General features: G+C 46.2%; 2 protein-coding genes across 2 annotated transcripts in view; both read left to right on the top strand.

Moving 5' to 3' along the window:
* EPHX3 (epoxide hydrolase 3) overlaps positions 1 to 1,735 on the top strand; it is an 11,638-nt gene extending 9,903 nt beyond the window's left edge. Inside the window, exons 6-7 of the mRNA XM_056857767.1 lie at positions 857 to 1,005; positions 1,516 to 1,735. Coding sequence (XP_056713745.1) covers positions 857 to 1,005; positions 1,516 to 1,735 — 369 coding nt within the window. The remainder of the gene's footprint in view (positions 1 to 856; positions 1,006 to 1,515) is intronic.
* Positions 1,736 to 57,353: 55,618 nt separating this feature from the next.
* NOTCH3 (notch receptor 3) lies at positions 57,354 to 135,779 on the top strand. Its single transcript, XM_056857778.1, has 34 exons — positions 57,354 to 57,450; positions 72,740 to 72,821; positions 89,493 to 89,635; positions 90,675 to 91,010; positions 91,587 to 91,709; positions 92,942 to 93,175; positions 93,711 to 93,866; positions 95,212 to 95,397; positions 99,588 to 99,701; positions 101,399 to 101,512; positions 103,691 to 103,924; positions 104,857 to 104,967; positions 105,862 to 106,054; positions 106,767 to 106,912; positions 108,506 to 108,619; positions 109,912 to 110,031; positions 110,588 to 110,740; positions 111,682 to 111,910; positions 113,803 to 114,004; positions 114,487 to 114,640; positions 116,435 to 116,619; positions 118,252 to 118,384; positions 120,385 to 120,636; positions 122,435 to 122,547; positions 123,315 to 123,841; positions 125,005 to 125,325; positions 126,538 to 126,686; positions 129,019 to 129,235; positions 129,680 to 129,764; positions 130,012 to 130,174; positions 130,415 to 130,719; positions 131,027 to 131,174; positions 132,456 to 132,553; positions 134,254 to 135,779. Exons 1-34 carry the CDS (start codon positions 57,354 to 57,356, stop codon positions 135,490 to 135,492), a joined length of 7,176 nt encoding a protein of 2,391 aa, XP_056713756.1. The 3' UTR covers positions 135,493 to 135,779.
* The last annotated feature ends 508 nt before the right edge of the window (positions 135,780 to 136,287 follow it).

The raw sequence follows: 136,287 nt of genomic DNA, 5'->3' as shown, positions 1-136,287 counted from the left end.
CAGTTAAAGGTTTCAAAGTCCATTGCTGCTAGTTTTGAATAAGAAGTCCTATGCATTATTTGAGCAGCTTGTCACTTTTTTTTTTAGAAAGAGTGTTCTTATTAATGCATTGCAAGCTGCGGAGGGGTGGTGGTGCCCCACCCCGTCTGTTGTTAAGACCATCTGCCGGTAGCCCTAGAGACTCATCTACAATGCTGTTGTAATCTGTGGTTTGTTGATTTCTGGCCCGATTTTCAAGAATGTACTGTTTTTCACTTCTGCCAAATCAGCTTCAGTTTTTAGAAATCTGTTATGATCCCATCCTCATCTTTTTAAGGGTTGCCTGTAAAGACTGGCAAAGATGGGAGTGTTATACAGAACAAGGGAAGACCATGGGTCACTGGCAATGAATCTTAGTGGGTAGCAGAAGTGAGAAATACAAGTGTCCTGTCAAGGGACTTCAGGGTGAGAAAGAATGGCCATGATAAGATGAGGCATAGTCTGGTGTGTAAAAGCCTGCTTGTAGGCAGTAGGGGCTCTGCTCTGCATTTCCCCTAGGGGTTATGTTCCCCTGATTATGTGAGTCCAGCTGCATTCTGGCATCCTGAAGTGTAGTAAGCAAATCTTTTCCCTTCGTAAAGATAAATGCTGGGGAATGCTTGACTTGCGAAATGTCAATATTACTTTCCCATGTGCCCAAACAGGTACTTTGTGGCATATGCACAGTAAATGTGAAAAAGACTTGTTCTAGAAGCATGTGCACATGGGAGAGCATATATTAGCATACTTTGAAGCTTGGAGTACTCATGAATATAAGTGGGTGGTGAGGAGGTGTATCCAGTCACCCCTCCCAACGTGGCATTGTATGTCTCCTCAGATTCTAAAAAATACGATGATTGACAAGAGGGCAGGACTGCAGAATCCAGCACGCAAGCTGACAGAGGAGGAGTTGGAAGCATTTATCTATGGAGTCTCAGAGCTTGGAGATATATCTCCACCCATTGCTTACTACAGGAACATGCTCAGGTAAGAGAGCCCAGTCCTCCTCAGCTCCGTTCATATGTGAAAGAAACACTTCTGGTGCTTGCTGGCTATCTCTGTGGGGCTGTGGCTGCAGTGCATTTAAGTTTTTTTCCTTGGGGGAGAAAAGTAGTTGGTTGCAGTCATGTTGTGATTTTTAGGGAGGGCACAAAACCCCACTATCCTAATAATCCAAGAGTGAAACACCTTTCTTCCTCTTTCTCATTTTCTAAACATGTATCTTTGCATGAAAGGGATGGAGAAATCTTGTGATTTTTCCCAAAAGGACTCTTCAGAAACTGCATTTTCTATTATGATGGGGCATGGTAGATTCCAAGATTTGATGTGAGGTTGGGAGAAAAATGCTGTCTTGCTGTCAGATTTCTTCAGGCTCTTCCTGTGTCTCCACAGGGAAGTGATGGGGTTAATCCTGGCTTGTGTAAGTTAAGAAAGTGGTGAACTGGTGACCGTTCAGTCCCTATATAAACATTTATATGTGTTCCTCTGTCCATGTAGCTGGCTTCCTGCAAAGTGCAAGGATATACTGGTGCCCACCCTACTGATTTGGGGAGAGAAAGATGTATACTTGGAAACAGGAATTATCCCAGGTGTACGGCAGCAGGTACGGAGTAGCTTCCAGGTGCATTACGTCCCTGAAGCTAGCCACTGGGTTAATGAGGATCAACCTGAAAAAGTCAACCAGCTGATGTGGGATTTCCTCCGCAAGAGCGAGTGAGCATAAGGATGAATTAACTGCTCTGTACACGGAAGGACACCTGCTTCTCCGCTCATGTTCTTTGAAATGCGTCCGCACTGTATTGGAGGCTGAATCGCATGGAACTAACTGATTTTGCCACTGGACACTTGTTGCCTAAGGATTGCTTCAGGGTTTCTGGTATGGGACTTTCTGATGACAGAACCACAAGGATGCTGTGCTCCACGACAGGTGGCCTAGTTCTGTGGTGTGAGGCGGTAATACCTGTGGAAGAGTCAGACTTTCATGTTTCTCTTATTCTGTGTGCCTTGACACAGCTGAGTCTTCAGCTAAGCTCTGTGTTCACTGTTCCAGCCTTGTGTTTCTTTTCACTGGCACAGAACTGCCTGGGCTGTAAGGGGGAGAGGCCCTTGGTGTGTGTGAAAATCAGTGATTTTTCAGTGTGAATTCAAACTTTGCACTACCATTGTATATCTCATACTAACCATGGCAGGTGGAGCTATTAACACATCAAGAGGAAGCTGCCTGTTAGCATGCAAAATTGTCTAGAGGCGTCACTGTACCTGTGAACATCCTGGTAAGACCCAGCAGCACTGGGAAATAATTGGTTGTGATGAGGAGATTAAAAATAATTCTTTCCTATAATGAATGTTTTACGGGGAATTATCCGGCTTCGAAATAAATTATGCCAAATTAGAATTAGCAGCACTGAAGGTAGCACAGAAAACAGAAGATTATATTAAAGCAAAATACTGATTTAAATGGAATCTCATCAGGCGGAAATATCTAGGGGTTAATATTTCTCCAAACTTATAACATCTCAATCAGATAAACTATGATACTCTCATTAAAAAAACTTAAACAAACAATAACTGAATGGACACAACTTAATCTAATGTGGATGGTGTGAATTCCTCTAATTAAAATGATAATATTTCCTAAACTCTTATTTTTATTTGAAACACTCCCTATGTTTATTTCTAGAAAACAGTTGAATATATGGCAACAGTTATTATATAGATTTTTGTTGGAATAATAAGAAAGCTAGAATCCCTTCTCATACTCTCCTGCTGCCAGCAAACAAAGGAGAACTAAATGTACCTGATCTTACAGCCCAGTCCTGAAGGGGGGGGCAGATCCGCGGTGGCTGGGAGCAGCACAGGCATGCCTCCTCCTCCGAGGCCTCCCAGCTGCCGTGGAGGTGAAAAAAGCCTTTTAGAAATGTTTAAAATTTAAAAAGGAAAATGCCTCATAGTGAACAGCGAGACTGTGCCACCGAAAAAGGTGGCGCAGCCCTGCTGCCGCTCAAGGGGGTATTCCCAGTACGAAAGGGCTGTAGAAGCTGCCTAAAGGCAGCTCCACTCCTGAGAATGGCCCCCCACACGGGTGCGGGCTTTCCTTTCCAGGAAAGCTCTGCCGGCATGGCTGCACTGGCAATGAGGGCCAGCGGTTTGCCCCCACGCTGGCATAGGTGCTAACGTGGCACCTATGCCAGCGCGGGGTCATGCTGGCTGCTAAGGAGCTTCACCCCCCTCTTCAGGAACGGGCTCTCAATTAGGTTTGCCATGTGCCCAGTGGTGGCAGGTAAAATCCCACCAATCCACTGGGCTGCCCACCGACCACCTGAGCGACAACGGGCAACGTGTACATGTGTGCATGCGCAACGCGTCCACGTCCCTTTCGGTTTTACCCGGAAGCGACGCGGATGCTCTAGCACCATCACCCGAAACTCTATGGAAACCATAGAGTTTCGGACGAGAATGATAGAGCATCCACATCGCTTCCAAGTAAAACCGGAAGTGACATGGATGTATTGTGCCACACCCACGCGTTGTGCCAGGTGCGTGGGTGCATCACGCGCCAAAGACAAGCTCCTGTTGGTGGATGTGCGAGACCTGGTAAGCCTACTCTCAATCTTTATTATGCGGTAGCTCAAATATGTAACATACTACACTATTTAAGACCTAGTGATAGTTCACCATGGCTTCAGATAGAACAGAGCTATAGCCATGAATTCCCCCTAGAAGACTTGGTGTGGCAAACAGACTCAGCAAGACCAAAAGGAATTAAGCAGAACCTGTTTATTATAACTACATTGCAAATTTGGGATAACAGAAGGTAAGTCTTGGCTCCAGAAATTTCACCAGCTTCTACAATAGCTGGCCAAGCTTTCTTTCCACCTGGGCAAAACATATGCCTCTATAATACTTTGGCGGGATTTGGGGGGGTGGGGAGAAACATCTATAGATTAAAAGACTTGTCCGAAAAAGGTACATTAAAAAGTAGGTCATCACTACAAAACATCATGGGCGAAAGTAAAATATATTGGTTTTAGTATCTGCATTTATTGCATTTGTTCCAGACATCAGCTATCCGACAAAGTATTGCTAGACCGCTGATAAAATTTGAGACGCTGATATTGAATAGACAAACTTATTTTAAAGATATTTTTTTCAACTTTCTACAAAACTTTTAAAGATAACTTTCCTTTGACTCCTTCATATACTAAGAAGTGGCAGAGAGAAATCAAATCTAATATCTCAGAGGACAACTGGACATCTATTTGGAAGATGTACTCTTTTACATCAGCTTCTACCAACATTAAAGAACTAGCTTATAAAATCATGAGCCAGTGGTATCTCACACCCTCTTGCCTTCATCATATCATACCAGGGCACTCAGGTCTATGCTGGAAAGGCTGTGGCCACCCAGATAATTTTCTGCGCTGCTGATGAACATGCCCAAGAGTTAGTTTATTTTAGGACAAGATCTTGTGAGAGATAGAATTTATCATGCAATACAAAGTCCCTCATGATGCCATAATTGTCTTACTAGAAAAATTTGATATACAACAACTCTCTACCCCAAAAAGGGAACTGATTTCAATACTGCTACTGGCAGCAAAATTTCTGATTGCCTCATACTGGAAAAAGCTAAGATGCCTTCAGATGGGCAGTGGTATGCGAAGGTGTGGAATCGTTTTAGATATCTTCAAAACTCCCAGTAGCAAATATCTTACTCTATGAACTTTTTAAATGGGTGGCTGCCTTTTCTAGAATATTTGGATACAACAAATGGTATGATTTGTGTAAAGAGCACTAATGTATAATAGACCAAGTACTGGAACATATCTCTACTGTACTAGTATGTTTAACCTACTGCTGTTGTATCTTTATCCTTTTGCTGTCGTTATAAACTAAGCTTAAAATAAATAATTAAAAAACACAATTATTTCCTATGATTAAATTGGGTAACTGTTAAGAGAGAATAGCGTGTATATGGTAGAATGAAGAAACAAAGGGACTGCTCCGTGTAAAGGAGGGTATATGTACCATTTACAAGAAAAACCTGTCAGTGGCCATTTAGGCATGGCTGTTTCCTTGCAGTCACCCCATCTTCTACTTTGGGGCTTTGCTTTAATTATGCTTGCATTTTCCGACCATCAGAGGTCACCTCGCTCTCCCCGCACGATTCCTCCACGCTTTCTGGATGCTGGCTAAACACAAATCCAGAAAATGTGGCCAAAATGCACAGAAACGTATGGGGAGATCGAGGCGACCTCTGACGGTCAGAAAATGCAAGCATAATCAAGGCACAGCCCCAAAGAAGTCAGCAGGGTGACCGTGAAAAAACAGCCATGCATAAATGGCCAATGCTGTCTATTAAATGTTGTCTCCGTGACAAAAAGGATTTTCAGTACTGGCCTCATTCATCCCATTTTTATGACTACGGCAAATGCCATTAAAATTCATATCAGTTACAGAATTAAAACGAGAATATACAGTAGCTAAAACTATAGGGTATAGTTTTCTAATTGTATAAACTGTCTAATTCATAGACAGTTTATATAATTTAAACAAACCTCGAAGTAATAAAACGTTCTCCATTTCAAGTTAAATTACCAAGCCCCAGCTTTGTCTGGCGGATATTATATATTGCGGCACAGAATTTCACTACTTGCTTCACCCTCTGGTTTGACCCATCTCATAGGAGACTCCTCAGCCTCCCTTCCTCGGAGCTATCCTTTTATTAGATCAAGGAGAGGGGGAATTAGCCTGCATCGCACTTCCTGGTAGAAAGAGCACCTGAAAGAGACATGCGCAGTAGATTCAACTTCACCTGACTTCCCAAAATGTGTGTTCAGTTAAAGTTGGTGGGATGTAACGTGGCCTGTTTTGATGATGATCTCCACAATTACAGCATGAAGTAAAACAAGAAGCAGTATAATGCAGGCTTAGGGGATGGACACCAGCAGGTCCCTAAAACCTCAGGAGAACAAACAACAAACCATTCTGCGCTTCCATTAAGACAGTGATTTTGCCAGGAAGGAATGGAACCACTATACCATCTAGATCACTTGACTGGTCTAGCCTTCAATGTGATCTTTTCAACAGGGAATGGGGTGAGGACTGCCATAATTGCTTTGGGCTACAAGGACCCACAAGGAACTGACTTGCACATGGTCTTCTATCCCACCCCACCGCATTTCTTGTTAAGTTCATTGATCTTTTGTTGTGCTGCAATAAGCAACTGTTCCCAAAATGCATTTATTAATATTTCGACTGTCAAAGTATCAACAGAGTGATTTTTACCATCTCTGTGTTGCCATCAAAAAGGCTCATATCCAGTAGTCTTACGACACACTTTATTAATATATAGCATTTTAAGCAATAGGCTGCATTTTTGGTCACATCATACAATATGCAGGGATAAAACCAAATTTGCCTTCAAACATCACAGACCCCCTTCTCCCAGCTCACCTTTTCTGACCTCACAACTCACCTGCAAAAGAGTAACTGTTCATGTCAAGGTCCTGACCCACAGTTTGAGGACCACTGGTCTAGCTAGTATGGGGGAAGATTCCATTGCAAGGTCATGGGAAGTAATTAAATTTGTGCGATTGTAATAATTTAAAGAAGTACCTTGCTTGCACTTCCTTATACTAAAGGAGTTGGAACAGACTAATTTTCAGACTCTGTCTCCACAGTGTCATGTTTCCTGCTCACACTCCTTAAAAATTAAGTACATTTTCTGCTTTCTGGTCCTCATTTTGTTCAGATTCCTGGCTTTGACTTATCATAGTTTGAAACACTGGCAGGGGGAGGTATTGGCTGCAGGTTTCCTTGTCATGGTCAGCCTCTGTATATTAAGAAATATTTAGGGCTATATTCAGCCTAGAAAATTCAACCACGCTTCCTCCTTGTAGAACTTTTAAACTAGTTTGATAAAGGGGTCTGGACAGTTGATAAACAACAGATTGCTAGTATTACTCAGTGCAAGGTAATCTGTATATGTGAATGGAGAACAAAATTGCTGGAATTCTGCATTCCTCCAGGAATGTCTGTCTGTCTTGTGCTTCTGCATTTATTGTGTTTTCTCTTGCAGGGCACTCCCTCCATCATGAATGTCCAACGTAGGCAGTGGTGCACCTCAATTTTCCTTGTGCTCCCTTGTTTGTGCTATGACCTCCGATTATAGGAGCCAAGGAGGAGGCTGAAGTTGGTTCCCAGGCACAGAAAACTGGACTTCTAGGAATTACTGTGGCAGACCTTCATACAGAAGCTGGGGCAAGGTATGAAACAGTTTCCCTTGGTGATTATATCCTTTTGAAGAATCTGTGACATCCAGCTTGCTTGTGACTTATCCACCAACCACCTTCAAATAGGGACTGCCTGCAAGACTAATCCCAGTGTGCTTCAGTGTTTCCAGCATCACTAATGTGTCTGAATGACATAGATAGGATTGGCTCTCCCCCCTTTTTAGGTGCAGGTTTTTAATTTATTCTCTCTGCCACTCCAAAGCTACCACTGTCAAAATGTTTACACCACAGCTACAAACACACACATCGCATTTGCCTTTCCCCTTCTGAGTCTGGAATTGCCTTGATTTTGTAGTCTTGACTGATGAGTTATCCATGGAGACTGCAGAAACCATTACTTCCTGACATTTTAATTCATCATGCCATACTGCTCTGGGGTCACTTTGGTAGCCTTGCTCATTTCTGGCAGAGATAAGGGAGGCTTCATTATGGAGGCTGAAAGCTAGACTGGGTGAAGAGGGCCTGGACTCCATCTTTGCCTTGCCTCACTTTAAGTAGTTAGCACTGTCAAAGCTCACTATGTTGGCCATGTATTTGGCACTTCCTATGGTCAGTACTGGATTGCTATCCATACATGCATCGTTTTACTGCACATGATTCTGAATTGGAGGGTTTCCTCTTTGTCCTGTCTGCATGACTACTCTTCCTGGGTCTATCGGTCACCCAGCTTTCACGTTCTTCTGAAATCTTCTGTGCCATCCAGCCTTGCCACAGCAATAAAATTCCTTTGTAAATCAGCATCTTGGGATCAGCATCAATTATAAAAAGACAGGTACACACTAGTCTAATCTAAACGGTTTGACTGCTGAAATGTTCAGAGAGGATTGGGAAGATCTTAGAGAAGCGTCTAATTATGCCTGCAGACATGGAATCTCGCCTTTTCAGGTTCGTCCTTATGTCATCTTCAGGAAGCCTTCTATACTTCTTGGAATTAGCACATATTTCATAAGGTTGCTGTGCAGATGGGGTGGGGGAGAACAATGTGATAAATGGCTTTGGGTTCTTGGTGGGAGAAAAGCAATATATAAATAAATATAAGGGAACAGGGCAGTTTGTATTGGGGAGAATTATAATCCAACTGTGAGGTTTGGGTAGGGACTGCTGTACACCACCACCGTTTGCAACTCTGGACCACTTTCCCCCTTAATTTCCCTGCACATCTGGTTTAGAGCCAACTTGTACAGCCTGTGTTATGAGAAGATACCGTGTAGGAAAGACACAGTCTTAACAGGCTTGCATATGAGGCCAATATACTTTCTACAGTAATAGGAACTTCATCTCTTCCTTCACTTGGGGTAGGATAGGGTTGCCAGGTCCCTCTTTGCCATGGGCGGGAGGTTTTTTGGGGGCAGAGCCTGAGGAGGGTGGGGTTTGGGGAGGGCAGGGACTTCAATGCCATACAATGCAATGGCCACAGCGGCCATTTTCTCCAGGAGAACTGATCTCTATCGGCTAAGTACTTACACAAAAACTCCAACCACCACCCCCGACAGAAAAGAGGAATAATCAAAACATTAATGGACCGTGCAAGACGGATCTGTGAACCACAGTTTCTCAAGGAAGAAACTAACCATCTAAATCACGCACTGCTAGCAAACGGCTACTCCAAGAATGAAATCAGAAGGGCCATTGAACCAAACAAAAATCAGAAAACTCAAGAAAAACAGTCTCCCATAGGAAAGGTATTCTTGCCATTTATTAAAGGAGTCACTGATAGGATGGAGAAACTTTTGAAAATACATAACCTACAAACAGTGTTTAAACCCACCAAGAAAATACAACAAATGCTACGATCAGCAAAAGACAAAAGAGACCCCCTTACCTCTGCAGGAGTATATCGTATACCTTGCAGCTGTGGAGAAGTTTACATCGGGACCACAAAACGCAGCATACAAACAAGGATAAAAGAACATGAAAGATACTGCAGACTTGGCCAACCTGAGAAATCAGCAGTGGCTGAACATGGACTGACACAAACAGGACACAGGGTCTTATTCCAAGACACTGAAAGACTGGACAATTCTACCAACTATTTTGTCAGATTGCACAGAGAAGCCATTGAAATTCATAAACATCAGCACAACTTTAACAGAAAAGAGGAGAGTTTAAGAATGAATAAGGCTTGGCTTCCTGCCCTGAAAAACCTCCAGACAAAGACAACATTCAACAATAGCCATACAGATTAGTTTTGGATTACCCACATTAACAGATCACTTCAGGATACAATGGTTCCATATTAACATACCATACCCTCATTAGCACATTATCTTGATACTTACAGGACAATACTTTTGCAGGACAATACTCAGCTCAAACCCAACCCCTTTCTGACTATATATTACTCTTCCTACACCCTTGACACTGAGAGACACTGTCCTTCAGTGTTACTATTCTGAAGATGCCTGCCACAGTTGCTGGCGAAACGTCAGGAAAGAAAATTCCAAGACCACGGTTACACAGCCCGGATAACCTACAAGAACCAATGAACTCTGACCGTGAAAGCCTTCGACAATAACCTGATATTTGCTTGTGCCAATTATTTCTTATTCATCATTCCTATAAAGTTCCTACAACATTCCTACAAGGTAACACACTCTACAATATCTAAATATACATACAAACTAATCTAAACAACCAAATATGAATTATACATTATACATATGCCACATACAAACTTTGCCATTCCCCACGCATCTCCCAGTGGAGGAAGTGCCCCTGTATATTGTAGGTAATGTCCGTGGCAGGTTGTCTTGTCTTTTCTCAAGGTAAGTGTCCCAAGTCAACATGTATTATTGGCTGGATTCCATGTGTAGTATTTAACGTTTCTTATCTTGTTCTTGTTTCTTTACAGGCTGCCGGTTTGTTGTTCCTGTTTCGAAGAAATTCTTCCTCAGAAGATAAACATGGATCTCTTTATCTTGAAGCTGGAGTTCTACTCCTATTTTCCCAAAGCTTCTTTCAATCTTACTGGTGGAGCGTGTGTGTGCTCTCGAGATCTCCAGCTAGTACCTGGAAGTTGGCAACCCTAGGGTAGGAGCTGGCTGTAGCCAGTATGCCTGGTAAACTGCAGAGAACCACAAACTGAATTGGCACAGATACAGAACTTCAATACTTTGAAGTGTAAGTATTTCCTACGCTTGCTGAAGCGGTTACAGTGCAGGGAGAAATGGGTGCCCTTGCAGCAGTAAGGTTGCCAGCTCCGGACTGGGAAATACCTGGAGATTTTTGGGGCGGAGCCCGAGGAGGGCTGGATTTGGCGAGGGCAGGGACTTCAATGCCATAGAGTCCAATTGCCAAAGCGGCCATTTTCTCCAGGTGAACCATCTCCATCGGCTGGAGATCAGGTGTAATAGCGGGAGATCTCCAGCTAGTACCTGGAGGTTGGCAACCCTAGTGGCAGCCCCATTAGCCAACGGCTACTTGCTGCCAGTACGAACCCTATTAGGCAGTTGCAGATCTGTTTTGTACCCATCTACTGGTAAGCACAGCTGCCTGGATCAGTCCCTGTGGTGTCCTGCCAAAGAGCCATGGGGCAGCTGTGACCTTGTGAGTAAATAAAATGTCTGTCTCTGAAGGAAGTGGAGACCTCTGGCCAGAGAGGGTAGGGAGCTAGGCCAGAGGTTGCTGTGAATGAGGTTCTGCAAAGCCTGGACGCAAGCCAGCCTGCGACTTATCTCCACACATCTGGCTCTCAGCCAATGCTCTGTGTGTCTCTCTCCCCCCTCCTGCCCTGTATTGCTGTGGGAACATTCTTACTCAAGCACAAGAAATGCTTTGCTCGGCCTAATAGCTAGCACATGGCGGGCAGGCCAGGCCCTGGGAATGTGCAGCTTAGGCCCTGTGTGCCGCTCACGTCACATTTCTCCCTCACAGTATGGGAACGCTGCCTCTTTTGCTGCAAATCAAGGCCCACTGCGTCACTGAGGGCTGGACACGTTCCCCTGTCATCTTAAAGGGGCAAAGGTAAGTTAGGGTGGAGATTAATAAAGCCCCTTAATCCGTGGCTTGTTTGCGGGAAACAAATGTGTCATTGTTTCCGCCCCGACTCAAAAAACACCCCCTGGTCTTGCCTTCAGTTGTCAATGAAACGGGTATGTCAAACAGTGTGTTTTGTTATGGTGGCTACACAAAGAGACTGACTGCACTGAGATGTGGTCCGCTTCAGTGTTGGAGCAGCTCTTGATATCATAAAGCCCTTTCTGCAACATTCAGATGCAACTGCTTCTGGGGCAATTGTTAGGGTTGCCAACCTCCAGCTAATAGCTGGAGATCTCCTGCTATTGCAACTGAACTCCAGCTGATAGAGATCAGTTCCCCTGGAGAAAATGCCCACGTTGGCAATTGGACTCGATGGCATTGAAGTCCCTCCCCTCCCCAAACCCTGCCTTCCTCAGGCTCCGCCCCAGAAACCTCCCACTGGATAGATACTTTTATTTACAGCCTTTGGCCAGCATACAAAATTCAATACATCCATAATTAAAATAAAAGCAGGAAAAGGGGACTGAGGCATTATTACATTATTTCAATAACATTTGCAGAGTACATAATTGTGTGGCTCACGAAAGCTCACACCCTACCAGAAAATATTTTTGTTAGTCTTTAAGGTGCTACTGGACTCTGGCCCTTTTCTACTGCATAATCTAGACATTCTAATATTTGTTACAAGATCGACACCCTACAATTGAGGTTCAGTCATAAATAATATGCAATTTATTTGATTTCTCATAAAGTGATTAAACTCCCTTCTTCCTGAGTATGGCGTGGCAGAACTTTGCTACCCTAAGGGAAACAGCAGAATTCCTATCCTCCAACAGAAATTTTACCAGTGAATCATTAGCATGGTTAGAACTACAATCATACCCAGAGCTTCCAGTGGTGCGCTGGGACGAGTAAGACGTTCCCTCAGGCTGTCCTGAGGGAAATCCAAGTTTGCGCTAATTTAGGGGTGATATATGCACCCCAATCCGACCCTTGCAAGTGGGTCGGACAGCAGGAACTCCCTGCAGCCCATAAATGCAGTGTGACCTCCCAAAGACTCTGAGGGAGCTTTATAAGCCCCCCAGAGCTCTGGACGCCGGTCCTGCGTCATAAAGCACATAGGGAAAGGAATCGCCAAAACGCAACTTTGGCATAAGGCTCTACCCTCCACCACCTTAATACCAACATAAAGGACTATTTTAAGAGAAGAACCTCACCTCTCGATGCCTAAGTGAGTACAAAGAACCCTTCGTCTTTTACTGGCATTTTCGAATAACCGGGGGGTAGATGAAGATATTCCCAGTACCTCTGCTCCTCCCTTATTTTAATCGGGAAAGTTTGATTTGTAAATTCCATCAGGATTAGCGGCAGGAGCCTTATCAAATAGATCAGCTTAAATCAAAACAAAGAGTTGGAAGGACGCTTAGATGACGGACTAAAATTTCTACCAATGAGAAGCAACTCTGAGGGAAGGGGAGGGCGAATTTCTTCCTGATTCTCTGGTGAAAAAGAATTTCCTGCTACGTTAGCAGCAAGGGATTCATCAGACCGGAAGCCCCTCTATACCACCCTCTCTATCATCTGAGTCACAACAATAGGAAGCAAGCTGGAGGACCGAATACGTGTCGCACTTGAGTAACACAGAAATAATTCCTGAAGGAAATAACCATCGAGATGAGGCGGTAGAAGGTCCACGGCAAATACAACTTCCGGAATACTTCCTGGTAGATCCGACCTAGAACGTCCAGTAAAACTCGTTGGTATTTCAAAACTTTATTAAGCTGTTTTAAAGCCAAATTCAGCTCTTTTCAACCCGAAAAAATTATTAAGCTGATCATTGAATTACCCTCTATTAACCACCATCTGGAGGGACCTGTCTGAGGACATGACTTTTACCAGCCTTATTCCAATGTAAATGTCTGGAACCCGACCCCGTTCTGGCTCACTGCATAGCCCTGCCTATACTAAACTGAAGGACTCAGCACAAGTTTTAGCTATGGATAAGAAATTTCAGGATATGTTAGCCAAACAAACAGAGGCAACAAATAAGCAGCTTGAACAGATGTCTACACAGATGTCTACACAGATGGCACAGTTAACTTCTATGATGACAAATCTAGGCCAAGCATCTCAAGCTATTGACCATAAATTGGATGCGGTAACAGGAGATCTTAAAGAAGTAAAAACTCAAATGAGTATTATGCAGTCAGATATGCAAGCAATGGATTCATCAATAAAGAAAGTGATGGAAGAGCATAAGGATACAAAGAAAAAATTAGCAAGCCAAGAAAAACAGATTGAAACAATACAATTAAATCAGACAACAGTAAAAGATCAAATAGCCATGATGGAGATGAGAGTGAGAGAGGCCAACCTTCGTCTGCGCAACCTTCCAGATATGATGGGAGATAACAAAGAAACTGTAGTCCCAAATCTGGCTTACCTGTTTCAGATGGACGAACAAGAATTGAACCAATCTATTAACAGAGTATACAGAATACCATTACCTGCTAGAATGAAAAGATCTAAGCCAAGAGACCTGATGATAGTGTTCTATGACACTAGGATTAAGGATAAGATCATGAAGATGCATTATGACAACCCGGTGTCAGCAGGAGACATTCCTCTAATTTTATTAAAGGACATATCAAGACATTTACTCTCACAGAGGAATAATTACAAAGAATTTGTGTCTGTTCTGAAAGCTAATGGTATCAAATATCGCTGGATTATGCCACAAGGCTTGGCTTTTACCTACAAAGAAATGAAAATGACAATTACATCTACAGCAGATGTGGAAAAATTTCTGAGAAAATATAAATCAGATCTTAAAGGATTAACTGGGGATCAAAAGGAAAAGGAAGAAGAACAACAACAAGAAGAAGAACCACAGGGAGCAGCAGGAGGAACTAAATTATAGACTGCATATTTTGCTTCAATAATCATTGTACCATGGCAAAAGTAATTTCTTGGAATGTGAATGGTTTGAATGAAAAAACTAAAAGGGCTAGAATTTTTAAATATCTACAGAAGTATAAATACTCCCTAATTTGTTTACAAGAGACTCATATAGCAAAAAAACACAAAAAATATTTGGATAGACAAATGCTTGGACAAGCATTTGTGGCATCGGCCGAAACAAAAACTAAGGGAGTAGTAATATATGCTCATTCTAGCCTTAGTCCTGAACTACTATATAAAGACAATGAAGGGAGAATTGTAATTATAAAAACCAAAATATTGGGGCAAAAGACGATTGTGGTAGGAATATATGCTCCCAATGAAGGAAAAACAAAATTTTATGGACAATTGCATGAACTGATCTCTCAGTATGCCAATGACCAGATTTTATTGATGGGTGACTTAAATGGCGTTATTCTCCCAATTTTGGATAAAAAATCAAAAGCAAAAGACGAAAATGAAGGATGTTTACCTAAAACTTTCTTCACCATGGCTACAGAATTGGAATTACAAGACATCTGGAGAAAAATGAATACTACAGCCAAAGAATATACCTTTTATTCAGCGAGACATGACTCACACTCCAGAATAGACATGATTTGGTCTAGTAAATCAATTTTTACGCAACTACGTAAAATACATATTTTACCAAGAACTTTTTCTGATCACAATCCGGTTACATTTGAGTGGAACAATAAACAAGCATTCAGATGGCGATTGAATGATAAACTTTTAAAGGAAAATAAGATTCAAAAAGAATTATATGATCTGATTAAAGATTTTTTTGAAATCAATCTTAATGGAGAAACTACGTTGAATATAGTGTGGGATGCGTTTAAAGCAGTTCTAAGAGGATTTATGATACAGAAACATGCAGCGTGGAGGAAAACTCAACTACAATTTACCAATAACATACTTTGGGATTTACAAAATTTGGAACAAAAACTTGTTATGGCGTTACAAGAAGAAGAGAAAAATGAAATACAAATGAAGATTTCTGTATCTAAATATCAATTAAATTTGGTCATAATGGAGGAAATGAACAAAAACTTAAAATTTGCCAAACAAAAATATTTTGAACATGCTAATAAACCTGGGAAATTTTTAGCAACACAACTGAAAGACTCATTTCAGAAGAAGATTATAACAAAAATCCAAACTGCTAAAGGACCAGTTCATTCAACTACAGATATACAAAAAGAATTTGTTTCATTCTACACTAAGCTGTATCAGAAAGAAAATATTTCAAAACAGAAAATAGATAAGTTTTTAAGTTCAATACAGATGAATATTCTTTCAACAGACCAACGAGAATGGATAGATGCTCCAATCACAAGGGAAGAAATACAAGAAGCAATAATCAAACAAAAGCCGGATAAGACACCTGGACCAGATGGAATAACTGCTCTATTTTATAGAACATTTAGTGACAACTTAGCAGACTTTTTTGTATCACTTTGCAATACAATTTTGGATAAGGGAGTAGCCCCAGAAACTTGGTCGCATGCATATATATCATTGATACCTAAGGAAGGAAGAGACCCAGAAAGAACATCAAATTATAGACCTATTTCGTTGTTAAATGTGGATTATAAGGTTTATGCCTCGGTCTTATCGAATAGGATAAGAAAATTTATTAAAGACCTTATACACGAAGATCAGGCGGGCTTTGTTCCAGGAAGGCAAATTAAAGACAATATAAGAATCTTATTGGACTCATTAGAATATTATGATCAGAATATACAACGATCAGCCGCCTTTGTATTTTTGGATGCGGAAAAAGCCTTTGATATGGTCTCATGGGACTTTATGGAAAAAACATTGGTAAAATTAAATTTTGGAGACTTTTGAAAGGTATATCAGCTATTTACACATCCCAACATGCGAAAATTTTGGTGAATGAATCAATGTCGGAAAATTGTCAAATTAAGAAAGGAACTAGACAAGGCTGTCCTTTGTCTCCGTTATTATTTTTGTTGGTGTTGGAAACATTATGTTGTAAACTAAGGAGTATGGAGGACATTCGCGGTCTAAAAATTAAAAAACATGAATTTAAATTGAGAGCATTCGCGGATGACCTCCTGTTAATTCTGGAAAACCCAACACAATCAATGAAGTTACTACAAGAGACTCTGGACGATTTTGGGGAAATATCGGGATTTAAAGTTAATCAAGAAAAAACAAAGACAATATTCAAGAATTTATCAGAAATAGAACAACAGGAATTCGTCTCGTTTACAGGTTGGGAGAAGGCCAACAAAGTTAAATATTTGGGAATCTGGATCTCAGCGAAGAACAAAGAATTGTTAACCAACAACTACTTTAAATTATGGGGTAAAATAAAAACTGATATGACTATTTGGTCAAATAAAAAGTTGTCACTATTGGGACGTATTTCAACAATTCAAATGAATGTGTTACCAAGGATGCTCTTCTTATTCCAAAATTTGCCTATAATATCACATGTTAAATACTTTGATACTTGGAGGAAGGACATTTTAAACTTCATCTGGCAAGGGAAAAAACCGAGGATTGCTTATAAATACTTGGTGGACCTTAAAGTTAGAGGAGGTTTAGCACTACCAAACTTTCAACTTTACGCTGAAGCGGTAGCCTTAACATGGCTAAAAGACTGGATAACCTTATCAAATACACGTTTACTGGAGCTTGAAGGCTTTAATAATATTAGTGGATGGCATGGCTATTTATGGTATGACAAAATTAAGATACAAGCATCATTTAGGAATCATATAATCAGGTCCTCTCTACTGCGTATCTGGATGAAATATAAACATATTTTGGAACCAACAACTCCAATGTGGATTTCACCGCAAGAAATGCTAACACTACGTCCACTTAGACTGGACAAATTTATAATTTACCAGGAATTAATTAATTGGGAGGGGAAAAAATGTTCATTAAAGGAATTTCAATTTCTCAAAGAGGATTTACAATGGTTGCAATATTGTCAGATTAAATCAGTTTTTGTACAAGATATGAAAAATGGATTTTCTAAAGAAAAGTCCCCTTTCCACAAGATGTTACTAGAAAACAATCTGAAACTGATCTCTAAAATGTACAATCTACTTTTAACATTATATTGTGAGCAGGAGATAATTAAACCAACTATGATTGATTGGGCTCAAAATATCGGACATGATATTGCTTTTAATAAATGGGAAAGACTTTGGTCAAAAGATTTGAAAGGAATAAACGCGCAATCAATTCGAGAAAACATTTATAAAATGATGTATAGATGGCATTTAACACCTAAGAAGATGGCAAAGATATATAAAGTGACATCCCCTAAATGTTGGAAATGTAATACGGAAATTGGTTCCTTTTACCATATGTGGTGGACTTGTGATAAAGCTAAAGATTTTTGGGATATGATATACAATGAACTGAGACTAATAGTACAAAAAAATATACCCAAAACACCAGAAATGATGCTATTAAGTATGATACCTGACGACTTGCTAATACAAAGAACTTTTTTGATCTATGCTACAACAGCTGCGAGACTGCTTTATGCAGCAAAATGGAAGGGGGCAGAAATTCCCGAGAAAAAAGACTGGATTGGGAAAATGTCTGAATTGGTGGAAATGGCAAAACTTACAGCCATTTTAAATGAAAAAGACAATGTTCGATTTTTAGGGGAATGGGAGGATTGGATGAAATATTGTGAATATGAATTAAAACTGGGAAAAATGGAAGAATACTTATTAATCTGATCTAGAAGACACAATTAATATTAAGAGTTATAATCATTTATATTAATAGAAGATGTTTTATGAAAGTTAAATGAATTTATGATAGTTAAGATCAGACCAATTACGATGGGATTAATATTTTATTAAGAGGCGGAGAGAGGTGATGGGGAAGCCATAAATTTTCCTCTAATTTGTTTTTTTTTGTTATGAATTCAAGAAATTATAACAACATAGAGTTAGAATTTTGAATTTCATATTGCTTTTATTGTTATTTACTATCATGGAAAATTTGTATTATAAAAACCAATAAAATTATTATTAAAAAAAAAAAAAAAGAACTACAATCATACCCAGGATACTTGTGTAGTATAAACTGGTGGCGAAGAGGGACCTGGCAACCCTAGCAATTGTTCGGGGGAACCTACTCTCAGTCCTGCAAAGCAAATCTCTTTCAAACACGGCTACCATTTATACAAGAAAACCTTGCTGTCACCGGTGAGAGGTTTTTGGGGCCCGGTGGCATAGAGAGGTAAGCTGCAGTACTGCAGTCAAAAGCTCTGCTCACGACCTGAGTTCAATCCCAACGGAAGTCGGTTTCAGGTAGCCAGCTCAAGGTTGACTCAGCCTTCCATCCTTCTGAGGTCGGTGAAATGAGTACCCAGCTTGCTGGGGGTAAAGGGAAGATGACTGGGGAAGGCACTGGCAAACCACCCCGCAAAACAAAGTCTGCCTTGGAAACATCGGGATGCGACGTCACCCCATGGGTCAGGAATGACCCGGTGCTTGCACAGGGGACCTTTACCTTTACCTTGCTTGGCAGACAGTGAAATTGGCCTTTTTCTAAAGTGAGAGTATCTGTTTTTAGACAGGGCCAGAAGCTATCAATGCCATTGGACCAATCTCTGAGAAGACTAAGCTTACTTTAAAAGCCTTTAGATTTATTACACAGCCAGCCAGTATTGTATAGTGATTACAATGTCAGTCTGGGATCCAGGAGACCCAGGTTCGAATCCCCATTCAGTCATGCTTGCTTGCTGGGTGTCTAGGGTTGCCAACTCTGGATTTGGAAATACCTAGGGTTGCCATGTCCTCCCTCTGGCGGGAGGCTTTTGGGGTAGAGCTGAGGGGATTGCATGTGTGCGTGCCAACGCACATGCGCGTCACTTCTGGTTTACACCCGGAAGCGCTGCATTGCAAGGGGCCTTTTACCACTCAAACTGTGAGTTTGAGTGGTAAAGGGCCCCTTACGATGCGGCACTTCTGGGTGTAAACACATTGCAAGGGGCCTTATGCCACTCAAACTAGGCACAGTGTGAGTGGTATAAGGCCCCTCATGATGCGGCACTTCCGGAAGTAAACCGGAAGTGATGTGCCGCGGTGTGTAGGTGGGCATGCACGTTTGCCCGCTGACCCTCAGCTGGTCGGCAGGCAGGGGGGTGAATTGGCGGAGGTTTGCCCACCACCACCGGGCACCTGGCAACCCTAGAAATAACTGGGGATTTTGGGTGTGGAGCCTGGAGAGTGGGGTTTGGGGAGGAGAAGGACCCCAACAAGCTATAATGACATATAGTCCATCCTCCAAAGCCGTTTTCTCCAGGGATAATTATTTCTGTTGTCTGGATATCAGTACTAGCTGGAGATCTCCTGCTGTTACAACTGAACTCCAGCCAATGGAGATCAGTTCCCCTGGAGAAAATGGCTTCTTTGGCCATTGGACTCTATGGCATTGAAGCACCTCCGCTCCCCAAACCTCGCCCTCCTCAGGCTCCAGCCCCAAAACCTCCCGCCGGTGACGAAGAAGTACCTGGCAACCCTACATCCTCCAGCTGGGGCCTGGAGATCTTCCAGAATCACAATTGATCTCCAGATGTGGAGAAAATGGCTGCTTTGGAGGGTAGAATGTATGGCACTATCCTGCTGAGGTTTCTCCCCTCCCTAAACGCCACCCTCCCAAGGCTCCACCCCCAATTATCCAGGAATTTCCCAAACTGGAGCAGGCAACCCTACCTAGAATAATTGCTGTCCCACTACGGTGCAGAAACAGCCGTGATTGTTTTTTGAGCTAAAGTGAAATGGGGTCTCCCCTTACCTATTGTGGGCTGCATGAAGGAAAAATAGTGAGCTAGAGGGAGGTGGTACACTGAGCGGACGTTTTCAGTTATGCTGCCTCTAGCCCCCATTCTGTTGTGTATTTATGGGGTGGGGTGTTGGCAGCTTGGCTAGAGCCTAGAAAGGGTGACAGTGACAGAGGGACAATCTGGGCCTAATTTGGATTCTACACTTTTCCTGGTTCAATTTCCACTTCAAAAGACTGTCTCCATGACAACCTTGAAAGTGTGGGGCCTCCTTGTGAACCCCCTTAGGGAAAAATCCCCCCAGGGAATTCCCTCAAAAACTCTCTGGGGGAATCCTATGTCCCCTGGCCCCAGCTACAGAAGAATGCTTATCAAACATAGGCAAGATGTTCACTTAGCCCAAACCTGAAGGTACCTTGGCTAACAGGCTAGTGCGTGTGGAGTTCCTGGAAAGGTTTCAGTGTGAGAGGAGGTTTGCGGGGGGTTATCCATGCATGCAGAACTAGAATGTGGAATACTGTTAGCATCGGATCTTTAACCCTGCCTTATTGTAGGTCCAAAAGCTACTTCCTTGGAAGCAGCTGCCTCTTCTGTACCTCTGGTTTGGGTACAGGGCTCTAGCCCTTTACCGTTTCCTTTATGTGAAAGCAAGTTGCCCAGAAGACAGGACTCCCGCCCTAGAAAAAGCCACCATTTCATGTGACCATTTGTTTTTGGATTCTATTTATGAATCCCTCCACTATCCTATCTTTAGGGTTGCCAGCTCTGGGTTGGGAAACACCTGGAGATTTTTGGGGTGGAGCCTGAGGAGGACGGGGTTTGGGGAGGGGAGGGACTTCAATGCCATTGGGTCCAATTGCCAAAGCGGCCATTTTCTCCAGGTGAACTGATCTCTATCGGCTGGAGATCAGTTGTAATAGCGGGAGATCTCCAGCTACTACCTGGAGATTGGTAACCCTATCTATCTTCCAAACAGATTTTTTGGCAACCCTATCTATCTTCCAAACAGATTCTTGCCAACTTTTTACCATCCAGTACTGCCTCAAAACTCTCCAGGAACTGCAGGAGTGCTTATCCTAAAGCTAGAGACATCTAGAAAGCTAGGAAAAGTTGAGGGCAGCAGGAAAAGAGGAAGACCCAACAAGAGATGGTTTGACTCAATAAAGGAAGCCACAGCCTTCAATTTGCAAGATCTGAGCAAGGCTGTCAAAGATAGGACATTTTGGAGGACTTTCATTCATAGGGTCGCTATGAGTCGGAAGCGACTTGACGGCACTTAACACAGACAGAGAGACATCTAGGGTCTATCACTGTCTCTGCAGAGTCAATATTCCAGAGTTGATTAGTAATCTTGGTGCCCCAACCAATAGCTGCTTTGGGTCTAATTGTAGTAGAACAATGAAGACCTTTATGTGCATTAGGCAGAACATATGGGAAGGATGAGGGGAATATGGAACAAAGTTGGTGCAGCATTAATAGCTTCTGCTTCTAATCTTGAGCCCATTCCATACATTTCATGGAAGTAAACCCATTCTTATCATTAGTAGCTAGGGGCTGAGAACTCCTGGAGATTTGGGGATGGAGCCAGGGGAGGGTGGAATTTGGGGAGTGAAGGGAGCAAAGTAGCTATATGATGCCATAGAGATAGAGTCCACCCTCCAAAGCTGCCATTTTCTCCATGGGAACTAATCTCTTTATTTTCAAGATCAGTTGTAATTATAGGAGAACTCCAACCCCCCACATGGAAATTGGTAGCCTTATTGGGAACTAAAGCCCTGTGTGTACCCATACACACTATTAAGTTCATTTGTCTTGTTCACATTTTTACCTATTTAAGTATGCACATAAAAATCTTGAATATATGTTCCTGCAGTCCCACAAACATGTGAACATACATTCAGATTAACATGGGGAAATAACCTGCGTTATTGGCACAGCAAACCAAGATCTTTTACCTAAAGAGGTGGCTGTGAGTTGCAAGTCTTTAGTAGGAAAAGGATGACAGAGACCTGATTTTAAAAGAATTAGTTTATTGATGAATTTGGTACAACAGTGTGTGTGTGGTGGGGGGGAAGAACCTATCCTAAGCAAATACTAGCAGTGCTAAACCAAGGCACAAATACATTCCTTATCCCAATTAATATAGCAACAACTAGCAAACATTCAGCAGAGCTCCTCCAATTTGGAGCAGGAGTTAATCTTTTGTGCTAAAGGTGTGGAAAATGGGGAATAGTGGTTTGGAAAATTGGGGGGGAATAGATCAGGGGGAGAGCAAAGATTACTTGTCCTAGTCTGATTCCTTCTCTTGGTTCTAAAGCCCACTTGGTTCTAAAGTTATACAGTTTTTGGCCCATAGCATAAAATAGGTTCTTTTCACAAAACAAAAGATTGTGACAGAGGATATAGGAATACTTGAGAGTAATCAAGAGAAAACTATAGAACTGACTAAATGGTTCCAGGAAGGGCAGTTTTTTATTGGATTATGATTACAAAAGCTGGAGATGTTAAGGTGAGTCATGTATTGGGCAGGAGCCTTGGGGAACAATGGGAAGATTTGAGTCTGAGGTTCCAGACTATCACACAGCACTGAATGCTGGAATTGTGTTAATGATCAGTGATTGCATATCATGTGAAAGACAATACATGAACAGGCATCTTTGTCTTCTTGCTTGATGTGGCTTGCAATCCTTCTGTTGGCATACCCAGATTTCTTCCAGAAAGGCTTCTTTGGAAGCATTGATAGGATTGCCAGGTGCCCGCTGGTGGCAAACCCCCAGTAATGTGCCCCTTTGCCCGCCAACCAGCTGAGGGCTGGCGGGCAATTGTGCATGCGCGCGCCGACGCAGCACTTCCAGTTTACAAAACTGTTAGGGTTGCCAGCCTCCAAGTGGTGGCTGGAGATCTCCCGCTATTACAACTGATCAGTTCCCACTGGAGAAAATTGCCACTTTGGCAATTAGACTCTATGGCATTGAAGTCCCTCTCCTCTCCAAACCCCACCCTCCTCAGGCTCAACCCCCAAAATCTCCAGGTATTTCCCAACCTGGAGCTGGCAACCTTAGCTGCTTTGGGCCTGGAAAGGTAGCCAGGGCCCCCACATTATAGTGGAAGCAATGTACAAAGCCCCCACAAGTAGTTGGAACAGTATATAAGAGGGGGAAGGGAGGCCAGCATTGATGGAAAATCATAGCTGCCCTCAATTATAGGTTGAAGGACCCATCCTGGTGACTGAATTGACTCACACTGTGTAATCCATACAGTTGCCAGGTCCCTCTTTGCCACCAGCAGGAGGTTTTTGGGGCAGAGCCTGAGGAGGGCGGGGTTCGGGGAGGGGAGGGTCTTCAGTGCCATAGAGTCCAATTGCCAAAGCGGCCATTTTCTCCAGGTGAACTGATCTCTTATCGGCTGGAGATCAGTTGTAATAGCAGGAGATCTACACCTAGTGCCTGGAGGTTAGTATAGGTCCACACAATGTATCATATGATACATTGTATGGACCTATACTGATTTGTTATCTAATTACTCTATGTATAGAGGTGTTTGTTTTTGTGCTAGTACCTGGAGGTTGGCAACCCTAACCTAATCCTATCAATTGCGTCAGTACGTTGATCCAGTGCAAACAGCCTTCCTACCAATCTGCTGATAGAGGACCTTGCACTGGGCAGAAGACTGCTTGCACTGGAAGGACAGACTGCCAAGAACTGGTGCAGAGACTGAGGTGCAGCAGTGTCTAGGTGACGTTTTATGCAGTTGAAAACTTCCTTCTCTTAACAACCAGGTGCCACAGGCATTGTGTAGGAACACAGACATGTGCACTTTCTTAACATCTTCTCAAAAATACCTCGTTGTATACCAACATTCCCTTGGAAGAAGCGAGGAACATCATTGAGAAACTTTTGAACACGAGGACTGACCAGAACATCCCTACTCATTTTCTTTTAAGTTTGGTTGATATTATTTTTGAGAATAATCTCTTTAGGTACCGTGATCAATTTTTTTTGCAGACACAGGGGGTAGCGATGGGTGCCGCCTGCGCCCCCTCTGTGGCCAATGTTTATATGATTTCTTTCGAGGAGGATTCCTTAACCTGTCACAGTGTATTCCAGGATCACGTGTTACACTATTTTAGATTTATTGATGACTTATTTTGTATTATAGATTCTCCAGAAGCTTATGATTCTCTTCTCCATAGTCTCAACTCTTTGAATCCTCATCTTAAATTTACAGGTCATAGTGATGGACAGGCTATTTCCTTTCTTGATCTGACTTTAGGACCTATGAGAACACTATTGCCATAAAACCTTACCGCAAGCCCACTGATGTGGGACCAGGGCTGCATTATACTTCCCATCATCCGCTTCATTTGCGGCGTTACTTACCTTATAGCCAACTTCTTAGGTTAAAGAGAAATGCCACGCATTCACAGGATTTTCATTTGGCAGCACGGGATTTGTGCCAAAATTTGAAACAAAGGGGATATGAAGATCTTACTATCTCCACAGCACTTTCAAAGGTGGCACTTAAAGATAGAGAGACTCTATTGCGGCCACAGATCAACCAGGACACTAAATCTACTGGTATTTTTTCATCCCTGCAATTCAATCATTTAACGTATGAAATACAACGTATCATTCGTCGCCATTGGCATGTTCTTTACAATATTCCGGGCTGTTTGGAACCACCGGTGTTCGGTCTGAGGAAAACTAAGTCTTGTCGAAGGCTTTCACGGTCAGAGTTCATTGGTTCTTGTAGGTTATCTGGGCTGTGTGACTGTGGTCTTGGTATTTTCTTTCCTGACGTTTCGCCAGCAGCTGTGGCAGGCATCTTCAGAGGAGTAACACTGAAGGAGAGAGACCACGGTCACACAGCCCGGATAAATTACAAGAACCAAAAAACTAAGTCTCTTCGCAATTTTCTGGTGAAAACTGACAGGCTGGCCGATAAGCCAAGAGTTAACATCCGGGGACATCATAAATGTGGCTCATGCGCAATGTGCCCTTTTAGTTTACCCATCAAGGAAGTAAGCGCATCCAGCTCGAATTTTAAATATACGCTGCAGCAATTTACCAACTGCCTGTCTAAGAATGTCATTTATGCCGTCCTCTGCCCCTGTTTAAAGATGTACACTGGCTCAACGTCACGTCAATTAAAATTACGTATTAGTGAACACAGGGCCAGGATTTGCTCTAAAACGTTAGAGGCACCACTCACTGGCCATTATCTTCAGCAAGGTCACTCGGAAAATGACATTTTATTTTTTGTGTTATGGCAATATAGACCTTGCCAGTACCAGCAGGAGGATATTATAAAAATCTTACACCAGCAAGAGCTAAGATACATATATCTTTTTAAAACATTATCCCCTGTAGGATTGAATCGTGAATTTGACATGTCACGTTTCCTTTAAGAATTTAATCCCTCACAGCTGTTAAGGTGGGACATTTCTGTTCTTAACTAAGTACCTCAGTGGCGTTCCTCACCGGCTATCAGAGATAGAAAGACCCCTATGGGTCAGCTGGTCAATAATTGGTAAGCTCTACATGCATTGCCTTGATTTATAATTTATGGATAATTGAATGTAATTTTTGTATTGCATCTATGACTGTCGGGCTCCTTAATATTATTCTTACAGAGGTCTTTGTACCGTATATGAAACTACTAAGCTGATAGACAAATGTACAACTGATGAAGCAGTCGCGAAACGAACACAGAATCCGGAAGTGTCGTTTTGTTTCTCACACCTGTCTTTTCTACATTTATGGGACTTACCTTGTTTGGATTTATACGGTGAAGCAACCGGAGTCTCTGGACTATTTTCCTTTTTTGCACTGGAGCAGCAAGTACTCCTCTTGTTATGTTGGACTGTTTGAATGGACGTGATTACCGCATTACTTTATGTCTGCAGTATTTATGCATATATCTGGAGACTACTATTTATCTGATTTAATCTTGTTACTAAATTTTTTTTTGTGATTGTAATTCTGAGCTGTGGTGCTGTTTGTTGTTTCTAAGTACCTGGAGGTTGGCAACCCTAACCTAATCCTATCAATTGTGTCAGTACGTTGATCCAGTGCAAACAGCCTTCCTACCAATCTGCTGATAGAGGACCTTGCACTGGGCAGAAGACTGCTTGCACTGGAAGGACAGACTGCCAAGAACTGGTGCAGAGACTGAGGTGCAGCAGTGTCTAGGTGACGTTTTATGCAGTTGAAAACTTCCTTCTCTTAACAACCAGGTGCCACAGGCATTGTGTAGGAACACAGACATGTGCACTTTCTTCACATCTTCTCAAAAATAATCTAGGCTCACATGGCAAAGCTCAGTTAACTGACCTTGCAGAAAAGATGCAGGCGGTTAAAATTGGGGTAGAAGTCATATGAACATATGAAGCTACCTTATACTGAATCTCAGATCCTTGGTCCATCAAACTCAGTATTGTCTACTCAGACCAGCAGCGGCTCTCCAGGGTCTCAGGCACATCACCTACTTGCCCAGTCCCTTTTACTGGAGATGTTGGGGATTGAACCTGGGACCTTCTGCATACCGAGCCGATGCTCTGCCACTGAGCCACGGCCCCTCCCCATTTTCTGTTGTGGGGAGGGGAAGGTAAGGTGATTTGATTGGCACCTGCCCTTGCTAAAAACAGTATTTACATAGTTGAGGGACATACCATAAATCAAGGACCCTTAGCTTTTGAATTCATGGAGTCCTCTTCCCGTGCAGGATCAGTTGAATTCCTGACACACTCTGCTTGAAGAGACATTTCTCGTTATTTGTGCACAACAGTTAAATGAACGATATTGATGTTAAAGCAGCTGGGAATTTACTTCTACAAATTTTCCTGGTTCAGAACTTTAGTAGCCAGCCTCCAAACCAAGCAAATGGGAGCACAGTACAGGTTTGCACGCTCGCTCCTTCCTGCCTGCCTGCATGAATTCCCTCTGCTTGGGTGAGCAGCGCCCGGTTTGCCCAATTCAGTCCCCACAGCAAACTAGGGTTGTTATAAGCCATGGATCATATTTGTAATGTTCCCCCAGGTAAAAGCTCCCTGCAAATAAAAACTGAGTACATCACAGAGAAAAGTTGTACCTAGCCCTGCACATGCCGTTCTACTTTTCCACTTAACAGTGAATTATTAATGTAGGAGGCCTTTGAGAAATATAATCTCTCACCTGTAGTCGGAAGTGGCACAATCCATTCTTACCCCCTCAACACCTTGCCACCTGTCACCACCTCATTCTATTGTATGTCTAGAACAACCTAACACAGCCTCCAAATAGGGTTGCCAACCTCCAGGTAGTGGAAATCAAACTACAAACTAGTGCCTGAAGTAGGAAGTTAGCAAAAAGGACGGCACTTATGGCAAAAAAATGCAGAGAACTACTCAAAGCTTTAACCATAAATATCAATGCAATATAGAAACATGAGTACAAAAACAAAACATAGGAACAATGTCCCTGTTATAACAACATAGGAATGGTAAGGTCCAAGAATGCCAAGAATAAGATACGTTTCCGGTATTAAGTCCTATTTCGCACTGGCTTTTTCAGTTCTGGCAATCCTATGACGATCAATCATTATTCCTCAGAACATGTGCTCTGGGATCAAGGCATGTAGCCATATAATACAAGCGGATGCCATCTCTCAAAATGTGTTTCCCATCTTGATTCTGAACTGTTCTTAGTGACTTCTTATGCTATAACTAATTATGTATTCCTTCTTTAATATAAATTATTTCCAATTTTTCATTTCTCCCTTTCGGATCAATAATCTAATCTGATATCCAGACTACTACTGCTGTTTGATGGTACAATTTGATATTTGGTACGGCTAGGCCTCCTCTTATTTTTCTGTTATATATGCATGGGTGATACACGAGGGCGGAGACGGAATTCCAACACAACCGCTTTATTAACAACCCAGAAGTGATCTCAACTGGAACTCTGGAACTCTGAATGGAACTCTACAACACGCTGGTTTATATGCCAGTCCCAACCACCCGGAGCCACACACCCCAAGTCCACGATTGGCCGGTTGTAGTCCATTGTCCAATGGGAACCCAGGTGTAACCCAAGTCTGAGATTGGGCGGCAACAGCCCATTGTCCAATCAGAAACGCTGTTGAAGGAGCCTGGAGAGAATAGCAAGCTCAACAGGAGCCTTGCTTCCTCTGCATACATAAAATTTTCATCTTGTAAGACTTGTGTAAATCTTACTCTTGGCTTCTTTCCACTCCATATAAAGTTGTTTATTGTTCTCTGCCATTTTCTTAGGGCCTTTTCGTCTATATAAATTGGTAACATTTGGAATAAGAAGATTCACTTTCTTCAACCCTCTTCCTTCAGCCCATTTATGTGTCACTCATCTCTGCTGAACTATCATCTGAATCCTCTTCCCATACTAATGTGGCTCTCCCTCTTCTAGGACCTGGTATACATATTGGCCCATTCTAGTTGTGTGGGATAGAAAATTACTTCAGTTGCCACAAGATTTGGCAGAAAAACAGAAAGACAGGATTAATCCAGCCGCTGGTGAACTAGGGTCAGGACCTGCCTAATTAATGTTTTTAAAGTGTCTAGCAGGAACATATTTGGAGGGGGGGAGGATGGTGCACCGTAACGAGCTACCATTTTTATTTGCTTGGGACTAGGGCAAATCGATTTCTTAGATTAATGACAATCCAGTTACTACTTTGGCTGGTTTCCTCATGATAGCCTGCTTGACAATTGCACCCTGAGGCCAGCAGGAGGAGCACTAACCCCAAACTCTGCTAAATTATCAGCTGGAACTCTGGCGGGGTGGAATGTGATTGCAGCTGGGTTAGTTCCGCACGCAGGATAAGTGAAATAATCTGTTTTACTGGTTTGTCAGTAATCCGCTTTACAGTTTGTCATTTACCTCTACCGCAAATGTTCATACTTCAGAAAATTCCTCATTCAATTAGTTTTCTTCTTCAATTAGTTTTCAATTAGTTTTCTTCTAGGAAAGAAAATTCCAAGATCACGGTTACACAGCCCGGATAACCTACAAGAACCAGTTTTCTTCTTCACCTGTTCTAAAATTCCTATAAGGAAATGTTTGACCCTCTTTTAAAAAAATTCCTTGCAAATATAAGAGCAGAGCAACAGTGGGCAAAGAGGTGGACTATACTTTCATGTATATTACTTTTTTTACATCTAAGGAATACCTCATTCTGGGGCATGTGTCGACAGGCAGGTGGTTAGGCCTAATGTGGCAAATATACCACGTTAGATATACCTAGCCACTAAGAGTCAGCCCAAGGAAAGAGGCTGAGACATTATTCTTGTAACTTGACTGGGTGGAGCTGTTTTATTTTGTTTCATATGTTGTGCACTTTAAGTAGGGTTGCCAGCTCCAGGTTGGGAAATACCTGGAGTTTTTTGGGGTGGAGCCTGATGAGGGCGGGGTTTGGGGAGGGGAGGGACTTCAATGCCATAGAGTCCAATTGCCAAAGTGGCCACTTTCTCCAGGTGAATTGATCTCTATCGGCTGGAGTTCAGTTGTAATAGCGGAAGATCTCCAGCAACTACCTGGAGGTTGGGAACCCTAACTGTAAGCCTACTTGTTTTTTAGGATACTGAAGTGTAGCCCAGATGTTGTAGAAAGGTGACCCCAACAAAATAATATATTTAAACAACCGGCAGTAGGAAAATACATTTGTAGGAGTTGTGAATCAAGAGTTCTGAGTTTTGAACTAGGGCTGAGAGAATGCAAAAAAACCCTGCAGAATTGTCTGTTGGTGTAGAAACACATCTGCCCGGTTTAGCTGAGTACAGTGTTGGTAAAGAAACTTCCAAACTTCCACCGTTGCCTCTTAGGTTTCAACTTTGTTTATGTCCCCTTCCCCTGCAAAATCTGTCCAGGAGACCTTCTGTTGTGTGTTATAGGCCTGATTCCTCCACCGGAGGCTGAAGGAATGCTATGTTTGGGGCTGTGCCATGGACTTGGCCTGGTGGTGGGGTGTGCTGGTGTGAGCTTCACAGGAAGCTTCTAGTAGCTGGGTACAGGAAAGGCCCCAAATGCTGGGAACTAGTCTGCATTTCAGGGCTATTTATACCAGCATTAGTTGTTCCTTTCCTGACCCTCTAAGCTATTTGTGTCCCACGACTTGGGGCATTGCTCCCTTCTGACCTTTTCTTCCATTCTCCTTTATTTTTAACATAACCATTTTTTTTCTCAACGTGATGGCTTTTCAGAGTTGTGGGGTGGAGAAGGGGGGCAGAGCAGGAACCAAGACCACGGAGCTCCGTGTCAGCTCTGCGTGAGGAGAGCTAACGTTCATGTGTGTTGCAGGGGTATGGATAAGAGGAAGTGAAGTCCAGGAATTTTGCAGGGGTGCCATTTATAGGGTTGCCAGCTCTGGGTTGGGAAATACCTGGCGATTTTGGGGGTGGAATATGAAGAGGGCAGGGTTTGGGAGGGGAGGAGTTTCAATGGAATAGAATTCCATAGAGTCCACCTTCCAAAGCAGCCTTTTTCTCCAGGGGAACTGATCTCTGTTGCCTGGAGATCAGTTTTAATAGCCCGAGATCTCCAGCTACCACCTGGAGGTTGGCAACCCTAGCCATTTAGGTAGGGTTGCCAGATCCCTCTTGCCACCGGTGGGAGGTTTTTGGGGCGGAGCCTGAGGAGGGTGGGATTTGGGGAGGGGTGGGAATTTAATGCCAGAGTCCAATGGCCAAAGTGGCCATTTTCTCCAGGTGAACTATCTCTATCAGCTGGAGATCAGTTGTAATAGCAGGAGATCTCCAGCTAGTACCTGGAGCTTGGCAACCATACATTTAGGGAAGGGAAGAGGCAGCAGGCCATTCTGCATTTCAGACCACATTTGACTATTACTCTATCTCTGACTAAAGTACAGATGTTTAAGCACAGCAAATGCTCTTAAAACTTATTTTTATTTTTACAGTTTAATCGAGAGTATAACCTCTGACAGGAGGGAAGGCAGCATGGTACAGCCCGATCTCGTCAGATCTCGGAAGCTAAGCAGGGTCAGCCCTGGTTAGTATTTGGATGGGAGACCACCAAGGAATACCAGGGCTGCTGTGCAGAGGAAGGCACTGGCAAACCACCTCTGTTAGTCTCTTGCCATGAAAACCCCAAAAGTGGTCGCCATAAGTCGGCTGAGACTTGACGGCACTTTACACATACACACACATAACCTCTGACCTTTGAATCTTATTGTGAATTCCATTCTCTTCTCACCCCCCAAAGACTGAAATGTCAATCCCTGTACTGAACCCTGTAATAGGCTCTTGGAATCTGTTTTCTACTTCATCGATGTTTACATTATAATTTCTAGCAGCACAGCCTTGCTGAGGTACTAGTGGAAAGGCATTCACGAAGTATTTTCTCCATTCAGAGGGGTTAGGTGAGGTGTATAAACAGAATGGTGGTGCAGCGGCACCAAGGACTCTCTCTTCAACCATCAGCCGCTTTCCAGGAACAGCCCCAGAGCTGGTTGCAAAGGCAGTCTCTAACAGAGAAACTCTCCATGCATTAGCAGCATAGATAGGAACTGTTGCCTAAGGAGACCTGTCTGCCGTATTTTGTATTTATTCAGGGCCCGCACACCAACCTAGAAGTGGGGATGCCAACTTTTTTTTCCAGGCAGATCTCCTCTGCTTTGAACAAATGCCTGCCAGGCAGGAGTATAGTCATTATCGTTGCCTTCATGATGGAAAAAAGGTTCAGTTAAAAAGCAGAAGAGCCAATGTGGTGTAGTGGTTTGGAGCAGTGGACTCTAATCTGGAGAACCGGGTTTGGTTCCCCTGTCCTCCACAATGGTGGACTCTACTCTGGTGAACCGTGTTGGTTTCCCCACTCCTACACATGAAGCCTGCTGGGTGACCTTGGGCCTGTCACAGTTCTTTCTGAACTCTCTCAGCCCCATCTCCCTTACAAGGTGTCTGTTGTGGCAAGAGGAAGGTGATTGTAAACCGGTTTGAGTCTCCTTAAAAGTAGAGACTCCCTCACCCATAATACTAGAACACGGGGTCATCTGCTGAAGCTGGAGGGTGAGAGATTCAAAACAGATAAAAGAAAGTATTTTTTCACACAACGCATAATTAAATTGTGGAACTCCCTGCCCCAGGATGTGGTGATGGCTGCCAGCTTGGAGGGCTTTAAGAGGGGAGTGGACATGTTCATGGAGGAAATGGGTAACTCATAGCTTTTAGTTGGAATGGATGCTGGTCATGCTGCATACCTGTTCTCTCTAGTATCAGAGGAGCAGGCCTATTATTTTGGGTGCTGTGGAACACGGGCAGGATGGTGCTGCTGCAGTCGTCTTGTTTGTGGCTTCCTAGAGCAGGGGTGGGGAACCTTTTTTCTGCCAAGGGCCCTTTGGATATTTATAACATCATTTGTGGGCCGCACATTCTGGCCTTGCCCCCTTTAACCCCTCCATTGTTGCCACTTCTGCCCCCAGCCCTCTTGTAGTGCAGAGGAAATACGTTTCTCCACAGCCCAGGTGGGAAAGGGTTAACATAGTTTCTTGGGTGGTCCTAGCAGCTCCATAGCTAATGACCCTTCTCCAAGGGGGAAAGAAGATTCCTTTTCTCGGCAAAACAAACATCCACCTTGAATAGAGGCTATTCCTGGCCACGGGAGGGGGGCGGATCACCAGTCTTAGATCCTTAGAGCTAGAGCTCTGCCACGACCCACGAAGGGCCAGACCAAATGATTTTGCGGGCCTTATACGGCCCCCGGGCCTGACGTTCCCCACCCCTGTCCTAGAGGCACCTGGTTTACCACTGTGTGAGCAGACTGCTTGACTTGATGGGCCTTGGTCTGATCCAGCAGGGTCTTTCTTATGTTCTTATGTAGAGAAAATCAGTGTATAAAACTGTTCTTTCAGAAAAAAGTTGGTCATCCTACTTAGAAATCTGTCTTTTGTTCCTTTGTATCACTGTCCCCAGGATCACTTCGCATAACTTTAGCAGAATCTTTTTCTCTCTCTCCATCAAGTCACATCTGACTTATGGCAACCCCTGGTGAGGTTTTCAAGGCAAGAGATGTTCAGAGTTGGTTTGCCATTGCCTGACTCAGCGTCAGGACCCTAGAATTCCTTTGAGGTCTCCCATCCAAATACTTGCCAGGGTCGACCCTGCTTAGCTTCTTCATCTGACAAGATCAGATTAGCCTGGGCTATCCAAGTCAGGGCTGACAGAATTTTGTGGTGGACAAAAGCAAAATCACTGGATGTATATAAAGGTGGGAGACAGAGCACTGTTAATCTGCCAGGGTTTATATGTATATGTCCATATACTAAATACAGTAATTTTTAAAAACAATTATTTAAAGTAATTGGTCAACAGAATCTTAAAAAAAATGGAGGGGAAAAATAAATGGAAGGATAAATGGAGGACAGATTCCCCCGCCCTGGAAAAAAACCCACTCGTATGGCAACTTTATTGATGAAAATTGTCTTTGTGGTAGAAAAACAAAACAACTGACTTTACTATTAGGTGTCTCTACATGCACCCCCAGGATAGCACTCGGGGGAGGGGGGGAGGATTCAGAAAGAGATTCCACTTGCAAGGCAGCCATGGCATGAGTACCTGAACAACACCAAAACCAGATGTGAAATGAAAACACTGATGCTAAGGGGTGACCAGAATATAGGTGTGGACCTTGGTTGTGGTGATAGGAGGTAAACCAGCTGTAGATCGTGAAGAAGGTCTCTTGGGAAGTTCAGAACAATCATTTATACAAGCCTTTATTTTATACGAGAAGGTGAACCATCCAAAAGTGGAGTTGTATGGGGGGAAATGAGTCTTTTGCTGAGAATGTGTTCTTGTTCTCCTTATGACAGCATAGACAAGCTAAAGAGTTTAGATAGCTCAGGACGGGTTTAGGAGGAGACGTGCATTGACGTTTTCCAGCGCTATAGCAGGAAGTTTTGTGGCTTGTTTGGCGACAGTGCTGAAGTTTATATTAGCAGACCATAGCAGCTGAGGGCATGGTGACTGACTGGTTTTCAGTGTATTTAGGCACCCACTCCCAATTCTGCATAGGATTGGGCTGCTGACAAGGCAGAGGGAGTTGCCGTCTTCCTGAGTGTTTGATGTCTTCAAGTGTTCAGCAAGGATAACTTTGGATCTAAAGGAACAGACTGATGAACACCCAGGAGGGGCTGTACCTTATCATGTTTATATCAGGAAGTGGCTGGGTGGGCCAGATTGGAGAGATGAGGCTTGTACTTCAGACAGAAGCACGATAAGGAAGGATTGATTAATCATGAGTTGCTATCACTTCGAATGAGGCTATTTTGGTTGTTGTTGTTCTGTTACATTTTCAGAAACTGGGAAGGGCAATAGGATTATCTGTAGGGGATGGAAGGGAGGGCAGAACATGCTTTATAGAAGCAGACTGAGACCTGATCTTCAGAACTTTAGTTTTGGATAAGAAAAGCCAATCGCTAAAATAAGCTGTGTTGTTCAATAAAGGATGGGGGAGGAAAATGACCCTTGATTCCCCAGACTTTGGGGCTCAGAATACAGCACTCTCTCTCTCACACACACAGACACACATACCACCTCCATTTCTTGGCAATCCTCCAGTCCCACACTACAATGGACTGCTGTTTTGAGTTGTCTTCCACAGCTGGCAGCTGGATGGGAACAGCTGGTTGCCCCGAAGGGAGTGTGGAGTGGACCTGGGCTTAATGCTGGGGGCCCTGGGTAGAGTACGAACAACTCTGAGCCTCCCCCACTCTGTTTCAGTGAAGCAGGAGCTGGTTCTGTACAGAGCTGGGGATGGAGCATTGGCCAGTGGGATATGTTCCAGCCTTGCTCTCCCCACTTTGTAAGGGAATGTAAAGGGTTTTAAAACTGTAAACTGTTGAAAGGCAGCACGAGGGGAATGCAGGAGCACTTTGCAGTGGCTATTTTGCAAACTACTGGCCTCTTTGCTTTCTTTGCCCCTCATTCTAGTATCCAAGGCCAATTTTCTTCTCTTTTTGCTATGCAACTGGCTCTTCCTTCTCTTTTTAAATGTTACTTATCCTTTGCCACCTACTCGCAAGGGTTGCCAGTGAAGTAAGTGGAATTGTGAGTTTCTGTGAGCCAGTGAAGTGATTGGAATGTTAGACTTGGCCTTTCATAAAGCTTGTTTAGTGACCTTAGGCCAGCCAATCTTTCTTAGCCTAACCTATTTAACACTGTTGTTGTGAGGCTAAAATGAGATAAAACTTATCTGTATGCCACCCTGAGTTCCTTTAAGGAAGAGGCACAAACATAATATGAGATTGCTGTGTTGCAGCTCTCTGTGTGGAGAAATAGATGACCACTTGGGAAGTCATTGGTGATCTTTCCTTCCTCGCTGTCAGGAAACAGATTAAAATACTCCTAATTCAAAAACACTTTTGATAGGTATGGGAACTGAACCTTTGAAGATGACACCAAATTATTTAGCGTGGTTAAAACAAAACAGACTGTGAAGAGCTCCAAAAGGATCTCTTCAAACTGGAGGAATGGGCATTAAAAGGGCAAATGAGATTCAATGTGAGCAACTGTAAAGTGATGCGGGGTCATCTGCTATTGGCGCAAAAATCCCATCTTCACATATACACTGATGGGATCTGTGCTGGCAGCGACAGACCAAGAAAGTGATCTTGGGGTGATAGTGGATAGCTCGATGAAGATGTCAACCCAGTGTGTGGCTGCTGTGAAAAAGGCAAATTCTGTGCTGGCCATAATTAGACAAGGAATAGAAAATAAAACTGCTGCTCTCATATTGCCCTTGTATAAATCTATGGTGAGACCACACTTGGAATACTGTGTACGGTTCTGGTCACCACACCTAAAAAATAATATTGCAGAGCTTGAAAAGGTGCAGAAAAGATCAACCAAATGATCAGGAGGCTAAAGCAACTGCCCTATGAGGAGCGGTTAAAATGCTTAGGGCTGTTTAGCTTGGAAAGAAGGTGGTTAAGGGGAGAAATGATAGAGGTCTATAAAAGTATGCATGGTATGGAGAAAGTGGGCAGGGCTCCCTAGAGGCATCTGGTTGGCCACTATGTGAACAGACTGCTGGACTTGATGGGCCTTGGTCTGATCCAGGATGGCTTTAAATATATTGTCTCCATATGGTCTTAATGATCGCTTGGACCTATCTCCTTTCTTATAAACTTGGCTCATGTTTGAGTTTTATCTTACAATTATTTATGTACATGGAATATCTTTCTCAGTTAGTTCTTGGTCCCTTTAAGGATGTATTCCCCTACATGCATATGTAGGGGAATCAACATGGTTGATACAATGTGCTCCACTTCAGCTCTTAGCCTTCTACACTGCACATGTTTATTGAATTCATGGCTTCATTGTCTTATATTGTAAGTTTTTAAATTGGGTTTGAGAGATTTTCCATTTTATTTTCATGTGTCTTTGTTTACTAATTGTTATGTACTTTATTTTACTCATTACACACTTGTATTTCATAAAGGATAATTGCTTCATTTTCGATGATAGCCCCATGTAACCCGGTTGTAAACAAGTTATATGTAATTATGGTGTGATATTTGTATTAGTTATACTTCTGTTTTTTTGTTGAATTCCAAGGTTACAGTCCAAAGAAGAAATATCAAAATGGGATACTAGCCAGCAAGCCTATCACTGTTGCGGTTTTGTGTTATTATCAACACTTTGTTTTTGCTCATTTTATGTATACTACAATACACGTCCTGCAATTTCTGAACCTTTGTTACTACTATCTTGTATAATTTTGTAGTGGCTACAAATTGTTAGATAAACGCCTTGCAGCCTCTGTTGCTGTGCACATTTTTTCTGTCTTCTATCAGAGGTTTCTCCCCCTTCTTCTTTTTCTCAGGAGCAAACTGGCCACTAACGCCACTGGGAAAAGTCCGGATGAGGTGATGTCCTGGCAGTCCGCCCCTCCTGGGGCTACTCTGACCCAGAGTGAAGCAAGTCTTGCTTCAGTCAGGGTAGCTGCGAGCAAGCTGGCAGCCATCATTTTGTGTGACGTGAGTAAGCTAGAGGTGCTGCCACTACAAGAGTGTGGCTCTTGCTTCTTGCAAGGCCGGCAGGAGCTGGCTGCTTTCGCTTCATGCGAGGTGGGTGAGAGCCACCCCCTGGAGAGCTGCCACCACATGCCAATAACCCTTGCTTTGAGCGAGGCAGGCAGGTGCGGGCTGATGGTCCTTGCTTTGCATGAGGAGGGCGGGCAGGAATTCTTCTGCCCTCCCTTCCTTCATCAGGAGGGTGTTTCTGGTCTGGTTCACGAGCCTGTGTGGTACACTGTTGGTGGTGAGGTGGTATATTGTTAGTGGTGTGGTGTTTTAGGTTAGAGGGCTATCTGTTACAAGGAAAGGCCTGCCACCCAAGGCTGCTGTGAGACAATTATGGAAGAATGGCTGCAGGTCTTCTTTCTTTCTTACCCCCTGTTCTTAGATCGAGGTCTTGAACAATGAAACCATAAAACTTAAATAAGACTCATATCTAAAAACACCTCCCTTCGTCTTTTCTCTGCAGCCTTTAAAAATGAGCAACTAAATAAGTACACTGAAGGTCAGAGTCCTCTAAGAGGAATTGAACCTTTTGCTCTAAAGTTGCTCGAGAAAATGCGGACCGTTTATTAAAACATGGCATAATCCATTTTAGCCTAAGTTGGGACACATAAGGATGTTGCAAAAGGATATGTACCAAGGAGTCCACTGACTGAAGAGGGCAGGGACATAGCCGGTCTGAAAAAGAGATTGTTAGCAGATGGCCCAGCAAAACCACTGAAAAAGGGCAATTAAATCTTGAATGCAAAATTTGTTCTACATAACTTTAAACTACCCAGAGAATCCAAATAGGAAGGAAGATTACCCTTACTTAACAGACCTCGGGCAGGGATGTTGAACTCATTTGTTATGAGGGCTGGATGTAACATAAGTGTCACTTGGTCAGGCTGAGCCATGTGTACCATAAAGTTTAATGCCAGGTACTGGAGATACAAATTTTACAGAAGACACAAGCAAAGCCAGTTAATGATATAATTTTTTACTTTATTTTTTTACTTAAAATATGATAATACTTAAAACAATAACACTCAGTATTTTCTTGTATTTAACAGTCTTTGATAATTGACACCACGGGACTGGGGCAGGGGTGGCTGCTTTGGCTGGCTTGCGGGCTGGATAAGGGGCTTAGTCTGGCCCTCTGGCCTTATGATTGACACCCGTGGCCTAGGGCAAGCGGAGAACATGTCCTCCAAGCATCAAAATGAGTGTAACTCTTATCTCTAGGTCATTGATGATGCACTGGATTGGTTTGAGCTGTGGAATTCTTTTTTGTGCGGGGGGGCTGCCTTATAGAAGGTTGTTTGTTTCAACATAACATTCTGTCTATCTGTTAACATTTGAGGGTAGTCCTCATTGATGCAGAATGAACTGGTTACTCTTTTGATTAGATATCGTTTTAAAACAGCCTTCCTTTGTAACATCTCTTCCCCTCCCACCTTTCTGCTGTCTATACCTTTGTTTATAAATACTTGTGAGTGATAGAGATACACTTTGTTCATCTGAAGAAGTGAGCTCTGACTCACAAAATCTTATGCTGGATTCAGTGTTGTTAAACTTCAAGGTGCCACCGTACTCCAGAGACCCAGCGTGGTGTAGTGGTGGTTTGGAGCAGTGGACTCTAATCTAGAGAAGCGGGTTTGATTCCCACTCCTCCACATGAGTAGCGGAGGCTAATCTGGTGGATTTGTTTCCCCACTCCTACACACAAAGCCAGCTGGGTGACCTTGGGCAAGTCACAGCTCTCTTCGAGCTCTCTCAGCCCCACCTACCTCACAGGTGTCTGTTGTGGGCAGGGGAAGGGAAGGTGATTGTAAGCCTGTTTGAGTCTCCCTTAAGTGGTAGAGAAAGTTGGCATATAAAAACCAACTCTTCTGCTGCTGCTGCTGCTGCTGCTGCTACAGACTAACATGGCTAAGAATTGTGCCAATAAAGTATCTAAGAAGAGATGGAAGGGATTTCCAGAAGTGGAAAGCGAGTCTATCAGAAATTCCTGCTTGCTACTTTCCCTTTGGACAGTGTAGATCGGGACAGGAAGAAGGAAAACCAGTGTTCCAGCTGTAGGCCGTTTGATAAGAATTTTAAATATCGACCTCTTACCTTACTAAAACAATGCATGGGAAACACTTGAAGCACTTAGAGATCTGTAAAACATGAAGTAATTGTGCTAGAAATAATAATAATGCAACTAAATATTTCAACACCCAAAGCAGCCTCAGCAACATTTTAAAAAGAGGTATGGGTCAGTGGAGCGCAGGATTGCCAAATCTCTTATTTTAAAGGATGGGACCCAAAATTGCTAGACCCCTTGGGCTCATTTGTTTTAAACACTGATGCTATCTGGGTGAACACCACAACTCTGGAATGCGTCATATTTTAAAATGTGGTGCTCTGGCAACTGTAAACTAGAACCAACTCCGTGTCTGAGGTCATATCCTCATTAACACATGGTCCCAATGGAGGCATTATTCAACAGCCCTGGCTGCTATGCAGTTAGTTTCTGCTAGTATTGCTTAACTTCCTCATGTGTGGTGAGATAGGGGTGAAGACAAGCAAGGGAGCAGAGTGTGAGGATGGCTGACCTGGTGGCTCCTCCTTCCATCAGGAAAGTCTGGCTTTCAGGTGTTTTCGCTGCCTGAGGGGAAAAGGCTAAGCCAAGACATCCCTCTTCTTCAGTCACCTTCCTGCACCCTCTTTTTTTACACACAGAGAAAGAGAGAGAGAGAAAGAGAGAATATGGCCTTTCTTACCCTAGGGTTGCCAACTTCCAGGTACTAGCTGGAGATCTCCCACTGTGACAACTGATCTCCAGCTGATAGAGATCAGTCCACCTGGAGAAAATGGCCGCTTTGGCAATTGGACTCTATGGCATTGAAGCTCCTCCCCAAACCCGCCCTCCTCAGGCTCCGCCCCAAAAATCTCCCGCCGGTGTTGAAGAGGGACCTGGCAACCCTACCCTACCCCCACAAGCAAAACTAAATAATTAAAAAACAATCCTTAATTCATGATGAATATAATGTATAATATAATGTATCTTAAACAGAAAACTATTTAAACTATCTTTAGATATTGTCGAAGGCTTTCATGGTCAGAGTTCATTGGTTCTTGTAGGTTATCCGGGCTGTGTGACCGTGGTCTTGGTATTTTCTTTCCTGACGTTTCTCCAGCAGCTGTGGCAGGCATCTTCAGAGGAGTCACACTGAAGGACAGTGTCTCTCAGTGTCAAGTGTGTAGGAAGAGTAATATATAGTCAGAAAGGGGTTTGAGCTGAATCATTGTCCTGCAAAAAGTAACAAAGGTAATGTGCTAACCATTGTCCTGTAAGTATCAAGATAATGTGCTAATGAAGGTGTGGTATGTTATTATCTTTAGATAGATTTTCCTCAAAAATCCTTTTATTTAAAAAACCCGATTTAAATTAAAAATCCGATTTGATTTTTTTGATTAAAAAACAATTGACTTTTATCCACCCTGGTTGGATGTATATCTTATGAATAATCTTTAGGGGTATCAGTTTGAAGCTTGCCTTTGTTTTTCTCTGTTCCCAGCCCAAGCACCTTACCAGGATCTCCTTCTCCAGCAGTGTAGGCATGCCTGCCAAAATGGCAGCCAGCTTGTCCATTATGCACAGGCTTCCTATAGCAGCCCCCGGGAGCAGGACAAAATGATGCAAAATGATCAAAATGATGCAAAATGATCACTCTAGCAAACTTGTGCTTACAATCTGTGCCTGCCACCATCTTTGACTTGCTTCCTTACCCCCCATTCTCGCACACTCGTACAAAGTTGCCCTCCCAGATGCGTTTTTTGTTAAGCGCAGCAGATTTTGTCTGCTTTTCTTCTAATGGCATAACAAATCTGCCACCTAAGGAAGCCGCTGACTGTACATTGTCTCATGGTGAGGTTGCTTCTGTAGAGAAGCAAATACCATGGCAGGAACTGTAAGAGCTTTAGTGCTTCTGTTGGAGAAAAAAGGGCTGTTGATATCAGAGGCCTCCAAAGGGCATGAGAATTTGATGGCCAGGGAAAATGGAACGCGAGGCAGTAGCATAGAACAGAGTTGGAGGTCAGGATTGAGGCAAAGATGGGGAGACCCTGGCTCAGAGACCTTGTGAGGACTATAGGGTAAAGTTTTGGGGCACTGAGATGGTAGGAGTGTCTTGGAATCCTTGAGCTTGTGTTGTTTAGAGCAAAGCTTCTTAAACTGTGGGTCGCAACCCCATATGGGGCCACGTAACTGAATGTGGGGGTTGCGAAAAATTTGGCAACTGTAAATGGTAAAATCATATGTATACCAAAGAACTGTTTTAAAATTAATTTCTTTATGATTTATATCAGTAAATGTTTGATTTGTATACCTATTTTATATACCTATATACCCGGGGTCACGTAAAACTTTCTCTGGTGAAAAGGGGTTGTGAGTGAGAAAAGTTTAAGAAGCCCTGGTTTAGAGAGTGGACCAGGCCTTGATATCTGCCTGTGTTAGTAGATACAAACTCTCACACACCCCAAAGAGGCCAAAGAGGAGCGGCAGTGAATAATAGATTCAGTCAGTCCCTTGGCTTTTCCCAGGCTGGCAATACACATGCCACAGACAAGTCAAGGACACAACATCTTACAGGTGTGCTCACAGCTATGCTGATCTGCTTCCTTCCTTGCTGATCACTGGAATAGATAAGCAGGAAATAGTGAAATCCTAAGGGTCAGTTCTGGGCTTTTGTCCCTCATTCTTTTTTTCCTTTTTTTTTCCCCCGTAGGGTTTTCAAGGCAAGACACCTTCAGAGTTGGTTTGCCATTGCCTGCCTGCACAACACAACTCTGGTATTCCTTGGAGGTCTCCCATCCAAATACTAGCCAGGGCCAGGACTGAGAATGTGTGACTGGCCCAAGGTCACCAAGCAAGCTTCTATGCACAAGGTGGGATTTGAACCTGGCTTTCCCAGATCCTAGTCCAACACCTTAACCTCTACACCATGCTGGCTCTTCCCCATCCTTGTGTGTGTAAAGTGCCATCAAGTCGCAGCCAACTTATGGCGACCCCTTTTGGGGGTTTTCATGGCAAGAGACTAACAGAGGTGGTTTGCCAGTGCCTTCCTCTGTACAGCAACCCTGGTATTCTTTGGTGGTCTCCCATCCAAATACTAACCAGGGCTGATCCTGCTTAGCTTCTGAGATCTGATGAGATCAGGCTAGCCTGGGCCATCCCCATCCTTAGCCTGAGCAAAATAAGCCTGCCTCACAACATTTTGATCCCTCTATTCCCACATATAATGGACAAAGGATAACAAGAGGCATAACCCCATAATGGGAACAAAGATTCTGGAACTGAGGGCCTAGTTAAATTATGTGAACCAAGTACACAAGTTCAGCACTTGTGGATAAGACCAAAGATTCATCTAACTGTGCATCCTGTTTGCTATTGTAAGGGGGAAAACTATATGCCTCTGGGAAATCCACAAGTAGGACTTGATGCCAACTTGATATCCTACTTCTGACCATGGAGGTTCTATTTAACTGTTGTAGATAAATATTTATTGATAGATATATCTTCCATGAATTTGTATAGTCCACCACTGTTCCTCCTGTTCTATCTTCCACCTTTTCTCCACAGGTTATTTGTTCTGGGTTTAGTGCTTTTGGCAAGTGGGTTTCCCCCTATCTTTCTTACGATTGCCAACTCCGGGCTAGGGTTGCCAGCCCTTCACTGGTAGCAGGGGACCCCCCGCTTTAGCATCCTGCCCCCAAATCGAGGCTGTGTGTGGAGCCTGAGGGCAGGGTTTGGGGAAGGGAGGGACCTCAGTGGAGCATAATGCCATACAGTCCAACCTCCAAAGCAGCCATTTTCTTTATGGCAACTGATCCATATAGTCTGGAGATTGGTTGTAATTCCAGGAGATCTGGAGGTTGGCAACCGTAACTCTTCCCCACAGCATTGTGGTACATTGTGCCCCTCCCAGGTTTTTCCCAGGTTTTCTTTTATCTTTCCCAATCCTGCTTTGCTGCAAAATTTTGGGAAAGATCACAGAAAAGCCTGGATGGCTGTTCTGTGGGTGGGAACATTTGGGTTTTCCACAGCAGCTGCTTTCCCTGCCTCTGACTCTGCAGTGGCCCATTTCCCACCCCTGCCACTCAGGGGCTTTCTTGTTATTTTAATTGGTAATTGAATATCATTATGTTGCTGCGTATTCAGCTCTCTGAGGCTCAAACTGTACCAACTTGTGTCCCTCATATAGTCACACAGAAGTTGTGTGAAACTGCCTTTTAAAGAGCCACAGGGGCCTAGTTACTCTCAGGACCACAGCATATCAGAGGAGAGGCTCCTGCCTTCACCCTGTGCCATTTTCCCAAACCAAAACAGCCCGGGGGGGGGGGGGATTATCCCATTTTGTAGCTATAAGTACATAGGGTTGCCAGCTCTGGGTTGGAAAATACCTGGAGATTTTGGGGTGTGCAGCCTGAGAAGGGTGGGGTTTGGGGAGGGGAGGGATTTCAATGGGGTAGTATGCCATAGAGTCCACCTTACAAAGCGGCCATTTTCTCCAGGTGAACTGATATATGTCGCCTGGAGATCAGTTGTAATAGTGGGAGATCTCCAGCTACCACGTGGAGGTTGGCAACCCTAGACACATAATACCCCCCTTTTGTTTAGGCTCAGGAAGGCAGCACGGGGGAAGGCTGGAGCCCGTTCTCCCTCCATCCCATGTTTCTAAGCAGAATTGGGGCCCCGCAGCTCTTTAAAAGGCAGTTCCCTGCAGCTGCTGTGTGACTGCAGGGAATACGAATTGAGTCTGGGGAAACTTGGACATATTAAAAGTCCTGAAGTCTCATTGGTGTCTAAAAACCCAGCTTTTATTTTTTTAAAAATGAAGTAAGTCTCTTTTATCACAGAGATTTAAAGGAAGGAATGGCTGCTGCCTGGAGACTGGGGCTGGGGAACTGCAGGAAGGCCTCTACTATGTAGAGGCAACTGTGCTGCATTGGCAGCCACAGCAGCCACAGGGAAACCATACAACTCTGTCCCCCGGGTGGGAAGCACCTTCTTTTCTCTATTAACTAAACACACCTGATTCCTTTAGCCTTAGAAAAGAAGTACATATTATAAAGAAACCCCTGGGCCTCTCACTCTACAGTGCTATAATCCAGTGGGTATGGGGTGGGGGAGACATTGGCAGGAAACAGCTAGATTTGAGTCCATTAGCACCTTAGAGACCAACAAGATTGTTTGGGTATAAGATTTCGAGAGTCAGAGCTCCCTTTGTCAGATGGGTAGAGTTGCCAGGTCCCTCTTCATCACCGGCAGGAAGTTTTTGGGGTGGAGCCTGAGGAGGGTGGGGTTTGGGGAGGGGTGGGTCTTCAATGCCATAGAGTCCAATTGCCAAAGCGGCCATTTTCTCCAGGTGAACTGATCTCTATCGGCTGGGGATCAATTGTAATAGTAGGAGATCTCCAGCTAGTACCTGGAGGTTGGCAACCCTACAGATAGGGACTCTCGAAATCTTACACCCCCAAAAGCTTGTTGTTCTTTAAGGTGCTACTGGACTAAAATCTAGCTTTTTTACTACAGACTAACAAGGTTACCCTCTGACATTTGCAGGAAATAATTATTGGGCAAGAGGGGGGTGTTTGTCACTTACATACCAGTTCTTCCCTAAATCTATCCCTCCAGCTACTTTTAATTTTTCCCTCCCATGCTGCTTAGTTTGGAAACTATGCAGGAGAAAAAATGGCATTTGAGGGATCTCTGCAGGATTGAATTTGTGGGCGTGGAAGGGGTTAATCCCCCCTCCTCCCGGCATAGGCTTCTACCACTTCTCCATTTGTGTTATCTTGGTAAACATGGGGTTGGAGACATACACTAATTGCCATGATAACCGCCTGTTCTCTCCGTCTCTAATTATAATATGACTCCAGATCAAGGGAGGGCTACTGGTCAATCTGACAAAAGAATTAACCCCAAGAACAACGTTCGGGGGACAGTGCCTCCTTCCTTGGACCACTACCAGAGGGCCGTGTTCCTGTATATTCTGGCAAATCCCAAAAATCACTGTGCCACCAAACTGCCACTGAGTTGAAGAGAGTTGAATGGCCTCACAGTTATGCATTTTTGGGAGGGGGGAGGAATTTAGACTTTGGATGGGCCAGAAGCCAGGCCTGGTGGGGAGGGGAGTGTGTTTAAAGTTGAAAGATGCATCTTTTTCATCCATGCCTAAATGGGAAACAGCTGCAGCAGCTCCAGCCAAAGGCCCGCTGAGCTGGTGACCAGCATGTGGGGAGAGGGTGTTAAACATAAAAGCAGGCATGTGGAGACCTTGACTGGGGCCTCCGAAGCTTTCATGCCTCTGCCTACTCTACCTGGACTGGCACCAAGCAAAGCTTGCCCCGACTGTGCCTAGCAACTGGTCAACCTTCCTTCTATACCAGTGGGACCTATTCTCCATTAAGGCTCAACACAGCTTAGCCGCAGAGATGTTTTCAGTGTCAGACCTCAGTTGTGGATGATGAGAAATAATAACGAAGGAAGAGACTATCTCTGTACATGGCCAAAGTGCCTTTTCCTCGCCACAGAGACCACCTGAATACTTTCTGATTAGAGGGTAGAGCTTTCATGTTAAAGCAGCATTTTCAGGCAGACTTGAGCCCTGATATATACTGGAGGGCACTGAAACAAAAAGTTAATGACTGAGAACTGCCTGACCCGGTCTAAAATATTTGGTAGAACTTATGTCTGGCCACTGTCTGCCTCCTTTCAGCCTAGGGTTTCCAGCCTCCAGGTGGTGGCTGGAGATCCTCCTCAGGCTTTACCCCCCAAACCCCCCAGGTATTTCCAAACCCGGAGCTGGCAACCTTATTTCTGCCTCCAATGCCAACAGCCTGCCCCACCCATACCAAAGCTTGCCTCTGCCTGTGAGACCAGACCCTTATGCCCACAAGTGCTCTTTGGGGCACAGGCACACTACATATGCCCCTTTCTAATTTCTTCTTGGTTTCCATTTCAGAGCATGAGAGGTGCCTTCTGCTGCATTCTTCCTCCCCCCCCCCCCATAAGCTGGTCCCCTCCTTGGTGCAAATGACAAAGAAAAACAAACAGACAGATCTGGGCAGGGTGCCTGGAGGAGCAGAGGGCAGAGCCTGGATGAAGCTGAGAGCAGAATGGAACGATGAGAGTTGTTAACGTTTGTTTATTCCTCTCTAGAACTCCCATAATACTGTACTGATGTTCTCAGTTCAGTGATGATGACCATGGAGGGAATATCCTGTAAGAACTCCGTGACATTTTGCTGGTATTCTCTGTCTGTTTCTGCTGCCTGTTACCACTAGAAGGGGCAATGGGAAGGTTGGATCAAAGCTGGGAGTGATGGGAGATGATGTGGATGGAAGAGGCCTCTCCATCCGCAGACAGTCTGTAGAGCCTCTTGAGAATCCACCCCCTGAGCCCTGAACAGAGTGACTGGTGAGCGGTCTATGTCTGCCCGATCTGTGGCGGTGGCTGCAGATCTCTGTCTGCTTATGATTGTCCTCAGCTCTTCTGGGCCTGTCAAGGATATCATTCTTTGCCCCTTCCATTAGGGTGAGATGCTTTGGTTGCTGCACATGCAAATAGGCTTGAGGTGAGGGCAGGGATTGGTGTGATACTGGACCTTTAGGGTGGTTCGATATACATCTCCTTCATTAGCAGCAGGGTCTCCATGGCATAGATGCTCAGGCACAGGAGAAAAAGACTGGCATTGCTGCCCATTATGGAACACCTGGCATAATGAAAGGCTGCAACACGTGGCCTTGAACATTTATTGTTTGTGGCTATGCTTTTGTATGTGCTCAGTGAAACACTGAATCTAGAGTCTGGCGCAGAACCAGGATTCCTGAGAATCAGCTTTCCTTTAAACAACACTTTTTAGCCTTCGTGATTGTGAAGGCAAGCTTGAAAACATGCTGAAGTACGATGGGGTGTTGGTGGTGGAGGAATCTTTGCTGAACGCTCAGAAAGAAGGGAGTCTGATCTGATAAAGGTCTCTGTCTTGTTCCTCTGCTCTGTGTGCCTTTGCCGCCCCACGCAATCATTCTTCTCCTTAAACTGCTGCAGGGAAAATCCAAATTCTGCAGCAACTGAAAGTTTACAATCAAAACAAACAATTATGGGAATGAAGTAACTATTCAACTTGTTTGATGTACATACTTTCCAACAAATGCAGAATGTGACTGTCGTTGGCTTAGAATTTGGATTTATGGTCACAATCTTAGGTTATAAAGTGTGCTAGGTGAACTTTTCTGAGAGGGAGCCCTAGTCAAACCCTTCACTTATGTCCTGCCACAACATCTTCAGCCATATTGTCTCATCTGTAAGTTTCTCCCAGCTAAACCCTGCAAGCTGAAGAACCTAAGAATGTTGGTACTAGAGAAAACCAGAAGGGTAGCTAATCCAATTTTGGTTTTGTGCAGCTGAATGTGCCCTGAATTCCTACATGCATTGTGGGAGAAATTATTTTCAGTTCTAAATCATGTGACAGAATGATCAAGAATATCTCTTATAATGTACAGATCGAACAACTAGTTTGTTACAGCATGGTGTAGTGATTAACAACGGTGGTTAGGAACGGTGGACTCTAATCTGGAGAAGCGGGTTTGATTCCCCACTCCTCCACATGAGCGGTGGACACTAATCTGGTGAACCGGGCTGGTTTCCTCCCTCCTACACATGAAGCCAGCTAGGTGACCTTGGGCTAATCAAAGCTCTCTTAGAGCTCTCTTGGCCCCACCTACCTCACAGGGTATCTGTTGTGGGGAGGGGAAAGGAAGGTGATTGTAAGCCGGTTTGATTCTTTCTTAAGTGGTGGCTAGCCTGATCTCGTCAGATCTCAGAAGCTAAGCAGGGTCAGCCCTGGTTAGTATTTGGATGGGACACCACCAAGGATATCCAGGGCTGCTATACAGAGGAAGGCACTGGCAAACCACCTCTGCTAGTCTCTTGCCTTGAAAACCCCAAAAAGGGGTCGCCATAAGTCGGCTGCGACTTGAAAGCACTTTACGCACACACAGAGAAAGTCGGCATATAAAAACCTCTTGTTCTTCTTCCTCTTCCTCTACTACTTCTTCTATGAGAACTTAAGGCATTTGTACAAATGCAGCTAAATTAGGTCTTTCCCATTGTAGTGTGATCTGGATAAAATATCAGCCGCAGATCACAGATTTATTCTCCCAAAACAAAACTTCTTCTTTTTCCTCCTCCTCCCCTGAAACAAAACAGGAGGCTAAAAACATTTATTCCAGCATGAGCTTTCAGTGGGCCCAATTCCTCAGATGCGATGGGAGTGGGCTCTGGTTCATGAAAGCTCATGCTGGAATAAGTTAGGAGAGTGACTCTGAAACGCATTTAAGTCCTGAAGCTTCCTTTTGCAAATTAAGCTGCAGATGCAGCCTGTGACACTGAGCACCGTGCAAATAGCAAGAGGGACCAAAGTATACCAATGCCACATGTGACTGCAGGACAAGGGAATAAACCATCTCTTGGCTGAGGTTAGTTCTGCCACCCAGGAGAGATAAATGGGAGCTCACTCAAGCTCATTTAAAGGATTAGTGGGTCCCACCAGGACCTAGACTACTGGAGGGGGGAGATTGTTGATTGCCCCTATTATTACATCATACTAAAATGGTACTCTTACTTACTTCTTCTCCTCAGTATTTTATGCTAGCAAAATGCCTGTAATGATGGGGTGGGGAACAGAGACAAGATTAAGGAAGAACCCCTCTACTGAGGAGCAGTGTATTTCCATGTACTCTGCTCACAGACATATATTATGTACCCCATGGGGTTCCCTCCATGCATACTGGGCTGCTGTTGTGTTAGGACGAGGTGCAAGTTTTTCCTCCACCTCTCTCAAATAGGAGGAGGAGGAGGAAGAAGAGATGGTTTTTATATGCCAACTTCCTCTACCACTTAAGGCAGAATCAAACCGGCTTACAATCACCTTCCCTTCCCCTCCCCACCCTACCCTGTGAGGTAGGTTAGGCTGAGAGAGCTCTAAGAGAGCTGTGACTAGCCCAAGGTCACCCAGCTGTCTTCATGCGTAGGACTGGGGAAACGAACCCAGTTCACCAGATTAGCATCTGCCGCTCATGTGGAGGAGTGGGGAATCAAACTCGGTTCTGCAGATCAGACTCCACAGCTCCAAACTACTGCTCTTAACCACTACACCACGCTGGCTCTCAGGTCTTTTTAAAGTAAAGGGGTATCCTTGGAGATGCTTTTAAAGCAGTTATGGGGAAGTAATCTCTACTGATTTCAGTGGAACTTCCATGTAAGTTTGTTTAGAATCAGGATGCAAGACAAAACAAAGACCTGTTCAGCTGACAATGTTCCTTCTTGCCCTGGCCTTGGGGCAGGCAGATCAAAGCAAAAAGGAGGGAACAGGCCTCTATCTGGGCTTGCAGGGAGGAAAACCTGTGAAGCAACAAAACAAAAACAAAACAACCGAGAAAAATAGAGAGGGTTGCCTCAAGTATCCCTAATGCTAGTAGTAATTAACACACAGCATCCTGCATCGTACTGCTTGTGATGGGCCAGTGGTGAATTGTGACAGTCTCCTTGTCCATTGGAGACACATTGGGATTAAACTTGCCACTTTTTAAAACTCAACCTACTCTTTAATAGCAGCCTGTCATGAAGAAGAAGAGTGACTAGCCCAAGGTCACCCAGCTGGCTTTATGTGAAGGAGTGGGGAAACAAATCCAGTTCACCAGATTAGTGTCTGCCGCTCATGTGGCGGAGTGGGGAATCAAACCCGGCTCTCCAGATCAGAGTCCACCACTCCAAACCACTGCACTTAACCACTACACCATGCTGGCTCTACATCACACGAGAGAGCAGGTGAAGCTTTTCTTAGCATGGAAGTAAAGTGATAGGAAAAGCTTCTCCTGCTAAGTTTCTCTGTGCCAGGCTGCTATTAAAAGTACAGAGGTAAGACCTATAAAACAAGGTAGCTATCTTAGTTTGCAGGGTTGTTCAGGAAGACTGACTCTATGGTCTGAGAACCAGTGCTTCCCAATGAAACCCTTCTGACAGTCAGAAGGCTGAATTGCCCTAAATCCCATGTGCACATTTTGCTACTTCACTCATCAATGTTATTTTACAGGAATAATGATGCTAATATGTCATGTTTCCTGCTCGAAAACGTAATCTGCCTGGTCTGTGACCACAACAATCTTATGATCAATCCATACCTGAAAGTTTTTTTCCTTGTTTCACTTTTCTGACTATTATTAGTCACTGAGCACACGACCTTTCATTTTCTATTACTAGAGAAATTGTGTGTGTGTGTGTGTGTGTGTGTGTGTGAGAGAGAGAGAGAGAGGCTATCGAAAAATGAATAAAGAGAGTCTCCAGTCTGCAGCACAGTTCTGTGATCTGGCAAACTGCCTGTGTACCACTTCCTGGTTTGCGTGAAAGCTTTTACTATTTGAAGAGAAACAAATCTTTCAGCAGTCGGTCTGGATAGAAGTCCCGTACTATTCCTCTTCCTGGTCACTTTCCTACCCTTCTTCCTTCATTGTTGGAATTTTTTTAATTATCTCCATGCTGAATTTGCAATCTTCCATCCATTCAGCTGAGGGCCAGTTCACACAATACGCAGCAAATGAGTTTGCTGCTTGTCCAGTGTAATGAGTCAACAGGAAGCACATCTGTAAACACACTGGGAAAACAGGACAAGCATACCTTTCCCCTTCAAAAGTTGGGGGTTGTTGCTGGGGAAGAATGAATGGCAAACACTGCTGCTGCAGAAGCTACAACATGACTGCTAAGCTATTTACACATCTATTTTAACAGAAGTTAAAGCCTGAGTGATAGAGCATCTGCTTGGCATGCAGAAGGTCCCAGGTTCTATCCCCGGCATCTCCAATTAAAGGGACTAGGCAGGTAGGTGATGTGAAAGACCTCTGCCTGAGACCCTGGAGAGCCGCTGCCGGTCTGAGTAGACAATACTGACTTTGATGGACCAATGGTCTAATTCAGTATAAGGCACCATCCTATTGTCCTGCTACTTTATGGTCTCTGAACCCGCCTACTTTACACACCTGCCATGGTTTCTTCTCCTTTTCCCAGGACACTTCATGCAACATACTGGGTACATAGCTATATGTGTACACAGATGCAACTCAGCATTAAGAAAAATAGAAAATCTAATAAATTTGGGAAGTGTGCACGTATGGAAACTGGGTAGAAGGTTAATCTAGGGTGATGAGAAACAAAACAGAAGTGAAATTAAATAAGCGCTGGTCTGGAGGCAGCCTAGTATAATCCCAGTTCTGCTATTCAAATTAATGGGGCTATTAAATTTGTTCTGTATGATTTTTGCAGTTTTCATGTGGATTCTTGATCTCAGCATTTCAAATTATCAGGTTCATGATATCAGGAAATCCATCAACACATTCCTTCTTCCACTGCCATTGTTGCTGTTGGATATTATGAACCTACTCATTCACTGTGGTCATCTTTGGAGGCCCTGCTTTGGTTGTTCCTGCTATCTGAGACTAGGTGGGTGGTGACCCAAGAAAGGGCTTTGTCGGTGGTGGCGACAAATCTTTGGAACTCCCTTCCCCAGGAGATTCATCTGCCTCCCTCTATCAGTGTCTTCCACCAGCGAGTGAAGACCTTTTTGTTTCATTTGGAATACCCCCAATAGATCTGTTCTATGTAATTTTGTTTGAAAAATGGAAATCATGCATGGTTAGGTTATTCTTTTGGTTTTTCAGGACATTCAAAGGCTTCCAATTAATCCAGCTCAATCTGTTTCTAAATTTAATCTTTCCTTTGTAGCTCACTAGTGTCCAAATACAAGTGGCAAGGTAGGCAGTATTATTGTGATGAAGCCGATTAGAATTACGCAAGCAGCATGAGAGTGGAGTCGGGAACTCTTGCTTCTCAGTTTTCTTGCTCACAAACCTAACCTCGGTGATTTCACAAGTGGGGCATGTGACTTGAACTCCTTCTCTAAAAAAGGTACTCTTATATGCTTCTTTTGAGTTGGTGTCTGTAGCCAGCCAGGACTGCGTTCATTCTTTAATTCTACACATGATGGAATCTTGCTACAGAGATCAAACCGTCCTTTCACCTATCACCAGTCCCAGTTCTTTCACTGCATTTCCATGTTGTGTTTGTCTCTGTGTGTTTTAATTGGCTGTTAGCCTCCTCGAACTGAGAGGGAGGAGGGATTCAAATGATTGAAATAAACACATAAATGTTACTGCACCGCTATCAATATGCTCTCAAATCTGGATGTAGGGGTCAAGAATCCAGCTTTCAGGATATAGTGGTGTCATCAGGTTGCTTCAGTGTGGATCCAAAGTTAGAAGGAGGAGGAGGAGGTCTTGGTTTTTATATGCCAACATTCTCTGCCACTTAAGGAAGAATCAAACCGGCTTACAATCACCTTCCCTTCCCCTCCCCACAACAGACACCCTATGAGGTAGGTGGGCCTGAGAGAATGTGACTAGCCCAGGGTCACCCAGCAGGCTTCATGTGTAGGTGTGGAGAAACAAATCCAGTTCACCAGATTAGCCTCCACTGCTCATGCGAAGGAGTGGGGAATCAAAGCCGGCTCTCCAGATTAGAGTCCACCACTCCAAACCACCGCTCTTAACCACTACACCACGTTGGCTCAGTAAGCCTGGACACAAACAATGGATTATACAAATAATTGCCATCATTGCCGCTTGCTCACCCAACAGCAGCTGCCCAAGAAGGCCAGCCACTGAGAAGCAGCTCTGCACTGAACCTACATCTCATTGGGTCTTGAGAATCAGTCCAAGGAGTATTGGGATGTAGGAGGGGTATCGTCACATACTGGGACTAAGGTCTTGACAGAAGAGTAGTAGTAGTAGTTAGTTTTTATATGCCGCCTTTCTCTACTACTTCAGGAAGAATCAAACTGGCTTACAATCACCTTCCCTTCTCCTCCCCACAACAGACACCTTGTGAGGTAGGTGGGGCTGAGAGAGCTCTAAGAGAGCTGTCACTAGCCCAAGGTCACCCAGCAGGCTTCATGCGTAGGAGTGGGGAAACCAACCCAGTTCACCAGATTAGCATCCGCCGCTCATATGGAGGAGTGGGGAATCAAACCCGGTTCTCCAGAGTCCACCGCTCCAAACCACTGCTCTTAACCACTACACCAGATATAGGGTCTGGTGGACTGAGAGTCTGAGCTCTGGGGGTAGGCAGTACAATCTGCTTCTCTTCCCCTCTGAGAGCCTTGGGAAACGGATGAGTGGGAACCCTGTGTGCAAAGTAGCAGCCTGAACATTCCTGAAAGTCCCTGGCCCCAGCTGTCTGTTCATTCCTATGGAAAGCAGCCAGATATAAGTAACTTGCCTGTAGCAGGGAATGGGGCTGGCTGACACTGGCTCCACCACTAAAACTTGAACACCACCCCTTCTCCCATCGTTGGCCCATTGGCTCAGGGGCCTTCTGCGGATGGACATGTCAGAGAAGGTGAGGCTTCAAGGAGACAGAACTGCAAGTGTTATTCTTTATGAGCAGTAACAAAACATAATACCTTTGTTAGGGCCAACCAAGATGCATAATGCGTGTGAGCTTTCAAGTGTCACATATCTCTTCCTCAGGGACAATATGTGCCTAACATCCTGTCCAGGCAATAGTTCTATTGACTTTAAAAGCATGCACATTTCACCGTGAATCCTTGTTGGACCTTTTTTTGGCTACTTTTTGTTTATGGTTGGATCCCCTCCCCCCAAAAAGCATGAAAATAGCTACCCTGTCTTTGAAATATGATGCTCTTTTTTTAAGCACAGGACTCAGAGCAAAAATAATCAGAGGTAGGGTAGTAGGGTTTAGATGTCTGAGTATTACTATTGCACATAAAGCTCTTGGAACACATGACATGTTATCGACCTGTTAAATAGTATTCCAGGGCTAATATGAGCCTGGGATGGTGATGGTGCTGGGTTTAACAGAAATATGGAGGTCATGGTGGAAGGGTTTAATATTTTCAGCTCCCCACTCACTCATAGTTCCAGTCTGAACTGGGGCCCTGCACAGTTATTTGCTTTTAAAAGGGCCAAATGAGGAAAGGGGGGGGGGAGAGAGTTAGAAGTATAACAGTACATCTGATTAAGGGGCCAAGTCTCATCTAGTTAGCCCTTAAAGCTTATGGATCTCTACACTCTGGATAAATCATGGAGACCTCATGCCAACAGTCAAAATTTTATAGCAGCTGAGTTTGCTACAGAGGGGCTGTAGCTCAGTGGTAGAGCTTCTGCTTGGCATCTAGACAGGGTTTCGGGAGGGGAGAGACCTCAGCCATATATAATGCCACTAAGTCCACCCTCCAAAGCAGTCATTTTCTCCAGGGGGAATGATCTTTGTTGTCTGGAGTTCAGTTGTAATTCTGGGAGATCTCCAGGTCCCCTCTGGAGGTTGACAACTCTAGGCCTGGCAGCAACCTCTGGGTGACTTGATACAGACTTGCATGACTCAACTAGGCCTAGCTGCTTGTTACTGTTCAACAGCAAGCGCCTATGAAAGCCAGTGTGGTGTAGTGGTTAGAGCTTCAGAGTAGAGCCTGGGAGACCTAAGTTCGAATCCCCACCTTGCTGAGGAAGCTCACTGGGTGAATTGGGGCTAGTTACATAGTTTCAGCCTAGCCTACCTCAAAGGGTTTTTTTGTGTGGATAAAAAGGAGGAGGAGAATAATGTAAGCTGCTTTGGTCCTCACTGTGGAGAAGGGTATAAATGAAGCAAATAAATGATAAATATAGCTGAAGAAGATAGGCACATGATAGGCAGATAGGTGCCTGAATGGTTGAGAAGGAGAGAATGAGGCAGGGAAAGGATGTGGAGGTTGCTGGGAGAGGGAGAGGAAATAGTGTGGGAGGGGGAATACAGGGGGAATTGAAGTGCCACTCCACAAGTCCTTGAGGGTTCCTTACTACACAAGTGGGCCTGGAACCACACAACTGGTAGAGGCTGCCAGGGGGTGGGGAGGGTGAAAGGGAAAGCTTAAGACAGATAAAAGTATGTTGGCTGGAGGGTGGGAGGCTATGGGGACTTTCAGGAAAGTGAAATAGGAAATAGCGGGGGAAGAGGAAATGAGATGCCTCCCCACAAGCGGGTTCTCACTTGTAAGTGTACATTTTGAGCTATTTAATAAACCCTCATCTGGTAGTATCCGCCATCATTTTGCAGGAATCTAATGCACTTATGCAAAAGGGGGGAAATGCTTCTTCTCCTACCTATCCCCTTCACACGAGCCCTCCTCTCATGAGCCCAGGCATATTTAACCTGTACTATTACATGTAACAATGACAACTGGTGCTGAAGAGCTGGTGACTGCTCCTCCCACGTGCATACAGTAAGAGACATTCTGGCTGGATTATGACAAGAATATAAACGATTTCTGAAAAGTGAACAAAACTTGAACAAAAAGTGAACAAAAGTTATTAGCAACTTCTGCCTGAATTATAAAAATACTGTGAGGATCTTATAACCCCAACAGAAGGTCCAGCGAGCGCATTGAGCATTTTAGCCCAACAGCCTAAGCATGTTTAGTCAGAACCCAGGTCCTGCTGTGATTTTAGAACATTATTCCACTTCCTGCACAAGTGAAGGAATTTGCATAAAGCCACCATCTGCATTATATCATAAACCCTAAAAGTTGAAAAAGCCCTACCTGACCCTGCCCACCTTCTAAAAACCCTTCACAGGCATGAGGAAACGCATTAGTGGGTGCCACGTAGGGTTGCCAGCTCTGGGTTGAGAAATACCTGGAGATGTTGGGGCTGGAGCCTGAGGAGGGCTGGGTTTGGAGGGGGGCTTCAGTGGGCTAAAATGCCATAGAGTCCAATGGCCAAAGCTGCCATTTTTCTCCAGGGGAACTGATCCCTGTCACCTGGAGATCAGTTGTAATAGCTGGGGATCTCCAGCCACCGCCTGGAGGTTGGCAACCCTAGTGCCATGGTTCCCATGGGTGGCACACTGGAGACCCTTGCTTTAGTAGCGAATAAATCCAAAGCCCATTACAGTGGGAAATCACCACCACTCCGTGCCCACCACTGGTTTGGACAATGGATCCCATTTTCACGATAGGCCAGCCTAAAAATGTCCAACCCCGACTTCAAAGATGAAGAAACACTCAATTTCTGGAAGGGGCTCGAGCCTCTCTCCTTCGTGCCTCCGTCTCCAGCTACAAACCCCGGCTGCTGGGTTTGTGCCCACTGGAAACCGCCGACGCTGCTCCGGGCGGCTGCCTCCGCCCCTCATCTGGGGGACGGATGGAAACTTTCCCCTCTCCTTGGGGAATTCGGATGCTCACGAAAACACGAACTTTTTTTGATCACGCTCGGAGAGGTTGGCTGGACCGCGCGTGGGAAAACGCGAAGGCGGGCCTGGGGGCGAGTAGCCGCGCCGACCCCGTCCCGCGGTTTCCCCGGCCCGGACTATTTCCCCCCCCACACACACACACACTCCCGCCGCTCTACTTCCAGCCCCTTCCCTCCCCCCCCCCCAGTTCGAAATCCTAAAAGAAAAGAAAACTCTCCTTGGCGGGCCCAAAAAGAGCCACGTCCGCCCCATTCGCCCCAAACCCAGGACGCAACAACTTCCCTCAAGCCAGCTCCCGCGCAATAGGGCCGTGCGTCTGTGGAAATGTTAGAAAAGGGCCAGAGTCCAGGAGCACCTTCAAGACTCACAAAAACATTTTCTGGTAGGGTAGGAGCAAAGCTCCTACCCTACCAGAAAATGTTTTTGTGAGTCTTGAAGGTGCTCCTGGACTCTGGCCCTTTTCTACTACAGCAGACAGACCAACCCGGCCACCCACTGGGAATTATCTGTGGAAATATGTACGCGTGAAAGGGGAGAGGGCCACTTTGGGGGGAGTTTCTCCCCCCTCCCCCGAAACGCCACGGCGGGAGGGGAAGCTCCTCTCTCGCGGACTCCGCGCGCTCACCCCCGCGGCCCGCCTTGGCGCGCGCGGAGGGGTGAAAAGTGGGGTGGCGGAGGGGGGGGGAGAAAGCAGCGCGGGAGCTGCTAAGGGAGGGAGGGAGCGTGGGAGCCGAGCCGAGCCAGGCCAGGCGGGCTGGGTGCGGACCCCGCCCCCGGGCAGCGGGGTCGCCCCGCCCCGCTCTCACTCCGAGAAGTTTCCCAGGGTCCGGGAGCGAGGAGGAGGAGGCGCCGCCGCCGCGCTTTGGGGTGTCTGGCTGGAGCTCGCGCTCGGCCCCTTCCCCATGGATCTATAGGGTGGCGAGCAGGCAGCGGGGGAGGGGGCATGGGCTCGGCGGCCCGGCTGGGGGGCCCGCGGCGGGCATGGCTGGGCTGCAGCCTCCTGGGCATGGCGCTGCTGGCGCGGCTGGCGCTGGGAGCAGGTAGGGCGCTTCGGGGGATGCCGGGCGGGGGTGGGAGGCCGCGGTTTGGGAGGGCTCGGCGGGGAGAGCCTGGGGAGAGCCCGAGCCGCCTGGGGCGGCACTGCGACGGGCCGGGGCCTCTCCATTTCCTCTTTGCAAACTTCTGAAAACTTCGCAGCGACTTCGCGGAGGCTTTTCTTCTCCCGCCTCGGGGTTCTCCGCCGCGCTTTGGGCGCCCGATTCGGGCAGGGGCGGCTCTGAAAGTTATCCCCCCCCCCCACTCCTTGTTCCTTCTCGGCTCATTCCTTGCCCTTCCCCCACCCTTGAGAAGGAGGGGAGGGGGAAAAAAAGTGACTGAGCCGGAGTCCGACCACAAAGAAAATAAATGATCATTGTTTGATTCCAGATTGGGGGAAGGGGGGGGGAGGAGGCAGCGATTAGACTGGGGGGGGGAGAGCCAGTCGCCGGCACTGATTTGAGCGACGGGAGAAACAATCTTAACACTTTTTTATTTACTTGAAGCAAACTTTCTTCGCCAGCCCGTTCCAGCTTCCCAGCCCGGCGCAGCTGGAAAACCCGGAGAGTGGATTTCGGAAGGATCTGGCTTCTCTCTAGCTTCCCTCTAAGCCTTTCTTCTCTGCCTTCGCTCCTTGGAAGCGCATGAAATCTTTCGCTCGCTTTCAATAAGGCCCTGGTGTCGTACGGGCAATGTGCTTGTGCCATAGTATCGTGTGTGTGTGTATGCTTGTGTAGCAGAGAGGACGAGGGAAGCCGTTGGAAGATGTGCCAGTTGTGCAGGCATCTGGCGTGCTTAAGATGTGCTGGAATGTGCACACTGGACACGGTGTGTGCCTTGTACAGGCAAGACGCTTCTCAAACGTGTAAATGTGTAAGGCGAGCTGGTTTGTTTCTGTGTGAGAAATGGCACACAGTCGTTTGGGTATTGAATACTTACAGGAGGCGTGTGTATGGGCTTGTGTCTGAATGCTTACAAGACGTGTACATATGAATGGGAACCGCTGTGGGTAGGGGCTAATAAATGTATTCTTCAAGCCTCAGGTTTTCCTCTGAGATTGCTATGAAAATGTCTCCCCTGGAAGGCTAACCACTTGCCTTGACACTGAATTTGACGGTGCTTTTGTTGTGCAGTGTGTGAACGGGATAGTGAGAGAAGGGTGTTGATGATCTGGACAGATGTAGCAGCAGCTGTTGGCCCTCTTCTCCCCCCCTTCCTTCACATTCTGCTAGATGTACAAACTTTTATTGTTGCCGATTGTGACGCCCATGAAGCTGTCCAAGTGCCCTTTGAGCCAAGTCTCTTGTGCTGTGCGTTACAAACCAGGCACGGCCGATCCAGAAGCGAAGGCACTACTGGCTTGCCTCAGAGCCGCAGATCCTCGCCTGTGAAACAAGACACGCATCTTGGAAACTCAGCTAGGGAGTGCACAGCTCAGCAACTGGGCCAGCCGGTTCCCAGGCTCTGGAGAGTCAGAGCGGCTCTGTCTCCTATGAAACAGGCTTCCCCCCCACACACACACACAGCTGGCTTCTCCCATTTGTGCTCTGGGAAGAAAGATAGATGCAAGCAGGAGATAAGATGATTTAATTGGGTGTCGTGCAGCGACTTGCTTTGCCCAATGAAACGTGCAGCAGTATGCCAGGGATGAGATAATTGCTGCAAAAGGTAAATAGAACGTAGAGCTATTATTCAGCATGGGCTTCACTCTCCCATGAAGCCGCCCGACTGGTTTAGCGAAGCTGGCCTGGCTTCTTGCGCCGTTCCCAGCCAGCCGGGGCTGCAGTGCATGGGAACGTGAAGCTTGTCCCAGGCGTGAGGCCGGGGTGCTGTGCATTGTGGATGCTCAGGAATATGAATCCCCTCCTCCCCTCCCCGCCAGCTTGCTGCTTGGCTGGACATAGACAGGGCATTGTTCTTGGTTGAGCAATTCCACCGCAGTCTTGCTGAAGCCTTGGCGGTCTTGCGCCAGACAGGGGGCTTGGAGCTGTTGCATTGGTCCCCACGGTCATTTTAAATGCACCCAGAGTGTTTGAAAACGGCGCTAAGTGATAGGCGACCGGCGACGTGGTCCTTAAAGCTTCCAGCGCAGCAGCGGAGAGGGCCTTGAAGATTTTGGGCATGGAGGATAGGAGGTTGAATCTGGCTCTGTTTCTCGAGCTTGAGTAGGCAGGATGAGGTTCTGGTTGGCGTGGGCTGCGTCAAATGAGGGTCACGCAAGGGTTGGAAGCCACTTTAGTATGAAGGGCGTCGGGTGGGAGGGGAATCATCCTGGGTTCCCGCTGCTAGTTCTGCTGGGTATGGAACTTTGGGACAGACACTTAACCCTCATCCAGATTAATGTCTGCAAACCAGACATTTTGTCTCTTCCAGGGCTGCTCTGTTCTTTTCTGCCTGGCTGCAGTGATAACAATGTGATGACCTGGAGTAAAGTGCCTCTCTTGATGAAGCCCTCCATCTGAGGGCTGCTTCACATGATCGGACACACAGGAGTTTCTCCCCCCCCCCCTTTGTTGTAGTTGGCCTTGGCTTTTCAGCAGTGTGCACCGCATGCTCATGCCGTGAAAAATCTGCACACTCACTCCCGATATGCATGGGAATTCCCATGCATGCGTAAATGTGTAGGAATTTTATTTCATACAGATTGTCCTCGGCTAAGGCATCATCTTTCCCCTCCAAAACAGGTGTAATCTTTTCAGAAAGAACAGAAATCCAGGCCTTAAAAATAATCAGTCAGTATTCTGTTGTTCATTTGGCAGGAGCAGGAACTCTAATTTTAGCATTTAAAATGTGTGGCTTTGATTTTTAAAAATTCCACAGCTATGCAGTTAATTAATTGCCTTACAGTGCTTCAGTGAATGCGGAGATGCGTTCGTGAAACTGATTCTTTGAATTCAGTTTGGTCATTGACTCAAACCACACCCATCTCGGCTCCTTTTAAATCTTCTGTGCCTTCCGTGGCCCCCAGTTCTGTGAAGCAATAAAGTTTTGCTCTTACAGGAGCCCCCCTGTGTAGGTATAAAATTCTCCCCTTGATTTCTCAGCTCCTGGGATGGTACCCGCAAATGATAATCTGGGCATTCTGTCCCTTCTGGAACCAATAAAATGTCAACCCACCTTCTAGCGCTCAGGCTTGGTCCTGGTTTTGGAGATTTCGCTTGGTGTTCCCTTCAACCTTGCGAAGGGGGAGTTGTGGTTCTTTTGAGATGCTGAGCCCCTGTCTGACCAAGCAGCAGTGGAATGACCCTAATCCTACTAGTCTCCCTGGTACTTTTTCCTGGACACAGTGAAGACTTCCCCCCCACCCCAGCCCTGCCTTATGGATTCTGTTAGCTGCAGCGGTCTGTGCTCAGAGCTGAGAGTTGTTGAGATACAACAGCTGCCTCCCTGCTGCAGCTCCTCCAGATGCAATAGCAGGCCAGCCGGGTGGCCATTCAATTCTCTACCCCTTTATTCTGCCAGCATTGCTAGCCAGTTAACAAAGGCATTGCAAAGGCAGCTGGAGAGAGCTCGGAATCTCTTCACGGTCTTATTGCAAGCAGCCACTATGAGGGCCCATTTCCCCCCATATGCATATCCACACTTTTTAATCGTCCTGGATTGAATATGCTTGTGATGAAAGCTGTCTGGTGGTTCCATTAAGAATCCCTACTTGCAAACGCAAACCATTTCTTGAAAGCATGAGCAATGCGTCCAGTTAAATCAAGGCTGGTGCTCAGTACGACGCTCCGACTTGCGTATTCAGACATGGTAATGAAGTCAGAATGGACTCAAAAATAAGTTGAAAATTGGTCATGCAACTTGGGCCTTAAGCTGGGATAAGCTGTCATCATTGCATTGGCCTGACAGATGGAAGACATCTTTGGGAACGTGCATGGAACTGCTGGAAAGGGCATCTTGCTGTCCTCAAGTCTTGGGCAGTCACCCTTGAGACTTGCATCACTAGCTCCCTTTCCTAGCCTGAATTGTACTTGGGCTGCATAAGGGTAAGTCCTTTAACTTGAGGGTTGGCACTGCAATCCCTCAGGTGCTACTAATCAGGCTCTGTGGATGCACTGGTAAAAAGTAAAGATAAAGGTCCCCTGTGCAAGCACCGGGTCATTCCTGACCCAATGGGGTGACGTCACATCCTGACGTTTCCTAGGCAGACTTTGTTTACGGGGTGGTTTGCCAGTGCCTTCCCCAGTCATCTTCCCTTTACCCCCAGCAAGCTGGCTACTCATTTTACCGACCTCGGGAGGATGGAAGGCTGAGTCAACCTTGAGCCGGCTACCTGAAACCAACTTCCGTGGGGATCGAATTCAGGTCGTGAGGAGAGCTTGGACTGCAGTACTGCAGCTTACCATTCTGCGCCATGGGCCTCACTGAATGAACTGGAGGAGCCTAAAAATGGATACTGGGTCCTGACTTAGTAACCTTTGGATCTCTTTTTTAATTATAAAACAATAGTCATTAGGGCTGCAAAGATAGGTTTAAAATTGGCCGGGCTGGACAAAGTCTGATGAAATGTCAAAAGCCATTGAAGAGGTTGAGTTGAACTTGCCCTGTCAGGGATTGGGGGATTTATCTTTTCGTTATTGCTTACCCTTTCCCATTACTAACAAAGCGAGACTGTCAATACAATCCTGAAGAGAGTTACACCATTCTAAGCCCATTGACTTCAATGGACTTGGAAGGGTGTAACTCTGCTTAGGACTGCACTGCATTACGATAACAAACATATGCAAATTTGCATAATTTAAAGGGGTTTTAGATTTTAGCTTTTCTAGGCTGAGAATTCAACATACCTTGGCATAGAGCCTTCTGGAAGGACCTAAAATTACCCAGCCACACCCTTTGTGGTAGCCAAGATGTGTGGGTGGCACATGTGTCCTGTGTGGTCTGTGTTAAAGGAAGACTGGAAATTGTGGAAGGTTTTCCCATGAGACTCACATTGGGGTTGTTGTTTTGAGAAAGTATCATGTAGGTCTTTATGTCTTTTGGCAAGGTGCTAGTGAGCTTCCAGCACAGATGTTATTGCCATGGGGCAACAGGTTTAAAGTTTTCTACCTTCAAGTCACCTTTTCTACATTGATTTGCTTGCTGAGGAACCCCTTGCATCCATTAGGCAACCCAGCAATGCTGCAAAGGCTTCTGGGGTGTGTTTTGAAGGATGGACACTTTGTTCACATGAGACACTGGGTAAGCCTGTTACGTTTCATTGCCACCCTACTGACAACTGAGATCCCATTCCTCAGTTGCAGTGTACCGTTTCAGGGAGGATTGGTAGTGGTGTGCAAGCGATCTTTCAGGGAAGTTTTAGCACTTTTACTGATCTCCTCATTGCGAATTTTCGGAGTGGCTTGACGGGCCCAAGAATTTGTTCTCGGGGAAGTCGTCCCTCCTTCCCATGTTGGCATTAACTCTTCCTAGAAAGTGGAACAACTGTGATTCTCCATTCTGGCCCCTTTGCTGGGACCTGGTTTCAGGTTGCGTCCCTTAGAGTGGAAATAAATTTATCCAAGTTTAAGATGAGTTGCTTAAACATGGAATGTTCAGAAGATATGATCTCATTCTGATTTTTCTCCAGTGTTTCATGTTACCCTTACTTGGTTGAGAGCCAATATGGCTGTGTTGGATAGAGAAGGCCCAGGTTAAAATCCTCACTCATCTACTGAACCTTGCTAGGTGACCTTGGGCATCACACACTCTCAGTCAAAGCTACCTCACAAGGTGTTTGTGAAAGTAAAATGGAGGAGAGGAGAACCATTTTGCACTGCCCTGAGCTCCCTGGAGGAAGGGGATGGATGGAGAGATGGGGTAATGGTACTGAATTGAAATGGGATCTCTCAGTAGCTGTTCATGTCAGTGAACTTTCCCAAATTGTGTATCTGTGGGGAGGGAGGTATTCTTGCTTCAGAATAAGTGGACCAAGGTAGGGCTTTATTGCCAGAAGCCCAGCTCCTTGTTTTGGCCGCACCTAGAGATGAAGACAAAACTAGGAGCTTTGATGTACAGCTCAGGGACAGCCAAGCAGAAGCACGAGAAACAGATTCAGCCCCCAAAGCAGTTTTAGCTTTAGCTACCATTTGCTTTACCAAATTTGAGCAGACTTTGCTTTAATTTGTAAGAAAAAGTAGCAATAGGACCGCATATGTGTTTCACAGGAATGTTGTTGTATTGATAGCAGTGCAAGAAATGGATCGCTGCCAATGTGCCTCTTTCAGGAAACACCTTGTTCCTCTGCATGTGCTTCATGTCTCTGAAGCTCTTAACTGCCTCATTGTAGAGTCTGACTCTCTTTGATGGATTGTTCCAGCCCCCAGCTAATGTCTGGGTAACAGAATGCTTCTGCAATATACAGAAGTTGACCAAAGGCTTGATGGTTTTGCGAAGGAAGACTCCGCTGGAGGAAGAGTAGAGTACAAATGTAATAAGCATCAGGTCCAGGCTGCACATGGAAATGTATTCACACAAATGTCTCACTATCTGGAAAGATTTATTTGTGAGCCAGATGGTTGGCACCCTACACTGCAAAGGAAGGAACTCGCCAAACCCTGAAGCACAGCACATGGTATGTCAAGAACACGGTTGGATAAGCCATGCTGCTTCAATCAGGAACATCTCAAAGGAACTCAAGTGTTTGACACACTGTGACTGCATCCACACTTCTCTGGAGATTGTGCTATAACAGTAATTTGCAACTAGATTTTCCTGTGTTTTCAAGACAATCCAGTTGAGAATGACCGCAGTAGCACAGTATTCAATGATGTGTGGATACAGCCTATGTCTTTTGAGGTACCACAACTACCTGAATCTGCTGATCTTGTCATGGGCACAGCGCTGGACATCATGACAGGTTGTCATGAAACAGGGACTTGGAGCTGGACTAGTGAAATTGGGGTCCCTTAAGGGAGGAGTTGAATTGCTTTATTCATGCTGTGTGTCTTTATCAGTGGAGCATCGCACTGAGCTTCCTGATTGAGAGTTGTTCATCTAGAATCTTAGAGTTGGAAGGGGTCACCAGGGTCATCTAGTCCAACCCCCTGCACAATGCAGGAAATTCACTACTACCTCCCCACACACACACCCCAGTGACCTCCTCCTCCATGCCCAGAAGCTGACCTAGTCTGTAGGCATGCAGTGTGGCCCCTCTTTGCAGCTGCTAGCCTCCAGGTTAACAAGGGCTGTTTTACTTTTAATGTGGCAAGAATTTGTCATAGCAGATATCACAGTGTGTATTTATAAGATGCCTGTCCATAACCACATGGGATATGCATTGCTTAGGCACTGGGAAGCTATGATCGGTTACATCTCTTTGGCATGTGTTTGCCATGTGTCTTCAAAGACATATAAGTCTCCTTCAAATGTTATGGTGTTCCCCATGGGCGGAACTTCACGTTGTCTGTACTTCTGATTCTTTCCCCCAAAACCTTTTAGTTTAGTTTTGTTTTTAACAATGCAAGTGACTGTGACTTAAAGGGGGAGGCTAGTAGAGGGCTATTACAATATGTCCTTCGTACTGTTTGCTGCCAGAATTCCTCAAGTTGCTTTTACACACGACTGGGGAAAACTTATGGGCATGTATGAATCCCCCCCCCCATTAGGGATGAAAGCAGTTTTGGGTTCTGATATTTGGCAGGAAAATGGCACAAGAGGGACAAGCTAAATAGCCCCTCTCTTTCTCTATGCCCTGTTTGCCTTTGAACCACAGCCTTGCATTTGTGTATTTAATTTGGGCAGGGGGAAGAATCCCAGAACAACATGTGTAATTCTACTCGGAGTGTAGACCCAGGAAATGTCTGCCACATAAAAGCTTGGAAGAATGTGTGGCAGCTTGATACACATGTAAGAAATTGTACAAGTGTGGGTAAGCAGGACACACGTTTGTTCCTCAGGCAGGGACTCATGTGAAATGGCTTGGGAATGATGTTGCTGTACAAAAATCTATGCATAAGAAACTGCAAACTTCCTTGTCCTCTTTAGAAACAACTTGCAACATTCACAGCTGTATAATCTGAATGACAGAAAGACATATGTCTGATAGAGAGTCTCAGAGTGACCAGATATTGTTACAGATTACTTTACAAAAATGAAGTTTGGGTTACTAGCACTAACAGTGTGGCCATACTAGCTACAGTGAAACTGCCCTAGAAACTACTGGCATTGCATGTACACTGTATCAAATTGAAAAACTAAATCCATAGTTACACCCTTCTAAATCCACTGGTGTCAATAGTATAACTCTGTTTGGGATTGTACTGTTAGTGTTCAGGTATAATGTCAGTGGGAGTAGAAAAAATGTAATCTGCTTTGCCATTGGTGTTGCCAGCATTGGAAGTGTCCAATCCATCTTCCTCTTGAGAGGTAATCCTGAACCCGCTTTAAAGAATCCATCGCTGCCTGCTTGTTTCTAGGACTACAAATACCCGACTAGCGGAATGAATTTGCAAAACAGGTTCAGATACCAGTAACTAACCAGCAAAGCTGCAAGCAATTGGCAAGAACACAGTGAACCAAAAAAAGAAGTTATGTTGCGTCTAATCTTTTAGTAGTAAGCTGCAGTACTGCAGTCCAAGCTCTGCTCACAACCTGAGTTCGATCCCGACGGAAGTTGGTTTCAGGTAGCCGGCTCAAGGTTGACTCATCCTTCCATCCTTCTGAGGTCGGTAAAATGAGTACCCAGCTTGCTGGGGGTAAAGGGAAGATGACTGGGGAAGGCACTGGCAAACCACCCCATAAAACAAAGTCTGCCTAGTAAATGTCGGGATGTGACGTCACCCCATGGGTCAGGAATGACCCAGTGCTTGCACAGGGAACCTTTACCTTTTTAAAAATCTTTTAGAAACCTTTAAAAGACAAGATAAAACAATCAGAGTGAAACTGGGTTCTTTCTAAATATTGTGTGGACACAAACTGGGAATGCAGATGAAGAGGTTCTAATTTAGAGAGGAATGATGCTGTAGTCAGAGAAGTAGAAGTCATTGAGTCAGGGAAACGTTTTCTAAACTGCCAAAGAAGTATTCACAATCCTTCAGACAACAAGGGTGCATTTACTAGAAGACGTGATTTTTTAAAGAGAGAGAGAAATAATATCTGGTTTTTTAAAACCCTGTAATACTAAGTATTACGCTGTGGATCAATATGTTACAAATGATCCACAGAATCTAGAAAGTCAGGTCTTCATGACAGCATCTGACATCTTTAGTAGAGTGATCTGCCTTTCACATTATGGCGGGTGTCTATGCAGAACTCTGCACCAAGACAGTCCATTCAGTGCCCTGAAACACAGAGTTTTGCATGCTCTGTAAACTGCTTAAACGCCTCCTTGTATAGAATTGCTAACTTCACCTAGTTTTTCTGTTCGCTTGGAGAAGGAGAAGGAATTCGTGTCCTCTGACCACTATAAATGCTACTCTGCCCGCCTTTGTGGCTATTAAGATTTCAGTATGCACTTCTAAGCCTAGTGGTTAGGTACATTTTTCTTTAAAAAATGACTTTGAGGAGGTGAAGGCTGCTTGTGTGGGTAGATCTGTGCTGCTTGCTATTGGGAAGGGGTGGATGAAATGGTGGTGGGGTGAGAAACTGATAATTTGATTTCCAGCCTATCCCTAAAAAGACCTGTGGGAATTATGTGGCCAGAGCAGTGGGAGCCAGGGCTCCTGTGTTGCCACTGCCTTGATGGGTGACTTTTGCTACTTCTTATTCCTGGTTGCCCTGACCTGGATAGCTGAGGCTAACCCAGTCTCATTAGATCTTGGAAGCTAAGTGAGGTTAGCTCTTGGTTGGGAGACCACCAAGAAACTCGGGAGGGGCCGTGGCTCAGTAGTAGAACATCTGCTTGGCATGCAGAAGTTCCCAGGTTCAATCCCCGCATCTCCAGTTACAGGGACTAGGCAAGTAGGTGATGTGAGAGACCTTTGCCTGAAACCCTGGAGAGCCGCTGCCGGTCTGAGTAGACAATACTGATTTTGATGGACCAAGGGTCTGATTCAGTATAAAGCAGCTTCATGTGTTCAGGATTGCTTCGCAGAAGCAGGTAACAGGAAACCATCTCTGAATGTCTCTTGCCTTGAAAAACGTGGGGTTTCCATTAGTTGGCTGCAACTCGATGACAATGTAACAAAAATCCTAGTCACTGTCTGAAGTGCATTAAACCTCTTTGTCTTCTGATTTATTACCAGACAGTATGATCAAAAGCCAGAACCTTCCAGAGCTAAGCGTTTTGTGGGACTGGTTATTTATTTATTTAAAAATCTATATCACCTTTTCAGTGCAGTTTAGAAATACTGAGAACCATCATAATAGCACTATAAAGCCAAACTCCTCTATTAAAACATGCACAATAAGACACCACATGCCAAGATAGAAAACATTTAACACATTAAAACATTTTATTTTTTTTGGCAATCATCGCTAGTGCTGATTGATCGGGGAAGTTTTGTCGGGTGCTTGTGTGTAAGGTGTTGCTCTTCTTATTGGAAGGTGGGAAATCATGATTCTTTACAGACTGAGGAGTCCTCTCCTGCCATGCTGTGTTTTGGGAGAAGTGTAAATTAGGGTTGCCGATCTCCAGGTGAGGCCTGGAGTTCTCTGGGGATTACAGCTGAACTCCAAAGACCACTTCCCTTGGAAGAAATGGCAACTTCAGAGGGTGGACTGTATGGCATCACACCCTCCATAAACCCCCTCCCCAAACTCTCTTCTCCCCAAGTATTGCCCCCAAATCACCAGGAATTTCCCAGGCAACCCTGAGTATACAAGTTGGAGTGGGGACATTTTTGCTTTTCTGCATCGGGTTGTGTTGGCGCTTCCATTTGATGTATCTGTGAAGTGGACGTCCCAGAGCAACTTATCACGGCTTTCTGAATCTGCACTCTTTTGGCTGTCTAGTTCTAGATGGGCCTGCCTGTGTCTGGGTTAGGAGATGAGGGCCAATGCTGAGCACCATGCGATGGAAGCAAGGCCCTCTACGTTTGGGTGACTGCATGGATGTTGAAAAGCTTTTGTGTGTTGGAATGTTGGCTGCAGAGATGGTCGAGTGTGCAGGGATATGGACTGCAGATTTTGTGAGTGTAAAGGGATACCAGGAGTGCATTCCACTCGCTCAAACTTGGCTCTGTACACTGGAAAAGAGGAAATTGTGGGATTTTTGTTGAGTGTGTCAGGAATGCATTCTGCTGGCGTCCTTTCTGGTTTCATGCATGTATGTGTCTTCTGTGCTTTGGTGAGAGTTTTTATGCAGAGTTTTTAAATGTCTCAGCATATTGGAAGTTGCAGGTTGGTGAGCATTTTGGGATTTCATCTGTGACCTTGGGCCCAATAGGGCTCTCTGCCCTGATGAGACCCTGATAAAGTGTGTGTCTGTGCATGCCTGTGCAAGTGCGTTTGCAATATCCTCTGTTAACTGCGCTTGCTGGCTGTGTGAGAATGCAGCTGTGCATATGGCTATGGTTAATACATTTTGGTAAGGATTGTGTGTGTGCGCGTCACCTTCAGGAATGTCAGAAGAACCCATTATTGAGCGACCTTTGGTTATCTTGTCAAAGTTGTGGGGATGATGCAAACTACAGCACCACAGGTCCGCTTAGGATGTGTGTGTGGATTTAATACAGTGACCATACAGAAGGGTTACTGGGAACGCATTTTGCCGCAGTCCTGTCCCTGGCTCTGCGTGCCGACAGAGTAAGGGGTGGCGGGGGAGGGGAGAGAGGCATTGTCTGGGACTGATCTGTGTGCTGGGCACGCACTCTGCTACAAGTGGGTCTCTAGAAAATGGCTGAGAGCGGGTGAAATGCCTGGGCCCCAGCTCCTTCCGTCTTCTCGCTGCTGAGGAGGGAGGGCTTTCAGCCTGCACCCTGAGCCCCAGCTGCATTTCCCTCCTTCAGAAGACCCCGGGGCACCAGAAGCATCTCTTGAGCCAGGAGGGGTGTCTTTTGGAAAGGACGTCTGAATTGCCATTCTTTCCCAGGGTGCTTGAGCACCCCCGCTTACTTGGCTGGCAGGGATGGGTGCCTGCGATTTCTTTCCCCTAGCCTGGGCCCCATCGAGAAACGTGCTTGGCTCGGCTTAGTTTGAGTAATTTACTATTCGGCTCCTCCCACCCACTCATGCCGACACATTGTGTGTGGGGGGGAATAACTACAGGCAGCGGAGTCTCCCCTCTTGGCCATGCTGTTAGGCTCTCATTAGTAAACGGGGTACAGCAAGGGTATGAGGGCTGTCTTAAAAGAATGGCTTCCCTTCGCCACAGATGGGACTGTCTGCACTAATCTGTCAAGAGCTGGCCCGCATTGCGGGGCCTTGTTGATGCCGATTGACAGAAGTAGTGAAGCTATGGGGCAATTCCGCGATTCTCTAGCTTCTGGGAGCTCTGGTACAGAGCAAATAATGTTCAGGCGTCTTGAGTCGGTCCTGCGGTCCTCGCGCCCTTCACGGCTACACTGAAACGTCCAGTACTGCTTCCCTGAAGCCCTGCCTCTCCCTCTGGCTGCAAGTGGTGTGAAGTCCTGCTTGCGTGGCACTAGGCCAGGATTTCATGGATTCGCACATGCTTCTGCTTGTGAGGGTATATAGTTATCTATTCCGATAAGGGCCGGCATAAATTTCAGGCTCAGTCGCAGATCAGACTTGGTGAACTCTCTTAATCCAACGTGCTTAGTGGCTGGAGTCCTTCTCTTGGTATTGATGTTATCCCTGTTCCTAAACAACAGGAAGGAAGGGTGTTTAAAAATAATATAATTAATTGGCTTTGCCTGCGTCTCTATAAAATTTGTATCTCTGGTACCTGGCATTAAATTTTATGTTACACATGGCCCGGCCCGACCAAGTGACGTTTATGTCATATCCGGCCTGTCACGCCTCCCCTGCTCAGCCGCCGCCCCTGAAGTCTCTGCTCTGGAGGGGATGGGGCCTAGAGGAACCTCCTCGGCCTCAGACCAGTCCGAGGGAGAATCAGAACCGCTTTCCCCCTCGGACGCAGCCAGGGTGTCCAGAGTCAGCTCACCTCTACCACCTCTGGCTGCTACTCCTCCCCGGCCAAGGTGCCTCTCTGGCCTTATATCCCCTCCAGGCCAGAGAGGCCCCTCCCCTTGCCCGCCCCTAACCCCGCCCCCGGAAGCTCCAAATATGGCAGGCGAGCCCCGCCCGCGGGAGAAGGCTGAGCTCGCCGCCCGCGTGCTTTCCCCGGCCCCGCCCGCGCTCGGCCGAAGCCCAGCTGATGGGCGGGCCGGGACGCGGCGGGCGCGTCAGACCGGCTGCGACCGCTGCCGGGAGTGGGCGGCAGTCCCCGCTACTCCTGGGCGGTCCTGCCTCCGTGCCGCTCCATCGGGTCCCTAGGGGGGAAGACTGGGGTGAGTCCTGGGGCGTGTGGGGGCTTCCTGCAGGGGAGCCGGCACCCCTGTCCCTGCTTTCCCCCGCCCCCCCGGGTTGGGGAACCCCCGCGGGTGGATTCGGGGGGGTCGGTATTCGTCCCGGATGGGCCTGGGAAGGGCCCGTCGTGGGACACGGCCCTCCTAACAAATGAGTTTGACATCCCTGGCCTAGAGTCTGCCGAGATAGATTTTTAAATTTTATTTATGGGGAGGAGCTGTGGCTCAGTTTTTATAGCATCTGCTTGGCATGCAGAAGATCCCAGGTTCAATTCCCAGCATCTCCAATTAAAGGGACTAGACAGGTCAGTGATGTGAAAGACCTCTGCCTGAGACCCTGGAGAGCCGCTGCCAGTCAGAGTAGACAATACTGACTTTGATGGACCAAGGGTCTGATTCAGTATAAGGCAGCTTCATGTGTTCATGTATTTTGTGTGGGACAAGGAAAAGGAACACAATTGACAGGGTAGAAGTAGTATGCCAGAGACTTATACACCTCTTTTAACTATTGTGAAGAAAGAAAGACAGCTGCCAGTTCCTTCTATAAAACATAAATCCTTATTTCTAGGTCTGCCCATCTCCTTGTGGGATCTGTGTTGTTTCTCCCACACAAAATAAAGTGAGTGGCTAAGAGAAGAAGTGTAATTTTCTCAAGCATGAAGGTTGTCTCTTCTCCCCATGATTTTTTTTGCTTGGGTCTGCATACCATTTGATCTTCAGCAATGAAACCAGTCTATAGATAGAAAATAAGGTTCTCTGGCACCTGAAAGGCCATAATCTTCTGTGAGTCAGAGCTCACTTCATCAGATGCATTGAAGTGCATATACATTAAGTTGGTGCTTTTATATTCACAGCAGGAGGGAGGAGCACAAATGAGAGGCTGGTTTGAAATAGAATCCAATCAGAAGAGTAATTAGTTCAGTCAGAGTGGGCGAGGGCCACCTCCAATTGCAGTTAGGCAAAGTAGAATTAACATTAAATCGAATGCAAGTTATGTAGGTATGATATGTAGGCAATGATAGGAACGTACAGGGAGATATGCGGGATGCATAGTGACCTATATTGAGTGAGGAATCCCAAGTGAAGGGGAGGCTTTTGTGTAAATGGTCCTGAATTTGTTAATGAATTCTAATTCACTGATTGCAAAACACTGGATTCTCCCTTTGTAGTTCCTTATCTGCGAAGAGTAGCTTTTAGATTAGAAATACAATGCCCTGTAAGATTGATACAGTTCCAGATAGGAAGAGGTTGTGTCAACTAAACCAGTGCCAGCCTGCTTGGGGCTTGTGAGGATTCTCATCTGGCTCATCCTTTCATCAAAGGCGTCTCTAGCTCGGCTAAGATGCCCTTTGCCTATCTGTATCAGGCAGCTCTGTGCTGAGATCTATCTGCTCATCATTTCCCCCCTCCCATCTCTCATGAGCATGTGTGTGTGTTTGTGTGTGTGTGTGTGTGTGTGCGTGCATTCTGAACTCCGGCACTAACCACTATTTACTGCTCCACAGCTGATTGTTAGCAAGAAATATCTCGCTTGGTGGGACTGTGGAGCTGTTCATGGCATTGCCACTCTGTCTCTGTTGTTTAGTTCTGAATAAAACACATACAGTCCTCGACATGAAGGAAAAGAGAGAACAAACAACCGCTCTTGGTGAATGGAACGTCAAAAGGATCAACATGAGTCTCTTCCTTTTATTCTGGGATAAGGGGTGGTCTTGAACATAAGCTTTGCCTTCCTGGCCTTGGATCATCCAGGCTAGTATTCTGTTTCCAAGAGTGGCCAGCCTTTGAAAGCTCATAGCATGAAGTTAACAGTCCGTCTGTCCTCAGCAGCTGGGGTTACCATGGCTCATAGCTGTTGAGAGCTGCTGTCTATGGTCTGAGTGTTATTTTTGCTGTTTCCACTGCTGTACATGCACTAATTCTGTGTCTTCTTCTCTCCCTGCAGCTGTACAGTGCTTGGATGGTGATAAGCCCTGTGAGAATGGTGGGACCTGTCTTGTTTACTCCAACGGGAATGCTGCCTGCATGTAAGTGGTGCCTCCTTACAGTTTGAGCTACAGGCTCAATGACATCTAGTGCAGGGGTCCCCAACCTTTTTGATCCTGCGGGCACATTTGGAATTTCTGACACAGCATGGTGGGCGCAGCAACAAAATGGCTGCCACAGGAGGCAGAGCCAGCCACAAAATGATGGCCACAATTTGTAACACAGTGCAGATCCTTGTGCTGTGGTGGCAGCTGCTGCCAAAGCAACATTTGAAAAAATCTGCACAGCCGTCAAACCTCTAGTCGCCAATCCGAAGCCTTGCTAGGCAAAAGCCCCACGGCTCCCTCTCCCATAATACTAGAACACGGGGTCATCTGCTAAAGCTGGAAAGCGAGAGATTCAAAACAGATAAAAGGATTTTTTTTTTCACACAACACATAGTTAAATTGTGGAACTCCCTGCCCCAGGATGTGGTGATGGCTGCCAGCTTGGAGGGCTTTAAGAGGGGAGTGGACATATTCATGGAGGAGAGGGGTATTCATGGTTATTAGTTAGAATGGATACTGGTCATACTATTCTCTCTAGTATCAGAGGAGCATGCCTATTATATTGGGTGTGGTGGAACACAGGCAGGATGGTGCTGCTGCAGTCGTCTTGTTTGTGGCTTCCTAAAGGCACCTGGTTGGCCACTGTGTGAACAGACTTCTGGACTTGATGGGCCTTGGTCTGATCCAGCAGGAACTTTCTTATGTTCTAAAAACACTTGGCAGGCATCAGAAAAGGTGTTAGTGGGTGCCATGTTGGGGACCTCTGATCAAGTGCTTTGAATCTGTTTGGGGCTGGGGGTCATTGCTTGAGAGAACAGTGCAATTTGTGAGCATCAAATTTTTATTGTGGAATATTGTTCTTTGCATTTGAGTAAGAGAGCGGGGACTTTTGTTCACAGGTGCCAGGATAGTGTGGGGAGTGTGGGGCCTGAAAGCTCTATAGGCCATAGCGTGAGATGAGCGTTAGTAGCACTTGAGGAAAGGGATGCATGCTGTCCTCGTCTTGCCAAGGTCAAGATGCTGTGTCAGGCACCGGAGCGAGCAAAGACTGAAGCACCTTTCTCACCTACTACATGTTTAGGCCTGTGGGGACTGGGAGCTCTTCCTGCTGACTGGTGAAAATTTGGCTTCCTCTCTGTACCTTTGATGTCTGTGACACTGCTGTGGGCGCTCACACCATCCTTCTGCAACCAGTGTGGTGGACTGGGTAGCGTGCTGGACTTGGACTGTGGGAACATGGGTTTGAATCCCTCCTCAACCATGAAGTTAATACACTGACTGTTAGCCAGTCAGCATCTCTTGGCCTAAACTACCTCATAGGGTGGTTGTGAGGCTAAAGAAGGAGAACCCCCGTGAAAGCTGCCCTTGCATCCCTTGGATGGATAAGATGACAAACAGCTCTCTGTAATGAGGGAAAGGGGGGGGGGGAAATATTGTCTGAGGGAGAACTTACCTCCCTTGTTGGGAAGTTGTAATAAGGACCAGAACCAACGGGTTGAAATTAAATCAGAAGAGTTTCCATCTAGACATTAGGAAGAATTTTCTAACAGTTAGAGCGGTTCCTCAGTGGAACAGGCTTCCTCGGGAGGTGGTAAGCTCTCCTTCCCTGGAGGTTTTTTTTTTAAATTTGGTTTTAAGGATACAGGAAAGGAAAAAAAGAAGGAAAAGGAAATGGGGAACAATGTAACAGCATTGGGTCGGTGTCCAGACCAGGCCCTCAATAACATCCGTTTTTATTATATTCATTTATACAAATTATAATTGACCCATTCTTCAATCTAGTCTTACTAACATTAATAGGAAAAGTATATAAATGATTTCAATTTATCAAGTCTACGGCGGATCCATTAACTTTAAACCCTATTTCTTACTGATTAATACGGTTTTGTCTATAATACTTAAGCTATATGTTCTTTTCTTATTTCTAAGTTCAAAAAGAAAGAAAAAGCTTCAAAAAACTTCTCAGCTTCTCTAATCACATATAGATATAATATATCTACTGACTTGTCACGTATCTGTTATAAAAAGGTTGCCAACTTTGTTGATTATTGATCTATCATTTTTCTTTGGAGCAGATTTGTTAATTTTGCCATCGATGCATATTGAAGCATTTTTGTAATCCATTCTTTTATTGGTGGAGTCATTCTTTCTTTCCAATATTTTGCAAATAGGGGGTTGGACTAGATGACCATGGTGGTCCCTTCCAACTGTATGATTCTATGATTCTATTCTATGCTTTGCCCACAGGGAGGCTTGTTGCCCCATAGATCTGAAATCCCTCCAGTCTACTTCACGCTTCCCTCAATAACGTGGTTTTTTTTGGCAGGGTGTGGGGGACAGGTGTGTTGCTGATGCTGCTAGTGGTGTCCAGAGCTGATTCCAATAGCATACTTACTCTTTTTTTGTGTTTGGGTAACCTGCTACACTGGCAGAGTCCGGAATGGGGAGCCTGTGTGGCACATGCCTATGACAGAACGATGAGTTCAGCAGTAGATTGCCTTTGTGCCTAAGGTGTCGGTAGTTGAGTTATACGGCCTGAAATTTTCTAGTTCTGCTGCATGAGATGTGGATGGGGCCATTGGGACCTGGGGTTCCTGCTCCTACTCCCTTCAGTTGCCTTTCCAACTAGCAGGTGTAAGAAACTAATGCAGCAAGTTCCGAGCTGCCTGTGCTGGAATCCAGGACAGGTGGATCTGCCTGCAGCGGCCCCACCCAGAACAGGTGAATCACCGGGAGGCCCGACGCCTGGCCTGGATCCCTGGATGGGATGTGACAGGACATGAAAACACTGCCGTTCAGCTGTAAGCCCTGTCGTGGAGCCAAAGCGCCACTGTCCGGTGCAGAGATCGGCATTCAGCCAAGCCTTCCAAGGCTCGGCAACACTAGTGGGGTTTCTGGGGAATTTAGAATGTGTTCTGCAAGGGATTTAGGAAAGAGGAAGAAAAGGGAAGGGAGCTCCTGGCGGCATGGTCGGAAACCTGTTGGACAGGTTGGGTGGGGAGACCTGGGAGTGCCCAGAGCTGACGGGAAAAACACAGTCCCCTCCCCTTCTCCCCCACTAAACACCTGCAAAGAGGCCTCTGACGGGCACTCGCTTTTTGGCTTCTGTGGTCTTTGTGATTCCAAGAGGTGGACAATGGGTGGTTCCCGTTTTGGCTTTGCTTCTCTCTCCTTTCCACCTCGCCCCCCTTTGTGATTTATGTCTTTGGTGAAGAAGGTGGGGCTTGTATTAGGGCTTGCTACACTTGTTTCAGAGGGATATGGATAGGCCTGCTTGAGAAATGGGAGGTGTAGCTACCCCAAAGGTAGTGTAAGGAGGAAAATTGAATGCTTCTGGATCTTATGGGGGGTTGGGGGAGATGGACTTGGATGGAAACCAGAATGTGACCTGGTACGATAGGTAAGGGTGTGTGTGTTGCCTGAATAAAACTAAAGCTAAGGCTAAAATTAAGGGGTGTGTGTGTGTGGTGGAGGGTGGACAACTAAAAACGTACATGGTCATGAAACAGAGACTCCAGATGCGAATTTGACATTTACTGCCTCAATTTGTGCCTCTTGGCTGTTATATTTTTTGAAGTGTCTGCCCGTTTGTAAGGTGCAAAGGAGGATAGGGCTCCTGTAACTTTAATAGTTTTGACAACTGCAGTGTCATGCAGGAGTGAGAGAAGTTGCACTTGATAAAATGTCCCCCAACTACATAGGTGTTCGATGTACAGGATCCTTGTCCTCCTCTGAAATACATTCAGTACTTACAGACATAAAATACATTATGTATAACAACAAGCTTAAGTTATCAGTTGAGAAAACAGGAGGAAAATAAGAGTTGAAAACAGAAATTATCAATATTGAACTAAGCAAAAGTAAGTTCTTATCACCTAGCCAGCGTGGTGTAGTGGTTAAGAGCAGTGGTTTGGAGTGGTGGACTCTGATCTGGAGAACCAGGTTTGATTCCCCACTCCTTCACATGAGCGGTATATAAAAACCAACTCTTCCTGCCTTCCTTCCCCTTCCTCCTTCTCCTTCGCAATTTTACTGAAGAACACCATACAAAAATCTGCATCACCTGCTTACTTAACCTAGGGCAACAGTGGGATTATTGTACATATCACAAGCATCAGCCCCTGTTTTAAACTGCTTCCTGCTCTTTAAAAATGGCCTTTTATGCATTGGTTGTTTCTATCGGATATGCTGCTCTCTAGATGCACAGCCAAAATAACAAATCAGTGGGTTATAGATCAAATCAAGCCTGAACTGACCCTAGAAGCTAAAATGACTAAACTGTGGCTATCATATTTTGGTCATGCCATGAGACGACAAGAGTCACTGCAAAAGACAGTCATGCTAGGAAAAGTTGAGGGCAGCAGGAAAAGAGGAAGACCCAACAAGAGATAGATTGACTCAATAAAGGAAGCCATAGCCTTCAGTTTGCAAGATCTGAGCAAGGCTGTCAAAGATAGGACATTTTGGAGGGCTTTCATTCATAGGGTCACCATGAGTCGGAAGCGACTTGACGGCACTTAACACACACGCAGATGCACAGCATTTGCAGTCGAATTCTCAAATCACTCTGCACAGGGGTCTGAAACTGATTAATACTCACTGTGAAACTGACCAAATAAGCAGCCACATAGGTTGTTTGTGATTATTTCAGGGTTCTTGCTCGTGGTAAATTTAAAAAAAAATCAATCAGTTGAGGTCCAAAACTGACAAACGCTTGTTGTGAAACTGACCAACGCTCACTGTGAAACTGACCAAATAAGCAGCCTTGTAGTATTCCAACTTATAGAGGAGGGTTTGGACAAAGGGGAACGACAAGTGGGAGGGACAAGCGAGAATGGACATGGGGAGAAAACCCTGAATTGACAAGTATGCACAGGACCAGCTTTTGATTTGGGATCAAGGCAGACATTAAACTTGGAATAAAACAGCATCCACAAAACGCGGGGGAAATGCAAGGGGAGAGTGAGGCGACTTCTAAACGTCAGAAAATACATGCATAATGAAAACAAAGCCCCGAAGTACTTGGGAATTGATAGTAATGGAAACAACCAGTGCACAAAAGTCCAATGTTTGCCTTCAGTTTGCTTTATAACATAATTGATCTTGGTCAGTAGTGTAAGAGCCATAGTAGCTAAAATTAGCCCCATGTCATTTAAACAATACATCATCTATCTTTCAAAACAATACTAGCTCAAGTTCCTTTCTCCAACCAGAATCAGTTTCTTCTGGAAGATAATAGCGTCTAATTCTGAACTTTCCTTTTTATATCCATGGTCCAGAATGAAACAAGCTTCTCTTCTGTGTCCTCCCGCTCCCTTCTTGGGCAGAGCACAGGGTGGGAATTTAGGTTTAAAACTCATCCTGGTTAACCAAGATACACAAATTCAGGAGTGGCTTAACGGAAGTTAGTTTTGTCTCTTCTCTGAAGCTGGGGTTAAACCAGTATATAAAAACCAACCCTCCCTTCCTTCTCCTCCTCCTCCTCCCCCTTCTCCCCCTCCTCCTCCTGCTGCTTCTTCTTCTCCTCCTCCTCCCAGGATTCCTCCATCATTCTCTGGGCGAGAAAAGAAAAGCAAGGAGCATGTGCGAACATGGCAACAAGCAGTGCTGGTGCACATTCAGGCATAGTGTCAGCTTGATGTGATGCTTGAAGGCAGTATATTTCCGACAATAAACCGGCTTCCTTCACATGTTGCAGAATTTGAAGTATGCAAGAAAATTTGAGAATTTAATGTGTTGGTAGTATAATTGCCTCATACTGAAAATCATTTTGCATAGCTATTAGAAAACATTTTTAGGGAATAAAGATAAGCTAAAACAATCTTTTCAAACCTTAACTTGAAAGCATTTAACTTACCAGTCTAAAAGAGAAAATATCTCATTAAAAAAACACTATTTTCTCCTCCCTCTGCCTCTTTTGGGCTTTAGCATCTCTACAGAGAAATAAATCCCCCTAAAAACATGTGCACCATTTTTGCTAAAAGCTTAGAAGCTTGAGGGGATTTGTGCACAAATTTCACCCTTTGCTACTGCTTTCCTGTTCGTTTGCATCTCTTCTTTAACAATTACAGTCAGGAAAAACAAAATCACTTTTTTGGTGCAAGACGGTGCACCCTTTCAGGCTTACAGCTGAAACTAATATGTGTGTTTGTTTGTGTGTGTGTGTGTGTGTGTGTGTGTGTGTGTGTGTGTGTGTGTAAAGTGCCGTCAAGTTGCAGCCGACTTATGGCGACCCCTTTTTGGGGTTTTCATGGCAAGAGACTAACAGAGGTGGTTTGTCAGTGCCTTCCTCTGCACAGCAACCCTGGTAATTCTTGGTGGTTTCCCATCCAAATACTAACCAGGGCTGACCCTGCTTAGCTTCTGAGATCTGATGAGATCAGGCTAGCCTGGGCCATCCAGGTATAGCTCTGTACCTCTTGCAATAGAGGGGTGCTTTAATTTGGTAACCTTCTATCATTATACAAGAGTTTGGTGAAGTGTGAAGCAGCTTAGCCCATATAGACTGCAATCCCATGCCTCTTCTTTGAGACCAAATACCATTCAAGCAAGGACTTTCTTCTGAGTAAACCTTCTCAGGACCAGGGCTGTGGGATTTTAGGACCAGGGCTGTAAGATTTTGGCATTCCACCTTTATATTATGTAATCAGCTGCAGCTAGATGGAACATGCACATGACACCCACTCTACAGTCATTCCACTGGCAGCCCATCAGCTACTACTGGGTTCAGTTCAAGGGACTGACTATCACATACCAAGCCCCATGTGGCTGAGGGACTGTGGACTCTACCACGGTACTACCTGTTTGCTGCATGTATTGGACCTTTGTTGCTGCATTGTTTTCTATTGATGTAACACTTATTTTTCTGCATTATATCTACACTCTGTATAATGTCTAATATACTGTGGTTATTCAGATTCTTGTAGCCCTAGTACATTGCTTATTGGAAGTCTCTTCATGTTGATTGTATCCACTTGCTCTGTGTGATCTGCTTCGAGTCTCAGTGACCCAGGCAGACTATAAATATAGTAAATAATTAAATACATATCCCAAGATTGAGGTCTGAATCTTTCCATCCATTGGCTGAAACAGTGGATTCATTATACAGTGCCTTGCATTGATGCCGTTGCAGTAGCCTCCTGGATCAGGTATGGTTCTTTGTAATTTTTGACAACTGATGGCTCAATGTTGGGAAAGTATCTTTTTGGTATTTGCTTTCCACTGAGGATTGTGAAATCCCTCTGTAATCAGCTGCAGTGTTTGTGCTCAAAGTTTGCTTCCTGTTTCGTAGCTTTCGTGTCTTGTTGCAAGGTAAAGATTAATTTATTTTCTATATTCATACTCCTCCTTCTGTTACTCAGGGTAACTTTCAAGATCTCTACAGAAATACAAATGGACACAAAGTGGTACAACATAACAGCTACATTAGCTGGAGCCTTAAGATTAAAATTGAGGCCTTTATAAAACCACTCAAAGTAAAGGCTAAAACAAGGCAGGTAAAAACAGCAGACAGTTGCCGTAAGAAAAACAACAAGACAAACAAACCCCAAAGCCTGGCATTAAAACCATTAGCCACTGACCGCAGATGTCATTCACATAAAAGCCTCTCTTGAGTTTCCCTCAGCAATAAATTTAATGAGGATTCATATGATTACAGAGAAAGGGAAGGATTTTGCACAAGTACCCCTTTATTTTTCAAAACACAGAATTCCTTTTTGTATTGGAGCGCAAGGGGGTCAGCTATCCTCATGCCTCCCTTGTCATGGCTTTATGGTTAATGTTAGGTGTGTGTTCCCTGGAGTTCTTGCTTCTGTTGCTAATCTGTGAAGCAGTACCATCCATACTAGCCGTTTACATGTTCTGCAGTTCAGACCCTTCACCTTTTCGACATCTGGCACTTGCCATTTTCTTAATTTAAAAAATTGCTAGAGTACAAACATATTAATATATTTTTTTTAAAGAATTAAGCAAATGCTCAGTCTTCCATGCCCCAAGAACCACTGCTAGATGACCGAGGGATGTTTCAGCTGCATTAAAGGTCGATACTGCAGAAGGGGCCTTAGTGTGAAATTGGAACTCTAGACCCAAATGTCATATGATAGGGGGTTTTATTGTCAGAATCCTTGTTGGCGCTTCCTTGCTGTTTTGTCCTGCATTGGTTATTGGTTACCTGGCACTGCTTGTTGCCATTCTACCAGGTGACAGACTGCAGGAGAGCTGAGAAGCAATGGAAAGAAAAGTTGCTCCTTTGTTTCTGATGTCACAATCGAAAAGATTGCAATGTGGAGGTTCGGTACAATGGGGAGCTTCAGTACAGTTTCAGGCATAACACAGAGGGTGAGTGAGTCACTTGTGCTCCTCTTGTCCATACTTCCTGTTTAACATGCCAAAGGGAAGCTTGTGCATCAGTCTTATGATGAAAAGCATAAATTCTACATGCCTCTGGAGCTCAGACGTCCCAGTGTAAAGAGAGATACAAGTTTCTCCTTTAGATGCGAATACACTAAGAACAAGAAGAGAATGACAGAGCCACCCTAACCAGATTTACACCCTTCTAAGCCCAGTGTCGTCACTGGATTTAGAAGAGTGTAACTGCTTAGGATGGTACTATGAGTTACTCCTTCCCCTGCTGCATCTGAAATAGCATCTAGTTTTCTTTACTTGTTCCTTTTATTAGGAATCTGGGCATGTGGACAGGATTTAAAACACATTATTTATAAATTGCAGGGAGTTTTTTCTGTTCCCAGAATCAGGAGAGTCCCAAACTCCAAATTTATCTCTCATCCCCTGTCTGGTATAATGGCAACAAGCAATGCAAGGTAATGATTCTTACTTTTGGAGTGATATTTGCAGATCTAGCACTGGGAATTGCTGCAGCTGCCTTTGAAATGAGGAACAGGAGAAGGGAACACTGCAGTCTCTTTCCCCACAAAGTGTTGTAGGGGTAACATTTTTTTTTTACTCCTGTGAGGGATTGTTACTACTGGCCATTGGCTTTATATTAATGTTTATTATCTACTTTTTGTTTGGGGATGCACAGCAACTAACCTTTGCCGATATGGATTGTGTTTCAGTTGAGAGGAGTGTACATGTGTCCTATTTAATGATTTAGGTCTTTTCCACACAGCAACACTTTCCTATGGGATCGCCGGTGTTGCTGTTGCTACCGATGTACTATGGCAAGCCACAGGGCTTCCAGACAGCAGCGTTCCTTTCATTTTGCAGGCCCCGGTTAACATGGTGGCCGTTCACACCCATACACTGGGGAGGGAGAGCTTTTTTCTGAGGTGTGTTTTAAACCTGTAATGGACATAGCAATATATCATTATTTATTTATGTATGTTATTAAATGGATATCCTGCCCTCCCCAGCAAAGAAGCTGGGCTCAGGGCAATATGCTTATTATTGTCGAAGGCTTTCACGGTCAGAGTTCATTGGTTCTTGTAGGTTATCCGGGCTGTGTGACCGTGGTCTTGGTATTTTCTTTCCTGACGTTTCGCCAGCAGCTGTGGCCGGCATCTTCAGAGGAGTAACACTGAAGGACAGTGTCTCTTCAGTGTCTTTTCACTATCCTTCAGTGTTACTCCTCTGAAGATGCCTGCCACAGCTGCTGGTGAAACGTCAAGAAATACCAAGACCATGGTCACACAGCCCGGATAACCTACAAGAACCAATATGCTTATTGGCAATAACTTAAAAAACAACAACAACAACCAATAGCAATATACTTATTGCCAGTAATCTTTTAAACCCCAAAGAAGCCCCCTGATAGTTATGGGGCGGGGGTGGGATGGTTGTTGTGAGGACTGGGGCAGGGGAAATGGCTGCGTGGTATAGTGGTTAAGAGCGGCAGACTCTAATCTAGAGAATCAGGTTTGATTCCCCACTCCTTCACAGAAGCTTGCTTGGTGATCTTGGGCTAGTCACAGTTCTCTAAGAACTCTCTCAGCCCTCCAAGGGTACCTATTGTGTGTGTGTGGGAAAGGTGATTGTAAGCCGCTTTGAGACTCCTTACTCTAGAGAAAAGCAGGGTATAAAAACCAATCTCCTTCTCCAGAAAAATCCATTCTTTCCCACTAGAGTTGCCATGCAGTGCCTGGCAACCAGCAGGAGGGTTGTGGGGGCAGGGCCAGCATCCCAGAAGAAAAATTTAAACGAAAAATACAGCCTCGTCTACTTACAGGAAGTTTTTACAATGGAGCTCCTGGCAATTCCTAGAGGTACTCAGAAGTGATAAAGGGTAGCTCTAGGACTCACCGGAAACTTTGTGGTAAAACCAGAAGTTCTTACCATAGAATTTCTGGTGATTCCTAAAGCTAATCTTTGTCACTTCCAGGTAGCTCTAGGAATTGTCCAGAACTCTATGGTAAGGACTTCCTGTAAGCAGATGAGGCCTTATTTTTCTTTTTAATTTTTCTTCCAGTGCCGCTTACAGGAGCTGTGAGCAACGGGACCTGTGAGCAGGGTATCCTTCGCCCCAGTCCTGTTTCTCACCCACTTGATGGCCAGAGCAGCATTGCTTTGATTTTTCCTCTAACAATGCAGCAAAACAAGTTTGGGAAAGATAGCAAATTGTGCATGGAAGTACTGCAATGCAGTGGGGAAGCAGGAAAAAAAAACCTGTTACAACGGCATTACATTGGTGCAAATTACCCATGTGGAAACAGTACTGGTCCAAGTACTGGTCTCACTTGGCTTGCAAGATTTCAGTAAATGTTTCCAGCTCATGGCTAGATAGGAAAGAGCCCTGGTGTCTTCCATGTCACAGGAAGTTTTTACCTAGAGCAGGGCTCTAGGAATTGTGAAGATGGTGTACCTGAGAAGAGAACTCATGAACCCATCAGCACTAGGAATAAACCCAGGAGCCCAGGGAAGGAATGTGGGACGCTGGAAGATTTCCTGCATTCTGCTTTGCCCTGTGGCTGTTCTATGCTGATGACTTTATTCAAATTCTCTTCAGTGAGCTGTGGTGGGAAAAAACTGCTTTCTCCTTTGCTTGGATGGGTGTGTGAATGTCTTCTGTCTCTAGTGCCCCAAGCAGACTGCAGGCATTTGATTCTGGCATACAGTTGTAGGCCTGCTATTGCCGCCCGCGCAGGCCTCGAGTAAGGGCTGAGTCACACAGTGTTGAGCGACTTGCGCAGACAAAGTTGGTGATTCACTGCCCCAGGGGAGAGGTATAGAAACTCAGTTTTCCTCCCCGGATATAAGCACGCAGGGACACGGTGCCAGGGCTTGGCTCTCAGTGCTGAAAGGAGAGGCTTTCTTCTTTGGGACACCTAGCTACACCAGGTTGGTAAGTGAGATTGTCCTCATACTGCCCAAGGGCAAGAGGGAGTGTTGAACAGATGAACAGGGCCTTACTTGTTAACTCAGGTGATGTTTTGCTGCCTATCTACGTACTTCCTCTGAACCACTGATATTGTCCTGCAGTAGGATGCCAAGGGGAGGGGCCATGGCTCAGTGGTAGAGCATCTGCTTGGCATGCAGAAGGTCCCAGGTTCAGTCCCCAGCATCTCCAGTTAAAGGGACTAGGCAAGTAGGTGATGTGAAAGACCGCTACCTGAGACCCTGGAGAGCCGCTGCCGGTCTGAGTAGACAATAATGACTTTGATGGACCCAGGGTCTGATTCAGTATAAGGCAGCTTCATGTGTTCATGTGTTCAATTACAGACCAGTTACAGACAGACAAACATGACCAAAAGTATTTATGTTTGCTCATCCTGAGATGAATATTTTTAACTCTTTATTTAGAGTTTAGTTTATGATGACAACAACAAAAATAAAAATACAACAGCAATACGTTAAACATCATAGTATAGTCAAGATATGTTTCAACACTTGGTTCCAAAATATGTTCCAATATTATACATCAGTGTTTTTAACAGAAAAAATAGCACTTAGCAGCACTTAATAAATCCAAATCATACGATAGTTTTGTGGACACCGTTTATGTGTCGTGATGCCCCCCTCTCCACATATGCCTGAGATGTATATTTGACTTGCCAAGGGTTATCTATTTTTTTCTTGGGGCCAATATATTCTATAGTAAAATCATGGTTTGCTGTCTATCTCTCAGCACAGCCCCTTCAGGTGGAAGATACTTTTCCCCCAGCTGTTCTGTCTTGGGGGAATGACCAGTCTTCCCAGTGAAAACATTATCTGCTAGGGCTACAAGGAACTGTGCCAATGATCTCTGGTCTGGTTTCTTCCATCATAGAAACCACTTGTCTTAAAAACATCCTGTACCCACGAAGCTTCATTGTTATGTCCTGTAAATTCACCCCAGCTGGAAGAGAAAAGCAGGCATGCCTGCTGCGTTTTGTCTGGTTCTGAAGGTGTATATAAGGGAGGGATCTGAATATGACTTGGAGATCTAGACCTACCATGACTTGTACAGACTTTGGGGAGGCTGACTAAGGGTGCATCTGCTGCCGTGTTTTAGCTGAGTGGAGGAGCTGGATGGTGTTGAAAAGTAGTTCCATTGTACGAGTGGGTGCAATGTTTGTGGGGGGGAAATGTGTGGCATTTTTGTTGGCATTTGTTCCTCAGGTAAAGTATTCAAACCTTCATTATATGGATTTGTCATTTTTTCTTTAAAGAACAACATTATATGGATTCCATCCAGACACGAACACACTTCTAGAAGCTTACACAATAGGGGTTAGATTTATTTTGAGAGTCAGAATTCAGAGATTGGATAAATAAGGACTAGTTTAGTAATTCAGTCGCTAAAGAACAGATTAATTGCGTATTGTGGCTAACATGTTAACCAATCAGTTTGCCTAACAAATGTATGAAATAAATGCAGACAACAGTCTCTGCAATCCCAATATTTTATGCACACTCGGAAGAGCTGTTGCTGTTTCTGGTTCTTTTCGCAGGGTAGGTTCCTCTCAGGTGTTGGGTTCCAGTGGCACCTTTCCCATCAGGTGACTGTCCCTTTTACAGCTTCTGGATTCTGCTGAGAGCCTTCTCTTCTCAGCCACCGTGCGTAGATGTTGGCCCCTTTTTCTGGGCTCCTCCTACAGGCTGAAGGCAGAGATCTGCCAGCATGGTTCAGTGGTTAAGAGCGGTGGTTTGGAGCGACGGACTCTAATCTGGAGAACCGGGTTTGATTCCCCCACTCCTCCACATGAGCGGCAGACGCTTGGGTTAACTTTTAGTTGGCCTCCTCTCACACAAAATCCACAACACACCCTTTAGATGTAGGCTGCTGAGAAACCTTGCTCAGTTGACAAATCCCCACAGCGTGGCTGGATTTATTTATTTATTTTTTGCCCCCCTGCACTGTCTACCTCATGTGAGAGCAAAGAGGTGTCATGTTGGACATTGCTGTTCCTTGTCTGATCCCTCTTTGGACTGCAAGGCTCTGGCTGTTGTCTCAGCCGGTGCCCGGGACTAGCTGTTCAAGCTCGGGCCAGAAGAACAAACAGGCATTTTTGTGTTGCCATGGCAATGGCAGGCTGTGGGCAAAGGGGTGGGGGAGAGGGGTCTGGGGAGACCCGCATTTACAGGGGCCGCCTGCCGAGTCTGGATCAGGGGACGCTTTGAAAGACTCCAGGATGGCCAGGGATTAAGGAGGGGAGCTGTGTAATCCCCACACTGCCCTCCTTGTGACAGCCATCGCCTTCCTGTCTCTCCTGGAACCACGCTAGTGGAGCAAGTAACTTTTGAGTGTTGGGATTAGCCTGCTTGCAGCCAGCTGCCATAGGTTTGCCAACCTCCAGGTACTAGCTGGAGATCTCCTGCTATTACAACTGATCTCTAGCCAATAGAGATCAGTTCACCTGGAGAAAATGGCCGCGTTGACCGTTGGACTCTATGGCATTGAAGTCTCTCCCCTCCCCAAAACCCGCTTTCCTCAGGCTCCACCCCAAAAACCTCCCGCCGGTGGCAAAGAGGGACCTGGCAACCCCAAGCTGCCAGATCCTTCCAGAGTGATTCACAGAGGAGAGATGAGAGAGAAGTATACCTGTATCTGGTTGTTCTTCCTCCTTCCCTAAATCTGCACAAGTTGCTTTTATTTTAACTGGTTTAATTCAAATTGGGTTGCCAGTGAGGTGTAGTGGCTAAGAGCTGTGGACTCTAATCTGGAGAACTGGGTTTGAATCCTCCACATGAGTGGCGGTCGCTAATCTGGTGAACCAGGCAGGTTTCCCCACTCCTCCACATGAAGCCAGCTGGGTGACCTTGGGCTAGTCACAGCTGTCTTCAAGCTCTCTCATCCTCACCTCCCTCATAGGGTGTCTGTTGTGGGGAGGGGAATGGAAGGTGATTGTAAGCTGGTTTGAGACTCTTAAAGATAGAGAAAATCGGGGTATAAAAACCAGCTCTTTTTCTGCTAAGTCTTCCAGGCCCAGGCAGCATTTTCCCTTGCTGTATTTTTTATGTGAGGGGCCAATGGGAAATTCTTTCCACCTCCCCCTTCTAGGTACTGAGAATATTCTGCTGGGTGAGAAGCAGCTGAAGGAACTACCCCTTTCCAGAAACCAAAGGGATGCCCTCAAGTTCCCGCTGTTTCCTTACTGGAAGAGCTGGACAGTTATAAACCCTTGGTTCTTGTTCATAATTCGCTTTATGCGGCTTCCCTTGGTTCTTGAGCTGGCTTTTATTGAGGGGGGAGGCTTGGGGGTGAGGGAGCTGGTCTTGCTCTAGGGGAGAAAGCTCGCATTGAAGGGATTCTGGGAGGGTGGCTAGGAGTAGTTCAACGAGGGGATCAAGAGTTATGAGAAACAACTAGGGCTGGAGTCCCCAACCCTTTTGAGCCTGTGGGCACATTTGGAATTCTGACAGAGCATGGTGGGTACAGCCACAAAACGACTGCCACAGAAAGTAGAACCAGCCACCAAATAGTTGCCACAGTTCAGCTTCCGTCAGACAGTAAAGATCCTTGTGCTGTGGTGGCAGCTGCTGTCAAAGCAACATTTTAAAAAAATTGCACAGCCAGTCGCAGCTCAAATGGCCAATCAGAAGCCTTGATCAGCAAAAGCACCTGGCCCCACCCACTTTCTAAAAATACTTAGTGGGCACCAGGAAAGGTGCTGGCGGGCACACTGTGGGGGACCCCTGAACTAGGGATTCATCCCCAGGCTACTGGAATCTCCACTCATTCCTTGGAAAGAAGGATTTTGTAGTTTGCTTTGAACTTTGAGGGTTAGACGTTTGTTTAACAGGATTCTGCAACCGCTTCCAGATTCAGTATTTGTATATATACTTCGCTTTTGCATTTAAGACTTGTGTATTGCTTTGTGTCCTTTATCAATACTGTACACTATAAAATAAGGTGCCTAAGCCTTTAGGTAATAATTATAGATAAATTGGTCATAATGACCGTCTCTCTCCAAGCTAGACTTCAGTTCTGCATCAAGACATGTATGCATTCTCAGCATGTTGGCCATGCTCAATAGTGCAGAGCTCAGTGGTTTGTTATATGCATAAACATCTGGTCCTTCCTTCAGCCACACTCCATTCCTGCCTTCGTCCAGTGTTTTGCAGTGAACTCTGCTGATGAAATTTTATACTGGGTGGGAAGCAGTCTTTTCTTAGATCTGCCTAGAATTTGCTGGTAAGAGGAAATGGTTGGGTAGGAACCTGACAGAAGGCCAATGTTTAAGATACCTATTTTCAGCTTGGCAAGGGCAAATGTGGGCAGATACTTTTGCAGATGACAGACACAAGTGGAGTACGTTAGTGAGAGAGTTGTCTTTCGGGAATAGTTTCTCAACAGGGGGAAAAGTGGGTCACTGTATAGAGCTCTTAAGTTGCTTGGGTGGGGCTCCTGAGTCCTGCAAGGCTGGATGATACATTACAAAGGGGAGCGTGGAGCCAGGTGAAAGTTCAGGCTAACTACTCATTTAATTAGTTCCTCATCTGGGTGTGACAGTCCCTGTATCAAGAAGCTACTGTTTTTCATAAGAACATAAGAAAGGCTGGATCTGACCAAGGCCCATCAAGACCAGCAGTCTGTTCACACAGTGGCCAACCAGAAGCCCACAAACAAGACAGCTGCAACATTATCCTGCCTGTGTTCCACTGCACCTAATATAATAGGCGCTCTCCTCTGATCCTGGAGAGAATAGGTATGCATCATGACTAGTATGCGCCACTAGCATGCTCCACTAGTATCCTCCACCATTTCCATACTAATTTTCCATTTTCTTCTGGGGCCCATGGGTGTTCAGGGCTTCTTGCGACAGTTATTTTTAGAATTGCTAGTGCTGGTGTAGCTTCAGATAGGAGCCCCTCGGAGATACATCTGCATAGTCCTCTTCTTTCCATGCCTTCTGTCTCAGATCATTTGGCCTGTGCTCCAGCACCACATAAGAGCTTTGCCATTTTAATTCCATTGCCTGCTATTTCCTGGAGAGGTAAACGTAGGCGGTGTGCAGCAAGGGAAATCTGAACACAGTCTGAGAGTATTAGGCTGTTGCCTGGACATGTTCCTCTCAGAGACTTCCAGCTCCAGTCCTCCGCTATCCTGCATGTAACTTCTCTAGAGTTGGGTTTTCTCATATTGTGGCCCCTTGCTCCCTTCTGTTTTCCCCATGCACCCTTCCTGATAGCTGTAGGGTTTGGTACTTCAGGTCCCAGGGTGTCACCAGTATACTGTGGGCATGATGCCTGATGTCATCTATAAACTTTCTTGCTCTCTTTCTCTGCCAGCTGCCAGCCTGGACTGATTGGAGAGCACTGCCAGTTTCAGGATCCTTGCCACCAGTCAACCTGTGCCAATGGGGGCACATGTGAGAGCACCCTGCGTGATGGCACTGTGCATTACCAGTGCACCTGTCCCAAGGGCTTCCGAGGTGAGGCAGACGGGCATGGTGGATTGGGAAAGAGGGCTGTCTGTAGATGTTCTGGGGGAGGGCCTGTGGCTCAGTGGTAGAGCAGCTGCTTAGCCTGTAGAAGGTCCCAGGTTCAATCCTGGCATCTCCAGTTGAAAGGATCAAGTAGTACGTGTTATGAAAGACCCCTGCCTGGAGACCCTGGGGAGCCGCTGCCAGTCTGAGTAGACGACACTGACTTTGATAGACCGATTCAGTGTAAGGCAGCTTCATGTGTGTGTTCTATTTTAAAAAAAATAATTTTATTTTTAATATACGGGGATACAGAAAAAAGAAAATAGGGAAAAGGATATAGGGGGAAAGACATAAATAACAACATGTCTATGCCCAGGTTTCTGCATTTTGATATCTATATACCTTTACACCCCTAAAATTTCTAAGCCTGCCCATTAAATTGGTGCATTTCTGAGATACACATTTAGTATGTGAAAACATTGGCTACTATTATTAAGTAATCAAGTATTTAACTGCTAGATACTGTAACTATTAAGCTGATTTATCTATTATTGTCTACTATAACAAATGCGTAGTCAGATATCATGTGTGTGTTCTAGAAGCTTTTTTCTCCTGGTAAAAAACTGACCAGGAGCCCCGTGGCGCAGAGTGGTAAGCTGCAGTACTGCAGTCAAAAGCTCTGCTCACGACCTGAGTTTGATCCCAACGGAGGTCGGTTTCAGGTAGCCGGCTCCAGGTTGACTCAGCCTTCCATCCTTCCGAAGTTGGTCAAATGAACACCCAGCTTGCTGGGGGTAAAGGGAAGATGACTGGGGAAGGCACTGGCAAACCACCCCGTAAACAAAGTCTGCCTATTAAACGTCAGGATGTGACGTCACCCCATGGGTCAGGAATGACCCGGTGCTTGCACAGGGGACCTTTACCTTTAATTAAAAAAAACTGACCCACTGGGGAAGACTCCAGGGTGAGTCAGTAAAGACTATTGGTGAGAAGTGGGATCCTTCCAAACCCAATGTTCATTAGCTCTTCCATCTCCCTTCTCCAGGTCAGGACTGCTCTCTGATCGACGCCTGTGCCAGCAAGCCCTGCCTCAACGGTGGCCGCTGTACCAACTGGAACGGCCGTTACAACTGTACGTGCCCACCTGGCTACCAGGGCCGGAACTGCCGGAGCGATGTGGATGAATGCCGGGTGTCTGGCCTGTGCCAGCACGGGGGCACTTGTCTCAACACACCTGGCTCTTTCCGCTGCCAGTGCCAGGCCGGCTACACAGGGCAGCTCTGCGAGAGCGTCTCAACCCCCTGCGCCCCTTCTCAGTGCCTTAATGGGGGCACCTGCCGTCAGACGGGAGAACTCAGCTACGAGTGCGCATGCTTGCCCGGTGCGTGAACAGTGTGTGGAATTGGTTATTTAATGTTACTGTGAGGAAGTGGGGAGGAGTGCTGGACAGGCAGATCCGAGGCAAGACGATCCCTCAGGACGGGCGGGTGATGCAGAGAGTGGCCCTTGGAATGCAAGCCTAGCTCTTTGCCTCTTGTTGGGCTGCGCTGCGTCTTATTTGTTCTCCTGACAGGAAGCTCATGGGAAGCTGTTGAAGGCTTTGGTGGGGCAGGAAGGAAGCAATCCAGGGGGAGGTGGGAAGAACTGGCAGATGGCGACTGTAGCTTTTGAAGCTGCAGCTTTGCCTATGTGACCCAGAACTCATTGGAATACCTGGCTAATTCTTTCTCCTTTTCGGTTCTGAGATCTGAAGAGGAAATGGGTCTCGGAAGAGGGGAGGGGAGCTCACGAGCTCTGTTCCAAATTGGGTTTGTTGGTCGCTGCTGCTGTGGTTGAATTGCTGGGAAAGCTTGAGCCGGTCACTTTGAAACCTGGTGGCACATTACGGATGGGTTGCGGGGAGTTTGTGGGATTTGCCTTTCCACAGTTACCAACCTGGCTTAATTTGTATCCTCAGGATTTGAGGGCCACAACTGTGAGGTCAACATTGACGACTGTCCAGACCACATGTGCATGAATGGGGGGACATGTGTGGATGGCGTCAACACCTACAACTGCCAGTGTCCCCCAGAATGGACAGGTATTGATATATCAGTCTGAGAGCCTGAACTTGATTCAAACTATCTAGAGCAGGGGTGTCAAACATAAGGCCCTTGGGCTGGATCCGGCCCCTTGAGAACTCTTATCCTGCCCACAAGCCAGCTGAGACAGCCACCCTCCCCCAACTCTTGATCTGGGCTGGCGAGGCATGGCCCTGCCCGACCAAGTAAATATAAATAAATTACGCAAATGGAGAAGAGAATGGCCCAACCAAGTGACATTTATGTTATATCTGGCTCTCGTAACAATTGAGTTCGACACCCCTGATCTAGAGTGTTGAAATGGGGGAAAGGGTGTTATGGTTTAGGTGTGTGAATGTGATATAATGTGATATAAAGTTTATTGTCTGCAGCCAAAGGCCATCACAATCCACCATACAAAACATTAAAATAACATTAAAATATCATAAAATAACATTGAAATAACTTTAAAACAGTCTGACCCCTAAGAAGCTTGTATTTAAATATGTTAAATTCCCTGATTAAAAACAGCTTTAGCTCAGATTTTCTTGGCTGCTAAAGCAAAGAGTGACACCTTGTAGGAAACATCAGGATTGGCATCTGGTAGGAGAAAGAGCGGCTTCTCTGGATCTGGAAAATGATTTAGGCCCTGGTGTGTGAATGTCATTTCTTTGTCGCTGGGGCTAAATATAAGCCTCCCAAGTCAGGAGTTCTGGCTGGAGTACAGAAGAGGTAATAAAATGTTTCCTTCTTCCAGTTTTGAACAAAATCTACTTTGTCCTGGCTGTGAAATGGGCACTCATATCCTCTGCAGGGTTTCTTTGTGAACCTTAGCAAGGCATCTTTTCACTGGATGAAATTTGTACCACCTCTGTGTGTGTGTGTGTGAAGTGCCGTCAAGTCGCAGCCGACTTATGGTGACCCCTTTTGGGTGTTTCATGGCAAGAGACTAACAGAGGTGGTTTGCCAGTGCCTTCCTCTGCACAGCAACCCTGGTATTCCTTGGTGGTCTCCCATCCAAATACTAACCAGGGCTGACCCTGCTTATCTTCTGAGATCTGACGAGATCAGGCTAGCCTGGGCCATCCAGGTCAGGGCTGTACCACCTCTAGCCTTGGGTATTTCAGGGCAAAGAAGAGCGAGGGGAACTTGGAGTTGGGAGGATGAGGGAGGGAGAGAGAGAAGGTGCTCCAGCCTTGGTCCGGAAGATTTTTGAGTACAGACAGACTTAATCCTCTCTTTGGCACCCTAGGCCAATTTTGCACTGAAGACGTGGACGAATGCCAACTGCAGCCCAACGCGTGCCACAACGGAGGCACTTGCTTCAATACAGATGGAGGCCACTCGTGCGTCTGCGTCAATGGCTGGACAGGAGAGAGCTGCAGCGAGAACATTGATGACTGTCAGACAGCGGTCTGCTTCCATGGTGCCACCTGCCATGACCGTGTGGCTTCCTTCTACTGTGCCTGCCCTATGGGCAAGACAGGTAGCTGGCTTCTGACCTCCCATAATGTGCCAACTTCGTGCGTTTTTGTTCTGTTCAGCAGATTTAGAGGATTTGGGCAGTGTTGTGAAAAGAATAGAATGGGCAGATGGGATATTGGGTAACATGAACAGAGTGTCTTTCTAGAAGGGAAAAAGATCACGATGGGTAGCTGTGTTAGTCTGTCAATAGCAGTAGAAAAGAGCAAGAGTCCATTAGCACCATAAAGACTAACAACGTTTCTGGAAGGGTATGAGCTTTTGTGAGTCACACCTCACTTCTTGAAGAAGAAGAGCCCAGCTAGTAGGACCCTTCCCTCACCCAGGTTTGCATAAAACAGCCAGCTGAAGAAGCTCATACCCTGCCAGAAATTTTGTTAGCCTTTAAGGTGCTACTGGACTCTTGTTCTTTTCTACTAGAATAGAAAGAGATTGCACAGGCGAAGAGCAGAAGTCAATATTGCTTCTCCCATGAATCCTTCCCAGTCTGTACTTGCTGCTGTTATGTGGTTACCTCTCACGGCCTTACTTTTTTCTAGGCCTCCTCTGTCACTTGGATGATGCCTGTGTCAGTAACCCTTGCCATGAAGATGCCATCTGTGACACTAACCCAATGAATGGCCGGGCCATTTGCACCTGCCCACCAGGCTTCTCGGGAGGAGCCTGTGACCAGGACGTAGACGAGTGCTCCATTGGTGAGTATAAAGCACCTCTCTCAGATTTTCAGAATCAAAGTGGAAAGGTAGGAGGACTACTGCTGAAAGTTAAAAAAGAAAGTGCCAAAGCAGGACTACAGCTGAACATCAAGAAAGCAAAAGTAATGACTACAGGAGAATTACAAAACTTTAAGGTTGACAATGAGGAAATTGAAATTGTTCAAGACTTTCTATTCCTTGGCTCCACCATCAACCAAAAGGGAGACTGCAGCCAAGAAATCAGAAGGAGATTGAGACTGGGAAGGGCAGCCATGAGGGAGCTAGAAAATATTTTGAAGTGTAAGGATGTGTCACTGGCCACCAAGAGTAGATTAATTCATGCCATCGTATTCCCTATTACTATGTATGGGTGTGAAAGCTGGACAGAGAAGAAAGCTGATAGGAAGAAAATAGATTCCTTTGAAATGTGGTGTTGGAGGAGAGTGTTACAGATTCCGTGGACTGCCAAAAAAACAAATCAGTGGGTTATAGATCAAATCAAGCCTGAACTGATCCTAGAAGCTAAAATGACTAAACTGAGGCTATCGTATTTTGGTCACGTCATGAGACGACAAGAGTCACTGGAAAAGACAGTCATGCTAGGAAAAGTTGAGGGCAGCAGGAAAAGAGGAAGACCCAACAAGAGATGGATTGACTCAATAAAGGAAGCCACAGCCTTCAATTTGCAAGATCTGAGCAAGGCTGTCAAAGATAGGACATTTTGGAGGACTTTCATTCATAGGGTCGCCATGAGTCGGAAGCGACTTGACGGCACTTAACACACACACACACACACACACACACACACACACACACAGGAGGACCCACCACTCTACTGTTGGACGTTCAAGGGGTTATTGAGTGGGGCCCTGGTTGGCCTATTAGCTAGTAAAACCGTTTTACAGTGGTTGACCTTAACTAGAATACTTTTCTTGTTCCTTGGAGCCAGCGTGTTGTAGTGGTTAAGAGCGGAGGTTTGGAGCGGTGGACTCTAATCTGGAGAACCGGGTTTGATTCCCCGCTCTTCCACATGAGTGACGGACTGTGATCTGGTGAACCGGGTTGGTTTCCCCACTCCTACACATGAAGCCAGCTTGGGTGAACTTGGGCTAGTCACAGCTCTCTCAGTGCTCTCTCAGCCCCACCTACCTCACAAAGTATCTGTTGCAGGGAGGGGAAGGGAAGGTGATTGTAAGCCAGTTTGATTCTTCCTTAAGAGGTAGAGAAAGTCAGCATATAAAAACCAATACTTCTTCTTGGCTGGGTTTGTTCCTTGAAGGGAACGTTGAGGGGGATACAGTTTTGGCCCAACCATTTCCACTTTGTGTGCCTTTACCATCTCCAGGAGCCAATCCATGCGAGCACTTTGGGAAGTGTGTGAACACACAAGGGTCCTTCCTGTGCCAGTGCGGGCGTGGCTACGCAGGCCCACGGTGTGAAACGGATATCAACGAGTGCCTCTCCATGCCGTGCCAGAATGATGCTACCTGCCTTGACCGCATTGGCGAGTTTACTTGCATCTGCATGTCAGGTGGGTTCCTTCATCATCAGCCATTGAGGCAGAGTGTCTGAAGTGCAGCCTCTGATTTTGTGGGCAGTGGGAGGGAGGGAGAAGAGAGATGGGCGGGAAGGATCGGCAGGCATGCAGCTGGACGTGGATGTCTAAAGTCCTGGGGTCAAATCTTTGCCGCAAGTAGACTTGCTGAGTGAGCTAAGGCAGTTCATTTCCTTGCTTCTGTTCGCTGTCAATAACCTATTCCAGAGATCTTGTAAAGGGGAGATGCTGTGGCTCATTGGTAGAGCATCTGCTTGGCATAAGGTCCCAGGTTCAATCCCCGGATCTCCAGTTAAAGGGACTAGGCGAGTAGGTGATGTGAAAGACTTCTGCCTGAGACCCTGGAGAACCGCTGCCAGTCTGAGTAGACAATACTGACTTTGATGGACCGAGGGTTGGATTCAGTACAAGGCAGCTTCATGGGTTTGTGTGTTCAAAGCTCTGTGTAATAATGTGAAAAGAGCAGATATGTTTTTGGAAACTGGCACTTCTGAGTCACAGAGTGTAGCTGAAACAGAGCAGATGGCAAGATTGTCATGGCGATGGCCGTGGTTTTTGGAAGCGGTCTAATCTGAGTCTCCCTGGCGAGACAGTGTAGGTGGTTAGTACTTCCAGTTTACATGGAAAATACAGTCTAGAGGAGTCCATGCAGAAGGGCCATGCAGTGGAGGAAACTGGTGCTGTGAATACTGAGCTGTTCACATACAGCTAGGGACGGGGATACTGCTGACATTCTCTTTCCCTCCATCTTACCGGCTGTTGCCATGCTTAACCTTACCTTCAGCTGATAGCCTTTCAGAGGTCCTCGGGTGCAGTTATGGGGCTGAGACCAGTATTGAGATCTATATGGAGGAATCCTTGGCGAGTGAAGGATGGACCTATGGCTGCCCCCCATTGTGGCTGTGCAGTGGAGATGGGGTGCTGTGCAAATCAGGGCAGCGTTCATACAGACAGTGGGAGTGTGGCATTGTGCCTGGAATATTAATGGTGGGGCTGGCCTGGCGGGCACTGTGAATCGGCTGCGCTTTGTGCTTCTGTTACCCCATATGGGGAGGAACATTCTCCTTGCTTGCTCACTCATTGGCTAATGCTGGCTGTTTTGTGCAGACCTGGGGGAGGGGTGGGTCCTACTAGCTGGGAATGGCTTTGGACTAGTGGCTAGTAAATTTGGTTTAGTGTGGCTTTTCCGCTCCAAGCTAGCAATGCAGTGTCCAGAAACCAGGGTGCAGGAAGAGATTTGAAGCGCTCGGCCTAGAGCCTTGATAAGTGGCTTAAGCAATTAGGAGGCCGTATGCAATAACATCACAGTGTTCTCTCCTCGCCTGTTCTTTCCTGCAGCCACAAGCTGGGGAGTTTTCGACTGGGCCATGAGCAGAGCAATTGTATGCCCATTTGTTCTAGCCTAAGGCTTTGGAGGTCAATGGCCTTGACTGGTGTAAGTCTGTAAAAGAGCACACTGTTCCCGGTGCGGTACTTCTTGCACACCATACACCCTTGTGCATATACCCCTGATTTCTTGAATCCATGTGAGCATATGCATTAGTGCCTTGCCTTTGATTCCCGCTCTCCTGCAGTGTGAACTGTGGCCCTCGCGGTCTGCAGGTCCCCGTGGTTCCGCCTGTCCTCTCCTCTGACACTCTCAAATCTCAGCTCTGTTCATCAAGACAAATTGGGGGAAAAATGTCACTAGTCTGTCCCAAGCCTCCATGTGGGCCCTGACTCCTCTGTTTTCACTGATGCGAAACCCTAGGCCTGCATGACCCTGTTGGACTCACCTCCTGCCTCCCTCCTGTGGTCACTGCAACCTCTGACACAGTTCCCAGCTCTGGCTATTTTGTCAACGGGGGGAAATAGATGAGTAGTTGCCCAGGGGCTTCTCTTTCCGTCTCATTCATTCTTCCAAGCGCCTCTGGAAAAGGCAAGGAGTATGCCCATGCGCTGCAGATGACTGCATTTCGAAGATCTTGTGCTGCGAGATTACAAATTACATGCTGTATAGCGATGTTGCATCACCATTGTTTTAGATTTCTGTGTGTGCTCGCCAAGCTTTGGGCAGCGTGGCTGTGGTAGGCCAGAAGAGGGGGAATGGGGGGCTGCTTCATATGTGCTGTTTCTAACTCAGTAAATCGAAGTAGGAAAGAAGCACATGCATTGTTACAGTTGGAGACTGCGTGAGTTTTTCTTTTTGCCTGAATCCCATGATTGGAAGCTGTTCTGTGCATTAGTTACTGGACATGTGTAACTATAGCAAAAGGTTTTAACTTCAAAAATGACCCAGTACATGGTGTTGATTTGTTTGGTTTTTCTTGCACGAGAATGTGTATTGGGTAGGAAAAAAGATAATGGATGAAGTGCCCCTGGGAACCAGGCTGTATATTCATTTCTGAGGGGCAGCAGAAGAAGGTGGTATTTTAATGGCTGTGGCTTTTGAGCAAGCTTTGTGCAGCTCAGGGCAGTCTTTGCCCATTTTCCAAGTGAGAAGATTCTGCCCCTTTGGTCACTTCTCTTTGACAGTCTTAAACGTGGAAGGGAGCGTGCACGGAGGTGTGATTGTGCCCCGCTCAGAAGCTGAGATAGCTATTTGAAGGCAGTTGTCTGCCAAGATGCTTCACAAGTAGCCAAGGGAAGGGATTGTGCCCTGATATATTTCTGTTGTGCTGTTAAGCAGTAGATTCTTCCTATTTTATTTTAATTGATTATTTTGTACTTACGTTCTGCTTTTCTCCCTGGTCTGGACACAAAGCAGAAACATACTTCATATTGTTATGGCCACTTGGAAGGGCAAAGCTTGGAATGTAGCATTGTGCCTTAAAGCAACATTTGTCACGTTGGAGCAGCCCTGCCTGGTATGTTTGGAGGCGGGCAGGTGGACAGATTTTGCAACAGAACCTGGGTCTGTTGATGCCCTTGCACGGGGCTTCCATTCTTCAGTAGTCTGTCCCTCACTTAAGAACATAAGGAAAGCGGTGCTGGATCAGACCAAAGCCAATCAAGTCCAGCAGTCTGATCACAATCTATCTTAATGTATTGGACATCCAGTGTCCCCTTCCTGTGATTTGCCCTTTTTTGGATTACAGTTGCCTTTGCCATCGCCATAGAATCCCATTGCCTTTACAGCAGGAAGGGTGCCTGCAGGTTGTCATTAAAGTACATTCTTTGCTCCTTAAAATCTCCAACTAAAAATGGACTGTGGGGGAAGCAAGGCAGGGAGATGAACTTAGGAAGCGGTGGCTAATCAGAATAGACAGCGCTGAACTAAAGAGACCAATAGTCTTGCTCAATATAAGACATGTGAAATGTCTGTGTATCATTTTGTGAGTGTCTGAGCAAGAATAAACCATTTTACTGTGCCGTCCTAAGTAGCCTTACTCCCTTCTAAGTCCATTCAAGTCAATGGGCTCAAAAGGGTAAAACCCTGTTTAGGATGTTTCTGCTAGTTTCCTTTTCTGTCACTGGTTGTAATTAGTGGGAAAGGTTGCGCCTTTTGTTCTTTGGTTGGAGCATGAAAAGGACCTTTGTTTTACTGCAAGTCTGAAACCCAAACACAGAATACACTAAGCAGTTACACAGGCTACGCAGACTTTTAAAATTAATTGATCAAATATGATTACTGAGGCTCCATTCATTGTCAGTAGAAGTGGCGACAGCTTACTTGACACAGTTCAGCTAAGTTAGATTCTCTGACCTGGTTACAAAATGGAGATACGTTAAAATCCTAGACGGGAAGTGATGGAGCACAGGGGCACCGAGGGGGCAGCAACAGGGAAGATGGGATTGGGAAGTCAAGGAAAAGGGCAGGGAGTTAGGCGAAATGGGGAAAAGGTGTTTCGGCCCATTTGGATTCAGGACCTTCTAATGGTGAAAACTATATCCACCTTTTAAAACTTAATCTTGGCAGTCATGAGGGACAGCAGCTGTTTTGTGTGGTTAAGACTTAGATTTTCAAGGATTTGATGAATGCCTTGGGTTTTGCACTGCAATTAAAATGTCACAGTTTAGGGAATGCCTGTGTTCACATAGTAATTTAGTGTTCCTGGGCCTGGCCTTGCCAGGATGGGTGGACCCTTGCTGCACTATTGCCGTGTGCAGCATTGTGCGGGATAGGTGGGAAGAGGCCCCGTTGGGATAAGGCTGGGCTTTGTGACACCCGTCAATCTGGGTTGCAGGTTTCAGCGGCACCTACTGTGAAATCAACATCAACGAGTGTGAGAGTAACCCCTGTGTCAATGGGGGTGTCTGCAAGGATATTGTCAATGGATTCAGCTGCACCTGCCCCTCAGGTAAGCCTCAGCGTTTTGCCAACAGGGCACTCATCTTTTGGCCAGGGAAAGAATGAACCTGGACCCCAGAACACTAGAGATAACCTTTCTATTCCTTGGGTGAGCTTGAATCTCTCTCTCTCTCTCTCTCTCTCTCTCTCTCTCTCTCCCTCTCCCTCTCTCTCCCTCTCCCTCTCCCTCTCTCTCTCTCCCTCCCTCTCTCTCCCTCTCTCAGAGAGAGGATATCTGTATGCACCTGAAGCCAGTCCAGTCTTCACTTTGAGAAGACCAGGAAAGCTCTGCCCTTTTGTAGGGAGCCTGGTTTCTATTCCTTCTTCCCACCATTTTTTCCCTCTTGTAATTAGGGTGTGTCTGCTTCTGGCATGAGCTCAGCTGGGTGTGCTGAATTTGAGCGCCATAGCAGACTTGTTGTTTTCATAGGCTCACACTGCCCCTTGTGCTTCCTCTCATCCCTTGCATTGTGGGGAAGTTTGCTGAGGAGCCCTTTGCTGAGTTGGGAGCCTGCTTCGAGAGCCAGCATGGTGTAGTGGTTAAGAGCAGTAGTTTGGAGTGGTGGATTCAGATCTGGAGAACTGAGTTTGATTCCCCACTCCTCCGCATGAGCGGCAGAGGCCAATCTGGTGAATTGGATTTGTTTCCCCACTCCTACACATGAAGCCAGCTGGGTGACCTTGGGCTAGTCACACTCTCTCAGCCTCACCTACCTCACAGGGTATCTGTTGTGGGGAGGGGAAGGGAAGGTGATTGTAAGCCGGTTTAATTCTTCCTTAAGTGGTAGAGAAAGTCAGCATATAAAAACCAACACTTCTTCTTCGTCTCCTTCTCCTAGTTTGTCGTTGGTGCTTGGGACACAGCCGCAGCCCTCGGGATGTGCAGCCGGCTCATTCTCCAGGCCCTGCCTAGCCTCTCTGCTACTGAGCGGGTGGGGGGGGGGGGCTGTCCTCCATTCAGTTGTTTCTAGGGTTGATTGACAGACAGGCCTATAGCTTGCTGTGTGGGAGCCGGGACAATGGTACCTTTGTTCCCCCAGGCTGTCGCACAGGCCCCTGAACCCAATTTACATGTGGGGCAGACACCGCAAAGCCCCCTGTGGAGAGTGGGGGGGCAGTGAGAGCCCTTGCTATGGGCCTCTGGTGGTAGGGCTGAACTGTGCAAGCCGGCTGGAGCAGGAGGAAACCTCTGTCCCACATAAATTTTCCTTCCAGCCTGAGCCTGCTTATCCTCTCTGTATTTGGAAGTTCCAGTCCAAATGTCGGTTCTATACCAGGCTTGATCTAGCCATATACCTATTTTGGACACTCCCCACTGACCCTTTTGCCAGCCTTCTTCTTCTTCTTCTTCTTCTTGCTTTCCTAGACAGTATTTGTCTATCTTCAAACTGCTTTTCACTCTTGCTAGCAGCTGGGGGCTTCTGAGTTCATTGGGTTTTCTCACATAGCCCTGTGTGGAGCTCAGCGGGGGAAACTGGGATAGTTGTTTTTCCAGAACAGTACTGACCCACGCGGTAGCTCCTTTGCACAGATGGTTCAGGATTTTGTGTATCAAAGTGGATAAATAGTAGCAGGGGTTCCATGCTCATCAGCAGGTTGTTTCCCCCCCTGCATTGGGCTATGTGGGGGGTAAACATTGTCAGAATTTGGTGCACATTTCCTGTTTCTTTTGCTGTGCCTAACCCCTTTTTCTCACTATGAATTCAGGCTTCTCCGGTTCGATGTGCCAAATTGACATAGATGAGTGTGCCAGTACACCCTGTCAGAATGGTGCCAAGTGCGTGGATCGGCCCAATGCCTATGAGTGCCGTTGTACAGAAGGTGACTTTTTTTTTGGCTGCAGAACTTTATTGCCTTTGATATGTTAGGGCATGGCTGTAGTTTAAGAATGGTATAGTGGTTAAGAGCAGTGGTGGACTCTAATCTGGAGAACTGGGTTTGATTCCCCACTCCACATGAGCAGCGGAGGCTAATCTGGTGAACTGGGTTGGTTTCCCCACTCCTACACATGAAGCCACCTGGGTGACCTTGGGCTAGTCACAGCTCTCTCTGAACTCTCTGGGTCCCACCTCTCTTGGTCCTCTGTTGTGGGGAGGGGAAAGGAGGGTGATTGTAAGCCGGTTTGATTCTTCCTTAAGTGGTAGAGAATGTCGGCATATAAAAACCAACTCTTCTGCTGCTGCTGTAGCCTAGTAATAGAACACATTCTTTGCTTGCAGGAGGGTTCTGTGTTTAACCTGGTAAGGAATCTTGGGTAACAGGTGCTTGGAAGGATCCTTCTTTGCTGAAGGCCCCAGAGAACCTCTTGACAGTCAGAGCAAACAAGAGGGAGATATATGGATCAGCGGCCTGACTTTCTGTAAGGCAGCTTTACATGTCGAAACATGTGTCTGGCAACCTGCTCCTGTACTGATGGAGTGGAGCTGAGTCTAGCTAGGAGAAAATGTGGTGGTGATATTTGTCCAAGAACAGCAATGGGAGACCTCTCCTAAACCCTCCTTTACAGCTGCCTTTCTTAAAAGCCATGCATGCTCTAGCCATGAGAAGGGCATGCTTTGTGGGGCACGATCCTTTCCCAAGCTTGCTTGAGCACTTTTAATGGAAGGCTAACTGAAGCATGAGGGAAAGTAGTAGGCGGGCAGGGCCTGATTCATGGGCCATTCATACCTCTTTTTTGGTTTCGGCACTGAGTGAGGTTTCTGTATTCCTGAGCCCAAGGAAGAGCAAGTTCGAACTTGCAGGGTTTCTGCTCTCTTTTCCGTTGCTAAGTTCAGTTTAAGGCTAGAAGGCAGAGTTCTGTAAGATTGGTGAACTGACTTAAAAAATGCCTACATAGAACCACTTTTTAGGGATAGATGCAGGTGTGGGGGAGGGGGTTGTCAAAGGAAAACCAACCTGCAGTTTGCTTAGCGGGCTTCTGCTGGAAGTAGAAAGAATGGGTGCTTTTGAGCTCCATCTTCTGAAGAGGGTTGCGCGTCTGACCAAAAAGATGAGTCTGGATCTATAGAAAGCTTGCAGTTTATGAATGCCTGACTGTACCCTTGAGGGAAGATTGTGGACAATAGACTGTTTAACGGGGGAAAGGGTCATTTCATAGAGCGTTTCTTAATTCTTCCCAACTTATTTGAAGAGAGTGAAGTGTTTCTCTTATCTGACAAATTGAAAAGGAGGGAACTATTTGGTAAAGTAGATTGTATGTGAGGAAGCCCCGTGGCACAGAGTGGTAAGCTGCAGTACTGCAGTCCAAGCTCTGCTCACAACCTGAGTTTGATCCTGATGGGGAGCGGCTGTGGCTTTGTGGTAGAGCATCTGCTTGGCATGCAGAAGGTCCCAAGTTCAATCCCTGGCATCTCCAGTTAAAGGGACTAGGCAGGTAGGTGATGTGAAAGACCTCTGCCTGAGTCCCTGGAGAGCCGCTGCTGGTCTGAGTAGACAATACTGACTTTGATGGACCAAGGGTCTGATTCAGTATAAGGCAGCTCCATGTGAAGTCTGGTTTCAGATAGCCGGCTCAAGGTTGACTCAGCCTTCCATCCTTCCGAGGTTGGTAAAATGAGTACCCAGCTTGCTGGGGGTAAAGGGAAGATCACTGGGGAAGGCACTGGCAAACCACCCCGTAAACAAAGTCTGCCTAGTAAACGTCGGGATGTGACATCACCCCATGGGTCAGGAATGACCCAGTGCTTGCACAGGGGACCTTTACCTTTTTAGATTGTATGTAATTTGTTTTTTTGTCAGACAATGACAATCAATCTTTGGAAGCTTCAGGACTGTTAACTAAGGGATTGTAACTGATCCAGAACAAACAGTCATTACAAAGAAGACAGATACTTTTGGAGGCATCTTTTCAGAGAGGCAGCAGCATCTAGATTTGAAATATCAGACTTTGGCAAAATGTTGGTCAGTGGATTCTTGACCTTTTATAAAAAGTGGGCTTTTCCCAGCATGCTGTGTGCACAAATCGCATTGAACCGTGCTGATGCTGCTTTCCCTGCACAGGTTTTGAGGGGCCTCTGTGTGAGAGGAACATTGACGACTGCTCACCGGATCCCTGTCACCATGGCAAGTGCGTGGATGGCATTGCCAGCTTCGCCTGCACATGCGCAGCTGGCTACACCGGTTACCGTTGTGAGAACCAGATCAATGAGTGCCACAGCAATCCCTGCCAGCACGGTGGCAAGTGCATTGACTTGGTCAATAAATACTTGTGCCACTGCCAGCCAGGCACCTCAGGTAGGACATGGTTCTTTCCTTCACTGGGAATAGCCTTCTTTTTGCTTGTGTATAATCCATTGTGGACCATGTGTGCATCATATAGAATCATAGAACCATAGAGTTGGAAGGGTCATCTAGTGCAACCCCCCGCACAATGCAGGAAATTCACAACTACCTCCCCCCAAAAAACCCCAGTGACCCCTACTCCATGCCCAGAAGATGGCCAAGATGCCTTCCCTTTCTTGATCTGCTTAAGGACATAGACTCAGCATTGCTGACATGGCCATCTAACCTCTTCTTTAAAACCTCCAGGGAAGGAAAGCTTACCACCTCCCGAAGAAGCCTGTTCCACTGAGGAACCTCTCTAACTGTTAGAAAATTCTTCCTAATGTCTAGACAGAAACTCTTTTGATTTAATTTCAACCCATTGGTTCTGGTCCGACCTTCTGGGGCAACAAAAAAACAACTCGGCACCATCCTCTATATGACAGCCCTTCAAGTACTTGAAGATGGTTATCATATATCCTCTCAGTCTTCTCCTCCTCAGGCTAAACATAGCCAGCTCCTTCAACCTTTCCTCATAGGACTTGGTCTCCAGACCCCTCACCATCTTTGTTGCCCTCCTCTGGACACGTTCCAGCTTATCTACATCTTTCTTAAATTGTGGTGCCCAAAACTGAACACAATACTCTAGAGGTCTAACCAGAGCAGAATAAAGTGATACCATCACTTCACGTAATCTGGACACTATACTTCTGTTGATGCAGCCCAAGATTGCATATGCTGCATTGTCAGACAGTAGATGATGAGGTGTGACAACTTCCCTTCCTAGTTTCTCCTTCCTTCATCTGCATGCCACACCTCGCAGGAAGGAATTCCTTTGCTTGCTGTGGGTTCTGCTGGTGTGGCTGTAGCGTTGCCCAGGACTCTGATGTGTTTTTCTCCCTAAGGTGTGAACTGCGAGATGAACTTTGATGACTGTGCCAGCAACCCTTGTGATTATGGCATCTGCCGTGACGGCATCAACCGTTACGATTGCATCTGCAAACCAGGCTTCACAGGTGATGGCTGGGTAGAGTTATTGCCAGGGGGTGGAGAGAGGAAGGGGAGAGGAGGTCTGGTTCAACATTCGCAACACTTGATTGAGAAATGACGTCATATTTGGACTTGCATTTTGACAGGCAGAGCTTGAGGGGGGGTGTTTCTCAAATGTGGACTAAGCTTAGATCGGGAAAAAGAGGCTGATCAAACTGACCTCAAAGCTGAAGCCCCTTTCAGATGTCATCCATTGTTGGCCCATTTCCAAGTAAAGTGATGCAGAGATGGGCACTCATACAGCTTGTTTCAATCCGTCTATGAGCCGTCTCTAAAGTACTCTGGCCAGTTCAAACAGCGGCACTATTGTTTTCCTGCCTTTTTTTGGCAATGCGTTCTTTTCCAGGTTTTTTTTGGGGGAACATTCTGAGATTTGAGCTATAACCCTTATAGCACCATAACAACCTAATACATCCGAATGCTGGTGATATAGTACTGAATTGCTGTATCACCAGTATTTGGATGCATTGGATTGCTATGGTGCTATAGAGCAAATCTCAGAACATTAAAAAAAGCTGAAAAAGCATGCACTGCTAAAAAAGGCAGGAAAACAATAGTAGTCCTTTCAGAAGCACTCCAGACACTGGAACAATTCAGAAGTGCAAGGAAGAACGAAATGGAAGAAAGCTGTTTTCATAAAAAGCAGCAGAGCCCCGCGATGCCAACGGGACGTAAGCAGCGTTGTCTGAAGAGGTAAAAAAATTCATTAGTGGCCGGGAGCCAAATCGGTTAAGTCTAAATTGACACAAAAAATCCATTAGCAACCTGCTGCTCAGCTGGATTATAAGGGCAGTTTGAAAGGGGCCTGAGAAAGATGCCCTTGTCTATTCTGTGGCTGAGCAGTCCCTTCTCTCCTTTAGGTCCCTTGTGCAATGTGGAGATCAACGAATGTGCATCCAATCCCTGCAAGAATGGCGGTACCTGTGTGGATGGTGAAGACGGCTTCTCTTGTGTCTGCCCTGAGGGCTTCCATGATCCACACTGCTATTCAGAAGTGGACGAGTGCAGCAGCAGCCCCTGTACGCACGGCACGTGCCACGATGACATCAATGGGTGAGAACTGATCCCCAGAGTGCATCTCACAGCAGGTTAACTTTCAGAGGGGTTGCTGGACTGTTGTCTTGGAATAGCTGCGAAGACAGGAGATGGTTAAGTCCTTATAGGCCAGTCAAATAGAATCATGGAATCATAGAGTTGTAAGGTACCACCAGGGTCATCCAGTCCAACCCCCTGCACAATGCAGGAAATTCACAACTACCTCCCCCCCAAAAACCCCAGTGACCCCTACTCCATGCCCAGAAGATGGCCAAGATGCCCTCCCTTTCTTGATCTGCTTAAGGACATAGACTCAGCATTGCTGACAGATGGCCATCTAACCTCTTCTTTAAAACCTCCAGGGAAGGAAAGCTTACCACCTCCCGAAGAAGCCTGTTCCACTGAGGAACCGCTCTAACTGTTAGAAAATTCTTCCTAATGTCTAGACAGAAACTCTTTTGATTTAATTTCAACCCATTGGTTCTGGTCCGACCTTCTGGGGCAACAGAAAACAACTTGGCACCCTCCTCCATATGACAGCCCTTCAAGTACTTGAAGATGGTTATCATATCAGCTCTCAAGTCTTCTCTTCAGGCTAAACATACCCAGCTCCTTCAACCTTTCCTCATAGGACTTGGTCTCAACCAAATGGGCTTGGGTCAACCATAGGTGGAGTTTTTTGGAAGATATAAAAAAAATCTCAACCCTATGCTTTCTCCCTCCTTTATAGGTACAGATGTGAGTGTGAGCCAGGCTGGGCAGGCACCAACTGTGACGTGAACCGCAATGAGTGTGAATCGAATCCATGCCAGCATGGGGGCACTTGCACTGATCATGTCAATGGCTACCGCTGCAAATGCAAGGAGGGTTTCCAGGGTATGCTTGCCTGTATCTTTCATGCCTAGCCCTGAGCCTTATGTCGCACCTAAATTCTATCTATTGTTCCTCTACTCCAGAATACTTAATCTACCCGTGTGTTGGTCCCCATCTTCTGGATTATACTTGGCCTGCTGTTCGTAGCCACGCCTTCCCTTTCACATTCATTACCCTCAGTGTTTCGTCTGTGATGGCCACTTGCTACCACATGACTTGCATTCTTTAGTTCTATGATGAATAACAGGCAATTGTGCCTTGAATTTTGTGCTCACGTCTCTTACATGGGATTAGCCAGCGTGGTGTAGTGGTTAAGAGCAGTGGTTTGGAGCGGTGGAGTCTGATCTAGAGAACTGGGTTTGATTCCTCACTCCTCCGCATGAGCAGCGGAGGCTAATCTGGTAAACTGGATTCGTTTCCCCACTCCTACACACGAAGCTAGCTGGGTGACCTTGGGCAAGTCATGCTCTCTCAGCCCTACCTACCTCATAGGGTGTCTGTTGTGAGGAGGGGGAAGGGAAGGTGATTGTAAGCCGGTTTGATTCTGCCTTAAGTGGTAGAGAAAGACGGCATATAAAAACCAACTCTTCTTCTTAGGGAGGAAGAAGTGGGGAACCACGAGGACTTGCAGGTCCCCACTATTTCCTGTTTCCCTTGCCTGGAAACTCTCATAATCTCTCACCTTTTCCTGCATACTTCTCTCCTTCCCACCGACTAGCCAACCTACCTTTATCTGCCCCCATCTTCAATGTTCCCTGCTTCCCTCCCCTGGCAGCCACTGCCCAGGAAAACTATGTCTGAATTGTGTAGTGCTGGCTGCCAGGCTAGGCCGACTTGCACATTACCGGTCACTGGGTCCAGTTGTGCAATGGGGAAAAAGCAAGGGGGTTGCTTCTTTTTCACCTGTATCCCCTTCCCCACACTATGTCTTTTTCTTCTCCTGGCAGCCGCCATATCCTCTCCCCTTTCCTGCTTCCTTTGTCCTTCTCACTAAAGAACCAGTCTTTCTTTTATCAGCTTTATTATTTATTTCACTCGAACCGCATCTTTCTCCATTCTGGGAACCCGAGCATCTTACATTATTGTTGTCCACTACTTTATCTTCACAACAACCCTGTGATGCAGGTTAGGCTGGGAGTGTGCTTCACCCAGTGAGCTTCCTTGGCAGTGTCTCCCAGATCCTAATCTGAAACTCTAACCACTGCACCACCCTGGTTATCATGGGGTGGCTGCTCAAGCAAGCGGCCAGGCCTGATAGTGTCATGCAAGTCACGTGGTAGCAAGTGGCCAGGTGGCTGCTGTCATCCCTGGCCCCAGTGCATCCTCCCCCCGGAAAGGGCCCTACCCCTTCATCAGTTTTGTAGAACTGTCTTGTGTGTCTGTGGCCCCAATCTCCAGATTTAACTATCTTCAAACGTGGCCATGTTGAGAATCAGTTATATTGACACCCCATGCCTGGTAAAATGACAGATACTTTTTTCCTCCTCCAGTGTTTCCCTGCACAGTTAGATTTTAATGGCAGCATCAGAAGTCGGAGAAAAATCCCTGACCTCTGTGCTTACTGGGATCATAAGATTTTCTTTCTCTCTTCTGTAGGGACCTACTGTCAAACGAACATAAACGACTGTGCCTCCAACCCCTGTCTCAACATGGGCACCTGCATTGATGGTATCGCCAGCTATGCCTGTCTCTGTGATTTACCTTACACTGGTGAGTGAATCTTTCCTTTGGTGGACAGGTGGGATGTGCCTGACATAAACTGAGAAAAGCAATTCCAGTTTACTGCTATCAATTAAAAAAAAATCCCTGCCTGAACAGTGGCTCCCCCCTTTTTTCTTGTTGCTAAAATGTGATTTAAAAGTTGATCTAATCAAAAGCAAAGGCAAACCAAATGCAATTTCAAAATAACGCATGCAGCACCATAGTTTTGTCTCTCTGCAGCTAAACTTCGTTATGAACAGTTACGTCCGAGCAGTACTTAGTAGTTTCTGTCATTCTAGCTGAGATGAGTCCGTACATAGATTTTATTCCGTTTACCTCATTGTGTTGCTAAAAATGGTCAGTTTACTTCCTTAATTTTGACAGATTTGTCATATTTTTCAGTATAACTTGTAATTAACCTGTTGGGGAAAAAATCTTGAAGGGAGGCAAACAAACAAACAAATCAATCCTTTCTCAGCTGGGAAGGGAAGGATTGATGAGTGGCAATTTTCTTATATGGATGGCCATGTTGGAGGGCCTTTGGTAATAGTCTAGAAGATTTATTTTATTTTTTGCTATTTGTGGGTTAATTCTGCAGGTTCTGCCTGAAAGGCAGTGCTGTGATAGCTCACATGAGAGAGAAGGGAAAGGAGATATGCCACTGTTTCTTTTCCCTTAAAGGTTAAGGTGTCTTAAGGGAGTGTGCTCAGAGAGAAGCTGAGACCAACTAGAGTCAAAGTTAAGTCTGAAGGATTGTGTGAGGGGGGAAATGAGCAATAAAGGGCCATACTCTGCCTCTAGTTGAATCAGCATCAACTCCTGCATGCATCCCTCGGTTTTGGCCGAGCGCTGATGGCAACAGGGACAGGGCAGAAAGCTGAATCACCCACTCCCATCACTGAGGTCACAGACTGCTCAAGACATTCCTGTGTCATTGGCAACTACACTGAATTACAAATTGCGATGGCATCCACTGGCCGGGGAAAGTGCTGCATTTTCCAAGCAGCAGTCTGATGGCGTTTGTGTACTGGGCAAATGTGTCACAAATGGAAGCGCTTAATTGAGGAGAGGCATTTGGACCTCGCTCAACAGACGAGCAACAACTGAGCATTTACTGCTCTATAAACGGACTGCTTGGAAAGGCCCTTGAGTTGTGTTGAAGCAAAATTCCTGTTGATACCCAGCCACGTGACTGGGCTTTGGGCTGTTGATGCATATTTGTAACTCAGAATAGTTGGTTCTGGCTGTTGGACAGGCATAAACGTGTACCACATGGCAGGCCTCTCTCTCTCTCCCTACAGGCCGGAACTGTGAGAACGTGCTGGCCCCCTGTTTCCCCAATCCATGCGAGAACAATGGTTTCTGTGACCACACGCCGGACTACGAGGGCTTTACCTGCAGTTGTGCACCAGGCTGGCAAGGTGGCTATAAACCATGCATCCCTTTCCTCTTTCTCTCTTCCATGTCATGGAGTTCAACCCTACATTCTTGTTTGACATTTTAGTATTGTTTTAATGGTGGTAGATTTTGTGCATTGTTTATAGCAATAAAATCTCAAATTTTATAGGCTCTCTGGACTGGCATTGGATGGAATTGTGGTACAGAAATTGCAGAAGTAAAATGTAAAAAACCCAATTGTAATTCCCCCCACACACCAGCCAGTGTGGTGTAGTGGTTAAGAGTGGTGGACTCTAAATCTGGAGAACCAGGTTTGATTCCCCGCTCCTCCACATGAGCAGCGGACACTAATCTGGTGAACCAGGTTGGTTTCCCCACTCCTACACACGAAGCCAGCTGGGTGACCTTGGGCTAGTCACAGCTCTCTTGGAACTCTCTCAGCCCCACCTACTTCACAGGGTGTCTGTTGTGGGGAGGGGAAGGGAAGGTGATTGTAAGCCGGATTGGTTCTCCTTAAGTGGTAGAGAAAGTCGGCATATAAAAACCAACTCTTCTTCTTCTTTTCCCTTACCCCCACAGGGCAGCGATGCCACAAAGATATTAACGAGTGCGACCAGAACCCATGTCGAAACCGGGGCACTTGCACCAACACTCGTGGCAGTTACAGATGTGCGTGCCGACCTGGCTACACTGGCACCAAGTGCGAGATAGATATTGACGACTGCACGCCTAGTGAGTTCACTGAGGAAGCAGAGGGGGAATGGGACTGAGAACTGCTGGTGGAGCCATTGCTGGCTGCTTTGCAAAGACTATAGTGCAAGGAAACCTGGGTGGATCAGTAGGGAGTGTTGTGTCAAAACTAAAGGGATGGGAAATCCGGTAAAGAGCTGGGTGAGAAGTTTAGAAAGGTTAGCGGTTGCCTGACTTTCCCAAGCTGGGTTCCAAGCCTATTAATCGTGCAAAATGTTATGTTTTCTTCGGGCCTGGCTGGTTCATACTTCAATTGGATCTACAATTCAAATTCTAACAAAAATTAAAGGTTTGAAAATCCTTAACCTGGATGGCCCCAGGCTAGCCTGATCTTGTCAAATCTCAGAAGCTAAGCAGATTTGGCCCTGGTTGGTATTTGGATGGCAGACCTCCAAGGAATATCAAGGCCGTGACGCGGAGGCAGGCAATGGCAAACCACCTTTGAACATCTCTTGCCTTGAAAAACCTATGGGGTTGCCATAAGTCAGCTGTGAGTTGGCAGCAAAAAACAAACAGCCAGTAAGATTTTGTGCAAACTTGCTTATTTTGTATAAGCATAAACCATGTTTGGATTTTTATGTTGGGTAGGACTGATAATGGTTGTGAGATTTGTTGAGAAAGCCTGCAATCAAGAATAAGTTAGGCAGGTGTAAGTGACCTAGTGGGACTTAAATATTTAAATGTTGCATCCTGTTAATTCCAAAGAACTTTAGAAATGTCTTAACTTGTTCCTGTTCTGTGCCCATTGCTTATGTTATTTGAATAGATTGTCCCCACTCTTGACCGCCAGAGGCTCTTTGATTATGTGTGTAATTTTGCACTTGTAGGATGGCCAAAGACAACGAAATTGTCTTGTTCATATTAGAAGTTGCTGGTAGACAGCCAAACTAGACTTTTTTTAATATGCCCTTCTCTGCCAACAGATCCTTGCTTAAACGGTGGCTCCTGCCAGGATGGCATCAGCTCCTTCAAGTGCACCTGCCTGCCCGGCTTTACAGGCCCACACTGTGCCACCGAGATCAATGAGTGCCTGAGCAACCCCTGCCACAACGAGGGCACCTGCACAGATTATGTCAACAGCTACATTTGTGCTTGTGCGCCAGGCTGGGCCGGCTTACACTGTGAGCACAATGTGCAGGACTGCACTGAGAGGTGAGCTGAATGGTGCCAATATTATTTATTGATTTCCATGCCGCCTTCTGTCTCAGTTCAGGGTCCCAAGGTGGTGAACATTAAAATGTGATAGAGGTCTGTAAAGATCACGATGGGTAGCCGTGTTAGTCTATCACTAGCAGTAGAAAAGAGTAGGAGTCCAGCAGCACCTTAAAGACTAACAAAATTTATAGCAAAGTATGAGCTTTCATGAGCCACAGCTCACTTCTTCAGATACTGAAGCTCATACCCTGCCAGAAATGTTGCTAGTCTTTAAGGTGCTACTAGACTCCTACTCTTTTCTACTGCTAGAGGTATACAAAAGTATGCATGGTATGGAGAGAGTGGACAAGGAGAAGCTTTCCTCCCTCTCTCATAATACCAGAACATGGGTGGGGTCATCTGCTGAAGCTGGAGGGTGAGAGATTCAAAACAGATAAAAGGAAGTATTTCTTCACACAATGCATAGTTAAATTGTGAAACTCCCTGCCTCAGGATGTGGTGATGGCTGCCAACTTGGAAGACTTTAAGAGGGTGGTAGACATGTTCATGGAGTTTAGGGCTATCCATGGCTACTAGTCTAAATGGACATTAGTCATGATGCATACCTATTCTCCAGGATCAGAGGAGCATGCCTGTTATATTAGGTGCTGTGGAACACAGGCAGGATGGTGCTGCTGCAGTCGTCTTGTTTGTGGGCTTCCTAGAGGCCCCTGGTTGGCCACTGTGTGAACAGACTACTGGTCTTGATGGTCTGATCGAGCATGGCTTTTCTTATGTTCTTAAAACATTTGAGAAATTAAAAAGCATTTAAAATACAAATATGTATAACAAATAAAGCATAATATAAACACATTAGAAACACCCAAATGGAGGAGAGCTAGTAAGAGAACACCAAACCAAACCAAAAAGTCTTCACCTGCTGGCAGAAGACAATAGAGGACACAAATGCATCTCCCTGGGGAAGGAGTTCCAAAGTTTCGGTGCTATGACTGAGAAGCCCATTTCTCAGGATGCCACTCTTTTACCCTCAGATAGTGGGGGGCATCTGAAGCAGGGCCTCCAAAGGTGACCAGAATGGCTGGGTAGGTTCATGTGGGAGGAGGCGGTCCTGAGGGCGTTGCAAGCACAGTGTGGGAACGTGATTGGTCCCCATGTCTGCCAGCTCGCTTAGCAGGCCCAACTTGCAGAACAGACACGAGGGCCAGTATGGAGAAAGCCCTAAAGTGCTGTGTAGGGGTCATGTTGTACTGTTCTCATGCTTTGGATATTGGTGTGCACGCCCCACACTCTCTTTTAAGGAACATAGGGTTTAATGAAGTCATGTGAGGACAGAGGAGAGAACTCTGACATTAAAGAGAAATGGAACCAGGGGATTCTGTGGCGAGAAGTGGAATAGGCCCCATTCTAGTAATACATGTGTGAAGAAACGGTTCCAGAATAAGTCTGTAGTTCTGTCGTTTCCTCTTTTTAAACGCCTCCCTTAATGAAAACAGTGCAAGATGGCTACTTTGAATTAAGCGTTTACGTGGTCCTGGCCTAATCAAAAGTTCCGCCGGCTGTCAGTTTCGGCCAAACAGTCCAACTGGAAACAATGCCCCAGTGCTGAACAAGGAGGAGGGTTAACCAAGGGGGTGGGAGATCACCAAGGCGATCTGTAGAGTTTCAGGAGAGGTGTGTGTGTGTGTGCGGGGGGGAGTTGTTTAGAGGCTGTTCCAACAGTTGCTGCTTTCAGATCAAGACTTCCCTAAGGTAGTTCTTAGTGAAACTTGGCAGCGTAGCGTGTTTAACCAGATGCTGGCTGAGGGGATGTCCTAGGCTGGGCTAGAAGAACGCCTAGACAGCCTCCTTGTTTGCTTGACTTCTGATGCTTTCGCCTCATGTCCCGGCAGCTCCTGTTTCAATGGCGGCACGTGCAAGGATGGAGTGAATTCATACACGTGCTACTGCCGCCCGGGCTTTATGGGCTCCCACTGCCAGCATGAGATCAACGAATGCCAGTCTCAGCCTTGCCTCAATGGTGGCGTGTGCCAGGATGGGGTGCAGTCCTACCGCTGTGTCTGCCCTCAGGGCTACACAGGCCCTCAATGCCAGGTAACTCTGCCCAGCTTCATTGGAAAGGGCTGCGGGTTGTTTGGAATTTCAGGGTCTTTCTTGCATATGTTAAACACATGAAGCTGCCTTATACTGAATTAGACCCTTGGTCCATCAAAGTCAGTATTGTCTACTCAGACCAGCAGCTGCTCTCCAGGGTCTCAGGCAGAGGTCTTTCACATCATCTACTCGCCTGGTCCCTTTAACTGGAGATGCCGGGGATTGAACCTGGGACCTTCTGCATGCCAAGCAGATGCTCTACCACTGAGCCACAGCCCCTCCCCATCTGCAGATGACCCTTATCTCTTTGGGTTGGACGGGCTGTGGCCGCAATATTGGGAGGCGCCTGGGAGACGTAGCACAGAAGCCTGCTGTGGGGATGGAATGGGAAGGGGCCTGAGTTTCCTCAGTGGCAGGAGCAGGGTGCTTCTTCCACCAGGGGTTCTGCCCCTGACTCTCTTGCCTTCTCTGGACCTCCCCAGACCCTGCTGGATTTGTGCAGTCGCTCCCCCTGTCAGAATGGAGGCCGCTGTATACAGAGAGGCGCCACGTTGTCTTGCAACTGCCCGGGAGGCTGGACTGGTCGTTACTGTGACATCCCCAACGTTTCGTGTGACGTGGTGGCCAGAAACAGAGGTAGGGTTGCCACTGGCAGGAGGTTTTTGGGGCGGAGCCTGAGGAGGGCGGAGTTTGGGGAGGGATTTCAGTGCCATAGAGTCCCCCTTCCAAAGCGGCCATTTTCTCCAGGGGAACTGATCCCTATCGGCTGGAGACCAGTTGTAATAGCAGGAGATCTCCAGCTAGTACCTGGAGGTTGGCAACCCTAAACAGAGGTAAGGATGCCTTCTTCTCCTGGCCCAGTAAAATCAAAGCCTTGCTACCTGTTCAAAGAAGCACCAAAGGTCTCTTGTAAGTTAATCTTGCCACCTTTCCTTGGTTTCCCTGTGTGCAGCAAGCTTGAGCAGGTGGATCTGACCAGAGTCTCCCCCTTCCCTCCCACCATCATCAGTTCGCACTCTCTCATAGAGCTGAGTGAGAGAGGAAGCAACAGCGATGCCTGGGACAATGTTCTTGGGTCTTTGGTGCTCTAATCATGCAGCTATTTCCAGGGAAGTCAAAATGTTAAAAACATGCAGCGTGTGCTGTGACATGGGTTTCTTTGCTGAGGGCGGAATAAAAGATGCAAAGATTGCTTGGTTCTCTGTGACATTCATTATTAGCAGCAGCTAATTATTAGCATCAGCGTTTCTCATAATAATGTAGGTAGTCTGTGCGGTATTCAAAGTGGTGTGATCATAGAGGAGGTGGAGAGAGAATAGGAGCTTGGCAGACAAGAGTAATGTTCTGGTTTCCCTAGTACTACCGTTGTGTTCTAAAATATAATGCATTTTTCCCACTTTTTAACTTCCTGCACCTTGATGGCGCGGAATAAGCTCTGGCATTTGACACAGGCTGCTTCCACGTGGATGTTCTGCTCTATCTTGGTTTCCTTGGTTTCCTTGGTGCTGGTTTTGAGAGTATCCATGTGATGTCCTTCCATCCCCCACCCCCCTGCCCATCTTTGCTGCAGTCTTTCCCAGACTTAGTTTGGTATGATCTTTTTTGGAAGGATTATGGTCAAAGCACCTTTGGAACCAGTGTAAGTGGGAAGGTGTGCATTTTTGCATGTCCAGCTCACACAAACACCATTTCCCTTCCATTGCACTAATAGCTGCTATACGCACCCCTTCGCACACAACACAGGGCTTCTTTTAGATTTTAAAAATTAGTAATTGACAGTTCAGTACAGTGAATAACATTATAAGGATCTATGTTCTGGTTCCCAGCTTTCATTTTAAAAAATAACACAAAGTAGCCCTTTTCCTTGAGGGGTTATCAAGGAAATGGTGCAGGCTGCATATTTATCCTTCGCAACAAAAAGACTTAAAATGAAAGGTGGGATGTCATTGTTTCCATAGATCATTACAATTTTATTGTGCTATAGCTATCTGTCAATTTACATTTTTTTAAAAGGCACAAAAAAACCTCCATTGGCAGGGGGTGAAAAGTGGAATGGCAGTTGCAGGAGCCTGAGGCAAGGATAGTTTGGGGAAAACTACTGTGTGAATGTTCCATTGCCATTACAAATGCTTCTGAGTTCACAGCAGCAACAAGAGGTATGCAAAGAATCACCTCTGGGTGGAAGCCTTGGAAACATTTATTGGAGAAACTGTTTCTTTTTGTTTGAATTTGGATGGGGAATTGTATGCAGTAAGTAGTGAGGTCAAAGAACTTGCAGCAAGAGACTGGGTATCTTTCCCTTCAGCTCACTATACAGTTTGGTTTCTCTCCCCCACCCCCAATCCTGTTCTCGGTGACATATCCCATTCCTTCTATGGAAGAAAAGTGTGGTTGGACATGCAGTGTGTAATTCTCTTTTCTGTGGGATAGGTGTGACCAAGGAGCAGGTGTGTCATTATGGTGGCCGTTGCGTGGATGCTGGTAACACTCATTACTGCATCTGTAAGAAGAGCTACACAGGAAGCTATTGTGAAAGTGAAGTTAACCACTGCCAGCACAGTCTGTGTCGGAATGGGGGCAGCTGCCGCAGCTTTGTCGGAGGCTACATCTGTGAGGTAAGGAAGGCCTCATGGGACTGCAGCAGGCCGGGACTCCTGGCTGCTTGTTAAAAGTACTGGGAAGGGGGACTGAAGTACAGTGGCCCCGTTCCAACTTGCGGACTGGCCAATGAAAGACGATACAGTGGGGAGGGGGGAGTTTAAAATGGGCAAAATTTCATTTCCCCACTTTTTCAATCTTATATTTGTCTTCTCCCATTGGATCTCTTATTGCTGCTATGGATTATAGTTTGTTTTTCCATTCCTGAATTCTTGCCTTGATTTTTTTTTTCATTTCGTGAAAGAAATGTCATTTTCCCATTTTTCCAATAATGTAACTATTTGGCTTCACTTCTCTCAATGAGTCTGTTATTTCTACTGTGGATTGTAGCTTGCTTTTCCATTCCTGAATTTTTGTCTTGATTTTTTTCCTGATTTTTAATTTTTTTACCACATATTATGAGATCTGCTAGTCTTTTTTTTTACCATATCAAGTGTCAATCACCAGTAATATGGTACCTTTATTTCCCCCCTCATGTTTTCTGTTCCTGCTGCAATCTGGTTTGAACCAATATGCTTACGATAAATCTTATTTACTTGATAAACAAACAGAAAACTTTTGTGTGTAAAACGAATTGACTTCAATCAACATAAGATAAAGAGATAAGAAGCACTTAATCTGACATTAAAGACACACATTTGCTAGCTAGGTTTCTCTGGGTTAGACCCTTTCCTAATTTCATTTCTGGCAACTCAGTATCAAAATCCAATATTGACTTAGTTTTGTACAGTTAGACTTTGACATTAAAACTCATAACAACATTGTAAATATAGGTAACATCCCTTCAGATCAGTCCATTCTTACGTAAATAATTGCAGTACATCTTGACTACATTCAGACATCATGACAAATGGAGTGGGGTGGGAGATGACAAAAAACTCTGTTTTGTGCCAATCATGAACAGACAGAGGTTGGCTGTGATGTCTGCATACAATTCTAATTTACCCTTTCCCCCTTATATCATGAAATCACACTATAAGCTGCGATTATATGAAGAAATCTTTCTGTATATTTTAACAGGCAAATGGCAAAAATCATGATGTCATCTTCGTAATGGATTGCTTTGGTATTTTTCTTTGTCCAAATCCCTTTTTACTCAAAAATAGTCTTCTTGATCTTGCCAGAAATTCTATTACTGGAACAAATAAAAGTAGTACTTGCAGACAACTCCGTCTTGTAGTCATAACAAGTTATTCCTATTTTAATCAGCTGAGGAAAACTTCTCACCCAAGGGGGATACTCATTTTTGTAAGTCTTTGGTAAAATGAAACAAATCAGTCCCCCATTCAAAAATATTGTAATGCTTTCTATATGGAATCTGAATTTTTCCTTGCCTTTATAAACCTAGACTGACATATATGTATTTCAGTACGATTTGATTTTAACATGAATAAGCAGTCTTGATTTATTAAAGAAACAGAATAATAGGACTTGAAAGGTTTTTTCTTATGAATTAGTGTTATTTTTACCTGTTTTAAGTTTTTTGAGCAAATCTTGTAATTACAATTCCTTTCAGAGACCTGAGCTGAGAGTCCTGCTTGTCTTTTCCACCTAATTTCAGGCTCTGACTCTTTTCTTTTTTACTCTAGTGCCCAATAGGATTTGAAGGCAAAAACTGTGAATATGATATTGATGAGTGCCAGTCACATCCCTGCCAAAATGGAGGGACTTGCATCGACCTCATTGGCCGCTACATTTGTTCTTGCCCGCCGGGGACTCTGGGTAAGTGCTAACTGGTGCCTAACTGGCAAGGAAATCTCTGTAATGGAAAGTGTGTGTTTTATATTCCCCATTTCAGGACAGCACCAGAATAAGGGAAGTAGCTACATTCAACTGATGCAGTTTTGAAAGAAGGCGTTCTTTTTTAAAAAAAGAATTATTATATGATTTAATAAAAACAAAACATAAAACAAATTACAAAAAAGAATTCAGGTTTCTACAAATGATGTAGAAGCGCTCATGCCAAGAAGGCATTCTTAAGCACTAAATGAGACACTGGGAGATCTTTGGTCAGATCTTCCAAGAGTAGCAAATAAGCATAGTGTAATAGTTGCAGTGTCACATGAACATATGAAGCAGCCTTATATTTAATCGGACACTCGGTCCATCAAAGTCAGCATTGTCTACTCAGACCGGCAGCGGCTCTCCAGGGTCTCAGGCAGAGGTCTTTCACATCACCTACTTACCTTGTCCCTTTAACTGGAGATGCCGGGGATTGAACCTGGGACTTTCTGCATGCCAAGCAGATGCTCTGCCACTGAGCCACAGCCCCTCCCCCCAGATTAGGGTTTGGGAGGCCCAGGTTCGAATGCTGACTCTGCGAAGGAAGCTTGCTGGGTTGCCTTGGGCCCTTCACTCTCTGCAACCTAATTCACAAGGTTGTAGTTGTGTGGATAAAATAGAGGAAGGAAGAGCAATGTTGTAAGCTCCTTTGGGTCCCTGTTAGAGAAGGGGTATAAATAACTAAACAAACAGTAACACCTGAAAGGGCCCCTTATTTGTATTGGAAGTGTGGCTCAGGCTGAGAAGGGGGTTAATGGTAGTGTTAATCAAAACAAACCCCTCCTCCTGCTGTTGTTTGCATTGAAAAAGGTAAAGGTCCCCTGTGCAAGCACCGGGTCATTCCTGACCCATGGGGGGACGTCACATCCTGACGTTTCCTAGGCAGACTTTGTTTACAGGGTGGTTTGCCAGTGCCTTCCCCAGTCATCTTCCCTTTACCCCCAGCAAACTCGGTACTCATTTTACTGGCCTCGGAAGGATGGAAGGCTGAGTCAACCTTGAGCCGGCTACCTGAAACCAACTTCCATTGGGATCGAACTTAGGTCGTGGGCAGAGCTTGGACTGCAGTACTGCAGCTTACCACTCTGTGCCACGGGGCTCTTAATTTGCATTGAAAGGGGAGAAGAATTCCAGGCATCCTTTCTTTGCTTGTCTTTTTGTCCCTTTCTGGGCCAATAGTGTGTGTGTGTGTGGGAGTGGATAGGGGCGGTGATGGTTTGATCTGCAAAACTGGTCAGGGATGAAAGCCACCGCCACTATTCCAGTCTGAACTGGGGCCCTGCACTGTTGCTCTCTGACTTAAGAAAAATACCCTGGGAAGATCTGGTGACAGATTTCCTCGTGCCTCTTCTAGTTAGGTTCTGAGTTGGCTTTCTTCTTGAGTTAGCGTGGGGAGGAACTCTGGGTTTTTCCCTAAGGCACAGGTTAGAGTAAATGAGCTTTCCCAGGGCAGCTTCTGAAGGAAGAGAACTCTCAGAATTAGTTCTGTAAGGTAGGTAGAAGAAGAGTTGGTTTTTATATGCCGACTTTCTCTACCACTTAAGGAAGAATCAAACCGGCTTACAGTCACCTTCCCTTCCCCTCCCCACAGCAGACACCCTGTGAGGTAGGTAGGGCTGAGAGAGCGCTAAGAGAACTGTGACTAGCCCAAAGTCACCCAACTAGCTTCATGTGAAGGAATGGTGAAACAAATCCAGTTCGCCAGATTAGCCTCTGCTGCTCATGTGGAGGAGTGGGGAATCGAACCCGGCTGTCCAGATCAGAGTCCACCGATCTTAACCACTACACTACGCTGGAGGGATGATCTTTAATCCTTTCATAAAGGATGGGGTTGGTTTTGGTTGGTCTGTCTCTCCTGGGATGCAGTTCACTGGATGGGGGGGAGGGAAAACGGCTTGGGCTTCCTAGATTTTGGTGTGATGGCGCTGTTGTCTTCCTAGGCGTCCTGTGTGAAATAAACGAGGACGATTGTGCTGTGAACCCTGGCAGCCGGGTCCCGAAATGCCTCAACAATGGGACGTGCGTGGACAGAGTGGGTGGCTACGGATGCAGCTGCCCGCCAGGCTTTACAGGCGAGCGCTGTGAGGGGGACATAAACGAGTGCCAGTCGAACCACTGCCACCCAAACAACACCCTCGACTGCGTCCAGGAAGCCAGTGATTACCAGTGCATTTGCAAGCCGGGTTACACGGGTGAGTGAGAGGAAAAAAAGTCTGGAATGAGATGTGTGTACAGGTTGTGCAGGGAAGAAAGTGGGAGGTGGACCACAGTGGTGAGTGTGGTAGGAGGGAGTAGACATAGAGTTGGAAGGGACACCAAAGGTAATCTAGTCTAGCCTCCTGCACAATGAAGGAAATTCACAGTTGCCTCCCTCCCCACTCCCTGGTGACCCCTGCTCTATGCCTCAGTGGAACAGGCTTCCTCAGGAGGTGGTAAGCGCTCGTTCCTTGGAGTTTTTTAAGCAGAGGCTAGATGGCCATCTGTCAGCACTGCTGATTCTATGACCTTAAGCAGATGATGAGAGGGAGGGCATCTTGGCCATCTTCTGGGCATGGAGTAGGGGTCACTGGGTGTGTATGGGGGAGGTAGTTGTGAGTTTTCTGCATTGTGCGTGGGGTTGGACTAGATGACCCTGATCCCTTCCAACTGCAGGATTCTAGGATTCTAGGAAAACAAAATACCTCCAGTTCCCCGGGCCCATCTGGCCTGCAGGAAAATTCCTTCCCTGTCGATCGGCATTACACTGGACATATAAGAAAGGGCCTCAAGACTTGCACATCCCTGCCTGCCCTCCCTCTCACGATCTGCCTGTATATTGGGTAAAATCAGCAAGTATGTGAAGACTTTATGGAGATTCCTCTTAGGCAATGTATGCTATGGGTATACTTACTACTCTCTCTAAAGATTAAAGAGAGGTTTGGCTCAGCAAGCAGCTCCAAAATGTTACATCTCACAGCCAGGGTTTCTGGTTACATACCCCTGAATTGACTCCTTCACTTTAGAATTTCAAAATGAGTATATGCATCTTCTGTTAAAGGAGCCATGATAGAATTGGGTTTTTGTTTCTCTAGAGCTAAATTGTTGCAACAACAGAATGTGAATCATACCAGTATGCCAGCTATGACTTGGTTGCCTTTTACAACCAAACCCCGAAAACAACAGCTTTGCGGTTGGTTTATCTCAGTGTAACGGAAGAAGATGAACATACCTTTCTGCTTGCTAGATGCTTATATGAATTGTCCCATGGCTTTTCATATTCTTCATGCCCAGCTGCTACATCTGTGAAATGAAGTTGTATTGTAAACCATGGTTTCTTCGATTTATTGCAAGTCTTGTATAGATTATTTGTTTTTCCTCTTAGTCCATCTCTCATAATAATACTGGTCAGTAGTAGCCCAAAATGATATTGCCTGAACATCCTGTTAATCTCCTTGCGCTGCATGCATTGCGTTCTTTGTCCCGGGGGTGGGAATTCCAACTTTCTTGACTATTTTTTACACATTTTGAAAAGAACATTTATTACAACATCATTCACAGCTCCACTTCCTATCTGTTTTTATCTAGAATCTTGCTTAGTATGTTCCATAGTTGTTCATAACCATATTCTTAAGGTCACACATGTGCATTACAATTGGATGTTAGGGAAGGTCATGCTGCATATAAACAGATTGTAATAGGTAGGTCAGGCAAGAGAGTGTGGATGTGCAGCTAACTGTGTTTGCGCAAGCCAGACAAAGAGTAAAGGATTTGTGCTCTTTTCCATGAATATATAAGCTACGTTGGGCTTCATATAAGAAGAATGTGCAAGAGGATAATGAATGGGGTGGGAGGCTTGGCCATTATCTGAAGGGAAAGACCACCAGCTACTGGAATTGGTACTAAGATGCCAATACAGTGTGTGTGCGTGTGTGTGTGTAGTGCTTTGCCATGCCCTTCCGGTAGTGTATGTGGAAGTCTCCACTGCTGATGCACTGTATTTCTTCTCCTCAGGCCGCCACTGCAAGAACATTGTGAATGTGTGTGAGTCTCAGCCTTGCCAGAATGGTGGGCAGTGTAAACTGGCAATTAATCTGCCTCTAGGATATACCTGCCACTGCCCCCCGGTAAGTGTTATGGATCACAGGTGTGCAGAACAAGAGAGTCATCACAAAATTTACATGAGGCTAGATTAAGGTGATGACGACAGTGGTTTGATGGTTGGTGGGGGGACCCACATAGCAGATTTGTTGCAACATTAATGGTTTTCAGCGCCTGTTAGGAAGGCATTTTGACAGTCAGATTTTGGGTAGAGCATCTGCAACAATGGTCTTCAGGCTTGCAAGATTTGTGATCCACTGAGCCTCGGAACCATTGAGCAGCAAGCATATAGCAGGACATCATGTGATAAGATGAGGAAGTTGTGTGATAGGAAGAGTTATGACCTCACTAGTCTCAAGGCTAGGATCATGGGCAGCGGATCGAGAGAGCTGGTGACAAGATACAGAAGCAAAGTACTAGGAGGTTTAACATATGAGGACCAAGCTGAGGGTCAGAGCCATGGACAAATTCTGTCTATAATGTGATGTCGTCGTAGTGTCTTGTTGTTCTGTGAGTATGCGGAGAAGAGCAAGAGGGCTGGCTTCTTTGCTCTCTACACAACAGCCTTTTACAAAGGGCAGCAAAAAAAAAAGGTAGCTCTGTAAAAATGCTGGTGAGCCTAGAAGAATCCTGTCTATCGGCGCTAGGAATATAAGTGCTCCTTTCTGAGGGCAAGACGGGGAACTAGGCCTTGTTGAAGAGAGAAGGGCTTTCTGTTGCTAGGCCAGTGAGGGAAGAGGTTTTTGACCTTGGCTGCCTTCCTGATCTAACCCTCTGTGTTGTCCCTCCCCAGAACTATTCGGGTATCAACTGTGAGCGCAGTTTGCCCTGCTGCCGGGAACTCTTCTGCTTTAATGGTGGCAGCTGCCGGACCACACAGCTGGGTGCTCGCTGCTTCTGCCTGCCTGGGTGGGCTGGCCCCGACTGTCGCCTCCGTGTCAACAGTAGCTGTGCGAGCTTCCCCTGCCACAATGGAGCTGCCTGCCACGAGATTTCTAGGCCCCCTTACTTCCAGTGCCTTTGCATCAATGACTTCACTGGCCCCCGCTGCCAGAATCTGCCTGCGCCCCCGGAACCTCACTGCCCCTGGGAGGATTGCGCTGAAAGGGCTGGGGATTCCTTCTGCGACAAAATGTGCAACACCCCAGCTTGTCACTGGGATGGGGGCGACTGTTCTTTGTTGGTTGATGACCCCTGGAAGCAGTGCAAGATCAGTCAGTGTTGGCAGTTCTTCAACAACAGCCAGTGTGATGAGCTCTGCAACAGTGTCGAGTGCCTCTACGACAACTTTGACTGCAAGCCCCATTACGGCGGCTGCAAGTGAGACCTTGCCCTGTCTGTCTGTCTGTCTGTCTGTCTGTCTGTCCGTCTGTCTGTCTGTCCGTCTCTGTCTCTCTATCTATCTATCTATCTATCTATCTATCTATCTATCTATCTATCTATCTATCTATCATGTATCTATCATCTAGCTATGTATCTGTCATGTATCTTATCTAGCTATCATCTAGCTATCATCTGTCTGTCTATCATGTATCTATCATGTATCTATCATGTAGCTATGTATCATGTAGCTATGTTTCATCTAGCTATCATCTATCTATCTATCTATCTATCTATCTATCTATCTATCTATCTATCTATCTATCTATTATCTCATGTATCTATCTATCATCTAGCTATATATCTATCATGTATCTATCTAGCTATCATCTAGCTGACATCTATCTAGCTATGTATCTATCTGTCTATTATCTATCTGTCTATCTAGCTATCATGTATCTAGCTATTATCTATCTAGCTATCTATCATCTAGCTTTCTGTCAGTCTACTACTGCTCATACAGCTCTAGCCTTGGGCAGAAAACAAAGAAACAAAAAATGCCTTAGTGCTATTCTTCTGATATTTAATTATCGCTCCTATAACTTTTGCCACAGAGTAACAGAATCATTTATAATAGCCACTTCACCTTCACCTTATACCACCAGATATCTCTTTGGACATTTCCAAATTTTTAAATAAAGGAGTAATTAAACTGGCCCTCAGCTCATTAAATATTGGACACTCCATGATGATATGTTTGATAGTTAAGACCTTGCCCTATATCTTGAGATGGGGAGGTCTCTAGCTGTGCATATTGTACCTGATGTATCTTAAATATAACATTGCAATAGGATGTTGGGTGTCACCTTTGATTAACAAAATGAGTACTGTATGCACAATATAGGTGCAATACGCAAGCCTTGTAGTGCTTTATTTCCTAATGGGAAGAAACTGAGACTGATGCGGTTTCTTCAGCCCCAGTACCCGACCAGAAAATGGTTGAGTCTCCGGTGTTAGCTTTGTGAAATTTTTGTAGAAGGAATCTCTTTCAGACCAACCATGTCTCATTGTGCCACCTCACAGACAATGTGCAGGTGGACTGTATGGCGGGATAGCAGGAATGATAGGCAGGAATGATAAGTTTCCATCCTCTTCTTCCACAGTCCTGTTTATGAGAAATATTGCTCGGACCACTTTGCTGATGGGCGTTGTGACCAGGGCTGTAACAACGAAGAATGTGGCTGGGATGGGTTGGACTGTGCCAAGGAAGTGCCCGAGAACTTGGCTAATGGCGTGCTGGTCATCACTGTGCTGCTACACCCTGACCAGCTGCTGCGCACAAGTACCCTCTTCCTGCAGAAGCTCAGCGCTATCTTGAGAACCTCCTTGCGCTTCCGCCTGGATGACAACGGCAACTACATGATCAAGCCGTATTATGGGTCAGCTGCCCGACATCGCCGGGAACTGGAGCAAGAGATTATTGGGTGAGTAGAACAGATGAGCCAAAGGTTAAGGACGTGTGTTGAAAAGGGGATCCAACGAGCTGCTGGGATGTCTTCTTCTCTAGGCTCAAAAAACACTGAGGCAGCCGGGCTCGGAGGTCTGGTATATTATTTTCAGTTGACTTCACAATAGAAGATAGCTGTGAAAGGATAGATCTGAGCTGTTTATCTGACATTCCTGAGGAAATGCCACAGATCAAAAGTGACCACATAAGAGGTTTTAGACTTAAGTAGAGGGTCATACAGAGAGAAATTGCCATAGCGGGACAAATTCTCAGAGAACTCTGGCATGATGTTGCCCAGATACTGATCCTAGTGTGTAATGGATAGGGTTGCAAGATGCCCAGTAATGACAAGCAATTGCCCACCAATTAGCGGGACTGCCTGCCGTCCCTCAGCTGGCTGGCGGACAGAAGCAGGGCAGCTGAAGGGGGGGGGGCAATCCATGTATGTACAGTGGCACGTGGCGCAATAACATCACTTCTGGGTTTACACTGGAAACAACAAGAACACTCTAGCACATTCCTCCAGAATCTTTATGGTTTCCATAGAGTTTTTGAGGAATGTGCTAGTGCATCCCTATCCCTTCCGTGGTAAACCCAGAAGTGATTTTATAGCACTGCTCATGCCATGCATACTCAAATTGCCCCCCCCCAACCCTACCACAACGAAGTTCCTGCCGGTGGCAAGGGGGAACCTAGCAACCCTAGTAATGTAGTCAAAACAGTGGAAGGCAGTGAATGGTGTTCCATTTTAAAAGGGGAGGGAGAAGAGGGGGAAACTGTTTCTGAGATGAGCTGCAATCAGTAGATTGGAAAGCCTGAAATTAAAGCCAAGCCACTGGACTGTAAGCATAGTTAGAATAAATGGGACACCCGTAATAAGTTAAGGAAGCCTCCACATCCTTTTTGTAAAAGGAAATCATGCCTCATGAATACAGTGGAACTCTTAAAGCTATTGATGAATCTGGGATGAGTAATCTTCTCTATAATGTGCTTCTTAAAAGATGCCCTTGGCAGTCTTTCAGAATGTCTAATAAACGATCAATGTGAAGAGCCAGCCTCTGTGAAGTGAGGGCTGAATGGGAAATGCCGATTTCATAGAGGGAGCTAACCAGCCCTGCCTTGCCCTAGAGGTATATGTGAAGCTCAGGGAAGAAGTTCAGTGCTACATAACATCTGCCTTTCCCGCCAGGTCTGTGGTTACTTTGGAGATCGATAATCGCCTCTGCTACCAGGCGTCAGACAAGTGCTTCCCTGATGCAGTCACGGCTGCTGACTACCTTGCCGCCCTGTCGGCCGTCGAGCGCCTAGAGTTCCCATACCCCCTCAAGTCTGTGAAAGGTGAAAATGATTTTCTTGTGGGTGAGGCAGTTGGAGAAAACAGTATCTTTATAAGGGGATCGCTGGGTTTGGCCTCCTACTCTTTTCCACAGATGGGATATTGCAAATTTAATTGCAGAGGTTTCCACATCCTGTGCAGGGTGGAGTCGGTGCCCTGCCTGCTCCGTGGCACGGACTTTCTTCTAGAACTTGCTGTTAGTTAGGCCTACTGTTCTATTGGCTTTTTCTCTCTACTAGTCTTGTCTGCTTCCAAGATGCTGAAAACACCTCGAGTGCTGTTCCCAAGGTGGTCCCCCGAGGGCTCTTGTGAAAGCACTGCTTGCTGTGCAGGCCGGAACTGGAGGCAGTGTGGTCCCACCAGTACAAGCCTTTCACTCTCCCATACCCCAGGCTGGAGATAGCAAGGATTTTCAGTAGACAATGGAGTAGGACTTGGAATGCAATGCAAACAACAACATGAAACAAACAAAATCTAGGACAGCTTTGGAAGGTTTTCCAATTTAGATTTTTCCAGAAAACCCACATGGCTGCCCAGACCTACTGCACGCATCAGGGGCTCCAGAAGACACCCCAACCATCCTGTTTGCTCCAGCACCCTCACCCCCACCAAGGTCCCAGGTATCTCCATCCTGCTGTGACGGTTGCTCCTATAGCGCTTTGTCCTGCCCCTAGTGGACAGCAGAGGGATTTAGTCTCTGAATCTCTTGCTCAGAGTTCCTAGGCACTGTTAGGGAGGAACGGAAGTTAAACACTAAACTTTAATTTAAGAAAAGAACTCTGTCCCTTGGGATGGCTTTCTTGGTGGATCCAACCATCTTCCACATACCCTTCGGCCAGCTTAAGGGACTTCCTCCAACTTAAGTGGCTCTTTCTGCATTGGAAGAATTAATTTGGAGGAAGGCTTAAAACTTGTGGCAAAAGGAAAGGTGAGGTGTAAATATAAATAAACTTTGCTCAGGGGAGTGGTAGGATAAGGGTAGGATCTACCCCACTGTGGCTAGGAGAGTCTCAGAGTTTGGTGACCTGTCAGCAAGGAAATAGTTTTGTATCTTCTAAAAGGACTCAATCGTACAAAGTGATCCAAATTTCATCCCCCCAAAAGTAAATTGTTGGTGCCACAGAAATCAGGAAATAATATTGCCACACCTTAAAAGCAGGAGTGGCACAAACTCCAGTCAATAGGGCCTTCAAAATCTACCTCAGGTGTACAGCTTTTCCAGAAATTCAAACGCTCTCTTAGTCTCTTACAATCCTCCTGGTATGGGTGGGGGGGAGATTTCAAAATCGACCATTGCCAGTTTTCTGTCTCCTCGGCTGCCACAAATGCTCCTCCAGCAGAGATATGTAGGGCAGCTTACCTGGGTGTCTAGCTCAGCTTTCACGAGACATTACAAGTTAGATTATTGGGCTTCTGCTAAACCCGCCTTTGGCAGACATGTCCTCCAACAGGTTTTACCCCAGGCTCTCATCTGGGAAGAAACAGTTTTTTACAACCTATTCAAGGACCCCTTCCTTTGCTCATGGAGAACAAAACACTGGACCCATGTGCGAGTGTTTCTTCTTATCAGTAGGTTGGAAGGTATCCTTTTCCTCCTGCTTTTCAGCCCTCTGAGACTGTGGGGTGTTTAAATGAGCAGCTATTTAAAGACTTCCTTATCTGCCTTTCACTTTACACCTCTTGTTTTCTGTAACAGTTCTTACAGTGTTCTGTGCACTGTTCCACTGAGTTTTTTCTTCAGCGTTAACATCTTAATAGCTTGGCAGGCCGTGAACTGGGGGGTCTGCCTCCAGACGCCCTTGCAATTAAATTGGCACAGACCTTGGCCTATGCAGTGAGTAGGAGGCATAACCCATTCAAGGATACCTTCCAATTCAATCCACGGGTGTGAAGAAACCCTCATGGTTAGTCCAGTGTTAGAGATTCCACCCCCCCATCCCAAATTGAAAATGGGATGTCTAGTGGAATTTCCCAAGAGCTCCGTGGCACAGAGTGGTAAGCTGCGGTACTGCAGTCCAAGCTCTGCTCACTACCTGCGTTTGATCCCAACGGAAGTTGGTTTCAGGTAGCTGGCTCAAGGTTGACTCAGCCTTCCATCCTTCCGAGATCGGTCAAATGAGTACCTGGCTTGCTGGGGGTAAAAGGGAAGATGACTGGGGAAGGCACTGGCAAACCACCCCGTAAACAAAGTCTGCCTGGTAAATGTCGGGATGTGATGTCACCCCATGGGTCAGGAATGACCCGGTGCTTGCACAGGGGACCTTTACCTTTATCTTAGTGGAATTTTATAGTAAGTGGTTGGCATTCTTTAATTTGGTGATATTGTTGCTGCAGGGGAAAAGATGCCGCCTGGGGATGATCCTTACAAGCTAGTGCCACTGCTGGTGGTAGCAGCTGTGATCCTCCTGGTGATCCTGGTGCTGGGCGTGTTGGTGGCCCGGCGCAAAAGAGAGCACAGCACCCTTTGGTTTCCGGAGGGTTTCGGCCTGAAGAAAGAGAGCAGCAACAAGAACCGGCGTGAGCCTGTGGGCCAGGATGCTTTGGGCATGAAGTAAGGAGCTCTTCTGCACTGAGGTGCTGCCCAAAATCCATCCCCCCTGTCCCTCTATTGGTTTGCAGCTACTTTGAGAAGGGGTTGTGGTGCAGTGTTATAGCATCCACTTGGCATGCAGAAGGTCCCAGGTTCAATCCCTGGCATCTTAAGTTAATCGATGAAGTAGTAGGTGCTGTGGGAGACTCTGGAGAGCTGCTGCTCGTCAGAGTAGACAGTGCTGACTTTGATAGAGCAAGGGTCTGATTTGGTAAAAGGCCCAATGTTCAGAGAACGGGCAGCCACAGTGTTCTTTTATTGTATTCCCAGTAGTGGTGCTTCAATTAGGTGATAGAGAACTCTGATCCATGGGTGGAATGGTGCAAAGGGGGGTGTAGACCAAAACTCCTCAGTGTATGTCCTGAACTGCTAAAGCTTCAATTCTGTATCTTCCTTCCCCTGCAGGAATATTAGCAAAGAGGAGAACCTGATAGGGGATAACTCAGAAGACTGGCTAGAAGCAGAGTGCCCAGAGGCCAAGCGACTGAAGGTACTGCCTGTTTTTACCTGGGCTGAAGCCTTGACTCACAAAAGGATTCCAGTTCATCTTTGGAGCTGGTCCCCTTCTCTCTTCCTGTACACTCAAGTCCATGCACTGGTTTTTCTCCTGTTCCCTTCAGCTGTCAGAGACCTGATTCATTTGGGCTTCCCCAGTAAGAAGAGTGCATGTAGTTCAGTGCAGCCGGTGAACAGAGGTTTCTTTGCGACAACGGTGTGTGTGTATTCTTTCCTACTAGGTGGAAGAGCCAGCCATAGACTGTGAAGACCCAGTGGACTGCCGTCAATGGACGCAGCATCACTTGGTGGCAGCAGACATCCGCATGCCACCCTCTATGGCCCTGACACCGCCCCAGGGCGAGTTCGATACAGATTGCATGGATGTCAATGTCCGTGGGCCAGGTAAGTGGGAACGGGGGTGTTATACAGAGACCACAAGCTCCAGTTTGCAGTCCAGTTAATGTGAAGCGCTGCATGCTGGGGAATGTAGTCTTTGTGGATACATCTAATAGGCATGACTTTCTTTCTCGTTCAAGAAGTCCAGCATGAATCGCTCCGGGCTAGACATATGATACTGTGAGAGGGGAGCGTGTATATCTTTTTTCCTCTCCCAATCCCTTATTGATATCTCCTTTTTTTTAGATGGTTTTACCCCTCTTATGTTGGCCTCCTTTTGTGGCGGTGGCATGGAGAGTGATCTGGCCGAAGAAGAAGAAGCCGACGACTCCTCCGCCAATATAATCTCCGACCTAATCTGCCAGGGGGCTAACCTGAGCGCCCAGACCGACCGCACGGGCGAGACCGCGCTGCACTTGGCCGCCAGATATGCACGAGCGGATGCTGCCAAGCGTTTGCTTGATGCCGGCGCTGATACCAACGCGCAGGACAACACGGGGCGTACGCCGCTGCATGCCGCTGTAACTGCTGATGCCCAGGGAGTCTTCCAGGTGAGCAATCCATGTGCTGCATCCTTTCCATCCTCTGCGGATCAGAGGAATCTTAAATCCAGGACTGATACCCCTTTCGCTACTTTTGCCTCTCCTGGAAGCACCTCAGAGCTGTTTTTTAGGTCACCTGTCTGTTGTTGCTGTGGGCCCCTTAGAAAAGTAGTGGCTGTATTTCCCACTGAGAGAGCTTGAGAAGACCTGGATTGTAGTGGAGCTTACAACATTGGGTGAGTGTGTGCGTGGGCACACACACCCTCGAGGGATATTTCAGCACCGCTCCTATCTAACTCCACACTGCTGTTACCAGATCTTGATCCGGAATCGGTCTACAGACTTGGATGCCCGAATGGGGGATGGTTCGACGGCGCTGATCCTGGCAGCCAGGCTGGCTGTAGAGGGTATGGTGGAGGAACTGATTGCCTGCCACGCCGATGTCAATGCTGTGGATGAGTTGGGTATGTAAAACTGGCTTATTCCAGAGCCTGGGTGGCTGTCAGGCTCAGTCCTTTGCTTGGCTGTTTTCTATTAATGTCTTCCGCTACAAGCTTTTAGGAGATCACCTCTTGACTACATTTGCCACAGCAAGCTTCTCTCACATTAACTCCCTACATTCATGCATACAAATGTGTTCCCCAGAGGGTTGGATCCAGACTAAAATTTCTGCTCATGCAAGAAGAAGTAGAGTTGGTTTTTATATGCCGACTTTCTCCACCACTTAAGGAAGAATCAAACCGGCTCACAATCCTCTTGATGCTGCTGGGAACTTTATAACTGCTTGGGGTTTGCTTGGATATCTGTCTCCATGAAAGGGCAGCTCATTTGATGAGAGGGTGATTCTAGGCTGGTGGAGCTCTGATGGGAGGTATGGAAGAGACTATCTGGCATGATAGTGGGGAGGGAAGTAACTTAGGAGCAATAGGAGCAAGGCACTTCTGTCACTGGAACACAGAGTTCCTGCCTTCCTCCTCCCACTGCAGCCCATTGATCTCCCCAAAATGCTGCTCCGGGCGGGACTCTTAGGAACAGCATGACAGGCAAATTGGGGGCCTGCAGCCAGAAGAGAGGATTGGTGGAAATCACCCTACTCCTCTGGCAGCGGAAAATTTAGTCTGGATTCAACCCTAGATCCTCAGTCTACCAGAAAGAATTCACTTATCTGTGGGGATGCCAGGTCCAGGTTGGGAAATACCTGGAGATTTTAGGGGTGGAGCCTGAGGAAGGTGGAGTTTGGGGGGGCGGGGACTTTGCTGGGGTAGAATGCCAGAGAGCCCATTTTCCAAAGCAGCTGTTTCCTCCAGGCAAACTGATCTGTCGCAGTAGTGGGAGCTCTCCTCCTGTGTGCACCCAGACAGGATGGGGAGGTGGTGGAACACGACCATTCCTCTTGCTACAAAAACGCCTTGGTATTTGGTCTTCAGTGAATTGGATATGATTCTGGGCTGTGCAGGTTGCTTTTTGGGGGCTGTTCCTCTTGATGCTGCTGGGAACTTCATAACTGCTTGCAGTTTGCTTGGCCCCCTGTCTCCACGGAAGGGCAGTTCATCTGTTGAGAGGGTGATTTTGGACCGGAGGAGCTCTGATGTTGATGGGAGGTGGGGAAGAGACTATCTGGCATGACAGCGGGGCGGGGTGGGGAAGTAACTTAGGAGCATTAGGAGGGCAGGAGGCTTCCGGTGGGATCTGAGAATCATCAGCAAGGGAGAAATGATAATGTTCTGTCTCTCTCGCTCTGCCAGGTAAATCAGCCCTGCACTGGGCAGCAGCCGTCAACAATGTAGAGGCCACCATTGCACTGTTGAAGAACGGGGCCAACAAGGATATGCAGGACAGCAAAGTAAGTTCTTGGTCGCACTTGTTTCCTTCCCACTTTCATGTGTCGCCTGTTCTAGGAGGGACCCCTGCTTATTCCTGCCCACAGCAGGACAGGTTCTTTCTGTAGTGGTACATGCATCCTTGCTAGTCCTAATGGTACAGTCTAGGGCAGTGGTCGGCAAACCGCGGCTCGCGAGTCGCATGCTGCTCTCTGGCCCCTTGAGTGCGGCTCTGGAAAGCGCCCTCCTCCTCCCCCCTTTTCCTCCCCTCACAGCGCGGCCGGGTTTTGCACGCAGCGCTCGAGGACCGGTGGCACCAAGGCGGGCGGCGGCAGCTAATCAGCGGGTGGGATTTTTCGTGCTGGTTTTGGCTGGCGGAGGAGGCCGAGGCTGAGGACGGGTGGACAGGCGTACAGCACGCCGGCCGGTGTGGGGGGAAGGAAGGAAGGATCCCAGGCAGTGGCGAGGAGGAGGAGGACTTCGGGGCCCGGGGGGCGAAGCCATGTTTGATTCATTTGTACTCTCTTTTTGGGATTTGTACTCTCTACATGCACATTTTCCCCATCCAGATTCTCAAAACTCTGCATGGGGGGGTTATTGGCCATTTATGAATGGGAGGTTTTGCCTTGGATTTGCCTCTCAGATGCACATTTTCCCCATCCAGATTCTCAAAACTCTGCATGGAGGGTTATTGGCTATTTATGAATGGGAGGTTTTGCCTTGGATTTGCCACTCAGATGCACATTTTCCCCATCCAGATTCTCAAAACTCAACCATAAGCCCCCCTGCAGAGTTTTGAGAATGCAGATGGGGAAAATGTGCATCTAGAGAGCGGCAAATCCAAGGCAAAACCTCCCGTGCATGAATGGTGCATGAAAAGTGAATGGTGCATGAAAAGGCATTTTGGCTCTCAAAATAAATCTCAATCGTTGTGCTGTTGATATTTGGCTCTGTTGACTAATGAGTTTGCCGACCACTGGTCTAGGGGAGGGGGAAAAAACAAGCAGCTCAAGCTCATTCGTTGCCCCTGCTCTAGAACTCCCATTGAATGTGTATACTGTGTACAGTTCTGGTCACCGCACCTAAAAAAGGATATTGCAGAGCTCAAGAAGGTGCAGAAAAGAGCAACCAAAATGATCAGGAGGTTAGAGCAACTGCCCTATGAGGAGTGGTTAAAACACTTAGGGCTGTTTAGCTTGGAAAGAAGGTGGTTAAGGGGAGACATGATAGAGGTCTATAAAATTGTGCATGGTATGGAGAGAGTGGGCAGGGAGAAGCTTTTCTCCCTCTCGTGATACTAGAACGCGGGGTCATCTGCTGAAGCTGGAGGGAGAGAGATTCAAAACTGATTAAAGGAAGTATTTCTTCGCACAACACATAGTTAAATGCCTCAGGTTGTGGTGATGACCACTGCCAACTTGGAAGGCTTTGAGAGGGGAGTGGACATGTTCATGGAGGAGAGGGGTATTCATTGCTACTAGTAAAAATGGATGCTAGTCGTGATGCATACCTATTCTCTCCAGGATCAGAGGAGCATGCCTAATATATTCGGTGCTGTGGAACACAGGCAGGACAATGCTGCCGCAGTCGTCATGTTTGTGGGCTTCCTAGAAGCCCCTGGTTGGCCACTGTGTGAACAGACTGCTGGACTTGATGAACCTTGGTCTCATCCAGCATGGCCTTTCTTATGTACATGCCCATCAATCTGTCTCCTTTGCAACAGGAGGAAACACCACTGTTCCTGGCAGCCCGGGAAGGCAGCTATGAGGCAGCCAAAATCCTGCTGGATCACTTTGCCAACCGCGAGATCACCGACCACATGGATCGGCTGCCACGCGATGTCGCTCAAGAGCGCCTGCACCACGACATTGTCCGGCTCCTGGATGACTACAACACTGTGCGCAGCCCGCAGGGGGGGCTGCCTTCAGGCCACACCCTCTCCCCTCTCATGTGCCCTCCCAATAGCTACTTACCCAGTCTCAAGCCCACTCCCCAGGGCAAGAAGAGCCGACGGCCTAGTGCCAAGAACGTGACAGCGGGCAGCAGTGCCAGCCTGGCACGAGAGAGCAAAGAGGCCAAGGCACGTGGCAAGAAGCTCAACCTGGAGTGCCAAGGTACTCTCCTGGAGAGCTCTGTCACTCTGTCCCCTGTTGACTCACTGGACTCCCCATATGTGCCCAATCCTGCCTCGCCCGGGGTCTTCCACACGGCCAGTGCCTCATTGTCAGTGCCCTCCACTCCCATGGTCCATGGCATGATGGAGGCACCCTTTGCCGTCAGCTTGGCACGCCTCAGCGATCTGGGAGATGGCACTCTTCTCTCCATGAACCGCCTCTCGGTGCCACCTGGCCGCATGGGGCTCAGCCTGGGGATGGTCAGCCCCGTGGCGATGCCCTTTGACTGGCACGCCCGCGTGCCCACTTCCCAGTGCCAGCCGATCATTGGAGTAGTACACCCTGCGGCCTCCCACCCTAACCTGCACCAGCCAGGCCAGGCCTTCCCGCCGGGCCTCCTCCTCTCCAATCACATGGCTATGGGGCACAGCTCCCAGGGGTTGCCCAACCCCCCTCCTTCCTCCGCCAAGGAGCCAACCCAACCCATGCCCCCACCGGCAACCACCATGCGTACCAACCAACCCGTCTCACCCCCGGAGGGCCAGGGGGCCCCCCGTCCAGGGCCCCCACAGTACTTAAAGGCAGCAGGGGTGGAGGACTACCCGACCCCGCCTTCTCAACATAGTTACACGCAGGGGCAGGATGCCACACCCAAGCACTTCCTCCGCCCGACCAGCGAGCACCCCTACCTGACTCCCTCACCGGAGTCCCCCGAGCAGTGGAGCAGCCCCTCCCCTCACTCCTTGTCTGATTGGTCGGAGTCCACACCCAGCCCTTCAGTTCTGGGGCCCAGCCACACCCAGCTTCCTGCGGCTGAGCCCTCCACTAAGATGCAGGTGTTTGCATGAGATGCTGGACAGTGGAGCAGATCCCAGGGGCCCGCGCCCCTCTGTGGCCCCCATTGGGGCCTGTGCCTGCCTCAGGGGATCTGTTGTTCCCCAAATTGTGTTTTTTATAAGAAAAAAACTTAAGTGTAAAAAGATTTTTTTTAAAAAAAACATTTTTTTTGCCTGCTCTGGGAGGGGAAAGGCCTGGCCTCCCCCTTCCCTCACTGCCACAGAGTCCAGGCTGGCTCTCTGCCCCGTCCCTAGTACCATGGCAACTAGGTTTCCGGGGAGTTCTTTTTTAAAAATAATTAAATAAATGAAAGTAAACCCCCTTTTGTATAAACTCTGCATTTACTCCAAACGCTTTATTTTTTACAACGTATTCACTGTTAAGCCTCGTTGTGCCGTTCCTCTCTCAGTGGGTCTTGAGCGGTGAAGGCCGGAGAGAGAAACGCACCCCTCGCTCCCCCCCCCTCTGCACAGTGCTGCCTCTCGGGCCGAGCACCCGCTTCCCCCTCACCATGTTGAGGTGGGATTCTGCTCACTGTATTTGTGTACTGGGTACACAGCGTTAGCCCAGACTGGCACTGCCGTGCAGAGGGGCTGAGCCCAAAACCTGTCCCCTCAGACCCCCCCCCCTTCCACACTGGGCACTTCATCACATTCCAGGTTAATTTATTCATTTTAAATTCTGCAGCATTCCCTCCCCACCCCCCGCCAATTCCCCTCAAATTCCTCTATTTGGGGGGGCTGCTTCAGCTCATGCTAGCCACAGTCGTGGGGATTTCCCAGTCTCCAGGGTATTCTGAGCCACTG

Source organism: Euleptes europaea, chromosome 1 (genome assembly GCF_029931775.1).
Source record: "Euleptes europaea isolate rEulEur1 chromosome 1, rEulEur1.hap1, whole genome shotgun sequence".
Classification (NCBI taxonomy): Eukaryota; Metazoa; Chordata; class Lepidosauria; order Squamata; family Sphaerodactylidae; genus Euleptes; species Euleptes europaea.
This window is presented reverse-complemented; position numbering and strand designations above follow the sequence as displayed.

Excerpts from the sequence above, each read along its gene's own strand:
- NOTCH3 (XM_056857778.1), top strand. The coding sequence starts at position 57,354 with ATGGGCTCGGCGGCCCGGCTGGGGGGCCCGCGGCGGGCATGGCTGGGC. Across the intron at positions 106,055-106,766 it reads TGCCACGATGACATCAATGG|GTACAGATGTGAGTGTGAGC; the intron begins GTGAGAACTGAT and ends CCTCCTTTATAG. Across the intron at positions 122,548-123,314 it reads ATACCTGCCACTGCCCCCCG|AACTATTCGGGTATCAACTG; the intron begins GTAAGTGTTATG and ends GTCCCTCCCCAG.